The following is a 109,071-nucleotide window of genomic DNA, read 5'->3' on the forward strand; positions in this document are numbered from 1 at the left end:
ACTTCCCCAATCTAGTGAACTCACGAGCGTACTCAGATACGCTCATTCCGGGCATCTGCTTCAGCCTCTCAAACTGAAGAGCCCGATTCTGCCTCTCAGCCGGAGACAAAAACTCATCCATCACTGCTTGCCTGAACTCTTCCCAGGTTGGAGGATTCCTACTGTACAATCTGTCCTCCACGTGCCTCTGGTACCAGCCCCAGGCATCTTCTTTCATTGTGAGCCCTACAAGTTCTATTGCCCTTGCATCAGAACAGGGCAGTCTCCGTATCATCTTTTCAGTCTCCTCCAGGAATCTCTGAGGATCTTCACCTTCTTCCCCCTTAAACTCGGGGGTTCTGAGCCTCAGAAATTCCTGTACAGTAATCCCCTCATCATCTAGAGCCCGCCTGGCCAAACTTCTTGGCACAACTACAGGAGATGGGATGGATACTACTGACGGGGCAGGAGATTTCCCCCGAGCAATCTGCTCCCTCAGAGCCCGATTCTCCGCCAGTAACTATTCCATCAATGCATCTCTACTTCCTACCTCTCCTTGATCATCAACTCTCCGCCTGTCTGCAGGAGGAGATTTTTCTCTTTGGGGCTCGACATGTGCAGAACCCGCATCCAATGCTATATCTGGCTCCATTTTCCTTGAAAGTATTCTTTATGTGTCTCTAAAAGAGTCAAAAAGAGAGGGCAGTCGTTACACAGAGCCATAATATATTTTACTGAATTGTAAATGACTCATAAATGAATATACAGAAAAATCCTATGCTCCATAGTATAATCCTATACTTAATCCTGACTCACCCTATTGCTCTGACAGGACTCTTGTTTAACCTTTGCTCTGATACCAAGCTTTGTCACGACCCCCGCCCCGTTCCCGGCGGGCCGCCGCGACGGTCCTAGGGTGCGGGTAGGCATAAGGCCACCAGCCACCGCGTAGAACCCTACTACCTATCAATCATCAATGAATCTTGAAAAATTTGGCATGATGCATGCACAAAATGATCACTTTTCCTATAGTGACCTGTCAGGATTATCTCAATACATACAACACACTACCTGTCAGAGCAGCAATCACATAATCCGTCACATAATGAACCTGGACAATATATATCAATACATTATCTCAGGCATATAACTCATATGTATAAAAATCTGGTTCCCATTCCATCCATGGTCAAATCCATATCCACAACAGGATCTATGACTGTAACTATACACTATATACAACAGAAGGTTTATAATACACCAAAAGGGTATAAACCTCTATCTACATTATACTATACTATACTATGGAGCGGCACAGCTAGCAGGCAACCATTAATCCTGCTCCTCTCTATACAATACCTGCCCTGCAATCAAAAATATCAAACTGGGGAGTGAGTATATAAATACTCAGTGAGTGGAGTAGAGAGTACTATGCACATGAGACAAGATATAATCATGGCTCGAGGTGAAATCTCAAGAGCAATAACAAGATGAACATGATCTCAACATAGAGAATATGGAGTAAATCATCAATATCACCACAATCAACATCAACTCATCTGAAGCATATATGGAATAATCAAGTAAACATATATGCTACTCATGAATATGCTCAACAGATCATAATGCTGGAACATACAAATCAGGTGTCAATATGCTGAAATCATCACTAGACAGCTGTCGGGAGGTGGGTTTTACGCCCCAGGCGAACCAGCAACAACTCCTTACTGTCACATGCATATGTAGGATAAGACACCACACTAATCATGTAAATGCCGGCCAGTATCCAGAACAGAAATCCATCTCACATCTACATACTAAACGGCACCTCGCGGGAATTCTACATCCGCGGAAAGCCATACTGCACCTCGCGGGGTCTTACTATGCCCGGCGGCAAGCAGAATATAAGTCGTAGGACCGGCCGATCCTACGCCTAGGGCCGTGTCCCCCCTAGGAAGGGACTGGGCTCCGCCCACCCAGAAGGCTACTATGTGCACAAAGGCCGATGTTCAACCCCATCGACTATAGGTGTCCTGCAGGTACTGCCAAGCCATGCATAAATGCCATAATGCACCCTCCCAATACTCTACTAAAAAGGAGTATAATCAAGATTACCACTCACTCGATCATGACCCAATCATAAACTAACATCAGGGTTAGGAGTGAGGGTCAAGGAAGTGCAATACAACTCAATATACCACTAAAAAGGCTCTACAAATCTTTGAAATGGAGGAAATGAAATCAATTTACAAAAGAAGTTATTTCACAATTTGGAACCAATTTAATTACTCATTAAAGAGTATAATCAAGCTACGACTCACAAGTCTTTAAAATAGAGGAAATGAAATCAATTTACAAAAGAAATCATTTCACAATTCGGAATCAATTTGATTACTCATCAACCCCTCGTAATTCCTCTCAATGTTCCCTCAAATGCATGTACAGAATAATCAAGCATGGAGAATCAAGATTATAGAGGAATCTACTACAATATCAATCAATATGCTCAAGTGGAATCAATTCACACTTGGCGACATTCATGAAAATGAATTAAGGATGCTCATGGTGCAAAGTACATGACTCCCACTCACCTGCCAATCCGGCACGGCCTCGATACGCCTCTAGAATTCTACAGCAGGCAGTGGGGAACTTCTTCCTCTCGTTCCCTAGCTTCTTGCCCAACTGTGACATGCATTTACCATACATTTAGTCTTGTATCAAGGTCATAATCTACGTGCCAATTATAATATAGGGAACTTTAATTGATTCAACTCCCCCGTTCCCTAAATCTTTTCTTTTCTTTCTCTTTTTCTTTTTCTATTAATTAACTCATCATTTATGTGTATTAGGGACTCCCTTGCACGAGTACAAGGTCTCCCTTAGCCTAATCTAGGCTTAATACCCTATTATGGCATGAAATCCCTTATTTTCCACCCGGATGAACAGTAACCCGAACTGACAGTGGGTTACTTCATCCCAGTTTTGATCCACTTTCAGGACTCCAAATTTGATGAAATTTTTACCTAACATTCTACACTCATAGAGGATTCCAAAGAGATAACATGCATCATCATCGGAGGCCGTTTGACCCCCTAAATAATTCGCCGAAGTTGGGACTTCGACACAGTTTTTCCGTAGTGCCGGAAAAATTTGTTAAAATCCGATTCTTCCTCTTTTAACCACCTCTACAACCCTTATCCGACCCCTCTAGACTATATCCACCCTTTGTATAGCCTAATGTCATCAAAAGACTAGATAGGGATGGATATTTACCTTTTTCTTTTTGGAAATCGAGGTCTTTGCGTAGAGGAGAAGGAGATCTACGTTTTTTTCTTCAGCTGGAAGTGCAACCGGAATTTCTTTCCCTTTCTTTTTCTTCTTCTTCTTCCTCTTCCTTTCTTCCTTTCCTTTCCACTTCTTCTTTTTCTTCCTCTCTGTCGCCTGAGAACTCCTCTCCCTCTCTGTCTCAATTCCCTCTTCTCAGCCAACCCACCGCCAGACAAACCCCCATTTAAGTCAAATCAAACTTTAAAAATTCCCATTTTGCCCTTGCCACTTCAACGGATCTACAGTTATGCCATTAACTTTTGATTCCTTCCAATTTTACCCCTTATATCAATTTTAAAGGACTATTCTATCCCTTTTTATATAAAAAAAAAATTTTGGGGTTATTACACCCGATGCGGGATTTGCACCCCGTCACCAGCATAGCCCCCACCAATCCGCGCAGCGAAAGGAAAGTGTCCCTCAGAAGGTATTGTTCGCTTTGGGGATCGGGGATCGTGACCGCTCCCGAGGGTCCAACTTGGTGGCGCCCCGGGTGGAACCACCCATTCCACCCCTCACGGTTTTGTCCCACAAAAGGCGCCTCCTGAGGAAAGGGTTATTGAGCCCCCCATTTAAGGCACAGACCTTTCCGCTGAACGGTCGATGTGGGACTAAATTCGGGGAACCCCCCGCAACACTTTCCTTAATAAATTAAATTTTTATCATATTGCCTTTGGATCATTAAGTACTTAAGAAATAGATTTTGTCGAGAGGCAGGAGATCTTTGATCAGTTTGTCGTTAGTATCGAGATAAGAGCTGCTTGAAAGGGTATCTTCTATGTGAGACAGATGCTGGGGCAGAACACATTATTTTTAAGGAAGACTCTGCGACGATGATTGAGGAGATTTAGGATTCCAGGAGTGTTGTTCGGAAAAAGATTCTTAAGCGAATACAATGTTTTTATGGCTATCCATGTATTCAGAGAGGTCAACAGTACGGCAGATTGGGTGGCACTCATCACTTCGAAGATTTTATCTGGAAGAACTATACGTTTGTTTTATCTCTCTTCCATTTTTTTACTGTCTGACTCTTTGGGCCATACTCATATCTGTTATCGTGTGTGTGAGCTGCTGATGTACCTAAAGAAAAGAAATTTCCATTACTGCATTACGGGGCGGATCTGCAAACAAACCGTTCCAAGGTGGTGCTCGTTTTTATACCGGCGCATATTAGCAACCTCCATCGAGACTTCCCAAGACCCGGACTTCCCAAGGCCCGGAGTCAAGCGCCGTCGGGGAGACCTAAGAAAAGAGGCATTCATTGGAATCGTAAAAGGAAGGCAAATAAGGGAGAGGGAGAAAAAAATAAAAAATTGAAAAAAGGAAAGGTCTTCTCGCCTGGCGAAAAGAAAAGAAGCTCCGTTTTATTCGCGAGGGATCGAAACCTCGATCCCTCGTCAGCGAATTTGGGTGCCAAAGATGGCGAGAGATTTCTGCGACGTCCGAATCCTTCTCCTCGTCGCCGCGGCGGCCTTCATCTACATCCAGGTTTCTCTCACATCCCTCCTTTCTTTCTTTTTTCTTCTCTTCTTTAAACCCTAGAATTGAGGAGTTGCTGCAGTGGAAAACCTTGATCCTGATCTTTCCACCTCTTCTGATGATATCGTTCCAAGAAAATCAAATTCTTGTTCGACGATTCATATAAGTTACCGAGCCGTATACACAAGAAAACCAAGGGGTGTTTCTCTTTTCCCCCATTGAAACGAGAATTAATGACGAAGGTGATATAGGGTGAAGATGCCAAACTAGATTAGTAAAGAGTGCCTCTTTAGGTTGGAAATGTAAAATTTGTGTCTTCTTAATTGAAATAGTGATGTTTGACCGACAATTGAACGGTGAGATCTTGATATGAAATCATTGCGAAGAAGTCGCGTGAAAAAGGTTTTATTAAATTAGACTCACGGTGTAGGAATTTGGGGAAGGAGAGGACAGAAGTTGAGAAGGTAACGCTATAGGCTTAATATTTATGGGATGGAGATAGGAGGAAACAACATAATGGGTATTTCCTTGATAACATTTATGGGTGAGATAGCCATATTCCGGTGTTCCTAGGCTAGAAATACGAAGAGAAGGAGATGTGTGAAAGGCAAATAACTAAGTGAGTCCGTGGGAGTCCCTGTTATTATGGGCTCTATGATTGGTCTTCTTATGTAATTGATTAATTGTGAAAAATTAAAACAATATTAATGATGTTATCTTTGCTTGATTAAATAATAGATGTGAGTTATCAGCTGGAGTTAATTTATGTCAGAGTAATTAAATATTTACTTGATTAATTGTGACAAAGTAATTATTATTTATAGATTTAACAATTTAAATAAACCATACAAGGGAAACTATAAGCAACATTCAGCCATTTACCATTTTAATGGTATAGACCGGCAATGACGAGCAAACTTAGGTGTGTGACAGCATGTGAAATGACATAAAGAAGATGACTGGTAGACAGAGGCATGAGTGCACATTATCATAATAAAGGCTATAATTTTTGCTTAATTATTCATAAAAATGAGGCAACGCATGTGGAAACTAGCAAAGATGACGTAATTGGCTCAGGCCAAGAATTTATATTTTAGAGAAAACTGAAAAAGCACATGGTGTAGACCCATGAACCTTTCATATTTTAAAGAGAAAAAATGTTATATACCCTCCAATGCAGCTTGCAATTGTTGATATATAAGTCTATTTCTTTCTTCAATGTTCAAGTGTAATCAATGAAAGATTGTACCTGATAACATAATCTGACAATTTTCCACATGGCTTCAAATTAGAACTGAACCCAGAGCCTCTTAAAACCTTTGAGGTTGGAACAAGGGTGCTACTTGAGCTCCACTCAACTGTTTGGGTTGATTGGATTGGAACATATCTTACTTTATTTTAGTTTAGGATAGAAGCATCACCCTGTTTTTTGGTTGGTTTAGGTTTCAGACATGGGCAACTAGGCCCAACAGAAGGTTCTAAGATAATGTTAGTTGTTGTAATTGAGAAGAAAACTTGCAAAAAAAATCATATTTATAGGGTCTTTTCTTTAAGAACCTTGACTGCACTACTCAAGCTTCACAGCTCTGTGAAGAATGCTGAATTAAAAAAAGCATTTATTCCTCTTGGTTTTATCAAGTTATTGATGAACTGGTAAAACCGCAGAAAATAGTGTGGTTTGCTGTATTGCAAGTAAGGGTTCGCAAGAAACTCATGTACATAGGGAAAAGTGTAGGTAGACTGCACTCTTCAAGCTTCATAGCTCTGCTGTGAATACTAAATCGAGTTGAAGATTCTTGTTAGCTGCATGTCATCTGGTGCTCTCTTGTGTACCTAGAGGAATATTCAGCATAAACCAAAAATGAGTCAATAGTCACCACAGCACATATTTGCTAATGTAATCTTATGGCTGTTATAACTTATATCGAAAAGGGTTGACGTTGCTGTTTATCATGGTTCCTTTTTATTCTAATATATGCTATTGTTTTAAAATATGCTAGTCATTAGTCACCATAACAAATTAACATATAAAGCTTTCAAGTTCTTTTTCATTTTTATGTATTCCTGCTTGCTATTCACTAACCATATATGCCTTGATGAGCAGCTGCCTGTATTTATTTGTCTCTTGTATGGTGCTAATAGTTTCTTCCTCGTATATTTGTAGGTGCGCCTTTTTGCAACACAATCTGAGTATGCAGAGCGCCTGGCGACCGTTGTAAGTTATGAACCATCTTCTCTTATCTCGGACATCACAATTTCCATTTTTCCTTTTCATCATTTAGTTATCTACATTTTTATTCAGTTCCATATCTTGTTTATCTAGGCTTCTCAAGCTATCCTTTTTCTTTTTTAAGTGCTATTTCTCTTGCTAATTTTTGTGATACAAAAGCTTATCAATTGATTCTTTTAGAGATAAGTTATATCATCTGCATAGAATTACACTATTGAATTAATATCTGCTCAATATCATGCACCCTTGCTCTGTGATAAATTGAAACAGGTGGAATCTGAAAATCAATGCACAAGTCAAATGCGATTGTTTATTGAACAAATAAGCACGCAACAAGGAAAGATAGTTGCATTGGAAGGTACACCTCTAATTTATCTTTAATTAAATTAGCTTTTGTTAGATCTGTGCCACATTATGCTGATGACATCAATGACGGCTTGTAAGTGATAGGACATATGCTTGATTTACTAAAAAAATCCTGTCAACAAATGTGATAGTCCTGGCAGTGTTTATAATTTGTAGGCTAATATGCATTGTCATATTGGAAATAGGTTCTTCCCAATTTAATCTGAATTAGGAACAGGTAGAACCATTATGACATGGCAGGGAGGTTATGTTCATCATTTCTTCACTGCAATACGTAATCTTGCCTTTTCTTTTAATTAGAACAACACATTACTTTTTTCCTTTTATGCAAACCTAATCATTAGAATTGGAATTGGAAGTACATGAAAAGGACACGCCTGTAGGGCAGCTTCAGAAGAAGCCCATAAATACAAGATGGCATGCAACCTATCATGGACCAGTAGTGCATGCATTATTTACCAAGAGGAAAAGTTTTGCCAGCCAAAACTAATTGCAGAAGCAGCTTCACCATCGCAAGGGGCCATTTAGACAGTGCTGATATTGCAGAAGCACCAGACATGTAAGATTGGGGCAAGGCAACAACAATAACAAAAAAAAACACTACTGTGTACTAGGACATTTGTTCTGCCACATTCTTGGCTGATCATCGTCATGCTAATTGTATTGTTTGCCAGAAGTTCTAGAGTTCCATGTCATATAAAGTATTGTTATGAAAGAGAGGCGACTGGCATGCTACTGTTCTTGAAGGTGTGAGCATTTTGCACTCATCAATCGACCCATACAGTAGAAGAAAAGCTGCAATTTCATAATGTCTTTCTCTATTTTTATTGTGTCAAGAAGATAGAACACCTGAAGCATTGGAGACCTCCCAAAGAGATGAAAGAGAACTTCCACTGCTTGTGCATAGCAGCACTGTTTAAATTAATGTTTCATCATTCTTGAAGAAGGCTAAGAGGGTATTGGCATGAAATCTTCAGTTTTGCTAATGATTGATCATGTAGTCTTTGTCATGAACTTAATAAATCAATTGAAGCAAGAATGAAGGGAAAAAGAAACTCTTAAAGCAAGATTCAACTGAGAAAAGACCATTAGATGAAAGATTTCAATCCCATAATTTATACCATCAAAGGCATAAATTATCACCAAGAAAAAACTACAAAATCTTCAATCTCTGTATACTCCATTGTGATTTCTATGAGATTTTAGAGACCAAATGGTGCCCTCCCTCATCAGATTACTCTGAATATTGGGAACCCAATTCTTTTCATTCAAAGAATCCTTGAAAATCTTGAATATAAATTTGTGAGTATGGTCAGCTAGTCATATATCTTCACAAGAGTAACTTATGTTCTACTTCCAGCCCCCAACCTAAACCCTTTGATACATTCTATTTTCTGCCTGTACCTTTTGTAATTCCTTAAAACGAGTTTACTGACACCCCTATGGATACCAATTCTCACTCGATTAACATATTTGTGTGCAAATTAAGGCTCCCAAGGCTACTTGTCCAACAACATCAGCTATATTTTAGAGAGCACCTAATTGGAGCCAATCAATTTTCTTATGATGAAATCCTTAAACATAAATTATTTGAAGTTTCACTTTTGCTTCAAATCTCTCATGTGAAGTCTTAAATGAGGTTTAGATCGAGTTGGTTATTACTGGTTTGATTTAAAGAGGGGTGAAAGGTAATAATTTAGAACTGAAGGAAAGACAAGACTCCCTTCAATAAACGAGAGTTTTTTTAATTCTTTGAACCTACTTTTATTATCACCCAGTCCACCTAATAACCTTTCCAGTTTCCATATCATCTTTTCACCTCATTTGAGTATATCTTCTTTCAATTGATTTTCTGGACCAGAATTGTTGCGAACAAAAGACAATGAACCAACTTCTTCCATTTTTGTGGTCTGATGCACATGATAATAATATCAGCAAACCAGGTAGTTCCATTACATCTAGAACTACAAGGAGCCTTGAATCTGTTAAGAAGTCTAAAATCAGCCAAAACAGCTTTTTTCAACTCTTCCTGCATACAGCACCACCGAAGACCATATGAGTTTACATGAAAACCAAAAGTAGAATGGGCATTTATTTCAGGTTGTTTAGTGTCATCGTTCCATCAATTTTTTACTTGCTTTAATGACTTTGACCTGTGACGAAATGCAATCGTGAGGTGATCAAGGAAGAAGGATGTTTCCTAACTTTTGGAGTTGCGATCTTTGTGGTGAGCTTGATAATTTGTTCACTACTTACTAACCATTGTGGCTACATTTTTCACAAGTGCAGGAGCATAGTTTTCAACTATTAGAAGACAAGCGGTTCAACTAGAACCGGTGGCCGGTGACGTGATCAATCAACAAACTTTTGCCAGCTGGCACATTCATTGTTAGATTGATTCTTCTTAGGTGTATTCATATGTTTGTCACAACTTTAACTTTTCTTGTCGCCACTAAGACAGTTTATGGTTCAAAATCATCACATCTGCATCAAATAATCTGTAACTAGTCTTCGATTTTGGTGCATCTTATACCAAAATCAACATCTCTCTCTCTCTCTCTCTCTCTCTCTCTCTGATCTTTTATCACTTATTAAGCCATTCAGGCAATTGTGATTGTTGATTGCCATATCTTCTCTATTTTGGATGATGCTAATTGCCAATCTAAGTGTGCAGCAAATCAGCTTTTCAAATGGAATTTTTCAAGTTTGCATGTCATTGACATCAAATCTTGTGTACTGATAATTCCTTATGATAATCCCAGAACAATTTGTAAATCCATGCAGATGATCATGAATCTAAATTTGATAATAGAAAGGTTATATGCATTGCCATTTCTATTTTAGATATGTTAAATGTCATCACGAAGCTATTTTATTTCTTATTCATTCACAATATCATTTATTTGATGTAAAATAAATTGATCAGTCATGTTAGCTGTACCAAAGAGAAAAATAGAACACACTATTATGTTGGGCTTTGAAGTTCTTACATTGCCACTAGCTTTTTATATTCTTTCCATAAGTTCAGGTTACTTTTCTTTTCTTTTCTTTTTTCTTTTTGGTTCTTGTTTCTTTTCTGTCCCTCACAATTCTGACACTTATTTGTCAAAGTTCATCTGGTCGTTAATAAGCACTTTGTCCCCTGTTGTTTTGCTGAATATGCTCTCTAAATACTTATTCACAACTTCGTGTCTGGTTTGCTTTCACATGGACGTGTAATCTCAAGGATGCTTAATGAAGAATTTCATGGTTATCCATCATGATTTCATTGTGTACATAATAAGAGAAATAAGATATATATAGTTATTCTAACTGGACATTTAGAAGCATAGAAGTATTGCTTTTTTAGGTGCATAAATTGATGTTGTTTAGATTTTTGAATGACAAGGTATTGTTTCTTCAGCATATTGCAGTGGGTGATTTTGTAAAATATAGTTTTGTCTGAAACTTTGCTTGCTAGTCTTCTCTTATTAGGGAAGCAAATAAGACCATGAAATTTTGATTCTAATATGGTGCTGCTATATACAGAAGCGAAGCAAGTTAGAGATGAAGAATGTGCCCAGCTGAAGACTTTAATTCGAGATCTTGAAAGTATGGTCTTTTATGAGTTTGCTATCCTTATTTATTTTTAAACATGATTGATTATATTTACAATTCATGTACATTTCAATCATTCAATAACATTGATTTGAAATCATATTTTCAATATTGTACAGTCTGCAGAAAATGAAACCTGATCTGTTAGATTAACCTCTATGAGAAATGCTTGCTTAAGCAACCTAAGATTAAAAAATTACATCATAATTTAGTTCACCCTTCATTAATCTGTAGGTTCACGCTGGCTTACTATATTATTTGCAAAGCCACGATAATAAATGATTATTACTTGCCAGTTATATATTGGTATGAACCGAAAAATCAACTTAATAGTACTGTGCTGGGGTGGTACAGTGGTTCTAATTCTTTTGGCCTCCTAATTTGTTCTCCTCTGACTTGCTTTTTTCATTATGACTATATGGTCATGTTGGAACTTTTCAAGTTAAAAATTGCTTCTGTTTTTCCCCTTCTTATTTTAGTTGATGAAAGATTTATATGATGCTTGCACTGAGTGAGCAATATTTGGCAACCATGTGCATATTCGGCAAGCAAGTAAAAATGCCAAACTTCTGATTACTTAGTTTTATAGGTGATCGGTACTTGCCTGCTTCTGCAATCAGATCTGTTGTAGTTCATGATCTTGTTCTCTCGATCTGCAGAAGTGTTTTTTTTTTAAAATAATATGGGTCTTCAGTATATCTCTGTTTCTGATACATGTAGTAGGTGTCGTATTAGTTCGTATGGCTACCAAAGTTCATCTTGCTTGAGTCTGGAATGTGGAGTACTGTGAGTATGTGACCATTTACAGAACTTGGGGAACTTTGCACTGATTTTTTGACAAAGTTCTTGGTGTATTATTGGAAGTCCCTCAACTATATGACTCTTATAACAATTTGTCTGGAGATCATTTTACTTCGTGTAAAAACAATGCTCTACTATGTACACATAAAAAGTTCTTTAATAACTTTACAATAGATGCATGCACACATTTAACAATCGCAGTGGTTCCACATCGGGCTACCTTGCCAGTGGTGTGGACCTTAATGGCAACAATTGCAAAAACTGTCCTTTAATATTTTGTGGTTCCATCAGGTCAATGACAATGATATAGTTACCCTTTTAGATATATTCAAAAGGTTCTACTTTTACTTTCCTTAATGCTTTTGGAGGGAATTGAAACTCTTCATTGTTCTTTCTTGTTTTTACTTCAACATGTAATTGTCTATTTTTTATGAATTTTGGTGTAGGAAAGAATCTTCAAAGCTCGATTAGTGAAAAAGAGGTATAACTTTTGGAAAAAAAAATACATGCTATGTCTTAGTTCGTGTATATAAAGGAATGCATAATTTATTCTGTCTAAGTTGTTTTGCTTTCTTACTTTAGGTGCCTGTAGCCGCTGTTGTGATAATGGCTTGCAATCGCCAAGACTATCTAGAGAGGACAGTGGAATCTGTCTTGAAGTATGTGTATACTTTACATGCCTTTTCTTTTGTAAAAAGTAGTTAACTTAGTCTGGTGATAAGTGCTTTCCTTTTTCAAAATTATTACATAATTAGCCAATAGATAAATCATAGGTCAAATACTCTTTTACAGATATCAGAGATCAGTTGCTGCTAAATTCCCACTTTTCATATCCCAGGTATTTATATGGACCATTCTTGTATTGTCTTTATTTCCCAGATAACCTGATTTGAAAAGGTGAATTTATTTAAGTTCTCACTGATTTACAGGATGGAACAAATCCAGATGTTAAAACTAAAGCTCTGAGTTACAGTCAGATAACATATATGCAGGTTTAAGAAACAAACTGTTTCAAGTTATTCTCTCTCACAACCATATAGACTGATTTATCTATATTTTTTTTTCAGATGCTGTACTCAAAAGTAGAATGTGCCATTCTCAATTTTACTACATAATAGCATATCAACTGACCACTTGTATTGAGTAGAGCGAGTGCATATTGCATAAGGAGCCTCATTTATGATTTTAGCACTTCTGGTTGGATACCTTTTTAACTGTTGACATCTTACCCAAAAAGAATCAAGAGACCATATACTAGAGGCTTGTGCAGCTGCTTTGATGATCATAAGGCAATAATTTTGAAGTGACTTGACTAAATTCACTATCAAACATTTTTTCCCCCTAAACGTGCTGCTGAGTTCATTGCTTGTTTTATGCATATCTTGTATGTTATTAATGTAATATTGCCAGTATTAAACTAATGGGGTTAATAAAACATTTTCTCCATTATGGACTATCCTTGAGCAGATGGATGATGAACTAAACATAAGGACAAAAAATTGGAAAGAAAGAACATTCTGTTGGTTGGCAGAAGCCTAAATATTTATGATGAGATGTGATAAAAAAGGTGGAGAGAATATCTTTCATAAAATAGTGTACGATATATTGAAAGACTCTCAAAAGATATGCTATGTCTACATTTACATTTAGGAGCCCCCTTACCCCATATGTTGGTCTTGCATGGGGAATTATGTAAGAAGTAACAACACTAAATAGTGCAGGATTATGAAGATCTTGACAACTTGGATCCTATGGGGACATATTAGGAAAATGTGCAGGCACTGTATTGATAGAGAATCTATTGTCAGTCAATCTCGATGTGCTTGGTCAACTTAGGGAAAACTAGATTCGAATGATCTAGAGTGCATCTTTGGTTGTCACAGTCATGGAGTTAGAGATGTATTACATCTTCTGAAAGTCCAAAATGGATCTCAAGTCAAATGGTTTTGATGATGGTTTTCCATGCCATGATACTTGGTGTTGATCATGGAATGAGAAAAAATATCATATTTAATAGATAAGGGGAACATTGGTCTTGAGATCAAGCTTTATTTCAATTGTTTGTGGCACCTTTCTCAAACCTTGTCTACTAATTATTTCTGTCAATGGCTACCTCTAGTGTCATTAAGACAATTTTAAAATCCTTTCTTGCAGATTCCACTCACGTTAATTTAAAGTCTTTCTCTCCTTAGTTGACTCTTAAATGCAGTCTGAGCACTACTTATTGAGGCCTCCTTTATTCTTCATTCCACATTCCCACACTGTTTAAATCAATTCTTTGTCACTCTATTGTCAATTGATGCAATCACAGTGGCTCTTTTATTGATGCAACTTAGAAGCATAGAAGGGCTGCAAAAAACCCTCACTGCATGTTCCATTGATGATCATGACCAAAGAAGCTAACAGGGCTTAACTGGTTGCTTTCTTGGACCCTAATTTATCCCTTCTTAGTCATAAACAAATCGAAACTTGGTGCAGGTTTGTTTAGGACCACAAAATAGCTTTGCTAGCCCCACATTGGTAGATTCCTTTCCTTTCTCTTCTAAGGTTTTGAAGAGATCTGATTGTAGTTTATTTCTATATTGGAGAGTTTTAATGGCACTCAATTTGGTGGAGTAAAATATCTCATCAACATCTAATAGAGGGAAGTTGGGGTGTGTAAAGGCTGGCTGGATGAGCGAGTTAGTTTTAGTCTTTTTTAGTAATAAAGGGTATTAGTTAACAGGTGCCTGCTCTTCTCTTTCTGTGTATGATTCCTCCCCACTGTTCTTTTCTTTTCATTCGTCTATTTTTCTTCCTCACTTTTCTTTTGATTTTGTTAAATTCTCCACATCTTTACTCTTTAGTTTGTCTACTTTCTGTGGTAATATTTGCTACTGCAACACTATTGAAGTTCAAAAACTCGGTGTCAGTTCCATTTCTGGTTGGGCACAATGGGTTTTGGTTTCAACACTTTGGCTCATGTTATAGAGTTTTGGCCCAAGAAAGAAATGTATATAAGAAGTTGAAAGTTTAGGAAAGACTACAGAAGAATGAAACAAGCCAAGAAAAATTTAGCACATAATTTAGAGTACATTCTGTCATTAATAATATCTAGACTATGGTATTAGTGATTTTGGGTTGCAAGTATGAAAATGGTCGATATCTTTTGAAAACTAGTGAAAACATTTCGAATTTTGTGTGCATTTTCCTGCTTTATTTTCTTTTAAAATGCACATATATATTATGGATATGTTTGGAGGCTGAATAGCTAACCAAGGGTTAGATAGTTTTATCCATTTGTAACCACCCTTGAACCAGGTGACCAGCGGTTGAAGTCATCTGCTGTTTGGTTGACTTTCTAGGGTTACTGGGATAATGTTTTGAAAAAAACAAAAAAATAAAGAGAGAAGAGAGAGCTTGGTGGTTAACTTTAATTCACCATTCCCCATGAAATAAAGTTAACCAGGTTAAGTGAATTTTGGGTCTGTTGACCAAATAATTTAATCTACCACTTTTGGCATGCCTTTGTCTGATTAAACTCAACTTTCTCTTATCCAGATTTTAACCAGCAGCCAAACACTGCCTATGTATTTATTGATTTCTAGATCCTTATCTTCCAAGTATTTCCCATATATTTGACCTTGTCTTATTAACTAACAGTATAGCATGGTGTAAAGACGTATTGATTTGGAGCTAATCCTTGGTGCAGTTCTCTAGCAAATGAAAACTTGTATCACCAAACTACTAATTTTTTGATGCTTTTCACTGCTCGAGCATGTTGTGAACAATTGCAATGTATTCTTTATATAGACCTTTCTTCCTTAGTACCTACGGAATTGCCTCTTCATGTATTGAACCATATGACTCCATGTCAATTGTTATGTGGATTTGTTCTCTAAGTCATTTCTGTATACCTTTCCTTTAATTGGCGAAGCATGAAAATATCTTCCACTGTCTATCTTCTTCCATAAGCCAACTTTGTTCCATAAACTGCCACCCCAATAATAAGAAAATGAATAAATAGGTAAAGCTTTACTAGTTATAATTCTTTTGGGTAGGTAAACAATAATTTTTTTCCATGTTTAGAGCTTTACAAAATGTTCTGACCATTTTGATTACGTTAACATCACAAGATAGGAAATTGGTAATAGATGTGAGCTTGATGTTATGGTTAGAGATGGAGGCAGTTTAGCTTCTGAGGACAACTCTTGTCTGAATTCTTTCTTTTTATATCTTGTAGCACTTGGATTCTGAACCAGTGCATACGGAAAGACCTGGCGAAATAATAGCATACTACAAGATTGCAAGTAGGTGTTATTTCTTTATTTTTTTTGTTCATTTGATTTTTCTTCTTTGTTAAGAATATTTGTTTTTCCAGGACATTACAAGTGGGCCCTAGACAAGCTATTCACCAAGCATAATTTCAGTCGAGTAATCATACTGGAAGGTGCTAATTCTTGGCTGTTTTAATCTTTTTATTTTTTCCCTTTTTCATTGCTTTTATTGTTAACATTATAAAAAGTAGAGATCATATTGCTAAACAGATGATATGGAGATTGCACCAGATTTTTTTGACTATTTTGAGGCCACGTCTGCTTTACTTGAAAAGGATAAGTATGCTCCACATCAGTTGCTCATTATTTCTTCAAAAGTTGAAAATTCATTCTCAACCATCCTTTTCCAATTATTTTGCACCATCATTTCCCCTGATGTGGCACCACTGAAGAACGATCATGGCTGTTTCTTCTTGGAACGATAATGGACAAGTGGAGTTTGTGCATGATCCTGGTAGTTTTTAAATATTTCTCTTTATTTACATTTGATGGTTATTGCCTCGAAGGCCTTCTACATTTTTTTTAAAAAAGTTCTCTTGGAATGTTGAAAAGCATTCATACAAGCTACTTCTCAATATATTATGCAGAAATTCTTTATCGTTCGGATTTCTTTCCTGGGCTTGGATGGATGCTAACAAAATCTATATGGGATGAGTTATCACCAAAGTGGCCTAAAGCATATCCTTTGTTTCATTGTTTTCTAGTCTAGGTTCAAACTTTAGTTAACCTTTTCCAGGAAATTCTTCCTTTACATGATAATACTTATTGGGATGACTGGGTGAGGTTGAAGGAGGTGCACAAAGATCGCCAATTTATTCGTCCAGAAGTCTGCAGAACATACAATTTTGGTGAGCATGTAAGTTTTTTTGTTTTTTTTTCATTTATTGTTTTAAAGATGTGGTGAGCATGTAACTTGACCGTTATGCTTTATTTGTCTTTACAAGGATGTTTCTTCATCTATTCTCCTTTTGCACTGTTATAATGTGCAAACTGATCACTTTAATATTATGATTTTATTTCAGGGTTCTAGCATGGGGCAATTCTATAAACAATACTTGGAGCCTATTAAACTAAATGATGTCTATGTACGTAAAGCGTGCTCTGCTGTTGATCTTTTAGCTGTCTTTTAGCATTAGTTTTTGAATCTTTCCTATCTCATGCATGTTCTCCTTGATCAATTGTGACCATAGGTTGATTGGAAATCAGTGGATCTGAGCTACCTGTTGGAGGTATTTTTATTTCTTTAATTAATATCATTGTTTGTGATTAATCTGGTCCCTAATCTAGTTATTTTATGACACTGGCAGGACAAGTTTTTAAACCACTTTGCTCACATTTTGTCCAAAGCTAGACCTGTTGATGGACCTGATGCTGTTCTGAAGGCGCACAGTGTAGATGTTGATGTGCGGATCCAGTATAGTGACCAGAGAGACTTTGAACGATTAGCCCGTCAGTTTGGAATATTTGATGAATGGAAGGCAATTTCTCCCCCACTTTTGTTTTACTTGACTATTGGCTTTCCGTGGGACATCTAAATACACTGATGCACCCCCAGATGCATGGCCCAAACACACAACATATGCACGCACGTGTAGGCCCAAGTTGCACATAAAAAAATCCAGATGAATCATAACTTCATGAGCAACCAAAATCTTGTTAAATATAATATTAATTGATACATAAGTCTATTAGAAATATTATTAGTCAACACAGACTCTAATAGAAATAATATTAGTTGACATAGAGCTCTAGAATTCATTTCTCTTTGACATAAGTTTCTTGTTCTTATTTAATCATTCGAGGTTCCTAACTGAATTTGTTTTTCATATTTGAATTTGTTGTAAACAACAAGATCATTTATCATAAAGATCCATTGATGCTATGGCCTTAGAAAATGCTTTGGTGTCTATTTACTGTTCTCCACTTCTTATCAAATTATTCTTTTTCCAGGATGGCATTCCAAGAACTGCATATAAAGGAGTCGTAGTCTTTCGATATAGGAGGACTCAGAGGCGGGTATTTTTCGTGGGTCCAGATTCTCTCAAGCAGCTTGGGATAGAGTAGTTGATCCATGATCTTTGATGAATGAAAAATATACTTATTGGAAATAGTTGGGAATGACTTCTGAGCCTTACTTAAGGAGGGATTCATGCGTGAAACTAAGATATCTGCAGGACAACTGACAAGCATTTTGCAGGGTATGCAAATGTTCACAAAAAAAGGATGGACCAACGGAGCACAGGCTCTGGAGAAAACACAGAAGATCCATCTTTCAGCAAACATGACTCATGAGTAAATTCCCTTGAGTTTCTGTCTACTTGCATTGGTTGTTCCTGTCAAAAGCACTCATTTTTGACCTTAATTTGTGTATGTTACGGTACAAAATGCTATACAAAGTTTTCTTCACGCAGGGAAGATTATACATTTTACAGAACAGTAATTGAGAAAGCAATAATATCAAAGGGTCGATCTTGTTGATCTTTGGATATTTTTCTTTTCTCCTGCTTTGCTCTATATCTTAATTATCCCCGACGGCTTTGATACTTTGCATGCTCCACTGGTGTTCATGGATTGCTATTTTGAAGGTCACGGCAGAATAAACTTCACATAGCTTTGTTGCAGGAAAATCTTTTAAGGCCGACATGGATCCAAGTATTACGTTATGAACTTAACATCTAAACCTTGGATGATTTTTTAATTTTTATATATTTATTTTGAATACTAGTCTTTCATTGTTCTAGTTTGGTATGGCTGGTGTGGGTTGGTTTTAAAATCCTTGGTACAATTGAAGAATGATGGGTAATCTTGTATTTATTTGCATGGCTAAATTACGACGTGTGATGACTAGCACCCTCCCTGACCCATACTGGAAACTAGTGATAGACAAACCAAGGTCCATAATCTATATTTACAGTCACAATGACCTGGTAAACAGCAGGTTTTCTGCCATTTATATGCCTCCTTATGAATTCTTGTTATATTCCACCAGTAAGTATCACCGAACTCGATATCGTGATATCTTGTTATCTTTCGTTCTAACACGGGCAAATTGCTTTCCTAGGTGGAGGCGCCATAGGAAACCCTGGCTGGCGCATCCCTCCTTTATATATTCCTAGAGGAATTCTCTAGGATTGTGGCATATGGAAGAGAGAAAAGAGATGGGGCGGTCAGAGAGCTTTTTCGAAGGTAGAGAGGATGACCTTGAGGTTTGAGAGATCAGTCATAAGCATGATAGAATAAGAGTGTATCACCTGCACAAGCCCGATCGGTCCACCTTCCAATCCCTTGGTGCAAGACTTTCGATTACGTTGTTTGCCGCGGCCACCTTGAACATCCCGTTTAAGATATCCACCGAAATAAAAAGAAGGGCAGCAAAGGATACCCTCGTCACTAAATCCAATTTCCGGGTTGGAAGTTATGGATGGCTGCCACTTTGCTGGTTTGGAGGTCCTGAGAGATCCAACCAATCCACCTAGGAGGATGTGGACGATGAACTTAGGTTCAAAATCCTTTTTTTTTTAATAACACAAATGTCTTTATACTATTTTAATACAAGCACATCCATCAAAATAAGAAAAAAAAAAGGGAAAGAAGAAGACCCATAACTATTCCACAAAAAAACACGAGTGCTGGACAATGTAGGATGCCGCCCAATTAGCCGCTCTGTTCCCTTTCTGCTACACATGAGTGACATGGGACTACATAGCGCCACAACAAATTACGAATGTCATACAGAAGAGGATGCTCAACACCCACCCTGGTGTGACCCAAAATCCACCGGATAACATCATTGATATCAGGGATATCTTATAGCGTGCTCATATGGATGGTTCCAAATCTGTTCACACGCCCATGGCCACCAAGCCTGCTCTCTGTCTCAATGATGGTTCTCCTCCGGCTGACGGAGTTCCATACCGTCGCATTATTGGTGCTTTACAGTATCTCTCTTTAACTCGACTAGACATCAGTTTTTCGGTCGCTAGGCTTGCTCAATACATGCATCAACCCTCTGAGACTCATTGGACAGCGTTGAAACGGCTCCTTCGCTATTTAAAGCAAACTATTTTTCATAGCGTTTTTTTACGTCGCTCGTCATCTTCACTGCTACTTCGTCTTCATGGTTTTTCTAATGCAGATTGGGCGGGGGATCCCACTGATCGCACCTCCACTTCGGCTTACCTTATTTTTCTTGGTTCTTCACCTATCTCCTGGTCTACTTGCAAGCAACGAGCGGTTGCACGCTCCTCCATTGAAGCTGAATATCGAGCTTTAGCCTCGGCAACTTCTGAATTAACCTGGATTGTCTTTTTGCTTCGGGAGCTTGGTGTTCCTCTTTTGCAGCCCCCGCTTCTTCAGTGTGACAACATTGGTGCAACTTAGTTGAGTCTTCATCCAGTGCTCCACTCGAAAATGAAGCATATTGCCATTGATCTTCATTTCGTTCGGGATTTTGTTACCAAGGGCTTACTGCATGTTTCTCACATTAGTACCCAGGATCAACTTGCTGATCTTCTCACCAAGCCACTTGCTCGTCAGCGTTTTCAACTACTTCGTTCCAAGATGGGTGTTGCCGACGGGTCCCCTATTTTGAGGGGGTGTATACAGGATATTACCTAAGCTGGTTGTTACTTCAACAACCTTTCTCTCTATCTCTTCCCTCTGTTGCACTTATTGGCTACTGTACATTGTTATGTCAATTGTAACAGTCGAGCTTATCCTACAGCTCATATGTTTATCTTCTTCTCTATTTATTCCCTCTCTGTAAACACTCCTTGGTGAGAATAATAGCATCATCTTCTTCATATTCTATAATTGAATCCCCTTCAAGATGAATCCGGTCAGCCCCTAAGACGTGGCAAGCATAAGAGATGCCCTTCCAAAGTGCCCTCATCTCCATTTTAGGAACAGAAGTATTATACAACACTGGTCCTCTTCCATGATTAATTTGGAATCTAGGCATCTGATAACAAACCCGACACCACCTCTCCTCCCGTCATTCAACTCATTGTTGTCGAAGTTCACCTTAAGAAAGCTTGAGGAGGGAGATTTCCAAGCAATAAATATTATTTGACGCGCTATCAGAGCAGAACGGGAGCTCCAAGTGTTCCTTACAATCTCAGTTCCTTCAATGGTCTGAGCTTAAGTGTACTCAGCAATATGGATAAGCGTCTTGTCAGCAACAATATTTAAAGTTTGCCATCTACCTTCAAAGTGTTGGAATATTTCAAAATTCCGAGTCTGCCCTTCTCTCTCTTTTGTCTTTTTGTCTAGTGTACTTTCTTTAGTCCCACATTGGAAAGGAACAAAACTCAAAAGATCTTTATATAGTATTCAACATTTTAACTTGGTGAAGCAAAGAAAGAAAGTAGCCCACGCGCGCATGAGCCCAATGGAGGTCCAAGCCAAAATTGGCGAATCCGATCCGGAAACGTTTAACCGGGCGCGTTGCGATTATCACGCGCAGGGGGACCCCCCCCCCCCGCGGGTGTGGGCTTGAGCCAGGTTTCTTTTTGCCGTTTTATTTTTTGAATTGTTTTGAATAAAACGTCGCGTCTTTAAAACAGCTCTTTGGTTATCTCTTGATAAAACGTCGCGTCTTTAAAAACACCTCTTTCATAAAACGACGTGTCTTTTAAATACGCCTCTTCATTTCTTTTTAAACCCTATCAGATCCGATAGAGTAATCTAATCTAACCTATCCTCTCTCTGTTTCCGAAAGCCTCTCTGTTTCTTGTTCCCGAGAAGAGTCTGTCTTTTAAATACGCCTCTTCATTTCTTTTTAAACCCTATCAGATCCGATAGAGTAATCTAATCTAACCTATCCTCTCTCTGTTTCCGAAAGCCTCTCTGTTTCTTGTTCCCGAGAAGAGTCTCCCTGTTTTCTTCTCTGTTGTCATTCCAAGAGCGCGGTTCTGGGCTGTTCGACCGTCACTTCATCTGCGAGTGTACGCTTGGAGTGATCCAGTTGTTGTATCCTAGAGGATAGGCCGCCATTACCTGCTACACCGAGATTCAATCTCCGAGGGGCGCGATCTATTCTTAAGGACAGTGAAATCACGCCTCAACTGATAAGTTCTTCCTTCTTTCATCTATTATTTTTCTTACAGTCTTAAGAATAGATCGGCATGGATTCTGCTATGATTACTGCTAGATCAATTCCTGATACTTCTAAAATTGAGAGTTTCAATGGTATGTATTTTAAGAGATGGCAAGAACGTGTTTATTCTGCATTGGATATGCTTAATTTTGCTCAGTATTTAAATCAGTCAAAACCGATAGAAGGGTCTGAAGATTTTGACACTAAATTCAAAGAGTGGGAACATGGAAATAAAATCTGTAGACACACAATTCTGAGTACACTGTCCAATGAACTTTTTGATGTCTACTGTTCATACAAAGAAGCTGCAGAAATTTGGAAAAATCTGAATAAAAAATATGTGTTAGAAGATGCTGGAGTACAGAAATATGCTATAGGAAATTTTCTGCACTTTCAAATGTCCGAGGATAGGGATGTGTCATCCCAAATACATGATTTTCATAGATTAGTCACTGATCTTAAAAATGAAGATATAATGCTTCAAGAAGTTTTCCTAGCCGGCTGTTTGATTGAAAAATTACCTGAGTCTTGGAAACATTATAAAAATAGCATGAAGCACAAAAGGAAACATATGAGTCTTGAAGATGTTATTGTTCATATTAGAATAGAAGAACAAAATCGAGTCAGAGACCGAGAACAATTGGCCAAGGAAATGACTTCAAAAGCCAATGTTATAGTCAGCAAACCAGGTGGGTCTCGTTCAAAGTCCAAGAAGCCTTATCTCAAAAATGATAAGAAACCTAAGTTCCAAGGTCCAGGTTTTAAAAGAAAAGGAACTTGTTTTGTTTGTGGAAAACCTGGACATTATGCTAATCAATGCAGGTTTAGAAAAAGGAATGATATATCTGCTAAACCAAATGCTAACTTGGTGGAGACAGATATTATTGCAGCAGTTGTGTTTGAAACCAACATGGTTATGGGAGCAAAGGACTGGGTGGTAGACTCTGGGGCTACCAGACATATTTGTGGAAATAGAAGTGCGTTTACTTCCTACACTCCATTGAATGAAGGCGAGGAACAAGTGTTCATGGGTGATTCGAGACCCTCGCCAGTGGTTGGCAAAGAAAAAGTACTCCTCAAGCTAACATCAGGAAAAGTCCTTTCCCTGAATGATGTGCTGCATGTTCCTAATATCCGTTGGAACTTAGTATCTGTTTCTTTATTAGGAAAGGCTGGAGTTAAAGTGTATTTTGAGTCTGATAAAATTGTAATGACTAAGAACAATGTTTTCATTGGGAAGGGTTATTGTAACCAGGGTTTATTTGTCTTGAATGTAACCGAAACTATGAATGAAAATGCATCATCTTTTGCTTATTTGATTGATTCTGTTGATGTATGGCATGGTAGATTAGGACATGTTAATTTTTCTTATATCAAGAAAATGAAAGACCTAGGCTTGTTAAATAATATTACCTTTGGAAATGTGAATGATAAATGTGAAGTATGTGTAGAATCTAAATCTACTAAAAAGAGTCATAAGTCAATAGAAAGAGAAACTGAATTACTTGGATTAATACATTCTGATTTAGGAGATTTGAAAAACACTCCAACTAGAGGAGGAAAAAGATTTTACATAACTTTTATTGATGATTATTCTAGATACACTAAGGTATATCTACTTAGGACTAAAGATGAAACTTTTGAAAAATTTCAGCAATATGTTACTGAAGTAGAAAATAAATTTAATAAGAAAATTAAAAGAATAAGGACTGATAGAGGAGGAGAATATGAGTATAATCTCTTCAATAAATTTTGTGAAGATAAAGGTATAATCCATGAGATTACCCCACCATATTCTCCTGAATCTAATGGAGTTGCTGAACGTAAAAATAGAACTCTAAAAGAAATGATGAATGCTATGTTAATAAGCTCAGGAGTACCTCTTTATTTGTGGGGGGAAGCTATTCTTTCTGCTTGTCACATTCAAAATAGAATACCTTATAAAAAATCTGGTAAGACACCCTATGAGTTTTGGGAAGGTCATGTACCTAACCTTACATATCTTAAAGTGTGGGGGTGTTTGGCCAAAGTTCTATTACCTGAACCAAAGAAAAGAAAGTTGGGACCTAAAACCTTTGATTGCTTATTTATTGGTTATGCATTAAATAGTGCTGCTTATAGATTCTTGGTATTAAAATGTGAATCTAATATTATGGAACCCAACACTATAGTAGAATCTAAAAATGCTGATTTCTTTGAACATATCTTTCCTATGAAACTAGGTAAAGAAAAATTGACTCTCAGTCTCATAATAAACAAGAAAAGGAGGCACATGAAAATTATGAAATTGATTTAAGAAGAAGTAAAAGAACTAGAAAAGAGAAAAATTTTGGAAATGATTTTTACACCTTTCTTGTTGATAATGAACCTCAAACTTATAAAGAAGCAATAACTTCAGCTGATGCACCTTTTTGGAAGGAGGCTATTAATAATGAAATAGAGTCTATTATGTCTAATCATACATGGACCTTAGTTGATTTGCCTCCAGGTGCTAAATCAATTGGTTGTAAGTGGATTTTTAAAAGAAAGTTAAAACCAGATAATTCAATTGATAAGTTTAAAGCAAGATTAGTAGCAAAAGGATACTCACAAAGAAAAGATATTGATTATTTTGACACCTTTGCACCAGTTTCTAGAATTTCATCTATTAGAGTACTCATTGCATTAGCATCCATTCATAATTTAGTAATTCAACAAATGGATGTAAAAACTGCATTCTTGAATGGAGAATTAGATGAAGAAATTTACATGGAACAACCTGAAGGTTGTGTTGTTCCTGGTAATGAGCACAAAGTTTGTAAATTAGTAAAATCCTTATATGGATTAAAACAAGCACCTAAACAATGGCATGAAAAATTTGATAAAGTATTGGTATCTAATGGCTTTCTAATTAATGAGGCTGATAAGTGTGTTTATAGTAAGGTTGTTAATAATGTTGTTGTGATCATATGTTTGTATGTTGATGATATGCTTATAATGGGAACTGATTTGAATATAGTTATAGATACTAAGAAATTTTTAGCTTCAAATTTTGATATGAAAGATATGGGTGAAGCTGATGTAATTCTTGGGATTAAAATAACAAGAAGTTCTAATGGACTTATGCTATCACAAGAACACTATATTGAGAAAATTTTAAGAAAATTTGAGCATTATGATAGTAAACCCGTATCTACTCCATATGATGCTAGTATACATTTAAGGAAAAATAAAGATAATGGTATTTTACAAATAGAATATGCTCGCATCATTGGTAGTTTAATGTTTTTAGTTAACTGCACTCGTCCTGATATTGCTTATGCAGTAGGAAGATTAAGTAGGTATACTCATAATCCTAGTAAGGACCATTGGAGTGCTGTTCATAGAGTACTAAGGTACTTGAAAGGAACCATTAATTATGGTTTGTTATATCGTGGATTTCCAGCTGTACTAGAAGGGTATAGTGATGCAAATTGGATCTCTGATTCAGATGAGATGAAATCCACGAGTGGATATATCTTTACTCTTGGTGGGGGTGCAGTATCTTGGAAATCATCCAAGCAAACATGCATCGCTCGGTCTACAATGGAGTCCGAGTTTATTGCCTTAGAAAAGGCAGGTTCTGAAGCTGAATGGCTTAGAAATCTTGTGGGAGATATTCCATTATGGAATAAACCAACACCTTCTGTGTCTATTCTTTGTGATAACCAAGCTGCTATATATCGAGCTAAGAATAAAGTTTATAATGGGAAGAATAGACACATAAGGTTGAGACATAATATTGTAAGGCAGCTGCTTGATGATGGGATTATATCTCTTGAGTTTGTAAAGTCAGAGTTGAATTTGGCCGATCCTTTGACAAAACCACTAGGTAGAAAACTAGTGAGTGAAACATCGAGGGGGATGGGACTAATGCCTATATCAAAGTCAATAACGACAGAAACCCAACATGTGTGATTGGAGATCCCATGAAGCATGTTCATATGGGTAATAACAAGTCGCTAGTTGACTGTGAGTACACTATCGTATTTAATTTTGGAAAATCCATCCCTATGGTGTAGATAGTGCAAACTGCAGTAGATAAGGATGAGGTAAAGCTCTTAATGGATACCATAGTCCTTTAGGATGGTGTGTATACCTGCAGTACACACTTGATGGATCCACCTATATGGGTGTGGGAGTGGGGCCGCTTCCTATGAGAATTAGGCAGTTCTCTAAAGCACTCATGAATATCCAGGTAAGGTGCATGGCCTATTTGCACCAACCCGTTTAGAACAAGCCCAGAACTTGAGAGGTCAATGTGGGCTATGAGTCACTGTTTTACATAAAGGACTTTTGGTTCATAGAAATTTCATATTTCACCAAAAGTTCTGTAAGTCATACTTACTAGTCCTAAAAAATGGTTCATAGTCTCAAAGACACCAATTTGATGCATTGAACTCTCGCGCTCGTTAACTTATTATTGAATTTTAAAATATGTGGGGGATTGTTGGAATATTTCAAAATTCCGAGTCTGCCCTTCTCTCTCTTTTGTCTTTTTGTCTAGTGTACTTTCTTTAGTCCCACATTGGAAAGGAACAAAACTCAAAAGATCTTTATATAGTATTCAACATTTTAACTTGGTGAAGCAAAGAAAGAAAGTAGCCCACGCGCGCATGAGCCCAATGGAGGTCCAAGCCAAAATTGGCGAATCCGATCCGGAAACGTTTAACCGGGCGCGTTGCGATTATCACGCGCAGGGGGACCCCCCCCCCCCCCCCCCCCCGCGGGTGTGGGCTTGAGCCAGGTTTCTTTTTGCCGTTTTATTTTTTGAATTGTTTTGAATAAAACGTCGCGTCTTTAAAACAGCTCTTTGGTTATCTCTTGATAAAACGACGTGTCTTTTAAATACGCCTCTTCATTTCTTTTTAAACCCTATCAGATCCGATAGAGTAATCTAATCTAACCTATCCTCTCTCTGTTTCCGAAAGCCTCTCTGTTTCTTGTTCCCGAGAAGAGTCTCCCCGTTTTCTTCTCTGTTGTCATTCCAAGAGCGCGGTTCTGGGCTGTTCGACCGTCACTTCATCTGCGAGTGTACGCTTGGAGTGATCCAGTTGTTGTATCCTGGAGGATAGGCCGCCATTACCTGCTACACCGAGATTCAATCTCCGAGGGGCGCGATCTATTCTTAAGGACAGTGAAATCACGCCTCAACTGATAAGTTCTTCCTTCTTTCATCTATTATTTTTCTTACACAAAGACCCTAGCATGTTTAGCTAGCCAAACATGATAAGCAACATAGGCACACCTAACACCACTGGTTGAGGTGACTGGTCTCACTATGACGCCCTTTAGGTAACTAGGAACGCCATCACTGGGGTCGGAGACTGCAGGAAACAACGGTTAGCTCTTGTCAACTGCCACATCAGGATTGCCCTCGAGCAGCCAAGTAGAGCATGCTCCACTGATTTCTCCACCTTCGAGCATGCATCATAAGTAGAGGAAAGCTTTATCCCTTTTTTGTAGAGCACACTTTTGGTCGGAAGACAGTCCCATACAATCTTCTACAAGAACAAGACGACTCATATGTGACAGCGAAGCCTCCATAGCCGGTTTCTATTGAACGATGACGCCGTAGAAAATCCATTTTTAGTAAGGACTTTTGGGGTTTTTGCAAAAGTGAATGATTTTTCGTACACAGAGAAAATTGTCAAGTATAAATCCACTCAAGTTTTTTTTGCAAAATTGAATGATTTTCCGTGCACAAAGAAAACTATAAATCCGCCCATAAGTTAGGGGTTGATGAGTGAGTCCATGAAGGGAGTAAGATGCAAGGATAGCATTTTGGTGAAGATTTTGATTGATATGTGGAGAAAAATCTAAGAATCTGGTTAGAAAATTTAGAAGGATCAAGCCAAATTTTTTATAGAAATCGAGCATGTTAGTCTACTCAACCTATTTTCTTTTGATGGTTTATTTGAGTTTTGGTTTAAATCATTCCATCTATAGGTTTATTGGACTGCAGGATTAAAATAAAATAATAATAATAAAAGAAAGGCTGAAGTCCGAGGGAGAGGGCTTCGATTTTTTCGGGGATCAAGCGTAAAGGTGTCGTAAGCCACGCCGTCCTCTGCACCGCGTCCCTCCTCAATAGCGAGGGAGGAAAGGCACTGAAGAGATTTCCACCGGGCTCAGCGTCTAAATTTTCTCTCACGTGTAAAGCACGTGAAAGTTGAACGGGTTTACTTTACGAGCTTGATTCACCCCCCGTTCCCAAACTCCGACAGCCATGAAATGGCTCACCAGCGGCACCCCTCCTTCCCACCGACCTGGCCCCGCTTCCCGCCGGCCATTCTCGCCGTCCTCGCCGTAAGCCTCGCCCTCTTCTACACCGCCTCCCTCCTCCTCCCCCACTCCCCCTCCTCAAACTCCACAAACCATCGCCGCCCTCCTCCTCCCCCTTGCGGCGGCGCCGCCCCCGACCTCGCCGCTGGCCGATGGGCCCGCGATCCCCTGCGTCCGGCTAGATCCCTCTACGATGGGACCTGCTCCTTCCACCGGAACGCGTGGAACTGCCTCCGGAACGGGCGGGAGGGCATAGAGTCGATCAACTCGTGGGCCTGGTACCCCGATCGCTGCGGAGGAGAAGCTATTCCTCGCATCGACCCCGAAGCCTTCTTGAGCTTCATGAGGGGCCGGCGGATCGGGTTCGTGGGGGACTCGCTGAACGAGAACTTCTTGGTGGCGTTCCTCTGTGCGCTGAGGTCGGCGGATGGAGGGGCGCGCAAGTGGAAGAGGAAGGGGGCGTGGAGGGGTGGGTACTTCCCCAAATTCGATGTCACCGTGGCCTATCACCGCGCTGTGCTGCTCGCCAAGTACACGTATGTGTGTTTCTTTTTCTTCTTCTTTTTGCTGGTCGGGATCCATTTTTATGATTCATATGTTCGATTTAAATTTCGGCCTGAATTCGAGTAAGTTAGATCTCTGTGGTTCATATTTCTCATGTTTGATAAATACTGAGATTTGCGCGTCAAAAAAATTGATAAATATTGAGTTTTGAGTTCATTGTGAGAAGATTTGAATGCGAATTTGAAATAAGGAACTACACTAATGACTTCTAAACGATAAAAGATATATACAGATACTTAAAAACAAATTAAACTATTAAAATGATATCATGCTAAACTAGGTGATCACAATTTTGAGCAATGTTATTGAAAATCTAGCAGCATTAGGTGGCATCAGCACGTATACTCATATTGATAAAGTCAATTTTTTTTTTTTTGGGATAAAGAATCCTATTTATGAGAAAGAATGCTAGATTATTGCAAACTAAATCTTAGAGTGCCTCATGCCTTCTTTTAATCGTTTGCTAGTTTGAACACTATTGATTACTAACACATCATGATAGGGGAGAAAGAAAACCCCTCGAGGAAACACTTGTAACAGCTTGCACTTGAGATGTTATGTTTTGACTATGTGTAAGAAGTTCTTCATTAATGTCATGTGCCTTGTCTGCTGGTTTCTGAAATTATAGTTCGGTAGGAAACAAATCATATTCTAAATTCTACATGTGTTGCTATTAACTTAGTCCTTGTGCTTTCATGCTTACAATATACCTGCATACACAATGTCTATATACGTTTAGCCGTGTTTTTGAACAGTGTTAGAAGTTTCTGGAATACGATGCCCTGTGCTGATGCCCAACACAAACACAGTAAACTTTGAAACATAATGAAGCATTAAAGAATGCCAAAACTATATAAGCATGTACCAAACCCACATGAAAATAAGCATATTATTGCATGTTGCATCGTTGAGTCCAGAATGAACTACAACACATTATTTTGACTGGGTCCAGATATTATAAAAATTACAGTATGCTGGATTACGAGGGCTGGAGATGTTCACCAATCTACATGGAGTTTCATGGCGATAAAGGCTACAATGACTTTTTGTTAGAATGTTGAGTGATGTTCAGATTTTATTTAGTACATGTTAGATACCATCCAACATCCTACAAGGAATAATAATATTATACTAAATGCTGTTACAAACTATTAGCGCAGGTGGTTGGCACCACACTCCTAAGGACCGGACCTAGAATTCAAGTCCTGGGTATTGCTCAAAAAAAATGTTTATATAATTTTTTGAGTAATAGCCATATTCGGAAAAGCTTCAAGTATTGAGAGAAAGTGATGCTATGTTATATCTATTGAGGTTTATGTGATAAAAAATATAATGCTTGCTTCATCAACATGTAGAATAAAAATTTAATCCTGTTTCTTGATTATAACATGATATATATGTGATCTATAAGTGTTAGGAAATCTGTCAGTAAAAGTCAATATTAGCTAGTACCCATGTATATGGCACACCTATTTCTATCTGTGGTATGATTGATATGGTTACTCACATGCTATAACTAATTATCTTAAGGTGGCAGCCTGCGGAACACTCAACTAACCAAGATAAAAAAGGAGTGAAGGGGATCTATAGAGTAGATGTTGATGCTCCAGCTGCTGATTGGGTCAACATCACAAAGTTCTATGATGTTCTGATGTTCAATACTGGACACTGGTAATGCCTTTATCAAACTGCTCTCACTGCATATTTGTAACTCATCTGCATCATTGGCCTTTTTAGTTTAATGTGACAGTTCCAAGACCTGCTATTTGTTTAGAAGTGTTAGAAGTATTGATACTGATTTAATTTTCAGCATGTTGTTCCCTTTTATCATGCTAAATTCAATTCCTTCATTATTTATGTTACTATGAGCAGCTCATGGCTACTATTTCACTTTTAAAACTACCGATGCTTAGTCTTGTTAAAGATAGTTTATATAAGATATAATGATCTAATATTCAGGCTGGAAGTTGGGACTTATTTGCTGGAATAGAGCAAGCTTATCTCATAAGGTTTACTAGATAGCGACTCAAGCTGATTTAGTCTCAATGAGAGGATGTATGCTCAGTTTACTAAATGATCAAGTTTTTAATAAATCAGAATGTAGTAAGGCCTTGAGTTGATGAAGATAACTACCATTCATTTGATTTGAGATGTCATCTTGCCATTTTTCAATATAATTGTTGTTGTCTTTCCTTTTTCGATAAATCACCGCCATATGGAACATTTTTTAATTACACCTTTGATTGATGAATCTGTTTGGTGATCGAACCATTTTATTTGAGATGGAGAAATGTGGAACAAGTGTTGAGATTACCAGGGGCTCAAATCTGCTAGAGGTAAATTTTAGAAAGAGCATGATGGTGACAATAATTAGCTCTCTGACTAGTTTGGATGGTGATGTCATCTGTGTTGAAGTCTTGGAGAATTTCTTATCCTCTTTGTTAGCCTTATTTTTATGTGGAACTGATTATGGTTCCAGTACCATTGCATTCTAATTTGGCTTGTTATGTTGGGGAGGTTATTACTAAAGGTGAGCTCATAAAATGTGCCTTTCTGATGAAAAAATTGTGTTTTGTGTATCCCAACTGTTGATATTGTTGACCATTTTTTTCCCCTTTTGGTCCTTGTGTTTAATGTATTTGGATGGTCTTGTTATTGAGGTCTGAACTAAGAAGGAATGTAGAAGGTTGTCTGACATGAGAGTTCTGGTTCGGGCATGGTTTGAGCATGAGCATACCTGCAATAGGAGCTGTTTAATGTATTTGGTAGGTCTTGTTATTGAGGCCTGAACTAAGAAGAAATGTAGAAGGTTGTCTGACATGAGAGTTCTGGTTCGGGCATGATTTTGAGCAAGAGCATTCCTGCAATAGAAGCTGTTGAACCCCCAGTCAATTTTTTACTACATACACTTTATTTAAGATACCAATTTGGATCTTAACCCAAAATGTCAAATCTGTAGCTGTTAGATTATTAGTTGGTGACAATTTTAAATTTTCTAGGGCATACTTGAAATCCTTATAGCAAACATCGAAGTTGACAATTCACATTATTCACTGCATTCTGCATCTCTCACAACATGTATGGAGCAATATACAAGTGATTTTGATAGTTCCCGACCACAAAATCAATGCAAATCATTTGTTCTTTGGAAACAATGTCCTTTTAATGATTCTATGATGATGCTTAGGTAATGTCTTCAAAAAATTTGAGAACTTGTTTCTAGGTATTTGTGTGCTGTAGAGCATGACGAATGCTGCAGACAGTCAAATTGAACAACCAAACATACATTTTGATGTTTATAAGTTTTACTTTCTCAAAAAGAAAAAAAAAATCTCAAAATGTTTGTAAGTTCTATAATCATCATGCTGTCCCATTGTCCCCTTTCTTAATTTCATATAAAAATTTATTACATGTCCTTAATGTTGTAGGCTGTGTTGAAATTTTTTAAAATGGCAAAAAAAAAATTTTTTTTTTGCAGGGTGAAAGAGTTGACTCATCATCAATTTGTAAGGTTGTTTTGGTATTTTGTTATATCCTTTGTGCTGTTTTTGTTTGAACTCAGAACATAATCAACAATATGTACCATGTTTTCTTTGATTGATAATGTGATTTAGAAGTTGGCATTGCTGTTTGATACCTGATCGTTGACATTGTGCAGATTTTTCCAGTATCTTTCTGGTCACTGGACTAGATTAGTTATGGCTTCTTTTATTTTCACTTGTGCTCAGGTGGGGCCCTGATAAATTTCCAACAGAGACACCACTTGTTTTCTACAGGGGAGGAGAGCCAATAGATCCACCACTTGGGATCTTCGATGGACTTAAAGTAGTCCTTCAGAGCATGATCTCTTACATAGAGAAGGAAGTCCCCAAAAAAACCATCAAGTTCTGGCGTACTCAATCTCCTAGGCACTTTCATGGTGGTGACTGGGATCGCAATGGTAGCTGCTTATTCAGTGAACCCCTGAGAAAAAATGAGGTATAATTCATATTTCTCATTGTTTACATAGATTCCAGTTGTAGATCAGATCATGGTGCAGTTAAAACTTTATTTTCTATCGCTACTCCTGGAGCAGAATTTGAGCTGATGCCCGGACAGCTTGATTCATGGTTTGATCCCAGGAATAAAGGAGTAAACAAAGAAGCAAGGGAAGTGAATTCTCTTGTCCAACAGGCAGTATTTGGTACAGACATAAAGCTGCTCAACTTGACTCATCTAAGTGAGTTCAGAGCAGATGCTCATCCAGCAGTCTGGTTGGGAAAGAAGGATGCTGTGGCAATCTGGGGCCAGGACTGCATGCATTGGTGTCTTCCTGGTCTGCCTGATATTTGGGTTGATGTCTTGGCAGCACAAATCCTATATAATATGGAAGCAGGGTGACATGTTGCTGAAAGGTTAAGAGTCCTCACTCTGCAATTCCTCATTCAAGAATATCATCAATCTCCCATTGCAAATTGCAGGAACTATTCCCCTTCTTTTTAAATCAGCTAAAATTGAGTGTTCTTGGCAGTTCTTTCAAGGGTATTTTCAAGAGGAAACAAATGTGAAATTCATGATGCCAACCTTTCCTCCTACTTCCTTTATGAAACTGATGGTGATATTTTTTTGGCAATGGGCCAGCTATATTGTTGAATAGCTCAGGATATGTTCTGCAGTACAACAAATTCAGCCCAATAGCCTGATGGGACTGAGGAGAACTTGCTAAAAGGGCGTGAACAATGATGACAGGGAAACCTTTTCCATGGGTTTACCAAAATTAGTCTTTTGCTCTAGTATAGGTTTTTTTTTATTTTTTATTCATATGTTATAATAGAACAATGCTTTATTTTCTTGTACCTCATAAAATGATGGCAGGTTTTTAGATTTGTGACTCTTCTATCGTATTATATGATGCACCGATTAAAGTGTCATGCATGAGTTTCAAAAACTGTGTATCGAAGTTGCAGCGAGTTGCCGTAAGCCCTATTTTTCGTTTGTTGACGTTGATCGGACTCTGATTTGTTCTTTTATGCTTCTTCAGATTCTTATTGGGATGCTGTTTAGCCATTTAGGTCCATAAAATGAAACAAGAATTTGGTGGTCCATAGAATAGATCTTAAGATTGCTGTTTGCTTAAATGAATACTTTCGCATGAGCTTCTAACAGCCTCGCCTCGTTTAGTGTGCGCTAATCAATAAGTATTCCATGACTCACTCTAGTTTCAAAATGGTAGATTACTGTGGATTGGGATTTGTCCCCATTGTAGTTCGGTGGTTTTGTTGATAAATTTCTGTTTGGAATTTTGTCCAAATCTTATCCCTCTCTCAAATTTTTTTTAAAAAAAAATGTCTCTCCACAAGTTTTTAATAAAGTTAAGTAATCTTTTTAATAAAGTTAAGGAATCAAGCACTAGTTTAGTGCTTTTAAATTCCAAATTCCTGTCTCCTCATTTCCTCCGCCCCCTCGCCACCAGAGCAGATCTTAAAAACCAGAAGGGAACCAGATGACGACTCCCTTCACCCGCCAGACTGGACGCAGCTTCCGCCGGAGCTCATCCGCGCCATCGCCGCCAAGCTCGGCGAACATCTACGACTATGCACGCTTCCGCCGCGTCTGCACCGCCTGGCGCTCCGCCGCCTGCCCCCGCAATCCGCCACTGGCTCTTCGGCTACGCCTACGGCCGATTCTGCTTCCCAATGAATGAAACTACTAGTAGTTTCATTCTCTCAGAGGTTTGAGAACTTGAAGAAGGAAGAGATCCGATAGATAGGAGAAGGGACGGACCGCACAGCAATGAAGGCGAACCACCTATATTTATAGAGTTCGACCAGCAGCCTCTAGCAGGGATAGGAGCGGAGCATATCATGTCCTCCAAAACCCTCAATCAATAGGAGTTCACAACCAAAGCTGTCCTCACCTCCAACCCGGCCTCGTCTCCGGTGATCGTCGTCGTCTGGATGCACCGAAGCTTGTATTTTTATAGGCTTGGAGATGAGAATTGGACGGCGATCGACGTCGGATCTTCTTATCTCAATGGGTGGGTGGGGGGGATTTCAATTACTATGAGGAGAAATTCTATGTTGTTAACAAATATGGGAGTGCCAAAGTAGTCGATGCCGGAACTCTCGAGATCTCCGAGCTGAGTCCCCCGACGAAAGATCTAACCCGGTGTCATCTCCTCGAGTCATCCGGAGAGCTTCTCCTGGCTGGCGCCCGTGGGGAGGTTTACAATCCCAGGGAGCGGAGCACCTTCCAAGTTTTCAAGCTGGTTACGAACGGTGAGGAAGTGAAGTAGTTGAGGGGGTCGAGGGCGGGATCGGCGCTGTTCTCGAGCGAGAAGCAGTCGGTGTCAGTTTGGTCTGGGAAAAAATGTGGGGTGCACAGGGAATTTCCATCTAATTTGCTGGTGAGAATTATAAGGAATGAGATGTCTGGGTTTGCAAGGATTGCTGCCATAAACGTAAAGGATATGATCACATGAAGCTACTAATGCCGTTAATGGATGGCATTCATTGTGCAATTCACATACTTAGAGACTCTCGACGTCAAGAAATGCGAATGACTCTGTTTTGTATCTTCTCACCGAATATTTAAGTCAATACATAAAGTTGTTCAATGGAATATTTCGCATCTCAGATCACCTTAGGAAGAGATTCACATAACTAAAATCATATCTTTAAGACCATGACTTTCTTACTCTGGTTCAATGTTTAATTTTTGTGCGTTCGCAGTGAAACTGTACGTTGAATGCAAATGGAAATGGAAAGAAGAAATTCTCAAATGCATACATCCTTACACGTGGGCTCCAAACTCATACCGACGAGCAGCAGTTTGCTGTCCCACTCTAGAAATTTGTATGACCGGAATGTATCAGGCTGCATATATGGTTGAAATCAGATCGAATACTAGTATATTTATATTTATTTTATTTATCGAATATAGATATGAATATGGATATTAGTCGATGCAAAGATTCATATCTATATATATTTTATCTAAATATGTTGGAAATATTACAACACAAAAGAAAAAAGTTCATTGCACAAAGAAAACTCTTCTTAGTTATCTTAGGAAACAAAGACCATGCAGGAAATATCATGATGCAGCTTTTTAATTATTTTAGAGAATATTTTCCTCCACACAGGAATTTTTCTGAAATGGTCATTAATGCGTAATAAATTTCAAATTAACTAGATTATTTTTAACTTATTATTTTCTTAGTAATTATTTTAGAAAAAAGATTGAGATAAATTATTTTAGGAAGCTATTAGAAATATCACCATGCACCAGACTTTTCTTAATTATTTTAGAAAAAAATTATGAAGGAAAATTTTTTTGAAGCAGTTCGTTTAGAGTCCCCATGTAAAGGAAAAGTTATTTTACAAAGTCGTCAAATATATCACCACATACTCAACTCTTTTTAATTATTTCAGAAAAAAATGTAAAAATTATTTTAGGAACCGTGCCCGAGTCAGATTGAGACATGCTCCATTGGGAGGACAGAGAAGTATAAGCATCTTAATAAATTCCCAGAAGAACGTTATTTGAGAATGAGATTCTTTGTACAGTGAAAATAAGATGTTAGATTTAGCTAAGAATGGTTTTTCATAAAAGGCAGAGGTGGAGATAATCTTGTAAATGTTAACAAAAAAACAAAGGAACAAAAAAAGAAAGATAATCTTGCTTAAGAACTGGACAGAGTAAGGGAGATTCAGATGGATTTCAAGACAGCTTTTCAGATGCGCAGGAAGCACAAGACTAAATTAGAGGTGAGTTAGAGTTACAATGTTCAACGATGGAATTCATAAACTAGCTAATGAAACACTAAACGATGATTAGTTTGAAGGAGGCTAGGAAGGTCTCAGGAAATCTTCTTCTCAAGTACAATCATGAGATACTTTTACTGCTTTCAAGTTGCAACCATGCTTGCCCTAGCTGCAGGTGTTTTCGGGAAGGTGCCGACCGGTAGAACAGGTACAATCTCTTTTTATTGGTAGAAGAGACCTGGGTTCGATTCACACCTTCACCTGGCAGACCATAAGCTCTTCCTGTTCTCTCAGAATTTTTCTTGCAGGTGATTTCAGCATCCACTTCTGCAATATGAGCAGGTTTCCGGAATCCTCTATATGAAAGCATAGTTACCTCCATTACTTTGTTAAAAGATAACAAGCTACGATTGTTCAGGGCCAGGGTTGTAGTTATCCATTAAACTTTGAACCCAATTTCTTGATTTTTTTCTCTCAAAAAATTTCTCTATTTTTTTCCAGTCATATCTTATATAATTCAACGATCAGAAGTAGCCAGAACTTAGATAGATAGAAAACCACCACATCCAACGAAAGGAGAAAAAACAAGGAAGGAAAAGTTTAAAAGATGACATCATGTATCAATGTCCTTCCCTCACAAATAAAAGCATCAAAAAGAAGATACAAGTTTGATAAATAATAAACTGTGATGCAATGGTCCATATTGAAGAAAGGACTAATTAGAAGAAGGCCGGTAAAGTTGTTGCCGCCTAGTCTCTTGCTCCAAAGAAGCATAGCTTCCAAGTTGGTAGCAGCACTGGCCTGTTTGAACATTATCTTCCCTGATCCTTCCAATAGATTAAAAGTGAATCTTCCCTTCCCTCTGAGTATGAGCTCCGGATGATAATGAGATAATCCAGAATACATGTTCCACCAGTAATAGGATTAACATGAACCTAAATGGACGGATATATAGAAACATAAACCTTAAACTGATAGAATGTTATAAAATTAACAGAAAAAAGAACCAAGAAATTTCAAGCATATTGAATGCTGAATGAGTAGATAACAAATCTGTATAGGTTGATAAAACAATAGAAAAAACATGGTAAAAATAATTTCAGTTTCATAATTATTTCATCTAGATAAGTATCAAAAGTAGATCCACAACTACCATCATTTAACACGTATCTGACCAGCCGAAGGAATCCAAGTAATCCTTTCACTGTTCTCTGAGTAATTTCACAAAATAATGTATGTGAAAATTTGTGAAATTTGATAGGAAAGCATATTTTGTACAGACCTTCCTAGGTTGACATTATCCAAAAGCCTTCTATCAACTCAGTAAAACATATAATAGATCATTTTTCCAATCAGACATGTTCATCACTATGTTGTTGCAATAATTGATGACCCAAAATAGATCAGGTAAACAATTGCATGAAATTACTTTTAAGTGTTATTATCAAGCAAATTAAGAAACAAGTTATATCAGACAAAATAATGGGAAGTAATTGGAACAATGATGCTCCAAAAATTAAAGGGAATGATTTTTTTCCCATTTGTTTCGGGTACAGAACAAAGAAGGTGCAGGTCACAGCAATATAACCAAAATACTTAATCATTCAATACACACTTCATATATATTCTATGCTGTCAGCAACATGAGAAAGCAGAAAGCATGCCAAGAGTATTAGGAAATGTTGAAGACCAGAATAAACCAGAAAGCAAGTTGTTGAGATCTAATCCCATGGAAAGACGAAGGATTAATGGCAGAAGAGCATCTTATCATAATACAACAAAAACGGTCCTGTGTGAAGGAGACTTCGTAAAAGTAATATTGATACGGATTTGTTGGCTATTCAGACTCTGCAAGCAAGCATTTGTCACTTACCTATGATAAAATAAATGATACAATTACTGTTCTATCGGCCATGGAACTATAGAATCCACATAAGACATGATAAATATCTGCCAGATGACAATTAGACAGAATTTGAACGTGAATTTATTAGTAGCATTGATGCATATGAGTCACTTGAACTGCAATAATTGACAGAATACTTTATTGTAGCATCGAATCAGGACTTCCATAACCATACTTCTCATCAGTTTACACCCATTATATATTCTCAGTGTTTGTGTTTCAGATGGCTGGAAGTAATTAGAGTAACTAAAATATGTGATTGTTTTACAGAATCACTAATCTAACCATTTAAACCCAGTCATCTAACACCTAAACATCTAGACATCTTTTTCATTGTATACTTGGCTATTTAAAACATCTATTCCACTAATTAAAAACTGGAACTACATTCAACATGTACAACCTCACTACTTGGAACCAGCTGCTAATTCTAAATCACCAGTTGTAGAAGAGAGATATTAGCTATGCTCAGTAACTGACCAAAGATAAACAATCAGATTACTATGATTACCTGACTTAGGTAATGGCAGGCGCAACAAGAAAAAAATACAGCCAAATTTTTGTTGCTCAGTCATGATACTATAAGAAAGCATGCGGAAGAAAGCATTAACCATTTAATTTTCTCATGCATAAGGCTAGGTTTAACTGTTACCGTGAAAAGTAGTGGTTCATTTGGCATTTTACAATTTATTGAAGCATCTCCTGCCTACAGAACCCTTTGATTAGGAAAAAGAGTCTCAAGTCAAACTTTGTGCCATTAAGTTAAAAAGGAAAAAGATAAAAGACATACATAGGGTTATGGTTCACGATTCCTCCCTATATGCAGTCCAAAGCAAAAGTAGCTAGTAAACGAACAGCTGCAATGCATCGTAGTGGCGCATTTCTACATGAAGCTGCCGTTAACTGATGGCATTCAGTGTTTGCCTTCGTAATTCACATACTCAAAAATAACTCTAAATGAGAGATCGTGTTTTCTTGAGCTATCAATGCCAATATTTTCATTAAATATTTAGGTCAATCTGTAAGTTCTTCGACGGAATGTTTCGCATCTCAACCAATTTATGATGAGATCGATTCACCTACTAACATCATATGCTCAAGATTAAGACTTTCTTAATCTGGTTAGATGTAATTCTTGAATATCTTATCCCAGATAATTTTCATAATCCTAATTACTTAAAATGAGCAACCTGAATCATATATTAGATATATAATGCCAATGCATCTCGACAGCCTTAAGAAGAGATTCGCCTTACTAAAATTGTATCATTAAGACTATGACTTACTCTCGAGTGATGCACATATTTGTGCATTCCTAGTGGAAACTAATGCGAATCACTACCAGAAAACACGCGTATAGTGACGGGAAATTAGTGACGGCCCATTATCAGTCACTATTTGTGACGGATTAGTGACAGACAGAAATTTGGTCACCGTGGCGTGAACTTAGTGACAGATTAATGACCGACCGGTCACAAAATACGCGGGTAGGGTGGGCGCCAAAACTTAGTGACCACCGTAGTGACGGGATATCTGTCACAAAACTGGTAACTGAAATTGCAACGAGACAGTGACAAATTCATCCGTCACAAAAATCGTAACCCAAATGTTTATAAATTTTTAAAAAATTATTTTTGATAGTGACGGATTATTGACAGAAATTTTCGTCACCAAATTTAATTTCTAATTCTAAAAATATTAAAAATAATATTTTTGAGTAATTATAAATAAAAAAAGAAAAAAAGATAAAAGGAGGAAATCTAAAATGCCCCCCCCCCCCCCCCGCCCGCCCAGCGCCAACACCAAAATTCTAATCCCCCTAACCCTAGCCCCTGCAGCCGCCCCTCAACCCCCCCACACCACACCCACACCACCCCCCCCCCCCCCCCCCCCGGGCGATCCCTAACCCCTCCTCCTCCCCCCCAACCCAAATCCAACAAATCCCTAACCGGAAGGCTGTCCACGGCAGGGATGACCGTCCGGATTTCCTAACCCCTTCTCCTCCTCCCTACGCCGACGAGAGCTACCTGATCTTCTTCGAGTCTCCTCGAATACGGATTCTCGCTTCGAGAGCTCACGTCCGAGGCCAATCGCGGGATTTCGTTCTGGAGCCCCAGTTTAGATTCCGATGGTTCTTTCCGGTTGCTCTCGATGCGAGCATTCTAAAGGCTGGTCATACATTTGGGGTTTTTCAATCTTTTGTTTAACCAATTGCAAAAATCAGACATTTTCTAGATTCCAAATGGATTTTGAGCATCGGCGAGATGGCACTGTTTTTACTTCTTTGATTGTCAGATGACCTCATTCTATGATTTTTGAGTCTTTCCCATTTGGTAGTCCCCTGTCACAACTCCAACAAATTTGATCTGACACCTATTCACCCACTATATGCAACTATATGTCTTTAGGTTGTGTATGTCTTGTAACAACATATGATTATGAATCTTGTAACTGCATACAACAATATATTTTTTGATTTGCCTGTCTATGCTCATTGGTATCAACACAATGACTACCACATTTGTCTCTGTGTACTGTAAATGTCATCAGCCCGCTGTTGCTCGTAAGTTATTCGATGAAATGCTTGAGAGGAATGAGATTGGAACCATGAATTCTAGTGCTGGATCCACTAATGATGCACAATATGTAGTGCTATCGAATATTTATGCTGCTTCAGAAAAATGGGAAGAAGCAGAGAGGATAAGGAGGAGAATGGTGGAAAATGGAATACAAAAAATGTGTGGTTGCAGTTCGATCATGAAAGGTAAAAATTCTTTCATCATTTCAAAAAAAAAAAAAAAAAAAAAGGCCCCTCCTTAGTGAGTTTGCCTTAGGCCCCCAAATGCATTGGGCCGCCCCTGCTTAGAATCAGTGGACTTGTTCCTTATACCATTTGATGTAGAAATTTTAATTTGGTAATTTATTAAGTATTTTTTGTCTATAAAGTTAAGTTTTTTTGTTTTGCTTTGAAAGGTGCATTGTGAGACCGTTACTGATGGGAGTGCCAGTGACACTCTGGGGCCATGGAAATTTAAGGTTTCATATGACAAGTTGGTCATTGCATCCGGAGCAGAGGCCTCGACCTTTGGTATACTTGGTGTAAGAGAGCATGCGGTCTTTCTCCGTGAGGTTCACCATGCCCAAGAGATTCGGAGGAAGCTCCTTCTCAATCTGATGCTGTCTGATGTGCCCGGTATGCCATTTCAGAAGATAGGAAACATCATGGATGTTATTGCATTAATTAGTACCTTGTGTAAATTTGTTTTCTTATAATGATTTCAGCCTGCTATGATATTTGTTTTTTGCAAATAATGTTATGTAGTTCAAGCACTGCCAAATCCTGCATTTGTGCATTCTTTGAACAGCAAATATTAGAGTATACAGTGATTTGGTGTAATGCATTTAATACTTGATTTTTTTTTTGGCAAATATAGGCATATCAGAAGAAGAAAAGAGGAGACTGTTGCACTGTGTTGTTATTGGAGGTGGTCCAACCGGTGTTGAGTTCAGTGGTGAAATTAGTGATTTCATCATTGGAGATGTTCATCAACGTTACTCCCATGTTAAAGACTATATCTGTGTGACCCTAATTGAGGTTTTCCTGTCATACCTCTCCAGCATGATTTTATGAACTTGAATTATTTTTCCTCTATATCTCTTTTTTATTCCTCTAATGGAGTGTTTGATGCTATAGCTCATAAAACATCGCGTAATTTAGTTACTTGAGAAATTTATTTCTAGTCAATCTTGTCAAGAACATATGTGGATAAAAATCATCTGAACTCTTTCTTTTTTGTGTTAGGCAAATGAAATTTTATCATCTTTCGATGTTCGACTCAGAACATATGCTACAAAACAACTCACTAAGGTCAGTGATTCTAAGCAAGGGATTGTGCAATCTCTTCTTTTGTTGATTTTCAATTGCTGTTTGTTAAATTGCTTGATTGCTCTCTGCATTTCCATTTCCCTTAGTCCTGAATTTACTTCAGAAACTTTTTATATGAAGAGCATCATTTTCTTTTATGCTGATATTGTTTTCAATGTTCATTGCTTTTGTATTGACCTTGTACTATCCCTTGTTAAATTGCTATTCGATTCTTTCTCCTTGAGAATTCAGTTCAACCTCAACGGCTCCCATGGAAGAATCAGTTCATACTTCTAGGGTTTTCCGCCCTCATGATTTGTTCTTTATTTGTTTGTTTTTCTTTTGATTTTGTGCACAGGTGTTGATTCCGATACCAAAACCTACTGGTTTCACTGGTGCCGATCCTTACAAGATGTAAGTCTAATTGAATTTTCGTGTTTTTCTTAATTTGTCTAACATGTCATTTGAATATGCTTCTCTTTAGTCAATTTACGGTATCTGTGTAAGAATTGATGGCTGTATAATTTTCGTGTTTTTCTTATGATTCATTTAGCTATAAATTTCCCTCACAGGCACATTCAATCTTTGTTATTGATCTTCTTACTGGTATACAGATGTACTCATTTTAATTTAATTTTTAGATCTTCCAGAAGTTTGCTAAATTATATAACAATGCCTTTGAGAAAATCAAGATCGAGTGCTATTGAGAAAGCCTTGTCTCCTGAAGAACAGCAAGCAAAGGTAAACATACTCATTTTAACCAACTAAATGCTTCTATTTATGCCTCTTAAGTTTTATGCATGACATCTTCATTCCGAATTTTGGTTATCACTTGAAGCATCTTATAGTGTTCACTTGAAAAGCATCTTATAGTTTTCACTTGAAGAGCATCTTAAGCTCCTTCCTTTTTCTGAGCAGCATGCTGGCCAAGGGTTTTGTCCTGAGCAAGGATGCCCTCAAGAGAGCCAGGTCCTTTGACGAACGGCACCATTTTATGTCCGGCGCCTCAGCTATGGCTTTAGTCCCCTGGAGGATCTCACTGGAATTATTGGGCAATCATCATCCTCTTCTACCTCTACAAGTCAAGCTCCAGAGCTGTACTCGCGTGAAGACCTTCTAGGTATTTTTGAGCACTAAAAGAAAAAATGGCAAGAGGAGGTTCTTCAAAAGATGAGAGAAGAGATTGGCTTTGGACCATGGCATGCAGAACGGGGGGTAATGGTGATTCTGGTTCTGCTGATCATGCTTCATTATAATTGCTTTTGCCTTAGATGATAGGTCTTTGCATTTCTAGGAGGAATGAAATCTCTGTTATGACATACTTTTTGTACTTTGATTTTGATAGATTTAGGACATGTTGATGCCTATTTTGAATGACATGTTAAAAAACTTTTGCGTAATGTTGAATGCCTTTGCTATTAATGATATTGTTATTATTATTATGAGCCAATCAATGTACCAAATGTACCAGGTTATTGGAATGTGATCAGTGACTAAATTTGGTTACTGAATTGTTTACCAAGTATTGTGACGAGCAGCCATAAATTTAGTGACAGAGTTTTGGTTACTAAAAATTGATTATGCTCAGTGAGTTGTGACAAATTAGTGACGGTAATCTTGTTACTAGATCAGTGACGGAATTAATAACAAATTTAGTGACAAAATTTGTGACCATGTCTGTGACGACTAAATTTGTCACTGAAGGTTGTGACAGATCAGTGACCAAATTTGTGACCGAATTCTGTGACAAAATCAGTGACCAAGTTACCTTCGTCACTAACTCAATGACTGGTTAGTGACGGGAAATACATAATTTCTTAAATATTTAATTTTTGGATTTGTAATGGTTTAGTGACGGTGATTCTGTCACGGAGTTTAGTGACGGGAATCGCCGCCGTCACTGAGAATTTAGCGACGCGTGTTTTTGTAACCAATTCAGTGACGGGAGCTCCGGTCACAAATTCCGTATTAGTGACCGGAAACATGGTATAGTGACGGAAATTTCCGTCACTATACGCGTGTTTTCTGGTAGTGAATGAAAAGAAGCAATTCTTAAATAATGTACATTAGGCCAAATAAACTTTAATATCCTAATTTGCTTAAAATAGAGCAACCTGCAGTAGTAATAAGACATGGAAATAAACTGTCATCTGCAACAAGAAGAATATAACAAAAGTATAAGCACATGCGTGGACGTTACGCAGATTAAACTTGAGACAAATACCTTGCTAGTAGAAGTTAGGTCTAAACCAAAAAAAGGCCCGCGACAACCGCAACTTCTCACGAGGTAATCCTGACCGCTGCGAGCGCCAAAGGCATGATATGAGTTCTGAAGTGCCACCTTGTAAATCCTTAATGTTGATGTGGTGAAACCCTTCAAGGCCACCATAAGCAGTTCCAGAGAGATACATACAATTTCTCTTGCATCCATGGACTTCACGGACAAAAAAGCCAAAGCAGTGATTCTCGGACACGAACAAGGTGTTCTCGCCCAAGCTCTCCATTTTAAACAACGTCAATCCCTCCCGGAGATCCTTACACGTAAAAATGAAGGAGCGCAAGCGATCAAATCCCTCATAGAGAGGCCGGGAACTGATACAGACGATTAGCAGCTCCCCATTCCACTCCAGAAATTTGCATTGCTCGGACTGGAGAAAAAGATTGACCAACTGCTTGGGAATCACGGTTCCTTTTTTTTTTTTTTTGGTGAAAAATCACGCTTCCATCAGGGCCCAACTCGAGGATCAAGATCCTTCCATAGCGATTCAGGGCATAGAAGCTGCCATCACAGAATGCGACGCCGTCGACTTCATAGTGGGCGTCGACGTCAGTCCAGACGGCATCGCCGAGCCGGCAGAAGACTAACTGATGGCACGATCGAAGCCGGGCCATCACTATGCACTCGGCCCCCGCGTTTGGAGACGCGGACATGACGATCTCACTGATGCACTCACGCTGAGAGATCCAGTGACCGCTGCCTGCCCCCCTGGGGTGGGAGGCGAAGTAGACGCGCTGGGGGGTGAGAGGGAGGGGGTATCGGTCCGGGGTGAAGGGGTTGACGAGGAACGTGGACTGGTTGGCCTCGTCCATGAGGGCGAGCCAGCCGCGGGACGTGCCGCAGAAGATCTTGTTCCGGTCTTCTTCCGGCAGGAGGAGGGAGTGGACGACGCCATCGGCGGGGTCGAAGAAGCGGAGGTCGCCGATGTCGGGCTCGGGCGGAAGGATGAGAAGCGGAGGGAATTTTTTCGGCGGGACTGCGGACCGCCAGCGGGTGCAAACCATACGGAAACTGATGTAATCGAAGCAGTGATGGAGCCTGTCAGAGATGGGTTTCAAGATGTTAGGACTCATTGCGGACCAATCCATTAATGGATGAGAAGAGAGAGAGAGAAGGGAAGAGGTTTGAGTTCAGGCTATTGGACGAACGGGAGATTGGAGAAGCTAGGGTTTTCAGGATGGTGAGGAGATTGGAGAGGCTAGGGTTCCAAGAAATATATAAGGTGTGAGGCGTCTCGGAAAGGAAAGAGGAGTAATGAGGAGAACCCGGTGGCCTCGAAAGGTGGCGAGGGGGGATGAGGAGAGACGCTCCCCTTCTTTCTCTCGTTTGCATTAAGGGCTCGTTTGGTTCGCGGGAAAAGAAGGGGGGAAAGTGTGGTCAACGGGAAAGTAATGAGATGCCTCTTGTTTGGTTGGAGTTTTCAAAGGAGAGAGAACGGAAAGTAGTATTCCCATGGGAATGTGATTCCCACATTTCATGGGAAAGTCTTTCCCATGAGAAACATGGGAAAGTTACTTTCCCATGAGGCGGGAATCACTCCATTTTTACTTTTTTCCAAAAAGTCCCTTCAGCATTAAAGAAGCATTAAAGAGGCATTAAAAACTTAATTTTTATTAAGGGCATAATAGGAATTATATATAACTTTCCTAGGAAAGTAGATGGCCAACCAAACATAAGCACCTTGGAAATTTGTCACTTTCCCATGGTCAACCAAACATGCCAAAAGTACTTTCCTAGGCATCCTCTTCCTAGGAATTTGTTTCTCAGGAATCATATTCCTAGGAAGAAAAATGCTTCCCGCGAACCAAACGAGCCCTAAGACTGACGGAGAAAGAGAGAAAGATGGGAATGTAATTGCAGTTAAATTGCATGAACTTATCCATATTTAATGCGATGGTTCCTGTGGGTGAAGAGTGGAGGAACGTAGGATGAGGAGTCCGTGGGGTAAGTGGGTAACCTTGTTTCCAGCCCGTTGTTCTGTTCTGGATGAAGCTAGGGTTTTCAGGATGGTGAGGAGATTGGAGAGGCTAGGGTTCCAAGAAATATATAAGGCGTGAGGCGTCTCGGAAAGGAAAGAGGAGTAATAAGGAGAACCCGGTGGCCTCGAAAGGTGGCGAGGGGGGATGAGGAGAGACGCTCCCCTTCTTTCTCTCGTTTGCATTAAGACTGACGGAGAAAGAGATAAAGATGGGAATTTAACTGCAGTTTAATTGCATGAACTTATCCATATTTAATGCGATGGTTCCTGTGGGTGAAGAGAGGAGGAACGGAGGACGAGGAGTCCGTGGGGCAACCTTGTTTCCAGCCCGCTGCTCTGTTCTCGATCTGGATGAAGCTACTGTTTATGTTACTATTCCTGTATTCCAGGAGTGGGGCAACAGACAGCGCCACGGAGAAGTAGGCCATGTGGACTTCACGTAAGTAGCTTAGTGCAAGGGACCGGCGGCTTGGAGCATTTTGTCTCGTCGTGGCTGCTTCTAACTGCACGGGTTTTATAGTGCATGGGGCTGCACACGATGAATTCCACAGAGATCGCATGATCATGGGCAATTATTCTTCATGGATGGCTAGCTGTATATATATATATAATGATAATGGATAGCTATAATTAGATGTTATAGGTTACCTGCCTTCTGGGTAACGGACGATGAGTGGGTGTGGCCTCTTTATTAGGACTACGTAGATTGCAGATCCTGCTCAATCGCTGATAATTCTATAATACGTGGATGGTGAGTTTAGGGAACTGGATCTCTTTAATTTAATTGCAAATTGGGTAGGATCAACACTTGATTGCACTTGGGTGATTTCACTGTTCATGAGTGACATCATGGCTGCGGTTAGGTAATAACATGGTTCAATTCATTAAGTGGCAAAGTTCCACAAGAATGCAAGGCATAGTGTCACCCTGAATCATAGCCGAATCAGATGGAGTCATGCTACACTGAGAGGACAGAGAGGTAAGCATCTTAATAAATTCCCTTTTAGATTCTCTCGAAGTCGTGGTTTCAAGATGAGATTCTTTGTACAGCGAAAACGAGACGCTGAATTTAGCCAAGAATGGTTTTTTCATAAAGGAAATGGTCTGAGATGATCTTTTAAACTTTGAATTAAAAAAGAAGAAAGAAAGATGATGTCATAAGCTTAAATTAAAACTGGACAAAGAGCAAGGGAAATTTAGAACGATTTCAAGACAGCTTTTTACGTGTAACTTGCTTGTGGGAGGCCACCAAGTTCTCATGAAATCTTCCTCCCAGGCACCATGGTATGCTTTCAAGTCACAAGTATGCTTGCCCTAACTGCAGGTGGTTTTGGGAAAAAGCCAACTGGGAGGGTAGGTATAGTCTCTTCATTGATAGAAGAGACCGGGGTCCAATTCCCACCTTCACCTGGTGGAGCATGAGCTCTTTCCGTTCTCTCAAAATCTTTTCTAGCAGGCGATTTCAGCATCCACTTTTGCAATACGAGCAGGTTTGCAGAATTCTCTATATGAAAGCATAGCTGCCTTCATCGTTAAAAGATAACAAGATATGATTGTTCCGTGCCTGGGTTGTATTTATCCATTAAATTTGATTACAACTTCTCTTTTTTTTTTCTTCTCTCAAAGAATTACCTCATTTTTTTCCACTCATGTCTTGTAGAAATTTGTCAATGAGCAGTAGCCAGATCATTTAGATAAGATAGTAAACCATCACATCCAGCAAAAGGGAAAAAGATGCAGTTTAAAAGATGACATAATGTATCAATAATGTCCATCTCCCACAAATAAAAACAACACACAAGAAATATGTTTGATAACTAATAAACTTGAAGTGATGGTTTATATTGAAAAAAGAACCAATTAGAAGAATGCTAGTAAGATTATTGCCACCAAGTCTCTTGCTCCGACGAAGCCGCTCCTCCAAGTTGGTAGAAGAACTGGCCTGTTTGAACATTGTTGGCGGAGGCCGGTATGGACCAAGTCAGCAAGGCTCGTCCGCAGCGAAGGCCGGTATGGGCCAAGTCGCAATCGAACGCCGGAGGAGCACTTGAGATGGTCGATTTAAAGACAATGGTTAAGCCTTCACTATCATCTGCGGGTTTTAGTGAGATGGCAGCGCCTATGGTCCTAACAGTGGTATCAGAGCCAGCGGCACGGGTTCGATTCCCAGGATAAGCGATTAAAAAAAAAAAACTCCCTTGCTGGAGGGGGCAATTGTTGGCGGAGGTCGGTGTGGGCCAAGTCAGCAGGGCTCGCTTGCTGGGGGAGATTGTTGGCGGAGGCCGGTGTGGGCCAAGTCAGCAAGGCTCACCCGCGGCGGAGGCCGGTGTGGGCCAAGTCGCAATCGAACGCCGGAGGGGCGCTTGGGATGGTCGGTTTAAAGACCATGGTTAAGCCTTCACTATCACCTGCGGATTTTAGTGAGATGGCAGCACCTACAGTCCTAACAAACATTATCTCCTGATCCTTCCAATAGATGCACCAGAGAGCACATTGAATAATAACGGGGAAGTGAATCTTCCCCTCCCGAGAGAATGAGATCCGTAAAAGAAATAACATGAATTTGTATGGATAGAGAGTAGAGATATAGAAATATAAACCTTAAACTGATAGAATGTTATAAAAATAACTGAAAAAAAAGAACCAAGAAATTTCAAGCATACTGCATACAGAGCAAGTAGATAACCAGTCTGTATAGGTCCCTAGCTCCTTTTTCAATCCACTGAACAAGTGACAAAGCAATACAAAAAACATGGTAAAATTAATTTCAATTTCATAGTTAGTTCCTCTAGATAAGTATCAAAAAGAGATCCAAAACTACCATTATTTAACAGGTATCTGACCAGCCAATGGAATCCAAGTAATGCTTTCACGATTCTCCCCAGTACATTCAGAAACCAATGTCTGTGAAAGTTCATGAAATTTGATAAGAAAGCATATTTTATATATATATAGACTTTCCTAGGTCTCATTATCCAAAAACCTTCTATTAACTCCTAAGTGAAACATACAATAGGTTATTTTTACAATCAAACATGTTAATCACTATGTTGTTGCAATAATTGCCAACCCAACCTAGATCAGGCAAGCGATTGCATGAAATTACTTGAAGTTGTTATCAAGCAAATTAAGAAACAAGTTATGCCAGATAAAATATGGGAAGTAATTGGAATGCTCCAAAAATTAAGAAGGGAATGGTTTTTTCTCGTTTCTTGAGGGTGCAGAACAAAGAAGGTGCAGATCGCAGCAATATAACAAAATGCTTGCTCATTCAAAAGATACCCACTTCATATCTATGCTATGCTGTCAGCAACATGAGCATTGATAAGACTCAAAGCAGATAGCATGTCAAGAGTATTAGGAAATTGCATGAAGTATGAAACATAAAGCAGGTCGTTGAGGTCCAATCCCATGGAGAAATGGAAGGAAAGAACTGATAAAAATACCGGAAAGACAACTGAAGAGCATCTCATCATAGTACAACAAACTTCTCCTGTATGAAAGGAGACTACCTAGAAGTAACATTGATACTGATTTGTTGGCTATTCAGACTCTATCTACATTACAAGCAAGCATTTGTCATTAAATTATGATAAATTAAATGTTTTAAGACTATTATCTCGGCCAAGGAACTATAGAATCCACACAAAACTTAACAATCTACGAGTTGCCAAGACATGGAAAATATCTATCAGATGCCGATTAGACAGCAAACTAGAATGTGAATTTATTAGTAGCATCGATGCATATCAGTCACTACAATAATTGACAGAACACTTTATTGTAGCATCGAATCCAGACTTCTGTAACCATACTTCTCATCAATTTGCACCCATTATTTTCAGTGTGTGTGTTCTGATCGTTGGAAATAATTACAGAGTAACTAAAAAAAATACGTGCTTGTTTTACAGAATCGGTAACCTAACCTTTTGAATGCAGTCTTGTAGCACTTAAAGAACTATACATCCTTTTCATTGTTTACTTGGCTATTTAAACCTTCTAATATAATAACAAAAATCTTCAACTAAACTCAATATGTTCAACCTAACTACTTGGAGCCAGCTAATTTTAAATCACAAGTTGTAGAAGAGAGATACTAGTTATGCAGAGAAGACATCCTTTAAAAGTTTTAGCTCCAGTAACTGATCAAAGATAAACAAACAGATGGCTAGCAATACTTATTTGATTTACATAATTGCAGGCACAACAAGGAAAAAATACGGCCAACTTTTTCTTGCTCAGTCAAGACGCTACAAGAAAGCATGCCTAAGAAAGCGCTAACAATTTAAGTTTATCATGCACAAGGTTAGAATTTGTTACTGTGATTTGACAAGTCATTGTGTAGCTCTATGTATAGAGCCATGCATCATGCCGCAAGTTGAAAAGTAGTGGTTCATTTGCCATTTTACTATTTATTGAAGCATCTCCTGCCTACAATCCCCTTGATTCAGAAGAACAAGCCTCTAATCAAACTTTGTACCATTAAGGAAAAAGATTCAAGGCACACATAGGTTTAGATAAAAGACATTCATACGTTTACGGTGCTCGCTCTTCCTACCAATATGCAGTCCAACTTGCAGTAGCTGACAAGGCAGAAGTAAATTAACAGCTGCAATGTGTCGTAGTCAAAGTACGATGGTGCATGGCTGCATGAAGCTGCTGGTAACTGACGGCATTTGGTGTGTGCCTTAGTAATTCACATACTTAAAAAAATTTTCAATGTCTAGGGAATGATCATGTTTTCCTGAGCTATCAATGTCAATATTTTCATTAAATATATAAGTCAATCTGCAAGTTCTTTGATTGAACATTTTACATCTCAGTCGATTCATGACGAGATTCACCTACTAAAATCATATTCTGAAGAGTATGACTTTCTTAATCTGGTTTGACATAGATTTTTGTGCATTGCAGCTGGTCTAATTGTTAAATGCCAATGCAAATTAGAAGAAGAAATTCTTGAATATATTAACCCAGACAATCTTCATCATCTTAATTGCTTAAAATAGAGCAACCTGAACTAATGGTAAGAAACGGAATTAGACAGTTAGCTGCAACTAGACGAATATAATAAACAAAAAAAGGCATACATGGACACTATCGAATTAAACCTGGCAATACCTTGCTAGTAGAAGTTAGGTCTAAACCAAAAAAAAACTCTTGATGATTGCAAGATGACATTAGGCCATTCTGATGGCTTTAAGGGCCAGAGACAAGATATGGTATCTGAAGTGCCATCTGCTATGTCCATCATCTTGATGTATGCGGTTCTGGAGAGATATATACAGTTCCTCTTGCATCCATGAAGCTCATGGCCAAGAAAGCCAGAGAAGTGATCCTCTGACAAGAAGACGGTGTTTTAATTTCGTCCAAGCTGTCCACCTTGGACCATGTCAAGCTCTCTCCCATCGGATCATCACACTTATAAATTAATGGTTCCGCTTCATCATTCATGCTAACACCGAAGAGTAGCAGCTCTCCGTTCCACTCCAGAAGTTTGTAGATTTTAGAATGGAAAGGTGGAACAAACGACTGGACGACCGTGACACGGTTATCAGGAGGGCCAAACTCCAGGACCAAGATTTTTCCATGGCGATCCACGGCATAAAATCTGCCGTCCCAGAACGCGACGCCGTGGATTTCACAGGAGAGGTCGATTTCAGAGGAGGGGAAGATGGGAGTCCACTTGGGATCGCCGGGCCGGCAGAAACATAGCTGATCGCGGGTTATTTCTTGAGCCACTACTATGCACTCGGTCCCCGAGTTCGGAGCCGAGGACATGACTACATCCCCGATGTAATAATGCTCCGTGCGCCAATGACCGCAGGTCCCGTCGCCATCAACGTCACCACAAAGGCCGCTATCGAGGTCGCTGTCGTCGCAGTCATGGAAGTCGAGGAGGAGCTCGTTGGGGGTGGGCGGGAGTGGGAACTCGCCTCCGGTGGAAGGGTTGACGAGGGACATGGACTTGGTGGGCACGTCCATGAGGGCAAGCCAGCCGCGGGACACGCCGCGGATCATCTTGTTCCGGGCTGATACCGGCAGGGGGTGGAAGTGGACGCCGCCGTCGGAGGGGTCGAAGAAGGGGAGCTCGGCGGAGTCGGAATCGGATGGGAGGACGAGCATGGTCGGGAATTTTTTGGGCCGGGCGGCCGAGCGCCAGTGGGCGCAAACCAGACGGAAATTGAAGTAATCGAAGCAGTGAGGGAGCTTGTCGGAGATGCGTTTCAAGAGGTCAGGAATCATGGTGGACCAATCCATGGATGGGTTTGCGGGAGAGAAGGGGAGAGGTCTGGGGCTAGAGTTTTGGGCGCTGAGGAGATTGGAGGGGTGAGGGTTTCAAGAAATATAAAGCAGTGGTGGATATCTTGGAATGGGAAGAGGAGTAATGAGGACAGCCCGGTGGTCTCAACAGGTGGCGTGGAGGGATTCGTAGGAGATACGCGCCTCTTCGTCGTCGCATTTGTATCAAAATGCTTTCGAGAAGAGGAGATATGGAGAGTTTAATTGCATGAACTCCAAAACATGCGCATCGAAGTTAACGTGATGGTTCCCGTCGGGGAAGAGAGGAGGAGTGGAAGATGAGGAGTTGAGAGGTTGGGCGTAGCTTCTGCCAGCCCCAGTTTCCAGCCGATCGCCGTCTTCCGGACGAAGAGAATATTTGACCGAGAAGTAGGAGCTGGCGGGCAGAGAGAGCTCAGCCATCACAGGAGTATGTAGTTTGGCAACTTATACTGTCACCAGTCCATTTTGACGGAAATTTAATACCTAATCCTTTCATTGACTGCTATTTTTATGATTTAGAAAAGTATTTTTACTTTTCATACTTTGGAGATCTACCATTACATGAAGATGAGCTGGATTTTGAAACTGCTGTATCAAATTAAGCATGTCAAGCTACTTAGATTGAAAACTGAATTTTCTTGGTAAGGGTTCGGATGGAAGAAGGCAGTCAAATATTAATCATGAAAGTCTAGTATAAAATTTTAATCAACACAAATTAAACATCAAATGACAGTTAGCCACAGGCAAATTTACTTTATATCTATCCCATTTTCTACATACATAAAAAGTGTACAGGATGGATGCATGGACTTCAGTTTCGATAATTTGTATCAGAAAAAAATATGGCCAAAAGAAGTGTAGCCTTGAATTGTATTATAGAATTAACAGAAAAAAAATGTAACATAGGTAGCATAGGAAGTTATAGAGCACCAAAATGGTAATTGTAAGGTTGGAAAGCACCAGAAGATGAATCAATCGAGAAACTCTTTTACAGGAAGGAAATTTGAGTGAGTATATGCGGCTTTGTCTAGTACACATCTCAAGGTCTTTCAGTAGATTGTGTCCATTTTCTCCCCAGTCTGAGTGCCATGTCTCATGCAAACATATTACATGCACTGTGGAAATAGACTTGGATTGTGACCATTTTTTGCAGATATTGAAGGTTAGGACATCATCATGCACGCGAGAAACAAAACAAAGTAATCTTTATGCTCCAATTAATATATCAAGTACCACAATTACTTCGAAAATAGATAGGACTCAACTAAAGAGGTACGTAGAACTTGATAATAGAAGAGGTTCAAGAGCCAAAGCAGATAATTATAGTAAAATGGTTTGATAGATGATAAACTATAATGCTATAATTAAAAAAGCTCCTTAGAAGGCTATCAAGGACGTTGCCACTAGTTCCCTCGGTCTGAAGAATCCCAGCAATAGTAGATTTAGCCAAGTTTGGTTGCAGCATACTGTCCTCTGTTCGAACATTGTCCTTCTGAGAAACACAACAAAAAAAACATATTGAATAATAAGAGAGCAACAAATCTTCATTTCCCTGCAAGAGAGAGTTCCACATATCAATCTAATTCTCCTGAATTCAGGTTCCATCAGAACTGGAAATAGCATGAATTTGAATGTCTGGGTATAGAATCACAAATTTTAACCTTATAGCAACTGATTTAGCTAACAAAAAGAAAAAAAGAAAGAAAGAAATTTAAAGCATATTAGGTGCGCAGATAAACTGACCTATGATCCATCCTTTTTCAGGCTGCTGAACGAGCAATAAAGCAACTGAAAGATCTTAGCCAAAAATAATTTAAATTTTACAAATAGTTCGTTTTAGATAAGTAGCAATAACCTAAAAGATCTACAAGTACCATCATCAGATAGGTATCTAACAAGCCAGAGGAATCCAAGTAATGGTTTCATGGTCCCCAAGTAAAATTTTAGAAACTAATGTATATCAAAATTTGTGAAATTTGGTAGGCAAGCATATTTTTCTGTGTTGGCATTTTCCAAAAACTTTTATATTAGTCCAACTTGAAACATGCAAAGGGCATCACATCAACAATTTAGAAATTAGACTATTCAATATTATATTCAAGTGCATAAATTGCTATGTTATTGCAATTATTGCTAACTCAAGCTACATGGCAAGAGATGGCATGAAAAACATCATAATAGTAAAAGGAACGTCAACATGAGTTTTTGTCATAGTAAACATCACTTTAGATGCATTTTCAATAAAGCTGCTTGAGTTGATATATGAGAAATGATGAAACACGGAATCCAAAAATTTTAAGGAGAAATATATAATAGTCTCATAGAGGATGGGTCTTGGCACAATAGTAAGATTGCTTCATCAGACTTGGATGCCATTGGTTTGAAAAGTTGAAACAGCCTTTCTACATGCAGCTATGTATATTTGACCCTTCACAGATGCCATAATTGCATGACCCTCGTGTATCAGATGCTCTTTTATATATAATGGTCTCATGTGAAAGAATAATGAAATGAGATCTACTATTAAAGAAAACACGAAAAAAAGAGCACAAATGCACTCGTAATAAAACAAAGAGAGAGAAGAACAAGCACAGTTACCATATAGACAAGCAAAATAACAAAGAGCTAGCAAGTTTGTGCTGTTCAAATTTTCCAATTAAGGTATTACCCGGACTTCTGAAAACTTTCTAATTGAAAACCTGTAATAGAAGGAAAGAGTGAGACCTTTCCTTTAGTAGAAGATAACTCATCTTTTTTTTGAGCAATAAAAGATAACCCATCTTGATGACAAACATTTAAAGAGAAAAACTACTTGTCATTGTGATTTATCTCCCCCAATCCCTCCATAAAGAGAATAAAATTGAATCGTTAGAAGGGGAGAAAGAAAAGACTGTGAATCTATAGACAAACATTAACCTTGCCGTATTATGTAACTGCCAAACATCTAATCATACAAGAGAAATAAATAATTTTCCAAAACCTTCTCTCTCACTAATTGAGATTTTGCCCCAGATACCTTTGTAAGAGCATGGAACTTAATTGTTAAGTCAAAAAGGAATTGTATGCAAAATTTACTCAACCATAATGCGTAGAAATTCCAAAATTAAGGGAAAAAAGAAAGACCACAGGTTCCTAAGGAAAATTAACCTGAGAAAAATTTAATAGCAGATGCTGCAAAAAACTGCTGATTTCAAGAATAATGATGGATTCTTTGAAGGTTGGTTTTTAAGTACAAAACGAGCTATACGCAGCCAACTAGTATTCAACATGCTTGGGATCAGTACATACATATAAATAGATACTAGTATTAGGCACATGTCAATGCACATAAAAAGATTTCCTGTTTTGGCACTCAAAAAGAAAGAAAAAAGATATTTGTCGCAAGATTATATTTCAATGAATATCAAGGTTGCTTTTAGATTGGGACCCCAAAGATTTATTGAATCAACTGGTTAGGATTTTAGAGCATTTTCTGAGCCAGGATTTAGAGACTTCATGTATATACTGGAACTCTAAATATGCATACTTTTAATAAAGTCTTTTTCATTTTCTAATAGATAAACATTGTGGTGAGTGTTGGTCGAGTGTCATATATTTTTCTCTTTTTTTTCTCCTTTCAATTTATTGATTGCTTTGTGACACCATGAAGGCATTTTCATCATTAAAAAGGTTTGGTAATAGATGAAGAACAATCCCGTCACAAAAGCCTCTCTGATCATTAAAATAGTAGAGATGGCATACATATAAGTATTAGCATAGTGCATACTTATATACTATTTATTTGTAGAGTTATCTTCTATATCTTTTGAATCATTGTTTTGTAATATAATTAGCTTAAATAAAATTGTTTCTTTTCTTTTGATAGGTAATTCATATCTCTACTGTCCGATAAGAAAAAGACCTAATTAATGTTGAGATACAATAGCCACATGAGGGTTATAAGTATCGTGTCGTAACCCTAATCCATACTCAACAATGTCTCCAATTTCTCCTACTCCATCAACAAGACTCTTCCATCTCTCCCTCCTCCCTTCCTTGGGTGCTCTACTCATCTCCAATCACCTCACCTCAAGCTATTTCATCAATCCACTTTAAGCCACCTTATCTTCCCTTGATTTGGCTTTTCGCCAATCACCCCATCTCTGCTAGCCACTCTATTGCTATTACCTGTTTTACAACCATCAATGAGCTTGGTTGAGCTAATACATGAGTACCAAAAACATGCATGCATGAGTCCTCACAATGATCCAAGCTCAAGCCCGACCTAGCTAGCTCATGAAAAGTTTGAGCAAACATTATTCATGAACAAACCAAGCTTGAATTGACCAAATTGCCAACAAAGCAAATGCCAAGTAAGCTAACAATATTAGAGCATTCAAAGTACGATGATGCATGATCATGTGAAGCTATTAAGCATCTACTTATTGGCTCTATTCAATGTGTTGCTATGAGATTCACATGTGTGTGTGTGTGTGTAACTTGTGAGGTCTATTAGGAAGTCTAAGCAAGCTATCAACCTAGACCTCAGATGCGATGGAAGATAATAGAAATGACTAGGATTAAAAAGAAGAATCCGGAGCGACTTGGGAAGTCCCTAAATCATATGATCTTAGAAAACAAAAAAAGAGAGTGCAAGATTTCTCATGAATGGCGACTTTCATTATACCAATTTTTCAAGAGTTGTATGACCTAAAGTTTTCCGGTATCGTTAGAATTATCTATCCCTATTATATGGCAAAAGTTAACAATATTAGAGCATTGATGTCAAAGTACAATGATGCACGATCATGTGCAACTACTACCTGTATGCTAATTGGCGGTATTCGGCGTGCAACTACTATTTTTACACATTTGCAAATTTTTGGCCTTTTTTGGAAGCTTGACCCAACTATCGACAAAATAGTACCTATGTATTGCACAATATGAGAAAAGCGACACTAATAAATATCTCAAATTATGGTATGGGGGCTCGAATCGAACAGTACGAGGTGTATCGTACTGGTTCGGTACCTGTGCTTGATATAGATGGCGTATCGACATTTGGCATGTGAAAAAAAATCTAGCAGTTGTCCCAAACAATCATGCAACTCAAAAAAATTAGATGTCGTGTTCTTCCAAAAGATGATTTCTAATGTACTCCTTTCCGAAGTTGTATAATCTAAAGTTTCTTCTATTATTAAAATACTCTCCCGATCACTTGTCAAACTCAAGAGTTGACAGTTGATAATTACCGAAAAAAGCAAAAGTCAAATAAGCTAATAATATTAAAGCATCCAAGTTAAGATACAATGGCACATGACCAACCGGAGCTGCTAAGTATCTACTAGCTGAAGGTGTTAGAGCCTATATGGAAGCCTGAGTAAGCAATCTACGTAAATCCCATATACAGTGGAAGGTGAGAGAAGCGACAAGGATCAAAGAGAAGAATCTCTGGCGGCTGTCCGCAAAGATCCTAATAAAAAGAGGATGCATCATTCCTAGGAAAAAAGTGACTTCCGATTTGGTACCCATTCTTGCAGAAGTTGTATCACCTAGAGTTTCCCGCATCCTTAAAATTCTCTATCCCCATGATATGACTAGAAATCCTAAATTTCAAGCCTATGGATTATTCCATGGAAAAGCTGTCCTAGAATCCAATTTAGGCCTTAGAGTTGGATCTAGCAACCTCTCTTAGAGTGTTACTACTACGAATCTTTTCATTAAATTTCAAGTCAAATTTTCAGTTTTTTAATGGAGTACACTGCATCTAAACTACATCAACATGAGACTTGCCTTAAAAAAAAACTTTTTTTTTAGATTTCCAATTTCTTACTTTGTTTTTATTGTATATTTTTGTGCATATGACTCGAATTGTTAACATGCAAATGCAAATGATCAGAAGCAATACAGAAATACATTAACGCAAAGAAAGCTCATCGTCGCACAAAACTGAGTAATAGAATTGGATTATTAGCTGCAACAAGCTGGACAAAAATATAAATTAAACAAAGTGCAAGAGGATATACATGAACATTACACCAAAATTATTAGAAACTTAAGCCATGCAATACCTTGCAAGCTAGAAGAAGCCAGGTTTCAACCAGAAGACAGGTCCCGATAGATTCGAGGACCAACGGCATGATATCAATTCAGAACTGCTGCTATCTCCTATGTTCCTCAACCTGATGAAGTGAACAGCCTCTTCATGATCACTGGATTTAGAGATGTACATGCAATTGCGCCTGCACCCGTGGAGCTCATGTCCAACAACGCCTGAATTGGAATCCTCAGACAAGAACAACGTTTTCTCTCCCATGGTATCCACCTTGGACCATATCAGACGACCCTCCCTCAGATCAGCCTTGTAGATGAAGGTGTTCATCTCGTAATCCGGACTATCGTTATCCTCGGTGTCGATACCTACCAGAAGAAGCTCCCCCTTGGACTCCAAAAGCTTGAACTGGTCGGGCACCAGCGGATCCGGCAGCAGCGAAACGCGAGCGACCCTCGCGGGAGTAGCGTTCAATTCGCAGGCCGCGATGCGGCCGACGCGGTCGACGGCGTAGAAACTCCCATTCCAATACGCGACGCTGTCAATGTTGTAGATACCCCTGGTTTCGACGAGCGTCCACGCACCGTCGCCGGGCCGGCAGAAGCCCAACTCCTCGCCATTTTGGAGGATGGCCATGACGATGCATGGCTCCCCGGAGCTGGGCGGCGAGGAGAGGACGGCTTCCTGGATGAAAGGGCGGTTCTGCCAGGGGACGCCGGGACGGATGCACCTGGGGTTGGCCAGGCAGCGCTCGATCCTCAAAATGACACGCTTGCTCGAAGGCTTGGGGATGTGGTGGGTGAACGGAGGGAGCGGGACGTTCTCAGCGGTGAGGGGGTTGAGGAGGGAGATGGAGTTGGTGGGCTCCTCCAGCAGGATGAGCCAGCCATGGGAAGTCCCGCAGAAGGTCTTGTTTCGGGCTTCCGCCGGCAGTGGGAGGGTGTGGACGTCGCCGTCCGACGGGTCGAAGAACGGGATGGTCTCGGTGTTTGGATCGAACGGTAGGAAGAGAAGGGGTGGGAATTTGATGGCTGGAGCACCCGAGTGCCAATTAGAGCACACAGAACGGAAGTGAAGGTAATCTAAGCTATGGTCGAGCTTCTTAGATACGCGGTTGAGGAGATCGATACCAAGAGAGGACCAGTCGGGGCTCTGGTTGTCCATTGTTGATCTGAGAGCGAGAGATGGAGACAGAGAGATCGAGAGAGAGGGGTTTGGGGAGTGGGATTCTGATGGACGGGGAGTAGTGTGGGGAGGTGGTGAGCCTGCGGGACGGTGCTCTAAAGGGAGAAAGATGACAGGAGGGGAACACTGGAACAAAACCTGGGGGCGTCGCCGGGGGATTTTACTTACATCATCCGCTTTCTTTATCTCGTCATCTAAATTGTCCTGATAGCAGCAACGACGGGAACGTCGCGGGCCTTCATGTGCCTTCGTCCGTTCGGCAACCGTGACATCTGTACGACCTTTGTCTTCACTACATTAAGTGCCATTTTATAGGTAGTCCTAGTACAGATAATATTTTATAATTAGGTACTACACTGAATGCACTGAAACTTTTTTTTTTTTGCATATTATTTATGTACAAAGTTATCTAATATTTAGTAGGCAAAGACTTTACAAACAAGGTCAAAAAGATTAGGCTTCAGAAAGGTTGTGTTACATACAGACAGATTATATAAGTAATAATTTTTAATTATTTTGAGATTTATTTGAACTCATATATATATATATATATATATATATATTATTTTTCAAAGATTTAGATTTTTATTTTTAATAAATATATATATTTAAAAAAATATTTAAGAAATATTTTTTATTTACTCTTTCCTTTTCCGTAGATTTTTTGCGATTGAGCCGACCCTCAACTCTTATTTATTACTGGCGATATTTTCACTGCTTCTGAAATGATAAAAAACCAATTAACTACTATGTCCTTTAGTGCAATAGAACGTTCAAAAGTATAGTGAAAGTTACAGTAGTTAATTGTAGTTTATTTGCATGCAACAAATTAACGTAATTAATTTTATTGCCACCTTCTATTAAAAAAAGGTGAAAAAGACAAAAGTGCACTGACAAAAGGTTAAAGCGCATTTACCAGATGAGCATAAAACCATTAGAGGTTTAGAGCTATTCATGCTTGTCCCACGTCTCCACTCAGTTATTTTTTTTAGAGAGGCATCGGGAGAGAGAGAGAGAAAGAAAGAGTTTTGAACTCTGATTTATCAAGATAATAATTTTTAATAACCTGATAGGACTTGAACTTATTATGCTGATGCCAGCTCCCAACAATTTCAGCAACTGCGTTTGGTTGAGATCCACTTATTAGTTGCTCGTTTGTGATGTGTTTCATATCGTGTAAATAGACCCGACCTATTTCCATAAATTTATTGAATTCAGTCAAGAATAGATTTTTAGAGTCTTGAGGTTCAAAATGATGCTACATGCCTGTTGCTGGAAATTGGACCCGGGGACAATCTTCGGTCGAGGGAGAGGGAGAGGGAGAGGGAGAGGGAGCGGCGAGTCACCACGGCGGGGTGGCGACCGGTCGGCGGGCGGCGTCCTCCGTCTGGTGTGGTCGGAGAGAAGGAGCAGCTGGTCCTCGTGGTGAGGCGGCGATCCGTCAGCTGGTGGCGTCCTCCGTCTGGGTGCCTGCACACGAACCGGTGGCCGGGTTTTCCGGCGCCGGCCCTCCGACGCTCAAGTCAGGGAGGGGGCAAATAGTGTGAAAAGAGAGATAAACAGTGTCTGTAGAGTGTATCAATCTTCCAACCCCCTCCTGAGAGGCCAAGGCTCCCTTTTATAGGCGGGGGTCGGTTTACCTGCGATGTAACAGGGCGAAGCCGTAGTACGGCTCGGCATGTCGTTCAGGTCGGCGCACGGTCAGGCGAATCATTGCACTGATGTCGGCGGTGAGGGTGTCGTACAACCCGAACTAGCACGCTACCAGGCGAATTATTGCATTGGTGTCGGAGGTATGGCCGAGATCAGAGACTTATCATAGTCGACTAGACTCTGCTGGGCTAGTTTGCTGTGGAGAGCTGAGAGTCCGTAGATGACAGGAGCCATGCGCATTTATTGTGGAGTAAGCCGGAGATCCGCATTTATTGTGGAGTAAGCCGGAGATCCGCATTAATTGTGGAGTAAGCCGGAGATCCGCATTAATTGTTGAGTGAGCCGGAGATCCGCATTAATTGTTGAGTGAGCCGGAGGGTTACAGCGGCCATGCGCAATAAATGCCAGAGGGGCGTCAGGGTATGGTCCTCGGCCGGACCTCAGAGGTGCACGGTCGTAGCAGGTGGTTGACAAGAGTAGACCTCGAACATCGGGGTTTTTCTCAGATCGGAGGTCTCGAGGTCGGTCGTCTTGAGGTCGGGCGTTCCGAGGCCGGACGCCGACTTCGGCCATCCAGGGTCGGAGGTTGTGCGGCTTCTTAGGGGCATTTGCGTCATTTGGGGAAAAAATCTTATTCCCCCAACAATGCCTATAAGGCATTGTGTTAGAGAAAATCGGAAAAACTCTCAAAACTCTACTTTTAGCTAGCAACATTTAGATTTGAACTCTAGTCTCCTCCAAAGATAATTTCGGTGCCAATTGGTATAGCTCGGGGCATGTTAGAATTTGTTTTTCTTAATTATGATGAAATTATTTTGATTATATTAAATATTAATGGCTCTAGGTTTGAATCCTGCCACCTTAAAATTGGTCAAAATTCCTTCCATCCCCGCTCTCGAAAAAAAAAGAAAAAAGTTTTATTATCGTCCCCTGCTCTGATGCCGTTATATGACCTAATGACTCCAGATGGTATGATGATTTATTCTTACAATAGCAGGTTAACTGGAATCCTCTGGATGAAAGCATTAGCCTGTTGTATTGCATAAAATAACAAATAGAACAGAATTTAATCATGTCAAATTCCTCTGATGCAAGTAAGCGCTATTATCCATTTTTTCGCTGCAATTTCCCTGTTCTTCTTACAGTCAGTATCTTCTTATTATACTTAATTATCAATCAACACTTGGCAGACCATATCACAACAATTTTCAACAAAAGAAAAGGAAGGAAAACGAATGCAAATTTGTGCATATACATGATAAAATCATGCATGGGAGAGCAATTCTACAATAGAAACAAGTAATAAGAATCCAGCTCACATGACTCTTGGTACATGAGATGGCTATGCTTGGCAGTTGGTAAGTTTCAATCCTGTTACACCAGATATGACATTTCCATGTAGTCCCTTTCTCTTATGAAGCCCAGCCTTATTAGACATGGGTTGCCGCATTGTTCAAATATATCAGAAGAAAAAAAAAGAAAAGAAGTTACAAGAGTTCAAATATACTCAGAATATAAGCTATATTGCATTCATCCTTTTTCTGACATTGGAAAAGCAATGAAGAAATGAAAAGAACAGCAAGGCACAATTTACATTTTGCAACTGTTTCCTTCAAATAAGTAAGCAAATGGAGATCCACAAATACCACCATCAACCAGGTGTTTACAGATCCAAAGAAATCAGAGTAATGCTCACAAAATAATTCCACAAAGTAATGTATACTTCCTTGCATTGGCATTATTTTGTATTGCTTTTCGTTCCCCCAACAAAGCAAAATGATGCCATTCCCTTAGTGACTTATCCAAACACCTATAAGGTACATACAACAGGTGTCACATCAAACGTATGAATCTAAGCATATGATCGAACTGTTTGCCAACTTGGTGCAGCAAGTGATGGCATGAAATATACGCCCTTCCTGAATTTTTAAAGGAATGAAAGGAATTCATCCATGATATGCATCAAAGATGAACTTACAATCAAATGAACGAAAAACAGCAGCAAAGAAGACTCTGTTGCAGCCATAAATTAAAAGAGGAAAGGAAGGCAGGATAAACTTTTTTTATTACTGAATCAACACATCAGTAGTGGAAAGTCGACTTGATGGATTCTCTACCTAACACAAGTGGTGTTTATAGTAAATGATCTCCTAAGACGGATCTTAGTAGATCTGCTTGGGTTAGAAACTGAGGAATGCTTTGGAGAAAAAAAAAATATCAAGAGTGAACTAGTAAAATTTTCCACTGGACAGGCCCAATGACTCACAGCCCATCTCTTTCTAGCTTGGGCAAGCTCATCCTCTGGGCTCAGCCGAGTTGGTTCCTGGCATGGGCCCTAGGAAGCATGTTGGGCTTCAGATTTGATCAAGCTCGAGTTAGGATTATGCTCTGAAATAATAGTTAATTTGTACAGTTCCTTTTAATGTCATTTCCATGCGAGTACTATACTAAAGTTTATTTCTCTAAAGCATACAACTTCTATTACTATTTCAATCCAAATCCACAGCCACCCCAAACGATACTTTAATGGATCATGGTCTTAGATAGAATGAAAAACGACAAGCGTTACAACATTATAATGCTAATAATAATAATATAATAACGTTACGCACAAACTCTTAAAATAGTAACACAAATTTCAAACCAAGCTGCTTACTAACATCACATGATTATCCTCATTTTTGTAATAAACCATCACATCCCTTCATTTGCCAATAGCCATGATCATCATCATTATATCTTAATCCACCTCCCAATACCAATGACGCCCGCCTCCTCCCCCTCCTCCCTCCTTATCTAATCCATACATTAAACCAAATCAAAGTGCAATTCAACGCTTAATCAAATGTTAATCACATAAAAATACAAATATCTCCCATTTTTAAATCTTAATTCTCGTTTTCCTTTTCTTTAAACTTTTAAAAATAGGAAAAATCACCTTGATCTCGCTGTCACCTCCCCCAACTCCACACCCACCTTCGCTTCCCTTCCCTTCCCTCTCCGCTTTCCTCCTTCCATTCCTCTCCCTTTTTAATACCTCTTTCATTATTTATCTATATATATATATATATATATATAGGATATACATAAATTTATTTTTAAATTAATTAATTATTATGGATTACCACCAATTCCTTCTCCTCCGCTCTCTCCTCCTCCACTCGGATCCATGGCCTCTACCTCCTCTCTGATATCATCCCGCAATTAGGGTTTCGTTCTCCGGCGATTCCTCCCCCTGGATTAGGATTAGAGTTGGGGTTTCGGATTCGAAGAGAAAGACTGGAGCAAGATGTTCAACAGGATCATAAAGCGGGGAAACCGCAAGGTTCCCAAATCGGACGCCAGTGAGCCGGTCGTCTACCCCTACGGCGCCGCCGCCGCCGGAGCCGCGGCGGCGGTATCCGCCTCCAACGTGACCGTCAACCACGCCTCCCGCACCACCCTCTCCTCCTCCGTCCCCGGCGGCGGCGGCGGCGCCCCACTCAACTCCCACCCTCAGGCCTCCTCCGGCGCCGCCGCCGCCGCCGCGCAGATCGAGGCTGTCCCCCTCTTCCGCGACGTCCCCGTTCCCGAACGCCAGGCCCTCTTCCTCCGCAAGCTCCAGATCTGCGCCGTGGTCCTCGACTTCACCGACACCCTAAAATCCGCCCGCGAGAAAGAGGCCAAGCGCCAGACCCTCCTCGAGCTCGTCGACTTCATCCAGTCCGGCTCCGGCCGAATCACCGAGCCCGTCCAAGAAGAGCTTGTCCGCACCGTCGGCGTCAACATCTTCCGCTGCCTCCCGCCGGCCTCCCATGAGAACACCGGCTCCGAGAGCGCCGACCCGGAGGAGGAGGACACCTACCTCGATCCTGCCTGGCAACACCTGCAGCTCGTCTACGAGCTCCTCCTCCGCTACGTCGTCTCCTCCGATACCGACACCAAGGTCGCCAAGCGCTACGTCGATCACTCCTTCGTCCTCCGCCTCCTCGACCTCTTTGACTCGGAGGACCCCCGCGAGCGCGACTACCTCAAGACCATCCTCCACCGCATCTACGGCAAGTTCATGGTCCACCGACCCTTCATTCGCAAGGCCATCAACAACATCTTCTACCGCTTCATTTTCGAGACTGAGCGCCACAGCGGGATCAGCGAGCTGCTTGAGATCCTCGGCAGCATCATCAATGGCTTCGCGCTGCCAATGAAGGAGGAGCACAAGCTTTTCCTCGTCCGGGCTCTCATTCCGCTCCACAAGCCGAAATCGGTGGGCATGTACCACCAGCAGCTCTCCTACTGCATTACCCAGTTTGTCGAGAAGGATTATAAGCTCGCGGACACGGTCATCCGTGGTTTGTTGAAGTACTGGCCCGTCACCAACTGCCAAAAGGAGGTGCTTTTCCTCGGAGAATTGGAGGAGGTTCTGGAGGCAACGCAGCCCGCTGAGTTCCAGCGATGCATGGTTCCTTTGTTCAAGCAAATTGCGCGCTGCCTCAATAGCTCTCACTTCCAGGTTTGGGACCCAATGAGCCTTCTTTCTTTAAAGTGAATTTTACCATAAATAAATTGGTAGGGTCTGGCTAGTTTTTAATTATAAATTTCTTGTCATATACTGAAAAAGGACAATTTGGATACATTTGTGGCTTTTCCCTCCCCCCAAAAAATAAAAGATTTCCTAGAAGGTTTACGAGTTTCACACTAAGCTTTTGATCTTATTGTTCTTCAAATATAGAAGAAAACTTTTTTCCCATCTGTCTTATGTGACATAAACAAAGACATTATGACTCGGTATGAAGAGGTAGGCAGATACTATATCTTCTTCTTCAGCCGTTCTGATCCTTTTTTTGCACAATAAAATACTATGTAAGATGTTCTTACATTGTATAATCTTGTACTCGATGGTGTTATATGATTTCCTTCTGAACTTAAGTTCTTGGTTTGTTGAGCATGTAAAACCATATATGAAATTGTCGAGACAAAATGTGTCTTGACATGCATTTAGATGTTTTCTCATTTTGATAGAACTTAGGAAGGATAGAGGAGTGAGTATATAGAGGAGCCATACAACCGGCATTAATTGAGGACAAAGTGATGGGGAATTAGTTTAGATTACATGGAAATGTGCCATAAGATTTGGGGAAGCTTTGGAGAGGAGTGGGGCCTTGAATATATAGTATATTAGAGAAGGCATATTAATGGTATTGTTAGTGTTTAAAATGGAAAAAACGGTTAACATGATATGACATGTGCAAGCAAGATGAGGAAGCCCTAATAAGGGAAGGTGGCTTGAATGTATACAGAGGGGCCTGAAAAGAGGGGACCAACTTGTTGCATAAGGTTTTAGAAAGAATATAAAAAGGTTTGAAGTGATTATATAGGTTTGGGAAGTTACTCTAGTAACTTGAGACTGAGGAAGGGCTCTTTTTCAGTCTGTCTCCTGTCCCTCTGTAATGCTACCTGAGAAACAGCAGATAATGCATTGAAAGAATAAATTCGCTGCACATGATCCCTAAAATTCTACACGGAGGAGAACTTTTTAATCCCTGAAAGATTTCAATCAAATGCATAAAATAAATAACTCTTTTCTTTTAGGAAAGCGAAGCTTGTGCATTAACATATATGGAAATTGCTATAACTGAACCTACTGTCTCTAGAATAAGAATGTTTCCAACTTATGTATCGTAAAGAAAATAAAACCCTGTAAACAAGCTGGAATACTAACTAGATCAGTTATTAAATCTGACTCCCAATTGAAGTGAACTTTGAGAATTTATTTTATTTGCTTCTGCATTCTGATGTTCTGCAGCCTCAGGAATAATTTCATCCTTACTGAAATTGCAAAAAAATGAGCATTAGAGATGGTTCCCAATGTATGCTTGTACTCATGATTCGTTAAGGAAATAAAATGTCAAGTTGTGTAGTCCACCAGTTTTTTATAGGCTTGATGGCAGTGAGTTGGATTGGATTCTTAGGCATAGATTGATTTGCAGAGTGACTCGTAATCTATTGGTTCGGACAATATGTGTTGGAACTCACTTCCGAGAGACATTGCATTAGAGGCTAGACTACCTAGTAGCGACCTTAGCTTGGCCCCTAGCTACTCCGCTAAGGCTTCATTTGCCTAGACAGCCTTCTTATGCTACTCGATCCCTCAGATACCATCCAATTTTTCTGCTTAGAACTAGTTCTCCCAAGTGGGTTGAATTTGGACTATCTTTTTGGTTGATTGGGTATTGGACAAGGTGAGATATTAGGTGGGTTGGCGAGGTAGGTGATAACTTATGACCTTTATCTTTGACACTTGTGCCCTTACACCTTACCCTAGATACGGCTAAACACTTTTGACAATTCTTGGTTAGTTATTTATCTTCAACTTCATATCGCTCACTCATCATTTAGCAGAGTTTTTTTTTTTTTTTTTTGCTGCATGTACTTGATTACTAGTCATGTTTTATGGATGATTGGTTAATGCTTCATCAATTAATGTTATCATATGATATGTGGAAAATTTGTCATTTTATTAGTTGACATGTCACTTTGTACCAAGACAACTCAGTTAAATATCAAATTATTCTTAGTTTAGTTAGTTTTTATTCTTTAATTTTTGAGTTAGTCTAAAATTTGTTAATTTTAGTTATTTTTATTAAATCAATACATTCTAATAAAGCATGCACCTTTTGCCTTAACATTATGCTCTCCCTTGGTCATGAGCAAAATGCACTCACCTTTTATGGCACTTGTGACTTTGCCTGTTCGCAAGTCTCTAATGACGTCCCCAATGTTTGAATTCTAACTCTCCACCAGTTAAATATTCTATCCCAGTAATGTCAAATAATTTGGTGTTACCTGGACACTAGTTTTTAGGAGTTCTAAAGTGTTAATGCTTTTGAACACTAGGATACAACACAATATGGATAATAATCTAAGACACTCCAAAGATGGCGTGTCCTGTTTACATCAGCTAGAGGTAGCAGCACTTGATTTGTCTTTCTTTCTTTTATTTTTTTTGAGTGTCTTGTCAAGGAACCCCTATTTTAAATTATGATAGTTGAATTCTCAACAATTTTTTCTAGTAAACGGTATTAATCTGAGGCGTCCAAACTCCTCTGGTGAAGTGTCACAGCTGTTTTTTCCTGCAATGATATTATGGCATGAGTATGTGTTTTTAAAGAACTTTTGACTAGTCGATTTATGCTAGTTATTGAAAGATACAGTATTTTTATTTTGTAAATTGTATTGTATGGGTGCATCCGAGTGTCAGGATTTTTGGAGGTTAGGGTGCCGAACACTTGGATGTGATGCAGCCAAGTTTAGAATCAGACTGCAGAATTTAGTTAATTTGCTTAAATAATTTCCAGATCTGACTTGACCTGATTTTTACCCTTCAAACAGCAAAATAAGCAACTGAGTGTACTTTGAAGGGGCAAAAAAAAAAAAAATAGTGTATGGGAGAGAAGATTAAATATTAGAGCAAAGTCTGGGTGCAGGGAAGATCGAAGAGCTAAAGTGCTCGATAGAGAAGAAAAAACGTAAATTTATTCAATACTCATCACCGAAAGCTAAAATTGATTTTCACTCTATCTCCTCTCCTCTTTAAATAACTGAAGAGATTACATGATTAGACTAAATATGACTCTTAATTGACTAGGACATTTATAAAACTTTTCCTACATTTTCCTAACAAAAAGAGAAGCCAATGATTTTTCCTAAAATAGAAAAACTCGTAATATCGTAGGATTTTATATTAAAAAACCATCAAAATCTTTCCAAATCACATTTCTAATGATTTTTGGCCTTTCCTAATTGAAGATGGATCCATAGTGGGACCTTTTGATATTATTCCTATGTAAAGTAATATTCAGAAGCCAAGTACAAAAATAACCTTCGAATTAAATACTTATATCACAAGACAATAGATCATACATAAAGATTTAAGTAAATGACCCAAGACAATAAAGCAGCAACTCAAGTGAAAGTAAAACCAAAAAATTAAAGCAACTAATTCTTAACCTAATTCAAGCCCAAACACCTGACTGCTCCAAATGTCTAGGTTACACTAATAAAGTTGGTTGTCTCTTAGTGAGAATTGAATTGGATGTTATTCCCCTAATTTTTTTCCCTTCAAGTGCTTTCTCATCTACCACTAGATCAAAATGAAATATTATTGATTACTTGGCCTTTTTGTGTGCTGCAACACATTTTGAGCTGGTGTCACTAGCTTGTTTTTAAAGTTAGGATTGAAAATTTAATGGTAATCTCATTAACAAAAGGATGGGTTTACAAAATTTGATCAAGGGCTCTTGGAAATAAACAATGATGATGCTTTATTTATAAAAAAAGAAAGAATACATAATGCCTCTCAAACTTTATTATTAAGAAGAAGAATCAAATCAAATTTTCCATCTAAGGTTTCATTTGGAACCATTCTCTTGAATATACAACATGCAATTTTCATTTTCTTCTTTTGCATATCTATGTTTCGAACTTATACTCTTGCAAATTTATAAGAGGTTATTGTCTTGAAGTGACAATCAATATAAATAATATGTTTTTATTCTTTCAAGCTGGACATGAAGATATACTGTTTTTTTTAAAAAAGGAAACACATATGACATAACATTATTTTCCCTCATTTTACTTAATTGAGAAACTAGATATAGATAATAGGTTACTGCTACATGCACTACAATTGTGAAGTGAATGGAAGAACTTAGTAGATACACTAGTACTTGGTTGCTTAAAAGAGTATACTGGAGTCTGAAATAGAACTGATACGGTCTAAAGAGGCGATTGCTTTTTTAAAAAACTTGTGAATTTGATGGTATCATTTTCGTTACTATGCAAACAAAAGAAAATGTCCTAAATTGTGATTTAAGAGTCCAAGGAATACATAACCTGAGGAAAGAGGGGTAGGGGTAAATTACTTGGAATGAAGTAGTAAAAATGGACTTGATATCACTACATTTTTCAGAAAGTGTGGCCCTCAATAGATTGGAATGTAGGGAAACGATTCATATAGCTGGCCCTAACTAGTTTGGGATTAAGGCGTAGTGAAGTCAAGTAAGGAATACATAACCTAGTTGAACATTGGGAGCTATGTGGTGATCAATTAATGAAGATACTACAGAAGGATGAAAAACTAGAGTCAGATAAGTGGAATGTTGTTCAAATAATAGAGGTCTTATTAAGGAAAGTTTAGAGAATTAAAATCAGGAATATTTCCAATAGGTATAGAAATTTTAAGGATCCTAAGGAAGTAGTGTGAGTATATTTCCATTGTTTTGTGTGTGTGATTCTCAAACATTTCCTAGCAGGCCATAAAATATATGGCTGATACTAATAAAAATAATTAATTAATTTAATCAAGAGTTTTTAGTATTTTTAATGTATTGTTGATTACTAACGACTGTTATCAAGAAGGGGTCTATAACTAAAGGAATGATGAGTATCTAGGAACATATAACTACGGTGTTTTAAAAAACAAAAAGACACTAAGAAACTTGTCGAGCTTTAATGTATAATTGTATCATTATTTGCATGATATGTCGGAATGAGGTAGTTATGAGAATGCTATAATTTTTATATCGGAAAATTATGGGATATAGACCATGATTGTTCAGAAAATTTTCCAAAATGTTGAACACTGTATCTCAAAAACTGCTACCGTAAGGACAAGCACTCAAGCATTAGATTTGGTTTTCTTTTTCCTTTTTTTAACCAGGAGGAACCTCATCCCCCCCCCCCCTCTCTCTCTCCCAACCAAAAGATTTATTTAGTTAAGCGGTGGGCAACGAATTATAACAAATTTCTTCTAAATATAACATAATACTAAAAAAGCTTAAATATATATTTGTCAAAATTTATTTGGCATACATATCATGTAGAAAGTAGATGTTCAAATAATTGTGACATTCGTATGTTATAATTTAAGATATTTTAGAAAGGGATAGAATACCGATGAGGATGACCATCATTATACTAAAACAAGGTGGAAGCGTGCCTTTCTGCAAGCACATGGTTTGGTTTATGATAATATGTAACAAATCAATTTGAAGTGTGTGTGTTCAAGGTATCTAGATAATATGCCATGTGAAATAATTACCATTGACATCTATTCTACAAGTTTGGTGCGAATTATTTCCCAAAATATCCTGATCAAACAAGTATGACTTGCTCCGCCTCCTCCTCTTAATCATCATCATTGTTGTATCGATGATGTTGTGATTATTAGAGTAGGAGAGGTAGAGGCCCCACCTATTTTCATTCGATGATGGCATGAATGCAACCCAGGTCTCTTGTATCAATGTAAGAGACATTGCCAACTAGGCCACCTATTCCTTTGCCATCATTCAAGATACTGTTCCTTTGCCACATAGTTTAAAAGGATGTTATGGCAACACATGTATAGTTTTCTTCTTAAATTAACGATTGGCTTCATGTGCACTTTCTCTGCTTCATAAGGAATATCTATTCTTATTGCTATCTTTATCTCCACCATGTATGACTCAAATATCGTGACATGATCAGGCTTTTGCATGTGTCTCTGCTTGTGGTTCTCTCTTCTTCTCTCTAGATACCATTAAAGAGAGAAATGTACAACTTGGGATCATGTCTGTCATTTGACAAGAAAAAAGTATCTTGTGGCTGTAGAAAGTTAATACTAAACATTCAATGGCTGATGGTATCTCAACCGTCAATCAAGTGCTAGTTGCAGTAGGCTCATTCATGTACGCTGCATTTGTCTTGCTAACAAATATTAAAACAAGTACCATATAAAGGTCCTACCAAGTAAAACTTGAATCAATAGAATTTGATTTGGTTTGGATGAGTGCATCAATGACCACAAACATTATTTTTGCAAACACCGATGAAGAGTTTGCACCATGGATAAGAGGGCCAAAGAAAAATTGGATGGAGGTAGTTAGAATTACCAAAGTAGCCTTTCCATTTTTCAAAACTTAGCCTTGGATAATCTGTGTCAAATACCGAACAGTTCATTTGTCTGCCGTCAGATTGCTATTAGAACACTATTATGGATGCTTGAGAGTCCAGCTGGGCAAGATGGTGATGATTATTTGTAGGATGTATGCACAAGACTGGGTAACATTGTAAATGATCCATTGTCTAATGACCAAATTTTGTTATGAAGCTAAAGATGACTTAGCAGACAAGAATGGAGCCGATATCCAATGTTAGTTTTATACATTAGTCACAAATTGAGTTTTATAACTCTTGGAAATAGTTGTTCTTTGTGCATGGAATAATATTCATTAACACATTAAGTTAACCTTTTTTTCTTACAAGAAGTCTCTGGGATAGCCTGGGCCTACTTCAAGCTTTAAATGATGTTCTTCATTGACAAGTTTCCAATGGCTTTGGTGTAAAATGAAAATAATTGGAAAATTGGACATGATAGCAGGCCTATCCAAGATCAATACTTTGCATATAGTTTGTGTGGCTATTCTTCTTCGTTTGCATGTCTACTTGCATGTTTCCTGCACCCCTTATTAATGGTCATATCGCCATTTCTATATGATTCTTTTAAATTGGGGAGTTTGTATATTTTGTGCACTTGCTGTTGCGAGGTGGTTCTGCAAACTTCTGTTGACACTCTTGCTCTTCGATAAGCTTCTGTCTTTATGCTGGTTCGTTTAAGGCGCTTTGAGTTTGGTGGATCTTTTGCTGCTTCTCGTTTATGCTGCGACTTTCCGAAACAACTGCTTCCTTGACTGTAACCTGCCATTCTATAGTACTAAGCTTTATATAATTTGCCATTTGTTTAGCAAACTTTTCCTATGCCAGTGCTTCAATTCCAGAAGTTAACAACTGGCCACACAGAGAGAGCATTACCAATATTTTGCAGAACGTTTTTAGCATCTGTAACAAATTAGTTGGATCATTCCAAGATGAATGTTGGCTCTTTGTTCTGGCTTTTGTACGTATTTTGCATGTGATAAAGCTAAAGATTAATGGCAGGTTGCTGAACGGGCCCTATTCCTCTGGAACAATGATCACATTGTGAGCTTGATTGCCCAAAACCGCAGCGTCATCTTTCCCATAATATTTGAAGCTCTGGAGAAGAACATGCAGGGCCATTGGAATCAGGCGGTTCATGGCCTGACTGCAAATGTCCGTAAGATGTTCCTGGAGATGGACAATGAACTGTTTGAAGAGTGCCAACGACAGTACATGGAGAAAAAGGAAAAGGCCAAAGCCTTGGAAGAGCAAAGAGAGCTAGCTTGGAGAAGACTGGAAGCTGTTGTCGCAGCCAAGGCTGCAGGGGAGGAGATGATCCTAGTCAATTAGGCAAATTTGTGCCCTTCTAAGTTTTTCTTTTCTTTTTCTTTTTTAGTCTGCTTACCCTTGGTATTGTAACGTATAATGTATCATTTGTGGATATGCCTTAGATTGTGAACAGTTTCCAAGATTTTTTGGCATTTCAAAGAGATGCGTATTATCTTCAAAGCTCTTTCGTCTTGCTTTTATTCGTTTGCTTCAGCCATGACAATCCTTAAACAGGCACTGTAAATACATGTGGAAATATGATTTCAGTGTATTGTCTTATTGTGTGGTTGTGGTCGATGATCAAGCCAGTGCTGCTTTGAATCCATTCTCATGTTATGAGGAACAGACTGAGAGCAATTATGTCAACTCATGCTCCTGGGGATCTATGTCTGCCCAATGAGCTGCAACTGGTGCACACCCCCCCCCAACAATGCAGTTTCAAGAAACCATAGATTCCTTGAGAGGTTTGATATGAATTCAATTTGGACTATTTTGAACAATGAGACTGATTATGAAGTTTGAATCTGTCCTGAAGTCTGCAAACAGAGGTTAAGCAAAAACACTAGAATAGTTTTCAATTAATCTGCGGCCTCTAATAAACTGGATGACCAACAGAAGCACCTGCCAAGCCATTTGGTTGTTTTTTTTTCTATTTTTTAATCACAAGCCATTTGGTTTATTGAACCACAAAAAGGAAAAAAGAATTTGGCTACTGCAACACTCCAGATTGTGTAAACATAACCTTTTGGTTTATTGATTGGATTACAAACACCCTTTTAGCTATTCAAGAAACTGCAACCAAGTCAGATTGCTGTAGAAGCAGGTTACATAGATATGATATCATGTCACTTCTCATTGACCTGTTAATAAGGCTGTAAGCTGCAGATCAGGATAATTATGCTTCCTACTCCAGAGATTTTATTAAAAAAGAGAGTGGAATTTTTTCCAGTTACGCAGAAGGATCTGAGTGACAGAATAAATGAAGTTCCTTGGCCAACAGATCATGGTAAGGGAATTGGATCAAAATATTTTGTTATTGTTTCCTATCTTCTTTCCAGGTTTAATAGGTAGCAGCTGTCTTAAGGGAGTCAGGACAATCCGCAGAAACATTCGCAGCCACTCATTGGCAAAAGAACTACAAGATACTGAAGTGTATTAAATGAGTCTGGTAAAGGAAAAAATCCGACTGTAAGTTTTTGACAAGAAGCAGCTCAGAGTGCCGTATCTGCTTAGCAGCAGCCATTACCTTTTCTGAGAAACAGAGCTAGACATACTAGCAGATTAACTTGTTCCCAATCATGTTCTAGATCCATATGTTGTGTCTCCTTTGCACCTAAACTTTCCTCTTCAGCTTAATATTGCACTTACGTATGAATTGGATGATAAAAAAGCAAAGTGGAAGACAATCCAATGGCACTTTGATTTTTTTTTTTTTTTGTATTGTTTCCAAGAATTTGTTAAAGGCTTGGAATAGATGAATAATGAAGTAATACAAAGAATAATAACTTGCTCCAATACTGCTGAGGGGAAGTCAAAGGTTGGACTCTCCATGATCAGAGTAAAACTATTAGCTCTGAGTATTTTTAATCTACATCCAACCAAGGAGATTTCAATTGACAGATTTACCAGATTTCCAACTAAGGAATGTCATATTTTTTTGTATTGTTGTATGTGATTTAAAAGCGAAGTTATTTAAATGCATGCGGCAATCAGATAATGTATGCCACTAATTGATAGACGATAAGAAAACAAAAGCCATATAAATAACTAGTTGGAGGGAATTGATGTCAAAGCATGACGGTGGAGTCTCAGATTAGTGGATCTTCCAACTTAGGCTTCAATATACATCTATTTTTGTTGTCATATACGATTTAAAGCTAAAGCTATTTAAGTGTGTATGACAATCGAATAATGCATGCCATCAGTTATTAGATGACAGGGAAGTAAAAGCCACATAGACGACTAGCTAGAGCAAATTGATGTCAAAGAATGATAGTGAAATCTCAGATTTACTAGATCTTCCAACTTGGGAATATATTATTTGTTTCTGTCGTCTTATATGATTTAAAATTAAAGATATTTAAGTGCGCTCGACAATCCGACAATGTATGCAAGAAAGCGTTAAGACATGTAACTGGTTAGAATTGATGTCAGATCATAATGACTTTGGAGTCTAAAATTTGCTAAATCTTCCAACTTAAGAATGTAATATCTAGTTTTGTTATTGTATATAATTTAAAACTAAAGTTATGTAAATGTGTATGACAATCCGACAATATATCTGCCAATTAACAATCTAATGTGTTAATTGAGGGTGTTGGGAATAAATACTGTCCCAGAAAATTTTAAATCTATAATACTCTACTTTAACAAATAATAGGCAGAAATAGGCTTGCAGAAAATAAATAGAGAAAGTGGAAAAATGGAACCCGAGATGCTGAGGCGTGGTATGTTGGTCATTTTTCTTGAAGTAGATTTCGCCGCCTTACAGTGCACTAGGCTTAGATGGCGTTCTACTCCTGAGATACAACAGCCTCTCGCACTGTTCCTTCTGCCTCAATGATTTGCACGGATCAAAGAAGCCTTCGAACCCAGAATCAGTATGCAGCAAGCCCGTTGATTGAAAGAAAAACAGCAAACAGGAAGAATAGAAGTTCTCTGTTTTCAATTTTTTATATATATCCTGTCTAATCCGAAGAGGTCTATTTATAGACTTCTTCGGGACAGACGCGACCCAAAACCGATCCAACGGTCAAAACCGGTAAGAAAGTTTGAAAAAACACTGGGAGTATGGCCAGCGGATGCGAGGTTGGTTGCGAAGAGGTGCTAACGAGGAAGCGACGTGGCTCCTCGTGCTATGGGTGCGAGGCACGGCCCACGCACCTCTTGGCTCATCGTACCCGTTGTCCGACCTCGGCTCCTCTGGGCTCATCACACCTGTGGTCCGACCTCGGCCTCGGCTCTTTGCGCTTCAGTTGAGGTGGGTCGAACGAGCACAGGCACACAGAACCTCGGACGAGCAGGGGCAGGGCCCAGCGAGCACAAGCACATGCGCAAAGAACCTTCGCTCGGACAAGCACAGGCACAGCTCGGCTGCAGAGAACCTCGGCTCGGACAAGCACATGCCCAGCTCGGCTGCAGAGAACCTCGGCTCGGACAAGCACAGGCCCAACGAGCACAAGAGAACCGAGCTCGGCTCGGACAAGGAGGGAACATCCCAACGAGCACAAGAAAACCAAGCTTTACGTAATAGAAATAAAAAGGAGGGAATGGGAATCGAACTTGTTATCTCATCCCCACCCAAACAACACACCAACCACCAAGCCAAACTCCCTTGTTAACATATATATATAATATATATATTTTAAGTATGAAAACTTTTAATCATTATTTAATAAAAATCTAACATTCTCCCACCTGATTAAAATGTTTTCAAAAATAAAAAATAGTCAAATCGGGCTTGTTTATGTCACGACTTCAATAAAGGTAGCTTGCGGCTTTGAACCTTTACCTAGTGAAAGTATATTTTCATCTGAAAGGTATAGTGGTAGCTAAAAAGCTTTGAACCAAATCCTTTGGTTCAGATTTCTATATACTTCACCCATGACAAATGCAAATACTGGGTTCATTATAGGTGGTGCTTTTTCTGGCCTTATGCACCAATATCTCAGTTTCATGAGTGCTCTAGGGGTTAAACCCTTATCCCCATAGACTGCGGCCACACAGTCACACTCACATAGGTGAGTCCTCCAAGGGTGCTCGCAGCACAGCACCTTACCATAAACTCGGACTCATTCAGAGTTTTAAACTCTTCCGTATACCTCTGCTGTATTTAGCACTCACATCACAGGGAGAGACCAAATGACATAAAGTCATTTTATTATAGTGCTAACTAATCATTAAACAACTTGTTTTTCCCGTTGAACCTTTCATCTTGGGATCTCCAGTCAGAATAGGTTGGGTTGCTATTGTCAATGATTCCTTATGGGTTTCAGTCCTATCCCCTTTGATGTTTCTATGACTTTGCTTCTAGCCAGTCCTTTAGTTAAAGGATCTGCTAGGTTATCTTTAGATCCAACAAATTCCAAAGTTATGATACCATTTTTAATTAGGTATCTAATAGTCTTATGTCTCACACTAATGTGTTTTCTATTTCTCTTGTTATACTCAGTATTTCTACAAGTATTAATTGCAGCTTCATTATCACATAACAAAGAGATAGCAGGTATAGGCTTTTCCATAATAGGTATTTCAGACATAAGATTCTTAAACCATTCTGCTTCTTGACTTGCAGAATCTAAGGCTACAATCTCAGCCTCCATAGTGGATCTTGTGATCACAGTTTGTTTGGATGATCTCCAAGCAACAGCTGCACCACCCAACATGAATATGTATCCACTAGTTTCTTTTCGGTTCACTGAATCAGTGATCCAACTAGCATCACTGTATCCTTCAAGTACAGTGGGAAATCTTGATTAATGTAAACCATAATACATGGTACCTCTCAAGTATCTAAGTACTCTATCCAGTGCTTCCCAGTGACTAAGACTAGGGCAACTATTAAACCTACTGAGCTTTCCTATAGCATAAGAAATGTCAGGTCTACTTGTATTTGCAACATACATCAGTGTCCCAATAATTTGAGCAAATTTCTCTTGGGCCACTGGATCACCTTTATTGCGCTTCAAGTTCAAACTATGCTCATAAGGTGTACTCACTGGTTTACAGTTGTACTTATCAAATTTCTTCAATATTTTCTCAATATATTGTGATTGATCAAAGATTATACCATCAGGTATTCTGGTAATCCTGTTACCAAGAATTACCTCTGCCTGACCTAAATCTTTCATATCAAAATTATTAGATAAGAAAGTTTTGATATCAGTCACCATATTCATATCAGTACCAAAAATTAAAATATCATCAACATATAAACACAAGATAATACATGAATCATTTTCTAACTTTGAATATAAGCACTTATCTGATTCATTTGCTTTAAAGCCATAAGAAACAATTATTTTATCAAATTTCCTATGCCATTGCTTAGGAGCTTGTTTTAAACCATAGAGGGATTTGACTAACCTACAAACTTTTCTTTCCTGTCCTTGAGCCACATATCCCTCTGGCTGATCCATATAGATCTCTTCCTCTAAATCACCATGAAGGAAGGCAGTCTTGACATCCATTTGATGAATTATCAAATTATGGATTGAAGCCAGTGCAATTAAAGTATGAATTGTGGTTATTCTAGTTACAGGAGAATATGTATCAAAGTAGTCAATACCCTCTTTCTGAGAAAAATCCTTAGCAACTAATCTTGCTTTGTATTTTTCAATAGAACCATCAGGTCTTAATTTCTTCTTAAATATCCATTTACAACCTATAGCCTTACTACCAGGTGGTAAGTCAGTTAAAAACCATGTTTTATTAGTCATAAGTGAATTCATTTCACTATTAATAGCTTCCTTCCAAAACATAGAATCTAATGAGTTCATAGCATCTTTATAAGTTTTAGGATCATCTTCAACCATAAAGATATAGAAATCAGATCCAAAATCTTTCTTTTTCCTAATTCTTTTTCCTTTACCAAGTTCATTAATATCATTAAGTTCATTTTCATTTTCATTATTAGGAATAATTAGAGAATTAGATGGCGAACTACAAGATGCATCATTAGATCTATCTATTAAATGCTTTTCTATTTTATCCTTAAATGGAAAAATGTCTTCAAAGAAAGAAGCATCTTTAGATTCAATTATAGTATTCTTATCTATGCCATTAATATCAGAACTAATGACTAAGAACCTATAAGTAACGCTATTAAGAGAATAACCAAGAAACACAGCATCAAAAGTATTAGGTCCTAATTTTCTTTTCTTGATTAAAGGAATATTAACCTTAGCCAAACTACCCCAAACTTTTACAAAATTTAGGTTAGGTTTTCTTCCTTTCCAAAGTTCATAAGGAGTTTATTAGAACCTTTAAATAGAACCCTATTAAGCAGGAAACATGCAGTAAGCATTGCTTCCCCCCACCAAACCTCAGGTAAACCTGAGTTGGCAAGCAAAGATCTTACCATATCTTGCAGAGTCCTATTTTTCCTTTCAGCCCCTCCATTAGACTGAGGTGAATAGGGAGGTGTAACTTCATGTAGAATTTTATTAACTCTACAGAATTCATTCAAGTCATTAGAGGTGTATTCTCCTCCTCTATCTGACCTGAGAATCTTTATTCTCTTGTCAAGTTGATTTTCTACTAAAGATTTGTAAGTCTTGAACATCTCAAATGCTTCATCTTTAGATTTCATTAAATAAACTTGACAATACTTAGAATAATCATCTATGAAGGTAATGAAATACCTTCTACCCCCTTTAGTCAAAGTTCCATTTAGATCACATACATCTGAATGTATTAATTCTAATAAAGTTGAATTTCTATTTACTATTTTAAATGGTTTTCTAGGTTGTTTAGATTGAACACAAATTTGGCACCTTTCCTTTTCATTTAATGAAACATTAGGCAATAAACCAGAGCTAATCATTCTTTTAATAGTATTATTATTCACATGTCCTAATCTAGCATGCCAAAGAGATGAAGAACATATTGAAAGCACAATTTTATTATTGTTATCAGAAGAAAAATCCAAAGATACATTATTTATTACATACAAGCCATCACACTCATAGCCTTTGCCTACAAATGTTCCATTCTTTGTTATAATCACTTTCTTAGATTGAAATAACAAAGAATAACCACTTCTATTTGGAAGAGATCCACTGATCAGATTCCTCCTTCCATCGGGCACATGGTATACATTAAATAGTGTAAGCACATTCCCAGACGTAAGCCTTAGAAGTACTTTTCCAGTTCCAAGCACTCGTGCCGAGGTGGAGTTCCCCATAGTTACTGTTAGGCCGCTCCGGACCTAATAAGTAGTAAAAAGGGTATGATCAGTACACATATGAACATTCGCACCTGTATCCACTAACCAATCGGTAGAGCAAATTGCCAAATTTAATTCTGGACTTAAAGTTACATACCGATCATCAGTACTAGTAGGACCAGTACTGGATAGCACCATGTTGGTTTGTGGATTTGCAGGTTGAGAAGGCGCATGTTCATAGTTCTGATACTTCTTCTTCTTCATCCGGCATACTCGAGCCATATGACCGAGTTTCCCACAATTGTAGCAAATCGGCTTCCGATCATTCTTATTGATATGATGTTTTGGCTTCATATGTTTTCTTTTGTTTCTAGGTCCACCCTTTTCAAATTTGGAGTTCTTGAACTTATGGGTCTTATTTTGGCCTTCTACAAAGTTCACCTTGGTTAGAAGCTCAGGATTCATGAGTTGCTCATTATCTTTCTCAAGGTGTTGTTCTTGGATCCTAATGGCAGACAATAGAGTTTTCATTGTCATATCCTCGGTTTTATGTTTCAGGGATAACCCAAAGTCTTTCCAAGAAGGTGGGAGCTTGTCAATGGTACAAGCAACTTGAAGGCTCTCAGTTATACCCATTCCCCTTAAGCCTAATTCATGATAAATCACTGTTAACTCATGGGCTTGATCAACTACGGGCTTGGTGTCAACCATCTTATAAGACAGGAATTGACTAGCAGCATACTTGTCCATTCCGGCATCTTGGATACCATATTTCTTATTAAGATCATCCCAAATCTCCTTGGAGGTTTTAAAAGTGCAGTAGACATCAAAAAGGGGATCAGTAAGATAGGACAGAATCCTTCCCCTACATAGGTAGTCTTTCTTCTTAAATTCCTCCAAATTACATGTTCTAGCTGGTTCATTCTCTTCCTCATTTGGAGGAGAGTCAAAGATTATGGAAAATAACCCAAGTGTGGTTAAGAAGATTTCCATCTTCTGTCTCCAACGTTTAAAGTTATTTCCATTAAATTTTTCAGGAGGAACCGGGTCACTTGCATTGGCCATTGGAGTAACTCTAAGTACTAGCCTATTATATGTATGAAGAAATCTACTTCAAGAATGTTGGGAATAAATACTGTCCCAGAAAATTTTAAATCTATAATACTCTACTTTAACAAATAATAGGCAGAAATAGGCTTGCAGAAAATAAATAGAGAAAGTGGAAAAATGGAACCCGAGATGCTGAGGCGTGGTATGTTGGTCACTTTTCTTGAAGTAGATTTCGCCGCCTTACAGTGCACTAGGCTTAGATGGCGTTCTACTCCTGAGATACAACAGCCTCTCGCACTGTTCCTTCTGCCTCAATGATTTGCACGGATCAAAGAAGCCTTCGAACCCAGAATCAGTATGCAGCAAGCCCGTTGATTGAAAGAAAAACAGCAAACAGGAAGAATAGAAGTTCTCTGTTTTCAATTTTTTATATATATCCTGTCTAATCCGAAGAGGTCTATTTATAGACTTCTTCGGGACAGACGCGACCCAAAACCGATCCAACGGTCAAAACCGGTAAGAAAGTTTGAAAAAACACTGGGAGTATGGCCAGCGGATGCGAGGTTGGTTGCGAAGAGGTGCTAACGAGGAAGCGACGTGGCTCCTCGTGCTATGGGTGCGAGGCACGGCCTACGCACCTCTTGGCTCATCGTACCCGTTGTCCGACCTCGGCTCCTCTGGGCTCATCACACCTGTGGTCCGACCTCGGCCTCGGCTCTTTGCGCTTCAGTTGAGGTGGGTCGGACGAGCACAGGCACACAGAACCTCGGACGAGCAGGGCAGGGCCCAGCGAGCACAAGCACATGCGCAAAGAACCTTCGCTCGGACAAGCACAGGCACAGCTCGGCTGCAGAGAACCTCGGCTCGGACAAGCACATGCCTAGCTCGGCTGCAGAGAACCTCGGCTCGGACAAGCACAGGCCCAACGAGCACAAGAGAACCGAGCTCGGCTCGGACAAGGAGGGAACATCCCAACGAGCACAAGAAAACCAAGCTTTACGTAATAGAAATAAAAAGGAGGGAATGGGAATCGAACTTGTTATCTCATCCCCACCCAAACAACACACCAACCACCAAGCCAAACTCCCTTATTAACATATATATAATATATATATTTTAAGTATGAAAACTTTTAATCATTATTTAATAAAAATCTAACAGAGGGTAGGAGTAATCCATGCATGTAAATAAAGACATGTATGCATAGTTTGTGCTTTCCAATCAAAGATTAATTATGCAGCCGCCTGTGCAATTAAAATAATATTTCTTGCTTGACACGCATTGACAGCAGCCACCTAATTAACACCTTGAGCTAACGTCTGATGTAGGCTGCCAAGTAGCATCAAGAATTCTAAAGTGTCTATAATGGCAACTTTTGCATATCTCTACATGTAATAACCCTAATTTTTAGGGCTCGTGAGTCGTGCCAAAGTGGCTAAGACGAGCCTGACAGCGCCCAACCCAACCTTTAGGCTTGTTGGCCGGCCCGAAGAGGCCAAGCCCAAGGCCACCATGCCTGTGGCACGATATAGTGGAGAAGAAGACTCCGAGTCATCCAGGCAGAAAGAATCCCAACGAGATCTTATACTCGAATTTCTAAATTGAGGTAAGGCCCTAACCTTCTAGTTTAATTTTCAATTAGAGGAGAATAGAGAATAAAGGTAATATTAGAAAAAATTAAGTGATTACTGAATAATTAATTTATTAATATGGTGAGTGACTGATACAAGATAAGTTGGTGTTATAATGATATTAAATTGACTGGACATGTTAGGTATGGATTGGTAACGTTGTAGCTGCATTGGATTGCGATAGATGTAAGAATCTCCATACTTGAATCACTATATATATATACACACACACATACATATTTATTGGTTTGTATCGCTGGATTTGCATCATGAGATTTATATCGGTTTGGCATGTGACGATATACTTTCATATGATTTCTAGTACAAATATATTTATGTGGTTATTATACATATCAGATGTTGAGAACATGATTATATGAACAAAGATATCTTGACTTTGAGAAAAATTGATTGTATAAGTGATAATTGATTTGACAAGAGCATCAGATAAATCAGACGGATAAGATATGATTTGGACTAACCTCGCTGACACATGGAAAACCACTACGGGCTATAACGTGGGTTGGATAGCCACTACAGGCTTACGCATGGTATCAGCTTCGACATGGGTCATAAAGCCATCACGGGCTTACGCGTGATATCAGCCTCGAGATGGGTCATGAAGCCACCACGGGCTTATACATCATATCAGTCTCGAGCTGGGTTATAAAGCCACCACAAGCTATAACGTGGGTTGGATAGCCATCATGTGCTACAATGTGATACGGTATCAGCCTCGAGCTAGGTCATGATTTTGGTTATTTTAAATCCAAAGAAAAGAAAAATTGATAAGAAACCTGGGCATCAAGTTAATGAGAAATGAATAACGTGACATAAAAATTATTGTTGAACGACTGGTGATATATGAGATATATATATATATATGTCTTTATGGGCTTTTTGAAAAGATAATAATGAGAATTTATGTGCAAGTTATTTATGAGTTTTTTTGACTATTGATACAATATTTTTCTAGCATTATTAATTGATTATTTTCTTATTACTTATGGTGTAGCAGTTTGGAATTCTTATTAGGCTGTAAAGCTCACAACCCTCTTTCTTTTTCTCTTTCTCTTTTTCATAGTTGCATGTTGTATAGTATATGGCTATGGTTGAAATCATAGGTGGAGGAGATGATTAGATAGAGCGTCACTGATACTGACTAGATGATTAAATTTTGTAATTGGAATAATTGTGTTATCTGTTATAAAATGAGATCATTTTGGGTCACGGATATTGAAGTTGTGATAAATTTTTAAGCCTAACATATTCTCTAGGGCTCTGCTTTAGAGAATGTGCGGCCGTGTCGCATTCTAGACTCAGATGTTGGATTCGGGGCATGACACTACCTGATCTTAGGAAAAGACAATCTAGCATCATTCATTAGCATGAGAAGCAAGAAAGAGACTAAAAAATCAAGAATAAGAGATGAAAATGTGCAACAATACGATTTACACCCACAGGGCCAAAAAAAAAAAAAAATGAAAATGCATTGCAATTTGCAAAAATAACCAATTAAGCAATATAGCACCAATGAAGCAGATTCCCATGAGCCTGCACTATCTTGTTACCTCTGTTCACTCCAACTAGTCATTTATGTTGCTTTTGCTTCTTTACCATCTAATAATTGGTGGCTTTTATTCTCGGGCTGTGCCACATTTTGATAATTCTAGTTCAAAGACCATGATTGACAACAGAAACAAATCTTACATTCCTAAGTTGGTAGATCTAGTAAATCTGAGGTTACTGCCACTATAAATATTGCTGGTTAGCTCAAAGTTAAAATTCCAGTGCTGATAGCGATGCATTTATTCTCTGCTCATGGACAGTCCACATTTGATTTCCATTAAGAAATAGCAGTAAAGGCTTTTATTGTGTTGGTTTGCTTCATTCTGCCATCTCTTCCAACCTTCCATTAAATTCTTGGAAACCACGCAAGAAAAGTTCCATGTGGGCACTAGATTTGTCCTCCAGTTCAGTCATTTTATGTCATCTATTCATCTGTGTATGCAATGTTGAGTTCAAGAGGAAAAGTGAGGTCCAGAGGCAATGCTTTACGTGGGCATGGGATGATGGGATATGTTTGGGGGGTAAATTTGGCTGAAAGTCCAGCTCTACGCAAGTGCACCAGAAATATTACCATTTTTTCTACCAAAAAACACTTCTCCATTAATTTCTACCAGAAAAATGCTACAAACCAACCTTAGCTCAGTTGGTAGAGCGGAGGACCCTAGTTGGTACATCCAAACTGATATACTTAGGCCGGATATTTATGTTATTCTTTTTTGAGGACAGGCTTTGGCGCAATGATAAGATTAATCGAGCCGGATGTCGGGGATGAAATATAAGAACTGCCTCTTTATACATGAGAGGTAAGGCTGCAATTTTTTATTAAGAATCAGTTGCAACTTCAGCCCAAATTACCTTGAATAGGCTTTCTACTTGGAACTAAATTTAAATTAACCTCCTGTTTGCATATGTTGTCTGGAATTAAGCGTAGCAATAGCGACAAATGGAGAAGAGAGTCAGCAAGAGTGCTCTTCGCAGGAAACTGAATATCGGCATGCGCGAAGTTGGATGGATTGGGTCGGGTAATGAACCCACCTATCGCACCCAATTTGATATTTTATAAATTATCCAACCTTTGCCCAACCCAATTCTTATCCAACAGCATCTAATTCGTTGAATAAAGTTATCCGGCATAAGTTGGGCACTTGGGCTGCGTTGGGTTAGGTTGGGCTATAAATCATATTGCTGGAGTTAAAACTCGGACCTAGTTAAAATAAAGTTTATGCGTGCCCAAATTCTCGTTGAGTGATATTTGACGGGTAAGGAAGCTAAATGTCAGGTTTGGGTTGGGTTGGACTGGCACTTTCGATCCTTCAATTCATCTGGCATCGAAAAATAGAGTATAATTAGGTTGATATTTGCCAATGCAAGCCCAAATTCAGAAAACTAAAGGCAATATCTAGGCCAAGAGGCACAAATTGATTGGAACCGAGCATAGTGGAAGTATTTGAGCGATTCTTGCAAATGACCTCTCAGAGATCAAGCTCCATTCCGATCCATTTGTTCTCGGCGTCTCTTAGGAGACCTATTGATGGTTGATGGTTGTTAGAGGAAAGTAGATCAGAAGTTGAATGGAAAATAGAGACAGAAAGCCAGGGGTTATACTGTTTTTTTTCTCTTTTTTGTAGTTCGCACTCAAATATAAATGTGGAGAGCATTCTGAAATAGGAAGGGGAAAAAAACTGAAAAATTTTCATGTTGCAGTTACAAAAGAAAGCATCACTGTATACAAGTGATCAGCTCCATTATTATCAAGTTACAGCGAAGTCCCAGAACTATTATTATCTCCTTGGTCACGTTGAAAAACTTCAGCACATGCAACCACTGGTTCATTCTCTCGCTCTCCCAAGTTAGTGGATGGCCACCGTCGCTGGAATAAGCTCATGCGAGCACCGTCCATTGTAATGGCCCACTACCTTTGGGTTAGTGGGCTTGGCCTAGCATTCCAATGCGAGTCTGCTGTGACGAGAGGGAGACTCCAAAGACTCTTCTTCCTCCCCGATTTCGCCGGGCGCCAAGAATCTAGCACTGGTTTGATCACCACCTGGATAGGACTAGGATTTGGTCTATTTAAGGCCTCCTCCTCCTTTGAGCTCTATCGACGAACACCCGAGACAATACCGTCGATTTCAAGTTTTCTGTTCGAATCTCTTCCTTAGATCTTTATCGAAAAAGCCGCCGGACCACCTCGCTGGACCGAGGTGAGTATTTTACGTCTTCTTCTTTGTCTTTCTTGGCCTTCTAACCATTGTTCATGTTGATTTGGGCTAGCAAATCGCCAGAATTTCATCTGAAACAGGGGTGCCTTGTTTTGGTCTCTTTCTCCCGTGCTCATCGCCGCCAGCCGTCGGATTTGGCCAAGCTTCGCTGAGCTCTGTGGCCTAAAGCAAATCATGGGCCGGGCTTGGTACATAAAATATCAGATTTTATATAGGCTCGGCCTGAAGTCCGATTAAGAAAGAATAGAGTTTAGACCCGAAGTCCGGCCCATAGTCAGCACTACTATGGCCGAAGAAGATGCCACCGAAGTAGCATGAGGCATTGCCCCACTTCTTTTGCTCGGTTCTGTGCACGATTGATGGAAGCGGCGGCAGATGCAGAGGTCGGCACGAGTTAAGATGCCAATGAGAAGGCTGAATCCTCTACATTGCAGGGAAGGAGCAGCAATGACTTCTTTGGATACTACCATGGTGGAGGGTTTTACGTTGAGGTTGAGGAAGAATAGGTGAAGGAAAACAAGGGCGGGGAGGGCACCAGCGACCAACCAGCGCGCGCGCACTGTTATCTCTAGTCTTTTATCCTTCGTAGTCTTCTATATAATGCTTGAACAGAAGAGGGAAGTAGAGGGATTGTGATATGGAATGAGACCATCGCAGAGTCCTCGTAACTCGCTGCCTTAATCGGGAGGCCTGTAACGGTTAAATGGCGTGGTTTTCTGCGTCAACTAAGCTAGTGTTTCCTTGTGTTAGATTTGGAGGTCATAGAATTTCAAAACCAGAGGAAAATTGGCTGGATTTTCTCGTTCCCACTTCCCCCCAACTCTAATGAAGCATTTTTCACATCAAAAGGAAGCAAGGCTCCCTTTGGAGGGAAACCATTCAGAGCTCGGAATTGGATTCAGTATGAGGCTTGGAAAAGGGGAGGCAGGGGGAACTGCATAGTATAATGTAGAGGTCCACAGGACAATCAATGAAAAATTGCAGACATCATACGCTCCAAAAGTTATCAGCGAAGAGTATCACAGGATTTAGAATGGTGCAAAACGCCCAAAGGCAAGAAAGGAAACAGGTTCCCCTTGGTCTAGGGACACAGATTAACATATGCATTAAACCATGAAGATAAAAGTGTCCCATAATCAATTCTGGGCTTATGTGATGAAAGATCTCAAGAGAACAGAAGGCAGCGCAGTCTGTTTCATGCCTATTGCTTGAGAAGCTGGAGATCATAAAGATAGCCATGCTAGCTTGGATGCCCTGCTGCATTCCTGTTCCATGATAAGTATGATGGATCTCCAAGGGTCCTGCAGAAAAATCAATGCCAAAATTAATTTGATAATTATAATTAGGAAGCAAAATTTTATACAGTTCAATAGGTTGTTTCTTTTTAATCGATCCATAAGATGATTGATTACACAGCGTATTATAATTAAACAAGGAAAATTAAAACATCAAATGATTGTTTCTTCAAGAAATGACCAATGATAAGTGTAATATTTTCTACAATATTGGTACTACTTGCAAACATAAAGCACAGGGCTAGTTTCCAGCATCTGTAAATAATGAGGATTTTCTTCATTATATAGAATAGGCTCCGTTTAATTTGTTCACTTTCACTACAGCATCCACCAATTCACGTTTTGTGATCCTTTCTGGCTCATTCATTACTCAAAAACCTCAGCTATCTAAGACATGATTATATCTTGTGCGACACCAATCCTACTCTTGCATTTCTTTCTTCATTACCAGATGCATCTCATATATCATCAACAGAACCAAATAATAATAATAATGATGTAGAAATTTATCTATCTCTGATTGAAGTTATATACTATTTTCTTCATAAAACAGACTGCTGGACAGGGAAGCTAAGGTCAAGGTCCTATTAAGCCCTTTTCACATTTCTGGATAAGAAGAAACAAACCACTGACACGCACAGTTCATCAGTTCTAAAGAAAAGATATTACAAATATTTGTTAAAAACTGTCATATCCGATTGCAAAGGTGCCAAGTTTGACACTCAAAACCCAAGAGGATGTATCTAAAATCAACAGCAGATTCGAAGATGTTTGACACCTAAAATAAATTTTACCACTGATTTATTGAAACATGAATGTGAGAGTTGACATCTTTTTAATAAGATAAACTTCCGTTGTTTGTAAAATTTCCTGCTTGAACTACTGGTTGTAGACCACCACAATATATGAAAATGAGCATATGGAAACAGGCAAAAAACGTGTGCCTCTTTGCTGGGCAATATGAGAGATGCTTACCTTGGCTTGAACACATATAGAAGCACGAAGCAAATTGACAAGAACAGGCACAAGCCACCAACTGTCAGATATGCTACACCAAGAAAATCATTTTTTCCACCAATCCAAGTTGTAGTTGAAAGAACTAACTTCTTCTTCCCTCCAAAACTGTACGTGTTATAATTGTTCTGTATCACCACTGTTATTTTGTCATTTAGCTCAAGGTCCACCTCGATCTTCCCATAGAGCTTTCTGAAAGTTGGCAACGCAGCTGTTCGCATCCAAACAATTAGGTCCTCTTGCTCACTTAACTGAAACATGTAAGCTGGTGATGAGTCATACCCCCAAAAAAAATTGAGAGAGAAAAAATGTGCACATTGCTGCAACCAAGATTTCTACAATACCATTATCCTGTTATAACAGCCTCCCTCTGAAAGTTAGACCTTAGAGGGCCTCAATAATTTCATTAACACAATGAAACCATGGTGCAGATTACAGAACAAAGAAAGCAGAACATTCAAAACTAAACTTCAACACCTACTATTTTAACACCCTTTATCTTTGACTCTTCAAACAAACTGAAACCCTCATGCAAGTACAGAAGACATACAAGACTAAATCAACCCGAGTTTCTTCAAAACCTTTTTCACTTGCCTTCCAGTTTTAGCATTCACAGCTCTGAACACGTCCTTCAACCACTTCTTTACTGATAACTACCAGTCCTGATTGTTTGTTGCCACCAAATATCCTTGCATTTCTTTTCAAGCTACAACCTCCAACATACCCCTGCCACCACCATACCCCACCCCAAGCGCCATAAATTCTTAACCTGAATCCTGACCACCCAAAACTTTACTTCATTAGGGAACCTTCTGATCCAAAATTTATAACCAAAATGCCTCCAGAGCATTCCTCTGAAACTGTTATCAACCCTTACAATAGATAATAAAAGCTTTTTGATGCCCAGTCCACCATTTGACCAGAAATTTTTCTTTTGAATGAAATAGTGTGCGTCGTAACCGTCATATTATTGATAATTATAATGGAAGGTATGTTAACAGCATTAGATTAACTGTTCCAAAATAAAAGCAATGTTTTCTGAATTGAAATATATGTTTGAATTTTTAACATATTAACTTAATCACAAAAACAGTGAATGATCATATAATAACTGTTATTCTTGTTATGTAATTGCTGTTATAATGGGTTAATAGATAATTAACAATCATTTCCAAACTACCTTTTGCGTACATGTATTAGCATAAGGGACCTCCAAAACTAGTAACAACAGCAACTTCTTTTTTCTTTTTTTTTTTGAAGCAAACAGCCACTATAATGTTTGAATTGCTGTATGTTAAATTAGTAGCTGGAAACTTCTTTTTGAGGTGGCGAACATGCTCCAGAAACTCATCCCTTCACCTGCTTCCTAAGCACATCCCTGTTCTTTTTTTTTTCTTTTTGAGAGACCTGCTTCCCCAGAAGAGCAGCCAAATCCACTCCCACACCCACTCCCGCTTCTGGGATATAAGTTTGGAACCATGACTTATGACCAACTTAAAGAAAATTTGGCAAAATAGAATAGCAGGAAAAGGTAAAAAATAGAACTTACAGGTATGCTGGCATTAAGTTTGGCACCACCAATCAGTTCTCCACTCTGGAAATTTTTGGGATAAACATCACTGCCAAACTTATGGTCCTGATCACTCTTCCAGGCTATATTCTTCTTATTCACCTCTAAAACCTTACTATCTAATGAAAACTTGTACGTATCATTGAACAAGCTCCAAGCAATGAGACCACAAGGAACGATAGCCGAACCATTTGCTTTGTCTTCAGGTTTACAAGAATCTGTCACATGCTCATAAGCTTTACTCCTCAATTGTTTATCACTTCGGCTTTTGACATACCTAAATACATTTTTTACCACAGTCTCGTTAAGTATCCTCAATGAGTTCCAAAAAATTTCAAGAAAATGTGACATATCATCAGTCTAGAAAAGTGAAGTTAATGCTATGGGAATCTTGGATCCAAATACAAGAGATTAAGCTCTGCCAGTTATATGCAATATTTATCAAAAATAGAATGACCATCAAGACACAAGCAATGGTTTACTGGGTACACAAATGAGCTTTGACAAGTAAAAGATAGATATGCACCTCTTTCACCTATAAATCTTAGCGTTGGATGTGAAAAGACGGCAGACAATTTTGCTATGAGAAACAATAGTCATAGGTGGTTGTCTCCCCTAGATTACTTTGATGAACTAACATAATTGTAATCTCCTTGCTTTTGTCTTTCTTTATTTCCCTCTTTGATAATCAAATCAAAGCTAGGGTAATGCTCTAGTGAATTGGTATGATGATATTTCCCCTTTGATGTTAGTGTGCAAATAATTTGTAAGTGAGGGAGTTGAGAGAATCATATGAAGTTTTGTCCAGAACTATAAACCCAAAATCGAGATATTTTGGTTTCAATTTGTTTCAATTTCGGCCAGAACCAATATATAACTAGGGTTAGCGCCAGCCGAAACTAGTTCATAGAACCAATATTAATACATATATGAGTCTTTTTCTTTTCCATCTCTTCATTTTCTCTTTCTTAATTTTGGGAAGCATTTTCTCTAGAAAGAGATCACCAGAACCAGCAATCCATGCCTCATCTGATGCCAAAATATCACTAATCTATAGCCATTTGAACAAAGAAGAAAAAGCAATCTTGTTTTCCTCTATTTATTTGGTATTTGCTTGATCCCAAAATTCTGTTTGTTGGAGTCAGCAGAGTACCTATAGCATCCTCTCATGGCCATTAAAAGCCTTCTGTGCATTCCAATTTGGTCCCCAATATGTGTCTGCTACTATTGTATAACAAAACTTCTGCTGTGTAATGTTTTATCCAAGGATTAACATACCAGCCATGCTGGCAGGCAGACTGGCACATACCACGCCAGTGCATGTCCCAGTGCATACCCGTGCATGCCAAGCACCGGCACGGACGGCACAGCATGTAACATGCTAGTGCTGGATGGCACGCACTGAAATGAGTAACTTTAGAATTTGATTTAACCTTCTTGCAATTTGATCTAGGACCAATGTCATGAAACAATTTAAGTTATGGAGTTTGATAATGTTATTTTTTAGTCAAGAAAATGTGGAAATATGGTATACAGCAACAACTTCTGCAATGGCTGCTTTCAATGAGCTTTATCTCTTGAGATGCCAATTACATCTACGATCCTTATGCAACTTCATCTTGATAAAACTCATGGAGAAAACAAGTTTGCCAATCGAAAACCGTCCACGTTTTGGGCATGCTCAAATAAATTATCAATCAATACTGCATCAATGCTCTCTCTCTCTCTCTCTCTCTCTCTCTCTCTCTCTCTCTCTCTCTCTCTCTCCACATCCTGTGCATCCTGATTTTAAGGGGTTTTGTCTTTCCATGACAAATTCAGTCATTTGGTAACATTTTCTGATGATGCAGCTGCCGGGAGGGGGATAGAATTAAATTCACTGAATTAAAACTAGTATCCCCATTTATCTATTTCTTATTTTCTATCACTTAAGCTCGAAGAAATAATGTTTTTAAATAAGCCTCTAGAGTCATGATAATAAACAAATTGAGATCATAAATAAAGAAATCCATCACAAAATACAAGAGAATTTCTGATGCAAATTAAATTTTTGTTTACCTACGGTGGTTTTGATAGAAATTGTCAAGCTGATAATAAACATAGACAGGACTGTTCATTTTCCTTGGCACCTGAAAAGGTTAGCAGTTGATCAAATTACATTAAAGAAAGTCTTAAATTATGGGTTATAAACATTTTAATATAGCAAAGAAAAGGAAAGATCCTTCAATTTAGCAGAATTGCAGACAACTGTACTCACAATTAAATTTCTGGTACAGGTTTTATTAGTTTGACTGCTTTGCATATATGCAAGTTGATGATTCTGAAACTGCTCAGGAATGCAGTCTATATCATAACGGTCTACAATTTCAACCACCTGCATTTCAAGAAAGGAGTTGCTTAGCCATAAGCACACATGCAGGGAAAGGTTGCTGATCCAGCTAAGAGGTATAAGTTACCTGTTCCGATGCGGAGAGGGAAGCAAGTCCAATAGGAACAAAAACTAAACCAACCAAAGCAAATGCCGTTATAATCTGAAAAAAAATAAAATGGAACGAATTACTCAGAAAATTAGAAAAAGTGAAATTAGACAATAATTTTGTTTCCCAGCTCGGATTTAAAAGGATTAGTATGAAGTTTACCCATGCTGGAGTTAGGATTGGTTTGCAAGCTGGGAGCTCTTGTTGTGTAAACCTGGAATCTGCAGATTAAACATATAGCTAGGTATCACTGAAGATCAAAAGAAGGTATGATGTCGATGATATTATTTAAATCAATATTATTTCTCATATGGAATAACTTTTAAGAATCGGAGCAGCAAGCAAAAAGCTGTAAGACATGATAACCAGCAATTGAGTAGGGATTGAAATATTAAATGATCGAAGGGCAAACTAATTATCTTTCTTAAACTGCTCTTTACCACTTCTAGCATCTTAAACTAAAGTTAGAAAAGAGTCCCATTGTGACTAAGGAAAATAATCAACTACACTTTCTTCATCAGCACCAAATATCCTCCACATCCGTAAACATTAAAAGATACATCCACTACTAGTCAATATTAAGCATAATTGATAGTATGGTCTGCCGAACCGGTCCGTACCGGACCAGTCCGGCCAGGAATCGGTACCTGGACAGCATGGATACCGGTTCCAACTATCTGAATACCGGTTCCAGCTGTTTTCGAACCGGTACCGGCCGGTATGCATGCGTACCGATGCGTACCGGCATACCGGTTCGCACCGGTACCTTCTTTTTTTTTAACCACAACGCGTGCGCTGCAGTGTGAGAGCATGTGGCATGATTTTCCGAGCTGGGAATCGCCCCGCGCGCGATCTCCCCATCCGCGCGGGTCATAAATGCCACTCTATGGCTAGAGAATTTTTTTTTTTTGTGCGCAGACGCGAATGAAAAAAAAAAATTTTTCGTGCGCGTCCGGGCGCGTCTATGAACCAAAATAAAAAATATATATAAACAAAGACCAGTTCGTACCGGATCTGTTCCGGTACGGACCGGTTCCGGTCTCGAACCGGTCCGGTAGGCGACCGGTACGTCTACCGGTATCGATTCAGCGTACCTTGTTTGATAGTGCCCTACATATTCCTACAATAGGTGGCTTTTGTGGTCTTAGTAACAATTATCTAGGCTGCAACTAGATTTATTTTATCTATGAACTTCTGAATTTATGATCAAGATTACTGAATGCAAAATTGGGCACTTTTAAACTTTTCATTGATATACTCCACATTAGAAGGTAAGTTTCCTAGTGCAAAGATGCATAGAAATGCTTGTAGCCTTTAGTTGACCATGTACAATTATATCAAACATTTTGTTAATGCCCCCCTTTTTGAAAGACCAATATTTAGCAGCTTAGTTTGGCGGCTCTTGTGCTCTTCCATAGGTTTGCTCTTTTGCAGGCTCAGATCAGAAAATGAAAGGAATTTTGCTTCCACACACATGCTGATTTTCCTCATGATACATAGGATAAAAACAATCTTTTGACAACTATTCACATCCTCATTGGCAATTCTTGTCTTATTCACTAGATAAAGGTTTGTTTCCTTCATTTCTTATCTGGTTATTGAAAGGAAAGAAACGATCATACTGGATATTTTAAGAAGGCCTTAAAGGACTAATCAGCTTAAGAACATGCTTCTCATACTTAAAAAGGTCTATAGCCTTCTAATTATCCAAGATTAGTTCACGCTAAAAATAACAGTAAAAATCAAAATTGACAGGCAGATCAATGCAACATTACAACCCCCCCCCCCCCTGTGGGTCTGCTTCGTGTGCAAACCAGGAACCTATCTAACTTAATATGATAGCAGATCCTTTGGTAACCCAAGCTCTCATGCCATTCATGATCACAGTTATAGTTCCTTTGCTCCCATGGGTGTCTTGGGTCCTAATCTACTGAATCCTTGTCTTTGTTAAGATGTAAAAAATGACAAAAGAACACTCGCTTATTAAGGTTGAAACTAAAGGAAACCAGTTAATTACACTAAATTCTTTTTCCAGTTTATTTCTTTCAATTGTAAGATAGTAGATATCATGCAAAATGGTGGAAAATTTCTTATGCTTACGTAGCTTTTCTTCAATCTAACCATACAAGTCAGCTAGTGTTATTTATCTGTAATTATTTTTCTAATGCCACTAGGGGCTGAAAGCAAGATATAATCCTCCATTTCAAGGTCCATAGTACTGAAACCAGCACCCATGTCGGCAGGCCGGTTGTACGATACAGTATGCTCCTATGCCGTGCCATTCCGGCGTGAACCAACAGAAAAATAGGCAAGGGAGGGGGAGAGGAAGAAGAGAGAGGGAGAAGGAGAGGGAGGAAGGGCGGGAGGGAGCGGGAGAGTCGGCGGAGGGAGAGGGAGAGGGAGAAGGAAAGAGAGGAAGAGAGAGATAGGGAGAGAGAGGGAGAGGGAGAAAGGGAGGAAGAGAGAGAGGGAGAGGGCAGTGATGAGCCATGGTCGCTGGAACACGACCAAGGGAGAGGGGAGAGAGGGGCCCTCTCTCCTCCATGCACCATAACAGGGGCTTCGGCCCTATTCTCTATCAAAACAAGGGTCGAAGCCTCTTTTTATTTTTATTTTGATTTTTGATTTTTTTAAGTGAAGTGTGTAGCCATGCTACCGACTTCACTTATTTTTTTAAAAAAAAAAATAATAAGTGAAGTCGACAATGGCTGCCAACTTCACCTTAAAAAATCAACTATATATATAAAAAAAGAGGTCGAACCCTCTGTTTCCTTTCAAAACAGGGGCCCTACCCTTGTTTTAATGCACGGAGGAGAAAGCCTTCTCTCTCCCCCCTCCTTTGGCTCTGTTCCGACAGCTGTGACTCAACACCACCCTCTCTCTCCCTCTTGTCCTCCCTCTCTCTCCCTCCTGTCCTCCCTCTCTCTCTCCTTTCCTCTCTTTCCTTCTCCATCTCCCCCTCCCTCGCAGTTTCTTGATTTTATTGCTGGAACTATTGAGGTACGCCCTAAACTCGGCGGTTCAGGATGATTCTGCCTTCCTTGCTCCATTTTCTAAAGCATGATTAGTGGTATTATTATTCATTTAAAAGGACAATTTATATCTGATGTTATATGACTGCTCTACATCCATCTGTCCCCCCTCTTAGAAGATTCATGGTCATATATTTCCTCTTACATATTTTCCTTCCTCGCCATACACAGATGTAAGTCATCCTACCACTCCTCAACATTCTTATTCTTAACCTCCATCAACCTCAATAGTTATGTTAATGATACCTCTTGTTTTTTGTGCTCCAATTCCCCTTGGGGTAAATGTCATTCATAATCATAACATTTTGTTATATGATGCTAGAATATTGATATAGGCATCAAATTCAAAACACTGGTACAGGGTGTCAGATTCTTTGAGCTCCAAAGAAACGACCCAAGAACATGATTTATATTTTTTCATCTCTGCAATTACATGCATATTTTTCATATCTGAATCAACACAATAAGAGTACTTCTATGCTTCTTGAAATTAATTATAATAATCAATAGAGGAAACACAAAATGAAACATTTGCTGTCGATATGACCAAAAACTGGCATATGCAACCCATGAAGAATCATGTCTTAGTAGCACTATATATCCACTATGCATAAGTTCATAATAAACCTTTACATATACCACCGTGTTTGAAGAATTTTATAAATATTTTTTTATGTTTCATATACATGTCTTAGCAATCTAAAGGATTATGCTACCAAAAACAAATTGCAAGATTCGGTTACTTTAGGATTCAGTATGTAGAATAGTGGCCCTCTTCCCTATAAATTTAAGGTTCCTTTCAACAAAGCCTACAAGAATTTAGCACTTTATGGTTGTCAAATTCATGGGAACAATAGATCAGCGAGCGGTCAAATCCACGCGAATTAAATATTTGAGATAGGATAACTTCTCTATACAGTATTTATCATTGCTCACAGCATTTCATCAAACCAGCATTGCTAAACTGATTGTGGCATCTTCAAGTTCTTCTGCACCCACTAAGCATGGCTGGATGAGACTATCCTGATTCAGAAGTATAACTCCTTGAATAAGTCCCAATTTTCTGATACCAATGTGGCTGATCATTAGAACTTTGCATGATCTTTCTCGACTCCCATGAACAAGTTAGAGTAACAACTTCAGGAATCTTTTAGCTGGCATAATGTGGGAAAATTCATTAAGAAAGAACTCTATACAGTATTTCCTGGATTATAGTATGTGGAGGCCACAAAAGATCCTGTCAACAAGACCAGGTCAAGAACTGATGGCTTGGACCGAACAATATTTAAACTAACTAAAGTTTCTACTGTATAATTTCAACAAGACTAATGCAAATTATTCTTAAACTATGGAAATTCGAATAAACTTGAAGCTTTGTAAGGACTAACTTCATGAAAAAATAACTTTTGGTCAATTTATGTTTTAAATGCACGCTAGTAAGATTTTTTTTTTTTTTTTAAAGAAAAGAAATATGAGAAGGAACGAAAGCAACAGGTAGCCGTAAAGAGTGGCTATACACTATCATTTCTTGATGTGTATACTAGGTGCCTTCACATGGTGAATCCTAGGAAAATATTTAAACAATGAGAAGAATAAAAGACGCAAATCGATAGCTTGCTCCAATACCAAACCTCCACAACCCAAATCTGAAATCAATTCGACAAATATATTCCTCATTGGGGGAAACCGATAATGAGTCCATTACTAACCCTAAATCTTAAAGAGAAATCCCAAGGCTAAACAAACTTAGGGCACCAAGAATCTCAAATCAAAGCGATGGACGATCGCAAAAGATCAAAAAAAAAAAGAAAAATTAGCGAAGCACGATTGGGGATTGGGAGGGAACGTACATTTGGGTTTCTTGGAGTTCCTCCTCGGAGCGGAAGAATCTCTCGTTCCATCGCCGCCAGACGTCGAGGCGCCCTTGGAATTCATCGTATACTAGACTAAGATTAGGGGGAAAAGAGAGGAAGATGGGGAAAGATTGGATTTTTACGAGCAAAGGGACGGTCCAATGCCGTTGTGACAGAGAAAGGGTTTTCACGCTCCGATCTCTGACGGACTTCGACAAGAGAGGGGGAGCGCGTGGGTAGCTGAGAGTGGAGGGCAGTGAAAGGCGGGACGGTTGGGTGGTGGCGCAGGAGACCCACGTTTTCCTTCTTTCCGTCACTCTAACTTTGGGAGTCTCCCGTGGTGGTGTCCAGGTGGTGCGAAATAATAATCCGTATCCTTTGAATAGTAGTAATGCATGGTTTGATTATAAGAAATGCTGTCGCCCTCATGGCAATGCCGGGGATGCATGCATGATGCGTGTCCTCCATGTATCACACTCATCCACACACACCATACATTGTGGATGCATCACACATGCGCACCCCACCCACCATGACATGCATGCATGGGTGGTGCTCGCCATGCTAAATCATTAGAATAGTCTTGAAGGCCATTCCATTATAAACACTATTAATTATCACAATCATCTGTCTTTCCATACAATGATTAATATTTGATTGTTGTTCCATTATACGACCGTTGCATGGCAGGAATATTCAATTAATTATATAAAAATATTTTCTATTGCGTCATCGTTGACCGTTTTTTTTCATTATGATTATTTTGGATTCAAATGATTTTCATCATGAACAAAGACAGTTCGACGTGGATAGTATTACTTAGGACCTTTAACAGTATGGCAAATAGATTTTACATGGAGCCCTGAGTAATCCTGTTTCTCTTTTTTTTTCATTAAGTTGTCAAAGAATAGCAGCTAGTATCCGGTGAAGGAGGCAGGAAACAAAACTAATTGGTATCCTCTTTTTTTTTCTAATTTACATGGGTGGATTGACGTTGTACCATTTGGCTAATTTATGGCCACAAAACTATTAGTTTTGAAAGAAATATTGAAATTTGTCGGCTCCTGCAATTCTTGTAAGGGCAAACAAAAATGCAAACTTGACAAACATGACAGGCTACTCTTAAAACGACCTATACAAAATAAGGTTAGTGATCCTTTTAGCATCCAAAAATACAGTCCCCTATGCTTAGAAATTTTTGGTATCCTAAAACCTTGTTTCATGTATGAGTTTTCTTCCGCTGCTTCTTTTTTTTCCCTGCTAATTTATTAATGATAAAGTTTAACATAGTGTAGGTGCATGGGACTCACATCCAAGTGATTAGAATAGAACCCTCAATGATTTTCTCAACTAGTGTGTGCATCCATCATCTATGTAAAACACGAAGCACATCCACATGCTAATCCATATTATAAGCCTAGCTATCAGGAGCACATCTAAACTAGATAGTGTCATCGATAGCCTTGCCTACTTGTTATGTTCATGTCATTTAGCTCCTCGCTGATAAAACAAAACATGTATAGATTCTATATAAGATGCCAGAACAACCAAACAATAGCACCAACAACATATGCCATCATTAATTTCTAACCCATGAAGGTTTCTTGTAGGACAGAAAAATGGCATAGAATCTAACAACATATTGGTGCGAGAATTAATAACAATGGAAAGATGTGTTGGGTGATATCTAAGGAGCTGATGATTGATTTAGAGAATATAGAGTTTTTTTTTTAATGAGTTGCTACTGTAAAGCTCTCAATAAAAAATATATAGGGGCTGAAGTTTGGAGAAGAAATTCTCTAATTTTTATTACCATAAGTTGGCAATACTCGTTTATACTATTAGCTAGGCGACTCTAGGAACAGAAAATATCTTCCATGGAGAATTGAACAGACTCACACTATTAAATAATTTCAGACTAAGAGAAATCTGAAATATTGACACTTAGACATCCTAAATACATCGACAACATTAATTGTTACTCCAGAATATTCCTCACAGTCCAAGGAAGTGCATTATTTTTCAACAAGATATTCTTAGGTTATGGAGGTAAACACAATAACCTATATGCTCTCCTTTGGCCTCAGAAGCTTCACAAGATCCGGAGTCACATTGAAAGCAGCTCCCAGGATCTGTGGAGATAGTGTGCTCAGAAGTGATGCCGCCCCTGTTAGCTGACGGAATACGGGCCTGAGACAAGAAGGGGAAAATATTAGAAAAACTTGAGTCGAGCATAGATTTTTCATGGAGATTTTACATGACAAAAAGAATACTTACTACGGAGTGAATGAATACTCACTTCTTATCTGTGATGATCGAAAACCACTCCATCCCTTCACCGCCTGCAATCATGGCTGCTGCGAAGAACTTTGGTACCAAAAACAAGCACCCTTCCTTCACCTCTGTATCTAAAACTCCTTTGCCATCAGTGCCTGAAATTTCAACATGTGCACTCCCTTTGATTATATATATCAGCTGAGCAGATCCTTCCAAAAAGAATCCCGGCATGCGAATGGCGTTGGGTTCCAGCTTCGTAAAATTGATCGAGAAGCTAACTTCTTCTAGCACAGCTAAATCAGCACTTCTCACTGCAACAGCATGGCCACCTTTCTCTATATTGGTGCCTAAGCGTGCATGTTCAGTATTTAGTATCCCTTCAGCATCAGTTTCAGAAGGCTTAATGCCATGCAGCCTTTCTTTAAGTTTGATAATTAATAGCCCAGGTTGGCTCTTGAGCAGCTTTCTGGCTTCTTCTTCCCCTACACCCCAGGCCTTCTTGAGGACTTCCATTGAAAAGCCATTGAAGATGCCTACGCCTCCTGCCAAGAAGAAGTAGGCCATGTCTCCAGGGTGCACAGCTCTAGAAGTGTCACCCAAGAACACGACAGAGAAATCAGTATCCCCATCGTTGTACCACCATGAGAGATTTCCTGGTGGCAGGGTTATAACATCGCCTTTCTTCAGCAGCAATACCCTTTCTTTAGTATCTCCTGGCAATACTAATCCAACTAATCCTCTACCTGCAGGAGTGCTTAAGCGTTAATTAAAAGCTATACGAGGAACAGGATCAATTTGTGCCTCTTGGTTGAGATCTAGTTCTGTTCATATGGGTCAATGTTCTTAGCAAAATTGGATAGTAGCATTCGACAAAGTCGATGTTGAGGATAACGTGTGAGGTTTAGCCCCTCATAAAATAGCGGGTGGTAGATAGATTCATATAGATGATTGCTTAAGCTTTAAGTTAAATTGGGTTTCTGCTCGTAGATCAAGGCCGGTTGGGCTCAAACTTTCCTGTTTCGCCCAATAGTTGAAATGCTACAAGGGAGGAGAGACAAAAAAGAGTACGAATGAAAGTAGCATTAATTTACTAAATCAAGAATTTAAAAATTTTCTCAACAAAAGATTTTATTGAAACAGAACTTAAAATATTCATGAGTTTTATATTTCTAATTCAGGTACTTCATGGATTACAAATTAATAACCCTCTAGGGGGCGTTTGGTATGGGGTGATCCTCGGATCAAGGATGATGTGGGTGGAGGTGATGAGATCACCGCATTTGGTTGCACTATGGTGATCCTACGTAGCGGTGATCTTAAATCACCTCCACTCCTCAAATCATCCTCCAACTCGGTGATGGGATACCTGTCCTTGAGGTCGGAAATCCAAGATCACCCCAGGACAGTGATCCTGGGTTGAAAGTTAAAAACAAAAAATACCCCTCAAGTTAGCAGAAAAAATGATATATCAATATATCATCAATATATTATGTCAATGTTATATATATAGTATGTTGATATTATATATTATATTATAATATATTACTAATCATATTATTATCCTATTATTATTGAAGGATAATTTTAAATTCTAGTAGAAATATATTATTATATTTTATATTTATATAATGAAAATATTTAATATATTACTATATTACTCCTATTTACCTTATTTTTTAATAAAATAATTATTAGCATTAAAAAAAATCTATTATAAGTATAAATAAAAATATTAATTCTATAATGAAAAATAACATATTTTTATAAGATTAATAATTTATAGGAGTAATAAATATATTTTTATAGAATATATTAATAATTAATATATTGATAAATATATTAATATTTTATTATAATATATTTTCTATGATTAATAATTATATGATAAGGTCTACTAAAAGTAGAATATGTGACAAAATTATGGAGTTATTATACAAATTAGTATATTGACTTACATTTTTAATTTATGAGAATTAAAAATATATAAAAAATCCATATAAGATATATCAAGGATATTTGTGGTATTATATAGTCAGTGATCTTAGATCTCCATACTATACGAAATAAGTTATCTATGGATATTCGGAGATTTTTAATCACTGGGCCATGGTCTACCAAATACATTGATCTTAGATTACCGAGGATCAAATCACCCCAGCATTCGGATCACCGAGGATCTTAGATCACTGTGGTGATCCTGTTGGGGTTACCAAACGCCCCCCTAAGCTGCTGGCCCCTATTTACAGGATGGTGGCAAATAATTTTCTTTAAAAAAAAATATGTTGTTGTTACTTTTGCTATGTTTATCTATTCGGCTTACTTTGTACCTATTTCTATATGAATTTTTTTTTGATATTTTTTTTATACTAAGAGAGGCAAAAGCCATCCAAGATTATATTAAAAGAATTAGTAATTACAAAGAGGATGGGTTACAAAAAGTAGAGAGTCTGTCAATCCGAACTACATGTGTCAGGTGTAACCAAATAAACTCATGAGAAAACAAAGAAGATAGCCATTTGTTAACTGTGTATAAGCCAAAACAAAAACAAAAAGATTGGACTGTAAAATTTTCCTTCAGTCTCATATTTCCTAATGAATAAATATGTTAACAACTGTAAAATTTTCCTTCAGTTTCAGATTTTCAGTTATGGAATTCTTTCTAAATCTCCGGCAAACTTCGTCACTTTTTCCCTGTCCATATGGCATAAGTTGTTCTTCCTACTAAAGATAAGGTTTTGAAAGGCCACCGGAGCTGACCATACCTTCAAGGACATAGCCGGATTTTGGTGAATCCGCACCGTGAGGGAGCGCAAAACCAAGTGGCTTCAAACCAAGGATGCCAGCTCCAACCTTTGAATCGATAAGTGCGGGTTGGTCTGCACCTGACCAAGCAGCATAAAATCCACCATCTGCCTCAGTGATCTTCTTCCTTGGCTTGGGAGACAAATCTAGAGCCATGGCTTCTTGGGTACTTTCAACTGGTCCTCGAGCCTCGGTTTTGATACATATATATATTATAAAGAATTATGCGATGCGATAAGAACAATGCATAGCGGCATATATCATTGAGTTCCAGCTGTGTTTTGCGTCAGCCGCACCAGCCCGTACAAGTTTAGGCGATCACCTTTCTTGTCGGCAGGGCCATCCACTGAAGTTTGAAGTTAAAGTTTTCTTTTGACAGCCCATTTAGGGAGAAATTATTATTATTTTTTTTAATACGAATGGATCATACCTGACAAGTATGGATATACCTAATAAAGTCAAAAAATAGGATACCTCGGAGCGCCAAGAGCAACTCTCCATCACCAGTCCACAAGGTGCCTCCGGAGTGACAAGCTACATACGCAGCCACTCAATTCGCAGCACCATTGGCTTCCCGGTAGATATGCTTGGCCTGAATGGCCCATCTATCCCTCATCATAGCCCAAATGTCACGGAGCAAGGGATGGTTACTATCGCCACCTCTTGGACCCCCCGGATCCAACTGATAACGGTAGCTGAATCACCCTCCAGGATGATGGACCTGGCCTGTAACACGCACCGGGCATGGCGAAGGTCCGCGCAAGCTGCTCTCAGCTCTACACTCGGAACCGAAGTGTCAAATAACTAACTATCACCAGCAGCCACAACCCTGGCAGACGGGTCCCAAATAACAAAACCCGCGCCTCCCCTCATGCCACCATTCAGGACTGACCCATCAAAGTTGACCTTGAGGAAGCTCGAAGGTGGGGGATCCCAAGTAAAAAACACCGTACGGGATACTGCCGAAGCAGAGTGGGAACCCCAGATGTCTCAAGCTATCAAGGTCCCTCCAACGAGGATGGTGTGACACAGCTCTGCCGCCTGAATGCGAGCACTCCGACCACAAGTCTCGGCGACATACGTCGTTTGCTGAAAGTACGAGCATTCCTGGCCAGCCAAATCTGGTAGGCAGTGCAGCTCGCTCGAACCGCCTTCTAACGAAGCACCGAGGACTCCGAGCTCTAACGCATGGCCTGTAAAATCCACCATATTATAGCAGAGCTCTCCTTCGTCGAGCACCACCGGCGAAGAAAGCCATTAGGCATGAGCAGATCTTTCTCTCTCCTCAAAGTTTCTTACTCTAATGAACCGTTCGAAACTTCCTTCAGTGCTTGCATTGCATGGACGTGTACAACTGCTCATTCCTAAAGACCCTGTTCATCAAGCTTGCAGCTCGATGCATTTTTATAGAAACGAGTAATTGTGATTAGTGGAATGCACGGCTATGCAGTGCATGCAGTGGAGGGAATAATTTCTCCCACTCTTGTGGCTCACACACTTGAATTATTTGGAAGCATTAAGCTTCCTCAGAAGACCATAATATGGTTTATTAATTAGTCCATAAAGGGAGAAGTTACAGGTGGGGGTCTTAGCTGAACCAAATTTGAAATTTGAACGCTACATGAATAGAAGATGGATTCTTCTATGTTTTGCTTAACTAAAATAAGGCTTGCTATTTTAGCTTTGCTCGGAACATGTGACATGACACTACTCATCCATGGATATGTGTTAGTATCCAACATGAATCTAATTCGGGCAACTCTAACTTGACTACGACATTTGTTTTTGAGGCAAAGATAAGGATAGCCTAAAAGAGTATCTCTTATGCTCGCCTTGCCCTAAGGGCTAATCAGATTCGGCTTGAAGGAAATTCGGTGACTATCATCTGGTGGATCCAGGATCATGCCGGGGCTGGTGTCGAGCACCCTCTTTTATATAATATTTATGTTCTTTTGTGGAATTCTCTAGATGTTCGTGCTTCTCATGTGTACTGAGAGGCGAATAGAGCGGCTGATTGGGTGACATCGTACATCGCCCACCACTCTGGCGGTTTACTATGAGATAATTTGGAGTCCTCATCTTTTCTACTTCGTCTTTTTCTCTTTTCTGATTTTGTTGGATGTATTTATTCTAAATTAGTATAAAAATATCCATATAATAAAAAAATAAAAATAAAAATAAAGCAGGGAAGAAATTATACTGCATGCCGACGATGGCAGCGATCTTTTTGTGACGTCTCGAAGCAGTGCTACAGTTGGACACGGGCATCTTCTTTATCCAGATATTTTTGTGTAATGCATCAACAGGTCATCATCCCTATATGTTTCGCACGCAATGACGCAACTAATAATAGCCAGGTTTGCATGAATCTTATCCATCAAGCATATATCTCGGTATTTTGCTTGTGAGCCAGCTCTTAGTGCGCTCCAAAATTTATCATCTATCAATTTGCACAACTTTTAAAGCAAGAAGTGGACGATCCAGTAGTGGATTTGTGCCAAAGAAGACGAATTCTTCTTTCGCATGATTTTGCAACCGTCCATCGACTTGATTTAAACAACATCTATATGCTAATTAGTTTCATGCCCGAGAGATACCAAATGATTTCTATGGATGGAACTTGGCCCATCAGTTAAGATATAGATATAGATAGTTGATGTGATTAAGACCCCGTAAGTTGAAAAGATATAAAATAATATACTCTGACAATATTTTGCCACCAAACCTTGACCGCACGAAGTTAAGACAGATGAATCTGGAAAAAAAAAAAGAGAGAGAGAGAGAGAGAGATTTAACTCCACCAACGCATGAAATAATTTTTTTTTATATAAAATGGGATCATGTACCTTTTGCTCCTTGGCGAGAGATCCGAGTCGGAATTATACATGAATTTAGAGTTTTAAGAAAGAGAAATTAGACCTAACCATTGAACTTCATGTAAATAGCCATTTTCCAGCTATCTATTGCCAAACCTTTTAACAGGACATCAAGTCCAAGTTATAGATCATTGTTATTTGATACAACCAATTGAGTAGACAATATCCTTTAATGTCTCGGAACCTTATCCAAAAAGTCCAGCCGAAAGATATTATTTTTAGTTTTCTCGATCCTAGTACCTAAGGTATATCCAATATATAACCGATGTGAGACACACACTTGTATAGATCCTCATATACCTCCCATATTTAAGCTTTTTTTTTTTGGTACAACAGCGGCTCATATACGACGGGTGTGAATGCGGCCAACAAAATCAGAAAAAATAAGATCATACACGGGCTTAGGCTCGGACACGTGGTGTCCTTACCAAACTAAGGATTAAAATCCAGTCACAAATACACAATCAACTTGTAGTCGGGTCTCAAAAGATATTATTCTATAATATCCCGTACTCCACGTAAGTTATGGCTAAATTCACTCTAACACTATTTATAGCAACTCAGGACTTTATTCAAAGAGCTAACTAATGATATTATTTGAATTTTTTATTTGTATGAGTATCCAAGATATCTCCGGTACATAATCAGAACATGCATTCCCTCATGGATCCTTACATATCGTCAGTCAATAAGAGAGGCTGGATTACTTATTTGGGTTTAACCTGGATAGATTTTGCGGCGTGGGTTGGATTAGTTGCACTCACTTGAACCCATACTGTTCCATTGCGGTCGAATTGAGTCAGCGGTGTTCAATCTAGTGTCATTGGACAAGGCCCATGTGGAATAAGACATGGTAGCCTGACCGAAAGACCATTGTCAAAAGCCCGGGCATATTGACCAAATTTCAATAACGAAGAATTCTTTTTTATCTATCTCGAGAATGAATGATGCCAAAACAAATATTTTTTTTGTGAATGAATAAAACGGACTGCTCTGATTTATATAGCCAACCATAACAGAGTAGAAACCTTAGTCGTTGATATCTTATTTTCATTATTTTTCCTTTTCTTTTGTTTAATGCATAGATTTGTAGTCCATCAACCTCTTTATTTAAGAAAATGAAGCTGTGGTGGCACTTTGTTATTGTCATTTTTTTTTTTCATTGGAGGGCTGATCAATTCTGCTGCCTGATTTCCTGTTTTTGATGTTTGTACATTTGCAGCTCTTTATCGTATCATTTCATAGCTAATGAAATGGTGATGATGGTTCCCATTACCATTTCTCCCAAATAATAATAATAATAAAGAATTGTATTTTTCTTAATTTTGGAACATACCAAAATCTTTTTTTTTTCTTTTTAAGATATTGATAACCTGATTGTGGCTCTGATACAACATATTTTGTTTAAGGAGGCTCCGATAAATCATCAAAGCCAAAAATAATGCCTCCAAAACAAAATAATGCAAACAAGACATCATTCTTCGGATCTTTTCTAAATGAAAAGATAACTAATGTTTTTGAAAAAATTCATGATGGAACTGATTTTTCATTTCTCCGCTACCATTCAAAACATGATCCTTCAGTCAAGTACTTTGAAGGTAGAATTATCTTTCCCTTCTTTCGATTTTGGATATAGATGAGGTATTAATCGTAGTATTTTATTTTTTAAGATATTCTCAAGTGACGAGGAATGCCAACCATTGAAGCTAACATTGGACAGCATTCATCATAACATGTTAGTGGAAAAGGGAACATAAGGTGAGTATTTATTTACTACCTATGTAAAGCTCCTATTTTTTAAGGTTCTGTATCCATCCAACATTCTACTTGTCTATAAGGATTAGCATAGCTAATTAGGGTTTCATGTGTTAAGGAATCCAGATTTCATAAAAATAAACAGGAGAGAACCATAGACCCAAATTAATGGTCCCTTGGACCACATTGTATAAAAAAATCACAAATCCTTTGCCAACAACTGCAATAGGCAAACTAAGACACAACTTGTCATCATATGAACACCTAGGCTAAAAATAAGTTCAATTTATGTTTATAGCTTAGATCAAACGTTGCAGATAATATCATTTTCTTAATTTATTTTTCGTAGCAGAAATCCACAGTGGTCAGTATTTATAAAGTTCATTGTTGGTTTAGCATTGTCTTCTCTCGTAAAGTGTAAAAGTTAAGCCACAGATAACTCCTCTGTCCTGCTAGCTGCATTGGCTTAAAGTCCCAAATGCCATCGAAGTATCTAACGACATTTTCTTCTCTCTTTCC

The 109,071-nt window shown here is 38.8% G+C and overlaps 10 protein-coding genes and 1 long non-coding RNA gene across 16 annotated transcripts; 5 read left to right on the forward strand and 6 right to left on the reverse strand.

The window, feature by feature from the left end:
• The first annotated feature begins 4,376 nt into the window (after positions 1–4,376).
• LOC103723991 (alpha-1,3-mannosyl-glycoprotein 2-beta-N-acetylglucosaminyltransferase-like) lies at positions 4,377–18,583 on the forward strand. The gene is made up of 18 exons (XM_008815103.6): positions 4,377–4,794; positions 6,950–7,000; positions 7,286–7,373; positions 10,910–10,972; positions 12,226–12,260; positions 12,362–12,438; positions 12,572–12,617; positions 12,709–12,771; positions 16,002–16,068; positions 16,140–16,208; positions 16,306–16,375; positions 16,488–16,549; positions 16,683–16,773; positions 16,858–16,951; positions 17,118–17,180; positions 17,286–17,324; positions 17,403–17,573; positions 18,046–18,583. The coding sequence occupies exons 1-18, from the start codon at positions 4,726–4,728 to the stop codon at positions 18,157–18,159; spliced, it is 1,332 nt and encodes a 443-aa protein (XP_008813325.3). The 5' UTR covers positions 4,377–4,725; the 3' UTR covers positions 18,160–18,583.
• Positions 18,584–22,220: 3,637 nt separating this feature from the next.
• Positions 22,221–26,128, forward strand: LOC149751149 (uncharacterized). Its single transcript, XM_089927686.1, has 2 exons — positions 22,221–23,535; positions 24,822–26,128. The coding sequence occupies exons 1-2, from the start codon at positions 22,221–22,223 to the stop codon at positions 26,126–26,128; spliced, it is 2,622 nt and encodes an 873-aa protein (XP_089783812.1).
• A 2,129-nt stretch (positions 26,129–28,257) lies between these two features.
• On the forward strand, positions 28,258–33,986 carry TBL12 (trichome birefringence-like protein (DUF828)). 6 transcript variants are annotated; one of them, XM_017846855.5, is made up of 6 exons: positions 28,274–29,031; positions 30,590–30,730; positions 32,538–32,570; positions 32,788–33,037; positions 33,158–33,453; positions 33,570–33,986. In XM_017846855.5, the coding sequence occupies exons 1-5, from the start codon at positions 28,445–28,447 to the stop codon at positions 33,437–33,439; spliced, it is 1,293 nt and encodes a 430-aa protein (XP_017702344.3). In that variant the 5' UTR covers positions 28,274–28,444; the 3' UTR covers positions 33,440–33,453; positions 33,570–33,986. The 6 variants fall into 6 exon arrangements, with proteins under 6 accessions (XP_017702345.3, XP_017702344.3, XP_017702343.3 ...); XM_017846856.5 differs by lacking the exon at positions 33,570–33,986 and having other exon boundaries at positions 28,258–29,031; positions 33,135–33,269; XM_017846854.5 differs by having other exon boundaries at positions 28,276–29,031; positions 33,158–33,986.
• Positions 33,987–41,218: 7,232 nt separating this feature from the next.
• Positions 41,219–44,269, forward strand: LOC120104656 (internal alternative NAD(P)H-ubiquinone oxidoreductase A1, mitochondrial-like). The gene is made up of 7 exons (XM_089927903.1): positions 41,219–41,425; positions 41,684–41,903; positions 42,145–42,305; positions 42,513–42,578; positions 42,934–42,989; positions 43,217–43,316; positions 43,494–44,269. Exons 1-7 carry the CDS (start codon positions 41,219–41,221, stop codon positions 43,551–43,553), a joined length of 870 nt encoding a protein of 289 aa, XP_089784029.1. The 3' UTR covers positions 43,554–44,269.
• An 880-nt stretch (positions 44,270–45,149) lies between these two features.
• LOC103724000 (F-box/kelch-repeat protein At3g18720-like) lies at positions 45,150–45,926 on the reverse strand. The gene has a single exon (XM_089927687.1). It carries the CDS (start codon positions 45,924–45,926, stop codon positions 45,150–45,152), a length of 777 nt encoding a protein of 258 aa, XP_089783813.1.
• A 6,155-nt stretch (positions 45,927–52,081) lies between these two features.
• Positions 52,082–53,092, reverse strand: LOC103723999 (F-box protein SKIP23-like). Its single transcript, XM_008815117.4, has one exon. The coding sequence runs from the start codon at positions 53,090–53,092 to the stop codon at positions 52,082–52,084; it is 1,011 nt and encodes a 336-aa protein (XP_008813339.4).
• Positions 53,093–54,333: 1,241 nt separating this feature from the next.
• LOC103723998 (putative F-box protein At5g55150) lies at positions 54,334–60,404 on the reverse strand. The gene is made up of 2 exons (XM_039115243.3): positions 59,167–60,404; positions 54,334–54,608 (listed from the first exon to the last, which is right to left on the reverse strand). Exon 1 carries the CDS (start codon positions 60,309–60,311, stop codon positions 59,175–59,177), a length of 1,137 nt encoding a protein of 378 aa, XP_038971171.3. The 5' UTR covers positions 60,312–60,404; the 3' UTR covers positions 54,334–54,608; positions 59,167–59,174.
• Positions 60,405–65,085: 4,681 nt separating this feature from the next.
• LOC103723988 (serine/threonine protein phosphatase 2A 57 kDa regulatory subunit B' beta isoform-like) lies at positions 65,086–74,426 on the forward strand. The gene is made up of 2 exons (XM_008815099.6): positions 65,086–66,474; positions 73,938–74,426. The coding sequence occupies exons 1-2, from the start codon at positions 65,275–65,277 to the stop codon at positions 74,265–74,267; spliced, it is 1,530 nt and encodes a 509-aa protein (XP_008813321.3). The 5' UTR covers positions 65,086–65,274; the 3' UTR covers positions 74,268–74,426.
• Positions 74,427–77,092: 2,666 nt separating this feature from the next.
• On the reverse strand, positions 77,093–77,576 carry LOC149751150 (uncharacterized). The gene is made up of 2 exons (XR_016398605.1): positions 77,393–77,576; positions 77,093–77,350 (listed from the first exon to the last, which is right to left on the reverse strand). It is a non-coding gene; the product is annotated as an uncharacterized LOC149751150 (long non-coding RNA).
• Positions 77,577–88,572: 10,996 nt separating this feature from the next.
• On the reverse strand, positions 88,573–99,222 carry LOC103718035 (ALA-interacting subunit 3-like). Its single transcript, XM_039115064.3, has 8 exons — positions 98,840–99,222; positions 94,120–94,178; positions 93,937–94,011; positions 93,738–93,854; positions 93,539–93,609; positions 91,460–91,757; positions 89,872–90,161; positions 88,573–88,902 (listed from the first exon to the last, which is right to left on the reverse strand). Exons 1-8 carry the CDS (start codon positions 98,922–98,924, stop codon positions 88,842–88,844), a joined length of 1,056 nt encoding a protein of 351 aa, XP_038970992.1. The 5' UTR covers positions 98,925–99,222; the 3' UTR covers positions 88,573–88,841.
• A 1,402-nt stretch (positions 99,223–100,624) lies between these two features.
• LOC103718026 (11S globulin seed storage protein 2-like) lies at positions 100,625–104,149 on the reverse strand. Its single transcript, XM_089927753.1, has 3 exons — positions 103,882–104,149; positions 101,142–101,862; positions 100,625–101,032 (listed from the first exon to the last, which is right to left on the reverse strand). Exons 1-3 carry the CDS (start codon positions 104,075–104,077, stop codon positions 100,906–100,908), a joined length of 1,044 nt encoding a protein of 347 aa, XP_089783879.1. The 5' UTR covers positions 104,078–104,149; the 3' UTR covers positions 100,625–100,905.
• Between the last annotated feature and the right edge of the window lie 4,922 nt (positions 104,150–109,071).

This window comes from Phoenix dactylifera, chromosome 16 (genome assembly GCF_051530095.1).
Source record: "Phoenix dactylifera cultivar Ajwa chromosome 16, Ajwa_hap1_PhDact_Kaust_v1.1, whole genome shotgun sequence".
Lineage (NCBI taxonomy): Eukaryota > Viridiplantae > Streptophyta > Magnoliopsida > Arecales > Arecaceae > Phoenix > Phoenix dactylifera.

Bases quoted from the DNA above. Each gene is read 5' to 3' on its own strand.
- LOC103723991 (XM_008815103.6), top strand. From the start codon at position 4,726: ATGGCGAGAGATTTCTGCGACGTCCGAATCCTTCTCCTCGTCGCCGCG. The intron at 17,325-17,402 runs GTATTTTTATTT...TGACACTGGCAG, and splicing joins ATCTGAGCTACCTGTTGGAG to GACAAGTTTTTAAACCACTT. The intron at 17,574-18,045 runs GCAATTTCTCCC...TTCTTTTTCCAG, and splicing joins GAATATTTGATGAATGGAAG to GATGGCATTCCAAGAACTGC.
- LOC149751149 (XM_089927686.1), top strand. From the start codon at position 22,221: ATGGATTCTGCTATGATTACTGCTAGATCAATTCCTGATACTTCTAAA. The intron at 23,536-24,821 runs GTAGATTAGGAC...CCTTTGCACCAG, and splicing joins TTCTGTTGATGTATGGCATG to TTTCTAGAATTTCATCTATT.
- TBL12 (XM_017846855.5), top strand. From the start codon at position 28,445: ATGGCTCACCAGCGGCACCCCTCCTTCCCACCGACCTGGCCCCGCTTC. The intron at 30,731-32,537 runs GTAATGCCTTTA...TTTTTTTTGCAG, and splicing joins ATGTTCAATACTGGACACTG to GGTGAAAGAGTTGACTCATC. The intron at 33,038-33,157 runs GTATAATTCATA...ATGCCCGGACAG, and splicing joins AACCCCTGAGAAAAAATGAG to CTTGATTCATGGTTTGATCC.
- LOC120104656 (XM_089927903.1), top strand. From the start codon at position 41,219: ATGACTACCACATTTGTCTCTGTGTACTGTAAATGTCATCAGCCCGCT. The intron at 42,579-42,933 runs GTCAGTGATTCT...TTTTGTGCACAG, and splicing joins CTACAAAACAACTCACTAAG to GTGTTGATTCCGATACCAAA. The intron at 42,990-43,216 runs GTAAGTCTAATT...TTTAATTTTTAG, and splicing joins GGTGCCGATCCTTACAAGAT to ATCTTCCAGAAGTTTGCTAA.
- LOC103724000 (XM_089927687.1), bottom strand. From the start codon at position 45,926: ATGAGTCCTAACATCTTGAAACCCATCTCTGACAGGCTCCATCACTGC.
- LOC103723999 (XM_008815117.4), bottom strand. From the start codon at position 53,092: ATGGATTGGTCCACCATGATTCCTGACCTCTTGAAACGCATCTCCGAC.
- LOC103723998 (XM_039115243.3), bottom strand. From the start codon at position 60,311: ATGGACAACCAGAGCCCCGACTGGTCCTCTCTTGGTATCGATCTCCTC.
- LOC103723988 (XM_008815099.6), top strand. From the start codon at position 65,275: ATGTTCAACAGGATCATAAAGCGGGGAAACCGCAAGGTTCCCAAATCG. The intron at 66,475-73,937 runs GTTTGGGACCCA...GATTAATGGCAG, and splicing joins TCAATAGCTCTCACTTCCAG to GTTGCTGAACGGGCCCTATT.
- LOC103718035 (XM_039115064.3), bottom strand. From the start codon at position 98,924: ATGAATTCCAAGGGCGCCTCGACGTCTGGCGGCGATGGAACGAGAGAT. The intron at 94,012-94,119 runs GTAAACTTCATA...ATTTTTTTTCAG, and splicing joins CAATCCTAACTCCAGCATGG to ATTATAACGGCATTTGCTTT. The intron at 93,610-93,737 runs GTGAGTACAGTT...TAACCTTTTCAG, and splicing joins CCTGTACCAGAAATTTAATT to GTGCCAAGGAAAATGAACAG.
- LOC103718026 (XM_089927753.1), bottom strand. From the start codon at position 104,077: ATGGCTCTAGATTTGTCTCCCAAGCCAAGGAAGAAGATCACTGAGGCA. The intron at 101,863-103,881 runs GTATGGTCAGCT...GCACTCCTGCAG, and splicing joins ATCCGGCTATGTCCTTGAAG to GTAGAGGATTAGTTGGATTA. The intron at 101,033-101,141 runs GTGAGTATTCAT...TTCTTGTCTCAG, and splicing joins TCGATCATCACAGATAAGAA to GCCCGTATTCCGTCAGCTAA.